This window comes from Arachis ipaensis, chromosome B5, assembly GCF_059453495.1.
Source record: "Arachis ipaensis isolate K30076 ecotype BB chromosome B5, ASM5945349v1, whole genome shotgun sequence".
Classification (NCBI taxonomy): Eukaryota; Viridiplantae; Streptophyta; class Magnoliopsida; order Fabales; family Fabaceae; genus Arachis; species Arachis ipaensis.
Genome location: NC_142440.1, coordinates 139605317 through 139743635, shown reverse-complemented (window position 1 = coordinate 139743635; position 138319 = coordinate 139605317). Strand labels below are relative to the sequence as shown.

The window sequence follows — 138319 nt, the reverse complement described above, 5'->3', positions numbered from 1 at the left end:
AGTTTTAATGAATAGATTCAAATTAAAGAATGATTGTTTTAAGGATTTTAATAAATTTAAAGTAATGAACTGGATTATTCAAGGTTAAACAAAAAAATGAGTTCTATGATTTTGGTTGATTTGAGAAATTAGTTTATGATTTACTTATTTAGTTTTTCAATAACAATGAAAAGAGATTTATTTATTTAGTTAAAGATTTGAAAAGTTAATTAATTATTAATTCAAAGGTTTGGGAATAGAAAGTGTGAGTATGATTATGTGTGATTGTAATTATAATTATTCTAATTGGAAATCGATTAATGATTACTGATTAATCACCTGGGTAAGATGCAAGGGTTGAGACTTGTCTCACTTGCTCCAAGTTGAGACTTGAAACACCTAGATAAGATGTAAGGGTTGTGGTTTGTCCCACTTGCTCCGGGCTAAGCGGGTAAAATACAAGGGTTGCGGTTTAGTCCCACTTGCTCGTGTTGTGGTATCCGGGTTAGCTACCGGATGTGTCAGGTTTTGGTAGTTTAACCGACGCGTGAACTCATAGCCAGTAGGATAGGCATGCATCATATGCATCTATGTGACATTATTTGGATGTGCATATTATATTTGGTTTGCCTATGTGAATATTTCTGATTAACTGCTAATCGCTATATTTGCTGTAATTGCTCTTGATTGTGTTTGGACTTCATTACTTGTGATTGTGATTGGTTGGTTCGGATTATGGTGGTTTGAGTGTTGATTTGATTTTATGTTGGGTCAGAGGCTGTTACTTGATTTGTATTGGGTCGGAGGCCGTGATTTAGTTATGTCTGGACTGGAGGCCGTGATTGGATGAATCAGTGGTAAGTTTGGTTATATGGTCCTTTGGTAAGTAGTGAAATGTTATGGAATGTTATGTTTAATTTGAATTTTTATAATTGAAATATGAATTTGAACTTTTGATAAGTAATTGTTGATTTTCGAAAAGATTCATAAGATGAGCGATGATTACTGAGGTTGAAAACAATTTTCTTTTATATATCTTCTTATGACAATTCTGAAACTTCTCCGATGAGACCGTGTAGTTATGTTCTTACCCTATAGTTTTTCCCTCGCCTTGTTATATATTTTTGTAAGAGGGATAGGAGTCATGATTTGTAATGATATGTAAGTCTGGTATATTTGTAAGTTTTTTTTTGTTAAAGGTATATTTGTAAGTTACTTGTATAAGAAGTCTTGTATGTATATATATATATATATATATATATATATATATATATATATATATATATATATATATATATATATATATATATATATATATATATATAGTTGTTTATACATGCATATTTGTAAAAAGAAAAAGAACTTTCGGTTTTTCAAAGAAAAGTGATACGGTTTCGAATTAAAGGCTTCTATTTTATTATTAAGTATATAGAAGTCGTCGTAATATTCTCGCTATCTAAGTGACGCAGCTAGAAGCGTGACATTCTGACATTCTGATAATAAGAGTGTTACAGTCTAGACCAACCGTTGTTTAATAATCTCTAATTGTTATGTCTAATCTAGAAAAACACTCTTAATTCCTTTCTTTTGTACTTCACACTCAAAGTACACATATAAATATTCATCTCTCTATCCTTGTCAGACAATTTACTTTCTTTAGCCCAACACAATAACACATAGGTTCATCAGCAATGGCATCTTCTCTTCTTTATCTTCTTATTCCTTTTGTACATTCTAGAACTAATGATTCCGCATAGATTTTTTTTATTCTTTTATATTGTAGGAATCTTTCTGTTAGAATAGATAAAATTTAGAAGATTTGCCAATCTGTCCAAATTTTCTTCTTATATATAATCTGTACAATTCAACGTTTAATTCACAGTGAATACAAAATACCACATTCTATATTTCTTTATTTATCTAAAAACTTGTTAATCCTCATCTCTCTCTCATCTACTACACTGCTGATATTATTGGCGTTCCGACGTTGATACTGACATCCAATCCTTTAATAACAGTTCCAAATCATCACTAAATATATTGTGACTGTTTTAAATGGTCACTAAATATAAAAAAAAAATTCACAAGAATTATTAATTTAGTCATAATTTCTGGTCATCAACAAATATAGCATAAAAAATCACCTAAGAAGTGTTACAAATTAATGATAGTTTTATATTTTTAAAATTATTACAAACAATTTAGCGACATTTTTATTAATGGTGGTTTAAAATTGTCGCTCTATCTCTTGGAGACTCTCAAATTGAGGACACTTTTTTAATCGTCACAAAAAAATTAACGACAGTAAAAATCGTCACTAAACAATTAAAAATATTTTTGTTGGAGCGTTTGAATCTTAGAATAAATTTTACTTTCAAAAATTAAAATAACAAAATATTTAGCTAAGTATGTAGTAAAAGTACATGTTAAAAATATAATAAAAATTTTAATTATTTTTTTATGTGTTTAATTAATTAAAAATATAAAAAAATTATTTACTTCAAAAAGTTTTAGTCAAATATTTTTTATAATAATCTTAAAATATATGTTAGTAAAATCCTATTAAAAAAGTGAGCAGTTCGATTAATATATTGGGAGTTGGGGATAAGAATCAAAATTAGTGGGTAGCCTAACGATTTCACTTTGGGGGAAGTTAACTTTGTCTAGTTAAAATAAAATAAGAGCAATGCTATATGATTATTAAAATTTATCATTTTTTATTATTATTTAATTAATAATAATTTGTATTTATATATATATATATATTTATATTTATATATAAAAATATATAATTTATATTTATATTTATTAGAATTTGTATACATAAATTGGTATAATTTGTATTTATATTTTTTAAAATTTGTATACATAATTTTAGGCAAATACTTTACAATAATAATTAATTTATACCCATATTTATATGTATTCGTATACAAAAAATATATAATTATATTTGTATTTACTAAAATTTACACATATAAATCAATACAATTTGTACTTATATTTTTTAGAATTTATACATATAAATGATAATTTAGTATTTGTGATGGCCAAAATTATTAAAAATTGATGATCCTCTAGAGTTTTTCATAAATAAAATGGTTAATAGTATTGATCAATAGAAGATAGAACTTAGTTAACATGTGTCTTAAAAATATATGATCAATTTATTATTAATAAAAATTTTTTAAATATTTTTATTTAATAAATATAAAATAAATAAATATATTAAAATTAAAATTTTTATTTAAACTTAATATGTGCATTACGATACATGATAAATAAATGATAAAATCTATATATTTTTTTCTTAAATAAAATAAAAAATTAAATAATTCTCCAAACAAGATTTTTGAATTTTATTTTCTGGAATGCGATTTTTTTTGTATTTAGGGCAAGTTCGCCGCACCCCCGGCGAACTCTAGGTTGGACTTCCAAAATAAATGCATGTTGGAGAGCGGAGCTCAGAACCACAATTTCATTATCCACTTTCGTTCTCATTGTTGCTATTTTTTTTCTACAATGTCAAGAAATCCATTGTTATCCATTCATTACGATGGTAAAATAGTGTATGATGAAGAAGGTTCTATCTTTTTTAGATCGGGCCAACCAATAATTTCCTATATGACAGCGGAAGTCAACAGTTTAACAGCATTAAAGAATCTGATATTGCATTTCGTTGGGAAGCAAGAGACAAAAAAGAGTGAAAAAACTTTACTACAGATATTCGACCGATGTAGATGGCAGTTTATCTTATAAAAGGTATATCACAGTTGTCTTGTCTCTGTTGATAGTATATTTATTAGACCACAATTGTGAGAAATATTTTTGTTGTTTTGAATTAGGTATCGTTTACGTGATGATGAGGATGTACGTCTTATAAGGTCGTGGCACAACCGATGGACAGATGTTCATCTATTGGAATTATTCGTGTTTCTCGTTGAGTTGAGGGGCCGAGGATCGTCTGCAGACACTATCGACGATAGTTCATTGAGTGGAGCTGTTAGACGAAATATCATACGGACGATGGTGGATTTAAATATGGCACCTGAAGGTAGTCATAAAGGGTCTAATATTGAAGTTCATAATGCTGACTTAATGGGTGACGATGTTGAAAGTCATGAGGGTTTTGCTGTTAAGGATCCGATGATCGATTAGTATGAAATTAACCCCGATGATGGAGACGATACTGATGATGAACCACTCGAAATTCCTGATGATGGTGACAAGGAAGAAGAGATGAACTACTACAGTGATACACAAATCGCTCTGACACATTCTGTTATTTCTCAACCATATGACCGGCCGGACCACTTCTCTAGGTTGAATCTCGATGCAATGACTTCAAATTAGTCGTTTATCCAAGGAGGCCCCGAAGAGGATCCAAGCAATGAGTTCGATGTTGGACAACAGTTTCAGAACAAGGAAGAAGTCATGTTGGCAGTTAAGAGGTACAGCATCAGGAGGGCTGCGGAGTACAAAATAGTAGAGAGTGACCAGTTGAGATATAATGTACAGTGTATCCAGTTCGAACCCAATTGTAATTGAAGCATACTCATATCATATCGCCGAAAGCAAGAAAAGTGAGAGGTTAGGAGATACATTGGTCCTCATACTTGCATGCAAACATCGATGGGGCAAGACCATCGTAGGTTGGACTCGAAGGTGATTGCTCAATACATTTTTACAATGGTCAAAGTAGATCCAACAATCAGCATCAGCGTTCTACAAGGAGGTGTGGAGAATTACTTCAGTTACAAGGCGTCCTACAAAAATGTTTGGCTTGCAAAACAGAGAGTCATTGCTAGAATATATGGCAATTGGGAGGAGTCATACAACGAGCTTCCTCGTTGGTTATTCGCTATGCAGATGTACTTGCCCGGTAAAATTTATTTCATTATGGTTATTCGCTATTAAAAAATACACCATATACAATATGCTAACTGAAACCGACGAGTATCAAATCCATCGGGCCGTAACAGTGGAATATGGTGATAGGCCCAAGACAGCAGCAAGCTGACGCAACCACCCAAGTTACGCTGACCATGCTCCGTGGCACGGCACATCTGGAGGTACAGTCATGCCAGCACAGCCGAGCCCCATGATAACCGGCCACATGTCTCAAGGTCCTTTAGGAGGGGGCGCCACCTAATGTGCACCCGAGAGTCAGATGCATCTGGAAATAGGATACCCCCTATTAACTGCATGATGTAAAGTCTCGTGTACCTCAACAGGCGCTCCTCAGTGGCATCCTGCTCCAGCTCTTCGCAAACGGTGTTGTGGAACCATGTCAGCTTCACAATCCATTTGGTCTGTGACTGTCTGTCATCTGGGCTGGGAATAACACCCAGTAGCTGTTGACAAAAGTCCTCAATCATCTGTTCCAGATGGTGCTGCTCCCAACCACCTATGCATCCACTTACAAGATCATTGCCGATCTTGAATCCCAGCTGATAGGCCACATCCTGCAGGGTGATAGTCATCTCCCCGCATGGTAGATGAAACGTGTGCGACTCAGGCCTCCACCTCTCTATCAACGCCGAGGCAAGTGGCCAATCGTGCTAGAACTCAACCATATAGGCCACGTACTCAAACCCGACTCGTCTGAGATATGGCCTAATCTACTCCAGCGGCCGTGTCATCAAATTCCGCCTGGGGCATAAGATCCGAAGCACCTACCAAACGAAAACATAAAATTAAAAAAAACATCGTAAACACATAAAATAACAAGTTCACTATTTATTAATTACAATGAAATAAACAACAATGACAAAAGCGTACCACTCGATCAAGTCTGTCAGCAATGTGCTCGACCTGATCTAATCTGTAAGCATATCCTCGTAGCTCAATAACTACTGCTCCATCTAATCACACTCTAGTAAAATAAAATAACATATGTTAAACTCAGTTCCTTTAACATTAACTAAATTCTTAAAAAACGTATTTAAAACTACTAATTATCTACCTTACTTCTTAATCAGTTTATGAACTTACTGACTAAAATTTAACCCAACTACATGATGCCGTCAACTAATATCCTAATCAATAACTAACTAAACCCTAAATTTTACTAATCATGTTTCTTTCTAATCTAACTTAACCTAACTAATTATTCCACTAATTACCTTGTAACTCACAACTTAATCTAATTATTTTGACTAAACTAACTAAGAATTAACTAATAACTTATACTGATTATTAACATTTCATAAACAATAAATAACAACTGTACTGAAAATAATAACATAAAAAATTTAACTAACATATAAACAGTAACTCTAACTAACATGTAAAGAGTAAATCTGTAACTCTAACTAACATGCAACCACTAACTAATAACTTTAACTAACATGTAAACAGTAACTCTAACTAACCTAAAAAAAGTAACTCTAACTAACATATTATTTACTGACCTGAAATTGAGGATGTCGTGAATAACGAACTTCACGAACATCGAAAGACAAAAATGAGGAATAAAGTAAATTTGGAGGAGAGATTGGGAAAAAAAGGAACAAATGAAAATGGCCCTACCAAGATTATATAGTCTGTCAAACTCAATCTAGAGTTCACCGGAGATGCAACGAACGAGGGTGTGGCGAACTTGTCCTAAATATATATATAAAAAAAAAACATATTCTGAAAAATAAAATTTAAAAATCTTGTAACTAAAATCTATACACAATACTTTTGTTAATACTTTGGTTAATTAATTGACCGGCCTACCTAACTCAAGCGTCAAAGTAGGGGTCAAAGTACGAAGTCTCCAAGTTTAGGAGGCTCTTGCAATTGAATTCGTTGAGCCTCCAATTTCATTTCAGACAAAAATCAATACATAGTTTATCAAACTTTGACCATAGCCACGTTCCCATCATATCGTCCAATTATTCACACATAGAATCATTAAATTCTCATTTGCCGAAAAGCATGCGGTATTTGAAACATGGATTTTACTAACACGAATATTAAAAATAATACATGCTAATATTATTATAATAAAAAATATTTTTTTTTAAAATATAAAATAAATAATAAATTTAAAAATTTAAAATTTATAAACTTTTTAACTGATAATTTTAACTTTTAAGGAGATATATTAATTAATTAAATCTATCTGGAAGTGTTATGTAAACAATGACCATATTGAATAATATAAATAATCACCAATCAAATAAAAATACACTACATCCTAATTTAATGTTACTAATTAAATTTAAAATTAATTTACTCTTTTAATCCTATTAATTTACATTATTTACACATTATTCAAAAATGTTGTTAGTTATCTATACTTTTCCAATCCTTAAAGTATGGCAGCCGATATTATTCGCATGCACCTTATTTATACAACACATGCAATTCTGCAATATGCACCGCACACTACGATTTACTACGTAATCAAATAATCAACCACGCACTTACTCGTCCATATCGTAATTCTAAAGTCACTGTCCAATTTGGCAACTTGGGGAAGAACGAGCATCCAATCCTGATGAATATTTTTATAATTATCCATTTGAATTATTGCTATATATACACAAAATCAACATCAACTCACAAAAAATAGTACATATAATAAGATATATGAGAAAAATGATTTTTTTTAAAAAGAGAAAAAGAAAAGCAACGTAACTAGATGAAAAGAAATAGAGAAATTCATAAATTAAAAACTAACTAACTTGGTGGCGGCAATGTTTTGTGATGGTATCTACATAGGTTTTACATTTTCTGAATACATGAAGCACGTGAATAGTTGAGTCTCGAGCTACCATGCAATGAATTATACGAATGGAATGAAGGAGCATAGAGTGACCAGTTAGGACAAAGCATTGAATTCCTCCATAGACATTAGTAATAGTGCAAGTACAAAGATTAGCACCAGATGTTACCACTTACCATCAAGTACCAAAACACTATATCTGGATTGATTTTTAAGAAGATGGAGACTTTCAATTTGTCGTAATTGACGACTTTGATGTGGGTAGTGTCTGTGAAATTTTCTGACTATAAAATTAGTAGACGTCTAATAAATATAAGAATTGTAGAAAAATAGTATATCTTAGAATGGATGTTACATCTAGTATTTTTTTTTATCAAATTTGGCAGAATATAGGGTTGAAAGTGAGTTGAGTTAGACCAACCTTAAGTTCGGTTCACGAAAATTAAACTTGGATCACGACTCTATTCATTAACAATTGAGTCTATTTCGTAAGCTCAAACTCGCCTCAACGAAAGTTCATTAGCTAATTCAAGCTTACGAGTTGGCTCAAATAATAGGAATATAATTTATAATTTTATATCAATAAATTATAACTTTTATATATATATATATATATATATATATATATATATATATATATATATATATATATATATATTAAAAAATATTAAAAAAAGATACTTTTTATATATTATCTATCTATTAATTATAAATTTGTTATTTATGTCCTACATTAAAATTATATATAAAAAATAACTATAAAACTTTAAATAATTAAAAATATTAATATATATGTAAAATTATATATTACTATTATATATATATATATATGTATTTAATCTATATTTTTAATATTATATATGTAACCAAGTCAGCTCACGAACTAATGAGTTGAGCTTATCCAAACTCAAATTCAACTCATTTAATTTATTAGCTCAATTTTAAATTCAAATTCGATTTATCAGCTCACAAGTTTAACTTATCAAATTATTAATAAATTAAGTTTGAGCTGGCTCATAAAGTGATTTGATTTAGTCCTAACATATACGATATAATTCAAGGTAAATTCTATGATGCTTATGGTATGGTACTTAACTTTTATCTAATTTACTTGATATGGTAAGTTTTAAATATTTAATAATTTTTATTTTTATACTTTTAAAATTAAATATTAATTTTTAACCTTTTTAAAAAGTTAAACAAATATTTGTAGGCACCGTAGCAATTACCATAATTCAAATATCTTGTGCTGCTAAAGAAGTGCATTTGGACCGATAAAATGATTTATACTCTATTGTTCAGCGTTTTCTTTTAAAATTGGCTTAGTTTGTTAATGTTGGTCGAGGAGAATGTTAGTTATTTAGATTTTTTATATATTAAATACAAAAGTTTAGTTAATATATTTTTTAAGGACATATGTAAAGGCAAAACATTTCTATAAAAAAATGTTCAAAATTTAAATTTTTAATATATTTGTAACTTATTTAAAAATTAATTTAACATTTATTAATAGTAATTTTAACATGTGTTGTTTGGATATATATTAGATAAACCCAGAATATAATATTAAGTATAATATCATCCAATCTGAATAGTTTATTGTTTATTGTATAATTTCTAGGAAAAAAAAGAAAAGAAAAAAAACATATGATGAAGATAACGTTATAAACACAATTCAAATTAGGAAAAATCTAAAAGGCCAGTAACTTTATTAAATTTTGGCTAACATGTAACTAGTAAAAAAAATGAATCATTAGATGAAATCTCACATCAATCTCACACTATTAAAATCATTATTAATGACTATTTAATGACTATAAATCACAAAAATTGCTGTCTTCTAACATTCTTCTATAAATTATATATGGATAGAATCATCGAAAGTTGTGGGTTCCTGTAACGGAATACTTCTTTAATAACAGTGCTAGACGCTATCCACCACAAGATTGATCGAATCAAACGGCTTAGAAAATCTTATCTAGTTATATGGTCCAAACTGAGGTGGCACACATTTTATTAGAAATTTAGAATCTCGTCAACGACATGGTCCAATATAGTCATCTTCAAACTGATCCCATAAAAAAAAAATAAGAGCTTTCCCACCAAACTTTCTCTCTGTGTTCTCTTCCCCTTTACGTTTCAATCTTGAATTCCCCTTACGGTTTTCTCTCTCTATATAAACACAACACGCACATATCCAAACACATAGTGCTTTTCATTTCTTCTTTTCTTGGTTCAACTTCTTAGAGATTACAACCAACAAAGGAAAAAAACAGGGTTTTACAGAGTTTTACAAGCTTTGTTCTGAAGATAGATAAGTTGAATTTTTTGTTCATGGAGAACAAGATGGTGAACGAAGATGGAAACTTTTCTCCAAAGGGTGTTCCAATTCATAGCCAGGTTAGGAAGATCAAGCAGGAATCATGTGAGAAGATAATAATTGATTTGGCACCTGGGCAACCTGAGATGAGGCCTGTTCTTAGGGAAATTAGCCGGACGATTTCTCGGTCGCCGTTGGGAATTTCCGGCCGGCCGATATCGGTTGGCGACTCATAAGAATCTGAAGAGAAGGGTAAAAGGGTCATATTGGATTAATTAGTTGTGCTAATGATGTATGCTTATGGAGAGGGATGCTGAGGGAGGATTTGCATGCTTCCCCTGTTTCTCTCTGTTTTTCCTCTGTTTTTGATCGGAGAATATTTGGGCTATTTAGCTATATGGTCCACTTTTTTTTTTTTTTTTTTTTGTAAATATTTATAAATAGAACTAATGATATTATTATTATTATTGCATATATAATTCTTTGTTTTTAGTCTCGAATTTTTATCTTTTTTTTTAATTTATTTTATGAATAGAGAAATGTCAAGTGACTATCAAGAATTTGGTACAATCAAAATTGGAGTTAGTATAAGATCCCAAAATTCTTCTAACAAATAGGATATTGCTAGGATTATTAACCACAAGATTTTCAATATTCTCAACCATACTAAATTCAACTTTCTCCTCAAATTTAACCCCAAAAATTCTTTAAACCTCTTGAGTTATAGCTTGTTTCCTTTCCTTTCGAAAAGTCTCTTTAATTCGAGAGTCGATATTTTTTTTATAAATTTTAATTCTCCTTTTTTTTTTCCTTATGATATTGTTATTGGTAATAGCCCAACTTCAAAAGTTGTCAATTTTGAACGGTTCAATAAGTTGCTTGCAGAATCATTCCCTTATTTTGAAAATTTAAACACTATAATCTCTTGAAGCTGTATTTTGAAGTCTTCTATTTCTTTTTTTTTTTTTTGGGTTCATGATTGGCTGCTAGATTTAGGTGAGCATAAACTTACTTTTTCTTAAAAAATAAAAATAAAAAGTATAATTACTTCTTAAATTTTAAGAGAAAGTCTTAGAATTTATATTGTAAACGTTAAAAATTTAAACTCAATAAAAGTTTATTTTTAATAGATTTCATATTAATTTTGTTTGACAATCTGTTAGAATGTTAACAAAAATTAGCTGATATACTGTTGATTTCTTAGCATTACTTAAATTTTAATTGTCTTGAAAAAATTATAAATTTCAAGTTAGTGTTGCAAACTAAAAACGTGGCTAATAAGGATGATCGAGCCTTATAGCAAGACAGACTACTCTTTTGTTTTTTATTACGTATTCCCACACTATCTATGGTTGATTTGAATTTAAACTGAAGATACGTTGGATATCAGACATGAATAATGCTATTGAATTCGCCAATCAACATTGAAAAGCATATGCATCGGTATTTTATTATTGTTGATTATAATAATAGTAGGATCTAGGATGATTTGTCTTTTATGTTTCTTGTCACGCCAACCATAATTTGCATATGGACTTAGTTGAAAGTGTTGGGTGATGTCTAGCTGAGTCTGGATCTGAGTAGAGCAACCATCATTGATGATGGTATAACCACAAAGCCTAATAAAGTTTTGGTGTTCTCATATTTATGTGTGAAACAAGAAAACTTTTTCCCTATTTTATCGAATTTAATTTGAATACACCTACGCCAAGTTTTACTTATGCATTCAGTTATATAAATAGTTATTTTTTTATGTTGACAGTGTAAATAATAATTTAAAAAATAGATATAATTATACTACTGTATAATTTATGTTGAATTTTAAAAAATAATAAATTAATTAATTATAACTAAATATTATTATTAGATTAAAAATTTAATTATGTATGTGATTAATTTGTTATTTGTACATAAATTAATAAAAAGTAAAAGAGGTCCAATAACAAATTTTAGGCCCATAAACTTCAAAGAAATAGTTGCTGATCATATCAACACTTTTTTATTAGAATCAAAAATAAACTTAAGGCCAAATTGATACTTCAAAGGAATAGTTGCTGATTATATCAAATACTTTTTTATTAGAATAAAAAATAAACTTAAGGCCAAATTAATGATTCAAGCTCAAGATCATATCACACTCTTATTGTCCAAGAAAATTTCATTTTTATTTAAATCAAATTAAAACTATCGAACATGTTCTCTCTTTTCTTTTTTCTCTTCTCTCTCACTCACGTGAAGCATATGAAAAAAAAATCTGATTAGAGTTCAAATAAAAAAAAATGAATTACCAAATCTAAGCAAGTCAAAAGTTAGGATTCAGAAGCTAAGTTGAAATCAAGAAATAAATTAGAAAATCCTTTTTATTTTGGTGTTTCATAAATAACTTGTTGAAGATGCTATTTTCTATCAAGCACCAAACTAAAAATTTGAATAAAGTGGAGGTTATGAAACTCTGCGACAGATCAAGGTTAAGAATCAAATTTGGAGTCAAAGTTTTGATATACGACTAAAATCTTTGAAAAAGATTGAAAAATGATGAAAGAGAAGAAGCAAGGTTTATTTGCTTGTTTCCTTTAATCAATGCTGCTGTCTTCTGCGCTACTGCTGCTCCTGTGATATTAGAAAAGAAGGAAGTCAATTGTTCAAGTCATGGTTCAAGTTTTAAAAATTTTACTTTTCTATTAAAGAAGTAAATGGTTAGAGATTGATTCAAGAAGTGAGCACATAGTTTGGCTCTCATAGCTTACAAGCCATCTCTTTCTTCTCTTTTAGAGTTTTATATTGAATCTTCTGTTTTTCAGTGTTCATTTTTTCTTTGCTTTTTTTTTTAATAAAAAAAGGCATATAGTGAGAAATCTATAAAAGCCATTAAGAGAAAAGGCAAAGAGAGATATAAGAAAAAGCCAAAAAATTATGTCAAAATTCTTTTGTATGTTTTTCTATTTTGTACATGTGATTCTGAGGTGATTCTCTTACTAAGTTGGGTGAGCACTTAATGGTTGAAAATCTAGGGAGTGAACTTAGTCAAATCTAAATTTGGTAGAAATTGGGTTTGTCCCAAATATGATTGAGCTGAATCCTAGGGTGATTGATGTTTGTAATCTTTGAAAAATAGTAAAAATTCTACCACTGTTGTGGAAAAGACTGAATGTAAATCACATTGCATATGATGACTGAATTAGGATACATGGTTGTGTGAGTTTCTCTTCTCTACTCTTCTTATTTTTCTTTCATGAAGAGATAAAATAAATGTCTCCTACATTATTTTTATCCTAAAAGTCACAATTTTTCTAAAAGTAAAAGTTGCTTTGTTCCTGAAAGTATCGTGAAGAGACAAAATAAAATTGTCTCCTAAATTTTTACTTGATAGGTATTTTAGCAATTATGTTCTCTTCCAGTCAAAATTAAAAAAAAACAAAAATAATTTAAAAAGAGATCATAGATTTAACCCCTTTTTTAGACCATTCTAAAACCTTCAATTTATATTGTTAATATATTAAAATTAAACTCTATAATTTATTATATGTAATTATGTTTATTTAAGAGAGATGGTTTCAATGCATAATTCTAAATAAAAAATATAGAATTTAGTATAAGAAAAAAATAATATGCACAGTGGTTATTTAGAATTTTAGGAGAGATAATTTTATGATATATAAATAAAAAATATATTGTTTATGTTTTTTGTGTTTAAAAATATTAAAGAAGAAAAAGCAAACAATAGATCAATTTTATTTCTACCATAAATAATAGTACATACCAAAAATGTATTTTATCGTTTTGTTTTTTATTCGAAAATGATAAAAATCATTTTTCATTCCTGGTAGATCCTAATATATTCAATGATTGTGTGTTGGGACTACGCTAAAATAATTAAAAATTCTCAAGTTTTTGGAACTCACTAAACAAGAACGGAGTCCATTGATTATTGTTCTTGACAAAAATAAATAAATAAAAGGATCAAGAATTCATTTTACCTTGAAATGTAAGGAAATTTTCCAGTATTCTACCCACTCCCTACTTTTACATAAAATAATAAAATATTCATACATCATTGTTGAATTGTTGTGTATCATCATGTGAAAAAGTAGGGCAAATTTAATGGGGTTAGCAATAAATTGGTGGATGGTATTTTGTCTTTATAGCCTATTCTTTCTTTTAATCATTAGTAGCAGGTTAGTAGGTAAATTTATTTGAAAAAATATTTAAATGTTGAGTTTTTGTTTTGTTATTTTTAATATCGTTTACTGGTATTAGAAATTAGAATCTAATTTTGAGAATAACATTCCCTTCTAATATTATTTTTAAGATTTTTAATTGTATTAAAAATTAAAAATTTTAATTGATTTAGAAAAGACAAAAATACTCTATTGTTAATTTTAAAAATCATATATAATATTTTAAGATTAATTTCAAAACTAGTAAAATACACATTTAATTCAATTTAAGTAACAGAAAAATAACATTAATTTTAGAAAGACTAAAATCTTCTTATAAGCTTTGAATGTACTAAAAATTAGAAATTTAAACTTGATTTTAAAAAGACTAAAACACCATTTTATTTTTTTAAGCACAAAATAATTTTTTGAAAATATGCAAATACCATTTTAGGGTTAAAGATGTTGAATTATATTAAAAATTATAAATCTGAATTAGATATTTATTAAAAGACTAAAATATTCGTTTTGTTAATTTTAAGAGTAAAATAACTTCTAACTGGTAGGGGTGGCAATGGATAGAGTAGGGTAGGATTTGGAGCCAACCCTAACCCTACCCGCAGGTTGAGATTTTTATATAAACCCAATCCTATCTTATCTGCGGGTTGAGAATATCTCAACTCTAACCCTACTCGCTCTTAATTCGCGGGTATCCGACCTTACCTGCGGGTTACAAAAAAAGATTCAACATTATTATATAACTTGATGATAATTTAAAATAGAACTGATTTTTATGTAAAAAAAATTTAAATTATTAATTAATGATCTTCTTTTAATGACTAAGGATCTTTTGCATTTAGTGAGAAGTCTTTGTTTAACATCCACTTAAAACATACTTTTATATAAGTATATAACATATGCATATATAGAGTACGAGTTGGTCGAATAGGGTTGAGGCACAACTCACATCCTACCCGACCCACACAAAAATCCTACCCGTACCCTACCTTACCTGTTGTAGATTGGGTTAGCAATCCTACCTAATCAAGTGAAACAGGTAGAGTACATATTACCACCCTTACTAACAGGAGAATATTTGAGGAAAACGAACCCCACCTATAACAGTAGGTCAGTAGCTGAGGCGGCGATCAATTTTTGCTTGGAATTGCAGTGCCATTTTTAAAGAAGCTCAAGCCCTCTTTACTGATTTTACCTTTCTTTCTTTGCTTTTCTTAAGATATATTTTTTTCTTCTCCATATGAGAATCTTAGGAGAATCCCATTCAGTTTATTTTAGACTCACTTTTTATATCAATAAAATACCTATATCTTTTGGAAAAAAAAACTTTTAACTGGATGTTAAAAAGAATAAAATATCTTTATAAAATTAAATAATATTCTTTGATTGTATTAGAAATTTTGATTTGATTTAAAAGGATTAAAATAATTTTTGAGTTAAATTTATTTAATTGTATTAGAAATTTAAATTTGGATTCCTTTTAGAAAAACTAAAATATTCTTTTAGAACTAAGGTTATTGAATAGTGTAATACTTATTAATTCAAATGTATTTTAAAAAGACTAAAATATCCTTTTTACTCAATTATAAAGTGATTAAAATATTCTTTTAGAATTAATTTAAAAAAAATAATTATTTTTCACACATAAACTATTTTACCATACAAGTCCATACAAGTCATTTTTTCCAAAATCACTCTCACGCGCGCGTCTTACGCACCCACATTTTACGCGCCTCTTAATTTAACAGATTTCAATCAATACACGCACAATTCTTCTTCTTATTTTTCTTTGAATTCAATCAAATAGTTGAGGTGTGGTTCGATTCTAGTTAATTTTTTCGTTAGCAGTTTATGATTCTGTAGGTGAATAATGTTTCATCGTTGATGGTTTAAATTGAATGTAATGTAAAAGTTCTGCATTAAAGAAAATATTTTTCTGTATTTGCAGTAAATTTAGGTGTAACACGAAGATATTTGAATGTATTGTTTAAGAATTTTCGGTATATAGCAGCCAATCCTCTTGATAGTACGATTGTAGCATCCAAATGTGCAAATGTCGTAGCAGGGGTCGAGTTGGTCAAATTGTGTGCTGATAAGTTCTGCATAATTCAAAACTCTTCTTCTCCCTCCTCCTCATCTTCTACTACTACTTCTTCTTTTTTTTCATTATCATCATCTATTTTTTTTCTTGTTTTATCTTCTCAAATTTCTTCTTGTTTTACTCTTTTAACAAGAATAAAAACAAAAAAATCAAATAAAAAAGAAGAAGAAACACATAATGATACAAAATTACTTGGAAGATGATGAACTTACATTCATTCAACTAAAAGAAAGAAAGAAATAAGAAAAAAAGAAGAAGCAAAAATACAGCATTAGAGGAAATATTTTTCTGTAGTTGTAGCAAATTTGGGTGTAACACGAAGATATTTGAGTGTATTGTTTAAGAATTTTTGGTGTATGTGTGCCGATAAGTTCTGCATAATTCAGAACTTTTCATCTTCCTCTTCCTCATCTTCTGCTACTTCTTCTTTTTTTCATCATCATCCCCATCTTCTTTTTTTTTTCTTATTCATCTTTTCCTTTTTGTTTTACCTTCTTAAGTTTCTTATTGTTTTACTCTTTTAACAAAAATAAAAACAAAAAAATCAAACAAAGAAGAAAAAGAAACACATAATGCTGCAAAATTACTTAGAAGATGATGAACTTACATTCATTCAACTAAAAGGAAGAGAAAAATAAGGAAAAACGAAGAAGAAAAAAAATGCAGCATTAGATGAAATATTTTTCTGTATTTACAGCAAATTTGGGTGTAACAAGAAGATATTTAGGTGTACCACGAAAATATTTGAGTGTATTGTTTAAGAATTTTCGGTGTATGTATGCTAAATTGCTAATAAGTTCTGCATAATTCAAAACTCTTCCTCTTCTTCCTTCTCATCTTCTGGTGCTTCTTCTTTTTTTCATCATCATTACCATCTTCTTCTTCTTCTTTTTTTCTTATTTATCTTTTTCTTTTTGTTTTACCTTCTCAAGTTTCTTCTTGTTTTACTCTCTTAATAAGAATAAAAACAAAAAAATTAAACAAAGAAAAAGAAGAAACAAATAATGTTGCAAAATTACTTGAAAGATGATAAACTTACATTCATTCAACTACTTCCTCGACTCGACCCTGAGGAGCCGAGTGACGCGCCAGCGCTACTAATTGAGTGCCAGCACGTAGCTGTGTTTGGCAATAAACTGGAGGGTATATGAAAGCCTCCAAGCTAACTGCTTGGTCAAGTGCGACAGGACAATACCAGTGCGGGTACTTCAGATACTGCCTCATCCACCCTTGGTACAGAGACCATTTTAAGAAGTCTCCCCACCAATAGGGTATGGGCAATCTTTCATTTGTTGAAAGAATGCCGAACGGGAACGCTGAGAAAAAGCTCTTTGCATACGCGTAAGAAAGTTCATCAAGGACAGAATATAAGGCTTACCCTGGTTCAGGTTCACCTATATACCATTAAGCAAAAATGAAAGAAAATAAGGAAAAAAATGGAAAAAATGCAGTATTAAAGGAAATATTTTTCTGTATTTGCAGTAAATTTGAGTGTAACACGAAGATATTTGAGTGTATTGTTTAAGAATTTTTGGTGTATGTATGCTAATAAGTTCTGCATAATTCAAAACTCTTCCTCTTTCTCCTCCTCATCTTCTACTGTTTCTTCTTCTTTATCTTCTTATTTCATATTCTCATAATTCTTCTTGGAAGGAAAAAAATTAAATAAAGAAGAAAAAATATATAATGTTGCAAAATCAATAGAAAGAGGAGGAGGAAAAAAATGCAACAACAACAACAGTAATAAAAAAACGACGATGAAGATGAAACACACAAAGAAAAAGGAAGAAAAACGCAAAAAAAAAGGAGAAGAAGAAGGAAGAGAAGGAAGAGGAACGTGAGATGCAAAGAGGAACAACGTAATTTTCACGCGCATATTATATAAGTGGATTTTGATGAGTTAGAGTTAACTTGTATGACTTGTATGGCCAAAAGATTTATATGTATGACAAAAAGACTTATATATATAATAGCAGTACAATAGCACTCAAAGAAAAAAATCCATTAAAGATTAAAGTTGTTTACTTGTATTAGAAATTAAAAATTTTGATTCAATTTTAAAGATACTAATACATTCCTTTTGTTAATTCCAAAAGGACTAAAGTAATTTTTTTTTTTTTTGAATAACTTAAAAGGTATAAATTATCCTTTTAAGATTAAAGTTGTTGTTAAAAATTTGAATATTTAAACTAAATCTAGACATATTGTAGCAAACATTGTTAAGGGTATTTTAGTTGTTTAATTGTGTTTAATCCTCAAAAGGCATTTTAGTTCCTTTCTAAATTATCAAAAAAGAATACTTTAGTATTTTTAAAATTAATTGAAGGATATTTTAGCTTTTTTAAAATTAAATTCTAATTTATAATTTCCAATATAAATTAACAACTTTAATATTATAAAGGTACTTTTGTCTTTTTCAAATTAACAACTTTAAGGGTATTTTATCAAATGACATGTGGCATGTTAAGTAGTGTGACTGACATGTCAATTAATTATTTTGTGATATGTGGCATTAATCTATTACGTTATTATGTCACGTGACACTTAACATAATATGTCATAATTTAACTAACAGAAAGATTAATTTGACTTATATTTTATTTTTCAAAGACTAATATGACTAAAAAAATTATTTAAGAACCAATTTAAAGATTGAGTGATCTTATATGGACAAATTTGACTATTAATCCACTAAAAAATATTTTAATCTCATTAAAATAGATTCAAATTTATAATTCCTTACACTATTAAAAAAAAAAGTATTTTTAGACTTTTTAAAAATCAAATTCAAATTTTAAATTCCTAATACAATAAAACAACCTTAATCCTAAAAAATTATTTAATCTTTAAAAAATCAAATTTAATTTTCTGGTTGCTAATACAACCAAATAATCTTAATTAATTCTATAAAGGTATTTTAGTTTCCAAAACTAATAGTAAAAAGATATTTAATCTCATAAAATGAACTAAATAGATATTTTAGTCTTTTTTGAATATCAAATTAATCCTAAACGGTATTTTAGTATTTTTAAATTTAATCCTTAAAGATTGTTCTAATAGTCTTTTAAAATCAAGTTTAAATATCTAATTTCTGATACATCTAAACAATCTTAATCCTATATGGGTATTTTAATCTTTCTAAAATTATTGCCAACTATTTTTTGTTTCTTAAATGAGTATTTTAGTCATTTCGGGATTAACCTTAAAAAAGTTATTTAAGTCTTTTGAAAACTAACCAAAAAGGTATTTGGTCTTTTTAAAATCAAATTTAAATTTATAATTTTTAATATAATTAAAAAATCTTAATTAGAAGGATATTTTAATCTTTTTCAACGTAATCCTATAAAAGTATTTTAGTTATTTTGAAATTAATTTTATAAGGTTATTTAAGCTCCTTTAAAAACTAACCCAAATGGCATTTTAGTATTTTTTTTAAAAAAAAATCAAAATGAAATTTTTATTATCAGATGCAATTGAACAATCTATTTCAGAATAATGTTAAAAAAAAGTACTTTTCGTCTCTTAAAATAAACTAAATCGGTATTTTAGTCTTCTCAAAATAACATTTTAATTCTTAATAAAATTAAATAATCTTAATAATTAATCTAAAAAAATATTTTAAATATTTTTAAAATTAATGTTAAAAAGATATTTTTGTCTCTAAAAATCAACTTAATGAATATTTTTTATCTTTCTAAAATAAAATTATAATTTCTAATAAACTCAAATAATTATTATTATTATTATTATTTTGGTTTTCTACCATGATAAATGAGTTGCTACATGTATAAGGTGGAATTCGAACACCGAGATTTGTTTAAATAAAATAGTTAGATAACCATTAGACTAATGATTATTATTATTATTTAAAGCCCAAATAAATCCAATAACCGATATTCTACTTTGCCCGTTTTCTCAGAAGTATGGGCTCAACTATGACCTGTGCTGGAGAATATACCTGGACAAGTATAAATCTAATTAGCACCGTACCCCCAATATAAAAAAGACTACCCACATGACAAAAAAAAAAAAAATGTGGCTATCCATAATTTGCCTGTTTTATATGCCTTTATTTTCCAAATGTTCACGTAGGCTACGTAGCTTTAACTTCAATGCAAAGAATTATTATGTGGATATCATTACGTTTATCTACCAATGTACAATAAACTAACGCCTCGCAAAAATAGAGTAAAATATATTTTATCATTAGTATTTGTGAAGTTTTTTAAAATTATATTTATTATTTAATTTAATTCAATTTTATTTCCAATTTTTAGAATACGAAAATTCTATGTTGCTAAGTATTAAAAATTAAATTAAATATTAAATAATTTTAATTTTTTATTAATATTAAGAATAAAAAAATACTTTACAAGGAAAAAAAACATTGCTTTAAACTGTGTGTCTAATTGAACTATTCTTTCAAACAAAAGAACAAAATGCATAGGGAAAAGAAAGGATATGATGATGAAAGCACAACTGCCACTTTCAAAAGCAACAATATTTTGTTTCACTTTGGATAATGTGGTACCATCCTAGCATCACTCCAAAATTATGTATAGCTATGTTCAGTGTGGCAATAATCTCCCCATATTTTTATTTTGGGTGCATACCCATTTCGACTTCCGCTAATTTTTTTAAAGAACCTTAAGGTCTCGACAAAAAAACATTTTTTTTGGTCTTTAATACTTAATTTTGTGAAATTGATTAGCTTTTTTGTTAATGATCTCTTTTTAGAACATAGTTATGTGGCATATTAATCACTAATATATTTTTTATTTAATTTTTATTGATAAAAATAAATTACAAATCAATAATATTTCTTAGTTTTATACCATAAATTTAGTTAATATATTAAAAAAAATAACAAAAAATATAAAAAATAAAATAACGTTGATAATTATCTTTAAAAGACAACGAGACTCCTAACAAAAAAGAATTTGTCAATTCTAGTTGACTCTTAATGGATAAATTAACAGTTTAACATGTCATATAGACTTATTCTATTAATACAGAGAGAAAATATTGATAGAGAATCAATCAGTCTCATAAAAATAAAAATTAAGCCAAAAGAATATTTTTTATTTTGAGAGTCTAGTTGTCGAATTAATTGTCAGGTCGTTTATAATTTTTTTTCTCTTTTATTTTAGATGAATTGGACCGATTCAATTATAAGCATTACAATCTTATAAATTCATTTATATTTATACACACAACACTTAGAGATTCTTCGCCAAATTTTGAATACGGATATAACACATTAAGAGAAACCATGATTTGTAACAAGTAGCTCTGTTGTGGTGCTACAGCTTGCAGATTTGTTTGGCAGGAGGAGCCGAGGAGGCAGGCTTTGCTGAGAGAAAATTGTGATTTGTATGGCACATGCTTTAGTGTGAGCCGAGTGGTTTCGCTTATTGAGCACCATGGGCTTGGTATTGGGCTTGGTCGAAAAGTTACAAGAGGGAAGGTAAGTTGATGTTCCAGTGCGTATGATTGTTTATATTCCTATTGGGCTTCAAATTCTTTTTTTGAATATATAATTTCAGTCTCTCTGGACTGACACAGGGGTGGATATGAATGAAGGTTCAGCCATATACAGAGGCAACCAAATTCAGAGTCGGGAAGAGAAAATAGCGGAGAATAAGGAGGCTTGTAAATTAACGGTAGAATCAGGTGCGATTCCATGCAGTGATGAGGAGGACATTACGGCAATTCTCCAAAAGCAAAATGAAGCAATGGCTATGAAATGGAGACAATCAAAGCAAAAAGAGAAAATCAGAAGAAGTCGTCTAAAAATTTGTAAGCAGGTGTGTAATAAAATTTATAAATGATTTTAAGCTCTTCGAATGTTAAGGGATTGGGAGGAGTTGCAAAATTGAATATGATAAAAAGCTTCAAAAATAAATATAAATTAGATATGTTGGTTTGATAGAAACAAAAAAGAGGTGGTGAATAAATTTGATGTAGCAAGTATTTGGGGTAATGATAGAGCTAGTTGGGAGTGCGTTAATTCAATTGGAGCATCGGAAGGTTTACTGTTAATATGTGATGAATATATTTTTAAATTGATAAATTGCTATAAAGGAGATATGTGGTTATGTGTAGAAGGAGTGATGACTAAACATAATTTTTACTACGCAGTTTGTCTGGTATATGAACCGCATGTGAGAGATGAAAAACTTTTACTATGTGAGGAATTAAGTTATATTACAAGGGTGTGTCAAATTCTTTTTTGTTACATGGGGGATTTCAAAGAAATTGTGCATATAGAAAGAAAAGGGGTAACTAGCTTATTAGCATCTGCTGAATACTTCAAAATATGGATAAATGATATGGAATTGGTGGTTGACGCTTAATGATCACAAGTATACATGGTTTAGAGGTCAGTCTTGTAGTCATATTGATAGAAGTCTGTTTAGCTTGAAATGGTTAGACACGTACCCGGATACTCGACTTAGAGGAGGACCAAGAGATTTATCAGATCATTTCCCATTGATAGTGAAAGATAGAAGAATAGTTCAGGGTCCAAGACCATTCGTAGCCTAGACTCGTGGTTCACATATGAAGGCTTCCTAAGGATGGTGAAGGAAGAATGGAGGAGTTTGGGAGATGCATAATTTTTGAATAAGCTGAAGGCGTTGTCAAAATCGCTGGGTAGATGGCACAAGCAGCACTTTTGAAATATGACTGAGAAGATAAAAAAGTTTGAGAACGAGATCAAGAAAGTGGATGATATGCTTAGTTACGATGTATATAATGGTACAGTAGAAGCAAGAAGGAAGGCACTAGTAAGATGTTGTGAGATATGGTATACGAGACAAGATATACACGGGAACTAAATGTCCAGATCTCGACATGCTAAGGAGATGGACAGGAACACAAGATATTTTCATAATATCGCATCAGCAAGAAGAAATAATAACCGGAATGAGTCTTTAGTGATTAATGATAGATTGGTAAGGAATCATGCAAGAATTAAGGTAGCCACTAGAGATTTCTATAGGAAACTATACCAACAGGAAGCTTTGCCAAATATTAGCTTTTGAGATGGTCTAATCAATCGGTTGGAGATGGAGGAATTATTAGAGACAGCATAAAAATTTGGATAAAAGGTTGTTCTGCTAGTATACCTCTTTCTAGTGTTCTCTGTTGTGAGCTTCATGCTATTTGGAGAGGGCTCGTTATGACTTGGGATTGCGAGTGCAAAGAGGTCATATGTGAAACTGATAATCTTGATGCGTTTCTTCTTGTTTCGCGAGGCACAACCAGCATGATTAGGAATGACTCTGATCTGCTTGCCAAAATTAAAGAGATGCTCCATCGCAATTAGACAGCTACTTTAGTGCTCATCCAACGCACAGCAAACAGAGCGGATGATTTGATGGCTAAGACTGCTGTTTTAAACAAGCAGGTGTACCTAGAGTGGTTACTGCCCCTTAATAATTTAGACATTATTATTAGAGAGAAGTGCTACTCTTTCTCTTAGGTTCTTTTTCTTTATGTTATGTTCAGTCACAAAAAAAAAAATATAATTATTGTGTTAAAAAATTTTATATTTTTCTTTTTCCAAAAAATTGTTGCATTTTTTTATTGTTTAACGTTATTTGTTGAGTAGAAGAAGAAACAAAAAAATACAAAAAATTTGTGTTTTTATAAAAAAAAAAATGGAATCTTTTTTTTTTCCCAAAAGTTTAGTATTTTTTAAAATTTTTGTGTTTCCTTTTATAAAATTTTTCATGGTTTCTGTTATTTAATTAAACACAAGCAGTAATATTTTAGAGCATTTAGTTATAATAGTATTTATATATTCACCCAATATTACTCTAATTATTATTTTAGTATGGGTTGAATAGTGTGCTCTATTTCAATTTCTAATTCAGACTTCTATTCAGTTTTAACTATTTTATATGAGAAAAAATAACAAAAAAAATATTTCGTTCTTATTCACCACAACGGTGAAATCATAGAAACTATAGAGCAGACAACTTTTAGTAGCAATGATTTAGTTGGAGTTTTTTCTACTATTTTTTTTTACAGATTTACAATACAATATTCTATAGAAGTTGGGTCAATTTGGTTAAAATTGAGTTCTAATATTTTGTATGGACTTTCAATGACACTCGGTCAAGGATGCACCTGATATACAAGTTTTCCAATAGATATTGACAAGAAGATGTAAATATTATTTCACTGTTAGTCCAAGTTTCCCAAATGCTCACAATCGAGCAATTTGTAAGATTTGGAAAGATATTTGTGAGTTTCGAATGATATGCACCAAAGTATATAATCGAAAGAAATAGAAGGAAGTTCTAGTTCAAGACCTGTAAAAGTGAGGTCGCCTTCATTTAATGTATACACTGATCAAATAAAATATCAACGACGAAGACGAGACAACCTTAGGAAAAGGTTTGTCATTTAAACAACTAGCAACGAAGATGATGAAACCATCCATCTAACACCCACCAAACTATGAAACTTTCACTGAAGTCACAGCAACCAAAGAAGAGATCTACTCAAATAGACCCAGAATTTTAATTTACTTTAGAGTCTCATCAATATCTGAATCATTTTTCAGTATTGAATTTAAGTATGAAGCAGTAAGTTGGCCAATATTGGAGTAGACTCATAGAAAGGAGAGTTTGTGATCAGACGATGTGATTTTGAAGCAAAGACTAGGCAATGCTTGTACCAAGTTTTTTTTTTTCTCCTTTAAGGGACAATTGTATAAACTAATGGAGCACTTGGACAATTAGCTTTGATAATTGGTGTCAATGGTCTGGTGGGAAGGGTGACTAACATGGTTGGTTACTACGAGGACAAAAAGTGGGCAACATGAATTCTTTAAGGCTATGTTTGGAAACGAGAGTGAGAGTGAGAGTGAGAGACAGATTGTGAGTGAGAGACAAAAACTAAATTAAGTCCTTATATTTTGTTTAATGTAAAATGTATTGAACTAAGTTATATTTCGGTATCATATTTGGTTTAAGATAAATATGGAGATAGAAAGGTAGATTTAAAATTTAAAAAGTTAAATATGAGTATTTTTATAAAAAAAATATTATTAAAATTTTAGTCTCTATTTTTAAAAGTTTTAGATCATTGTGTCTCTAGAAAGTATTGAAGGGATTGAAATTTTGTATCTTGAAACTATAATTTTTTGATAACCAAACATAATACTGAATTCTAATTCTCTAGTTTCAGTTTTGGTCTAAAAAACAAACAGACTTTTAGTCTAGAGAAGACATTATAAAAGCAAAAAGAATTCATCATATGCACACCTTTGAATTGGCAGGCATCTTCAGATAATGGGAGGCACAAATACAATTGTGGTGTAACTTGAAATAATGGTGGTTAGCATGAACAAAATTGAGGTTTTGGCGTGATCTCTTTTATTTTAGTTTATTATCATGATATGTTGATAGTTTAATGTATGCGTTGGATCATTTTGGTTGGTTGGATTTTTTCTGTAATTATTTTATTTTTTATGGTAATATAAAAAAAAAAAACAAATAATTCCATTAGTTCTTCTTTTTCTCCTATTTTCGGAACGAATTTGTTTTGAACCATCTAAAAAAATAAATCGGATCGAAATTTATCCTTTGTACGCAAAACAGCGTAAATCGCAGTGGCATTTATGAGCTTCAAAGAAAAGTCCTATCCCACTGCAATTTATTTACAAACTCATTTCTAATGATTTGCTTAAATAGTTTGGGACATGTGATTTGGGTTCTCTTTTTGAATTACACTCCTTGGTGCAATTTACATGCTTTCGTAACTGCATCAAATTCTCAAATCCTAATGCGATTGACGTATATAGTTGTAAATAGTTCAAAAACATTGCAATTATTTACTTACAGAAAATGATATATATGTTAGGGTAAATTACTCTTTTAGTTTTTAAATTTTGGATTAAATTTTAATTGTCTACAACATTTAAAATGTTTTATTTTTATCTTAAAAATATTTTATTTTATCCTATTTTAGTTCTATATTAAAATTAATTTTTTTCTTTTCAAAGTACTATTTTTTCTTCTATTAATATGTTTTTGTTTCTCTTATTATTTTATCACGATATTTTAAATTACAACAATTACCATCATGACCACTACATTTATAATTTTGGAAGATTTTCATATATGTCAATGTATTTTACTAATACATTAGTATACTAATGATTATCTAACATCCAAATAATGAATTAAATATATGAAAGGCTGTGATGTAAATAGAAATTCTTTATATAAAGATGCTAACATGTAAAACATGGTGAGGACTGCCCCTGTCCCTGTTTAGGGCTGCACATGCATCGGATAATATTCACATATTTGTGGTAATTATTTGAATTCGATCTAAATTTTGCGGATATTATTTGATCTGTAGAGCTATCGGATTGGATCGAATCCGATCCGTATTATGGTAGGATCGGATTGCGGATTTGGCAGTGATATCCGTGGATCCGATCTGCAAATCCGCATATATCCGCACATCACATATAAATAGTATAGTTTAAGAAAATAAACCCTAATGTGGTATGAATTTAGTGTGTTGTTTTATGAATTTTATGATATCTTGTTTTTTATTTTTTATGTTGTATTTCGACTTAGAATAATTAAACTTAAATCTTGTGTTATTATTTTTTTTTTGTTATTCAAGAGAACTTTTATTAATAATATTTTAAAATTAAATATGCATAAACAGGTGAAAAATGATTTTTTTTTTTTTTAATAAAAACAGCCAAATGGAATTTGAAAACATTTTTTTTGAATTATGCGGATATACTCGATATCCGATCTGATCCGATCCGCAATTATGCGGATCGGATCGGGCCTAAAAAATTGCAAGTATCGTATCCGATCCGATCCAATGAATGCAGTGCGGATCGGATAGAATTTTAGGCTATATCCGATCCGATTCGATCCGTGTGCAGTTCTACCCTGCTGCTCTGTTAGCCAAAAAGAAAGGTTCGAAATGTTGTTTTTGAGGTCTGGTGGTATGGTTGTTAGTGTAGCTTAAGTATGATCGGCTTTTTTGTTTTTTTGTCAAGTACCTTTACACACACTCCCTTTCATTTTTCAATGGGTTTCATATATCAACTTTTAAGACATAGCTAGAATTTGAACCCGATGCACCTCCTAGCAAGACAAACTTAGGTGCCACAAAACCAAGTCTTGCGGTGCAAGTATGATTGGCTTGTGTTTCAGCTAGCTATGGAGTGGAGAAGGTCTGAGCATTAATTGTTTAGGTTGTGTGGATTGGGCCAAAGTAATGGGACTCTTTTTTAATATTGGAGTATAATTTTTTTTTTGTGGCCTAAGAAATTAGTTAAAGTTGTCTTATATCACCCAAAAATATAAAAAAAGTTGAGAATAAACAAAAAAAAAGGGTTAAGTTTATCATATTGATGTAAATTTATTCAATTAATTTATTCTAATAATGAGTTGTCTTTGAAATATTTTAATTGAGATCACTGTTACATAAATTTTTGAAGGATAGTATTTATGGAGGATTAAACATAGGTTACTGATGAGCTAATTAAAAAAGAACCAAAGAATTTAAAAAAATATATATTTAGTATTTATAATGAGAAAGTGATATGATTATTTCAATTTTATTTATTAGAGTTTTTATAATTCAACTTTTGAAACTTAATAATTAAGTTGATAACTCTATTAGATGTATATACAATCTAAATATCAATTATCAAACTTAAATAGAATTTGTGTTCATTTTTTTAAAATTGTTTAAAACTAGAAATGATATATTTATCTATGAGTAAATAGTCAAAATCGTCCCTAAAAGATGCCATGATTTCCATTTTGGTCCTCGAAAAATAAAGTTAATCGAAATCGTCTCCGAAAGATACACGATTAGCCACGTTAGCCCTTCCGTCAATTGGATGATGACGTGTCACGTTAAGTGCCACGTGGGATATAATGACGTGAGGGCTAATGCCACGTGTCACAAGATGATTGGTTGACGTGTCAGTTCAGTGACACGTGGCACTTGACATGTAAAAAAATTATTTATAATCAAAATAGTCTTTGAAAGTTCAGACGTAAGTCATTTTCATCCCTGAAAAATTAAAAATTAATCAAATTAGTCCTTATATAATTTTTTTTATTTTTTTTGATAATATTAAATTTAAAATATTTTTTGATACTACTAATTTTAATAGAAATATAGTTGACAATCAAAAAATTAGTAATTGTATCTTTTCGTCTTAAAAATTTTTTCAATAAAATTATCTCTCTCCTTTAATTCTTGTCAAAATCTCTTTTATTCTTTTCTATTCTAAAACATTTTTCTTACATTATTACATTTTGCTGGAATATATATATATATATTGAAATGTATGTATTTATTAACCTAAACAAAATTATATGCTCAAAATCAAAATTTATGTATGTTAATCCAAACAAAATTAATAAAAATTTATACATTTTTTTTTTATTACGGTATTACTTTCATTTGGGTTAGAGTCAAAATATAGTAACGGAAACTTGTATACAAACAATTGCAAGTATACCAACCGATATGATATTTTTTGGATGTAAAAAACTTAATTTTTGAAAATCAACTACTGCCTCTACGTACTGAGGGTAAAATTTATGTATTCCTTTCTTAATAGGGAAAAGGAAAGTAGGTTGGATTATATAGGATCAGTTTGTTAAAGAGAAAACGTGAAATTAGGCACCAACACGAAATTGTTGGTGGGTGAAGTGTCCCAAAATCGTAGATAATATCATCGCTTTTTGGCACTTGAACCTAACTTTCTCTATTCTTGACAGTTGACACAGATTGTTTAAGAGAATCTTGTACCGCATTTGCCTATTATTGAAAAATAATGGTAGGTATTCAACCTTTTTTCGATCAACATTAATTATTTTTTAAAATTATTTTATTTATATTAAATTTTAAATTTTAAATAATAAACTCTTAATCATGCATCTTAAATTACAAATCTTAAATTTAAAATTTAATATTAATTAACTAAAATTTAATTTCCTATACTTTTTCTTAATAAAATCACTAATATTTTTCATATATACATCTCATTATATATATAATATATGGTGGAGACTGCTTATAGTTATAGTAATTATATAAGCCTTGTTAAAATTAAAATAATATTTTTTATATTTTAATAATATTTGTTTTTTTAAATTTAAAAATATTATTAAATAATAAAAAATATTATTTTAATTTTAACAATACCTTTTTAGACACCGTAATTACTATAACTATCATAACATAGACATCATAGTCTACACTTATATATATAATTGAATTACTATGTTATTCTAGTAACTTTCTCTTATCATTTAATTTATGTTAGCTAAATTAGTTCTACATTTATGATAAACTCAACTTAAGTACAAAAGATTTTATCACTATAATAATATTCTTAAAAGAATAAACATTTAAAATTAATTACGTATAAAAGTTTATGTTACTCTAACAAAAATAATTAACTTTTAGATTATTAAATTTGTTAAATGAATCAAATTTTTTAGAATTAAGTACTATATTTTTGCCCCTAAAGTTTAGGTCAAAAATTTTATTTGTCCTCAACATTTTTTTTATATTCAAATTCGTCCTTAACACTTAATTTGATTTTAAAATCATCTTTCGAACAATTATACTCTCACTCTATCATCATCTCCATTAGACCACTCACTCTTTCTTCTTTTAATTCTGTTATTCGTACTCTCACACACATTCAAAAGAAAAAAAAAACCAACGGAGAAAGAGAGAGAGAGTGAATGAGAGGAGGAGAAAGCAGAAGATAGGAAGAAAAAGAAGGCGTCACTATTGACGCAAAGAGAGAGAGAGAGAAGCAAAGAGCGATGAAAGAAGGAAAAGAATCGAAGGAGAGAGAGAGGGTGGGGAGAGCGCGACGACCGACGATGCAATTATTGTCGCTGCCACCATTATAACTCCACCATATCACCCTCACCGCCTCTCCTCTTGTCGCCGTCAAATTTGCTTCTCTGCGAACAGTTTTTTTATTTAAAAAAAAAATATAACATGAATATTGTGTTGTTATTATTAAATTTGAAATATTAAATTGCAATGAATGATGTTGTTGTTGTTCTTGAATTTAAATACTATATTGTTATTGGTAATGGATGATATTGTCGATGATGTTCTTAAATTTGAATAATGTGTGTTGTTGTTGTTATTGATACTCCATTAATTGCTTCTTTGCGGATCTTTTTTCCTCCGTTAATGGTTTTTATGTTCTTTTTCTTTTTTTTAAATTTTATAATTTTTTGTTAGGGGTAATTTGGTCTAGAATTTTAAAATTTAGGTATGAAGAATGATTTTAAAACTAAGTTAATCCTTAAGAACGAATTCGAATCTAAAAAAAAGTTAAGGACAAATAAAATTTTTGGCCTAAATCTTAAGGACTAAAATCGTACTTAACTCAATTTTTTATTTCATTAATAACTTTGTTAACAATATCTTGTTATAATTAATTTTATAAATGACATAATTTTCTTTTGGATTATGAGCGTATTATTTCACTCTTATACTGTGAGAAATTATTTAAAAAAAAAAGATGGAGAACGCAAAAGACAAGACAATAACGCACCTCTTAAGCAAGTGACGATGATGTAGTACATTTCTTGTTGCATTTTTTTTAGAAGGTATCTTTATATTAATTAAGAAAAAATTTTACGATGCTGACGCTACTTTTCAGCATGTTATGCTATCTTTGCGTGTCAACATAAGAGCACGATGCGTGGAGATGGCGCGTGAATGTGAAATAGAGGAGGAGAAGGTGTTCTGTTCTGCTTGTGAGGATAATCATATCATAGTTAGTTTTTTGTAACTAAGTGTTTTGTTAGGGTATCAAACAAATGACGCAGCAAAATATAGAAATAAAAAGTTAAAAATTTATATAAAATATTTTTTTTTGAGAATTACAATTTCTCTCTATCACAAGAAAATTACAATAACACTCTCTCTTAACAAAAAGAGAATACACCTCTCTAAATATAGGAGAAAACTTCTAAAAATAAAAAATCTCTATGTAACTCAATATTACTATTATTCTTGTTAGATGAATTGATTAAACTGAATTAAGAATACTCAATTTATAGATGCACCTCTTTAATGTAAACCATCCTCAATTAAAGGTAAATAATTCTTCGCCTTTTTCTACCATTAAAATTTTATGGCTATAAGTTAGGAATGTTTATATCCTTTCATTTTATTTAGTTTTTACCAAAATAGCTTTACTAATTTTACAATCTCCCACTTAATTAAAGTTAATTTGGTATTAAAAGGATCACGATTTCATGTTACTCATACACTTAATAGATCATAGGAGGATCTGTACCATTCACACTTATCAGTGTTGATTGGCTTTGTCATGCATCTGCTAGGTTATCTTTAATATGAATCTTTTGCATATCCAAACTCCATTCTTCTACTACTTCTCGAACAAAGTGATATTATACTCCAATGTATTTTGTTCTTGAATGAAAGTCAGAATTTCTTACAATGTGCAAGGCACTCTGACAGCCACAATACACAGAAATCTTCTGTTATTTGTGTCCGAGTTCCTCCATCAACTTTTGGATTCAAATAGCTTCCTTGCATTCTTGTGTAGTTGCCATATATTCAACTTCTGTAGTAGATAGAGCTACAACAGTATGTAATTTAGATAGCCAACTCACAGCTCCTCCTGTAAGTATGAACACATATCTTGTATTAGATTTTCATTTATCAAGATCACCTGCAAAGTCTAAATGACATATTTATTGACAATAAATTTCGATCTTCCAAAATATAATGCAATATTCGAGGTCCCTTGGATGTACCTCAGGATCCTCTTAACAGCATTCCAATACTTTTTACCCAGATCTGCGATAAATTGACGTACTACCGCAACTACTTGAGCAATATCTGGCCTTGTATAGATCATGACATACATAAGGCTTCTCACTGCTGATGCATACGGTACTCGAGATATTTCCATCCTCTCTGCTTTACTATTAGGACACATGCTTGAGGATAATTTAAAATTCATAGAAAGTGGAGTTGAAATTGGCTTAGATTCTTGCATGTTGAAGTGTTGCAAGATCTTCTTCAAATAATTCTTTTGCAATAGCCAAATCTTCCTATCCTTTTTGTCTCGGTATATTTGTATCCCTAAAAGTTTATTTGCTAGTCTCAAGTTTTTCATATCAAACTCCCTAGCCAACTGTGCCTTTAATTTTTGGATTTGATCTTTGTTGAGGCTTACCACCAATATCTCATCCACATACAACAGTAGAATGATGAAATCAATATCACCAGACCTCTTGTAATAAGTACAATGATCTGAACTAAGTCTATTGTATCCAAGGCTAATAATGAAAGAATCAAATCTCTTGTGCTAATACCTTGGCATCTGCTTTATACCGTACAGAGATTTAGTTAACTTACAAACAGTCTTTACATCTAATTGCTCTAGATGTAAATAAAATGCAGCACACATAGCCTAAACTACTTTAATAGTAGTTAGTCTCACCATTGGAGAAAATATTTCATTGAAATCAACAACTTCTTTCTGAGCATATCCTTTGACAACCAATCTTGTACGATACCGTTCCACCTGATCATTACTATCTCGCTTCATCTTGTAAACTCATTTGTTACCAATGGCTTTTCGACCTGCTGGGAGTGCAACAAATTTCTAGGTCTGGTTCTTATATATGTAATGCCTCGATTTCCTCTTGCATTGTTGTCATCCACATAGAAGCATCTAGATTGCGCAAAGCCTCCATAAAATTTGTTGGCTTTCCATCTTCTGTCAGAGGATAATATGCATCATAATGAATCAACTCCAATATATGCTTGCTCTGAGCAGTTGATCTACCAAACATCAATTTATGTTGCTTGCTTGTAATGCAGTACTTACAAATAGATAAGTTTAGCGATTTGAGTCCGGTAATGAGATTACGTTCCACAAGAATTTTCAAGCTCGTTCTGACATGTAGTTCAATTTGCGATGCCATGTCATCGTCATTTTTTCTTGACTTGCTAAAGAAACTGATGCTTCTGTAGTTCTGCCTCTTGTAAAGTATCTCTCATATGCATGTATAGATTTGTTATAATTTTTTCTACTTTTATCACCACAAGAGCACCTTTAACAATTTTCAACATCTCACTTTTAATGTGGGTCTTGTAACTAAGTTCATCTAGTTGCCCAATCAACAATAAATTCTTCTTCAAACCTTTCACATGTCTTATCCTTAAAGTGAACGAATAGAATCATCAAACATTTATATTTTGACAATACCATTCTAACACTTTATAAGGTGTGATCATTTTTCATGAATACAAATCTTTTCACGACTCGTTCATATGTACAAAACCAATCACGATGAGGAGTCATGTGCTAAATTGCTCCCGAATCAATAATCCAAGCATCAGTGAGTTATTTGCTACCTTTAAAACCAATTGTTGCTTCGCCATACATGATTTCTCCATCATTAGAGGTACTCGCAACACATCCTTGAAAACTTTATCCTTCTGAAACCTTCTCTATACTCTACTTATTCCGACAATCTCTCTTAAAATGTCCTCTCTTCTAAAACCTTTTTTAGTATTTGGATTACTTCTTTTCTTGTGATTTTGGTCTATTTTGGCTCCCACTCGGACCACGCTCTATTGATCTTTCTCTTATCATCAACATTGCCTCTGCTTGCTTTGAACTCTCTAATCTATGTTTGTTATTTTGGCACATGAATTCTTCTTTAAGAATCGGAGTAGCCATATCATTAAAGGAAAGATAATATGTCAAAATATTGTTAGTTAAGTTAATGATGAGTTGATTATATGAATTTGGTAAACTTTGAAGTAGAATATCTACACGTTTGTTTTCTGCTATGTTATAATCCAACGAGGAGAGTTGGAAAAATAACGCATTTAGATTGTTGATGTGATCTGTTGTCCATGTAGATTCACTCATTCGAAAAGTATAAAGTCTTCTCTTTAAGAATATCTTGTTGTGAAGTGACTTGACTTTATATAATTTGGTGAGAGCATCTCAAATTTTTTTGTTGTTGTCTTTTTCTCTACTACACTAGACAAGACTGAATCACCTAGTGCCATGTGTAAGTTTGAAATGACATTGTCATCTATTTTCTTCCGTTTTTCATCTATAATTCCAATAGGTCTACCTTCAATTGCTGCCATGTAATTGTCTTTTTTCTCAAAATTGCTTTTATTTTCAATTTCCATAAAAAAAATTACTCCCACTAAATTTTAAATTACATACTTTGTTGCCATTTTTTAATATGTGGTAACTCGCAACAGAAAAAAAAATTATTAATGAGCAACTTTTGGCTCTGATACCATTGTTAGGTACCAGACAAATGACGCAACAAAATATATAAACGAAAAATTAAAAATTTATATAAAATAATTATTTTTGGGAATCATAACTTTTCTCTATCACAACGAGATTACAATAACATTCTCTCTTAATAAAAATAGTAGACCTCTCTAAATATAGGAAAAAACTTCTAAAAAAATATTTTTTATGTAACTCAGTGTTACTATTATTTTTATTGGATGAATTGATTAAACTGAATTAAGAAGTTTCTATTTATAGATGCACTTCTTTAATGTAAATCATTCATTAATTACAGGTAAATAATTTTTTTCCTTTTTGTACCATTAAAATTCTATAGTTATAAGTTAAAAATGTTTGTATCCTTTCATTTTATTTAGCTTTTTACTAAAATAACTTTACTAATTTTACATGTTTAAAAAGTGATGTATTGGATCATTTATTCGTGAACTTTTCGAGATTTTTTGTTTCTAAATACATTATTTTGACGAAAAACTATTAATTATTTACAAACATCAATTAGTGTCATAACAAAAAGCGATTTTTTCTCACAACAATACATTTGGAAACAATGCATTTCAAAGAGCTCACAAATAAACGGTCCAATACCCCACTACTTTAAACATTTAATTACAAAACTAACTATGATATGATTATTCTAACAGGCAGAATGGGACACTCCTCCTTCTCCGTCTCTAGGTGTCGTACTCTCATGTTGACACGCAAAGATAGCATAACATGCTGAAAAGTGGCGTCAGCATCATAAAATTCTCCTTAATTAAGTATGAAATGCATTTTTTTCTTAAATACAGATAGAGCTAAAACTTTTTTTAAATGAATTATATGTGTGTGTAATATGCTGAAAAGTGGCGTCAACACTATAAAATTCTCTTTAATTGAGTATGAAATACATTTTTTTTTAAATACAGATAGAATTAAAATTCTTTTTAAATGAGTTATATATGTGTGTGTAACATGTTGAAAAGCGGTATCAACACCATAAAATTTTTCTTAATTGAGTATGAAATGTATTTTTCTCTTAATATAAATAGAACTAAAACTCTTTTTAAATAAGTTATGTGTGTGTGAAATGTTTGAGGACTAAAACTTGAAAGATATAAGTTGTTATAATTTGTCTTTTTTAACTTTTGTTTGTTTTTATTAATTAATGCTAGAATAAAAGTATAATATTAGATGTAATAAATATATAAAATTAGAAATATTAAATTAAATAAAATAATTTTAAATGATTATATTATCCTTAGCAATTAGCATTACTCATATATATTTCCTCTTTATTATCTTGGATTAGCATTGTGACTAACTTTATATCTTAGCAATAAATGAATGAATGAATGAAACATGCATTAGGTAACAAGGTATTATGTTAGCTATAAAAGTGTAGATGCTAAATAGTTGCCCCGCGAAATAAATAACATTAGGTGGTAGCTTAGTAGTATTATCATAGGAACATTATGGAAATCCAAAAGTGCAATGGCAGAGGAGATTAGGTTGCAATGTATTAATCTGGCATGAATGGAAAGAAATCAAGGTCTTTATTGTTTATGCTTCTATGCTTATCCAAAAGACCCTTCTTGGTAGTTCTGCGTTAGATGTACCATACATGTGTAATAATATGTAAGTTTGAAAAATATTTTTTTAAAAAATCAATAATCAGTTAATTTTGTGTTTTATTCTGTTCTTTTCTATTTATTTTTTTTTCTTTTTTTTCACTATAAAAAATTATTGTTGTTGTTCTTAACTACTTAGTCGTCCTGTGATTTATGTTTAATGTAAATTAACTTTTTGTAAGGTTGAATTAACTAATTTATATAATACTGTTAAGATTCTTGTTGATGCTATATAAGATTATTTTTAAATTAACTAATTTATATAATATAGAATCAACAATTCATTTTCTATTGGAAAAAAAGACTCTATATTGTTCTGAACTAGAATAGTGTAGATGCTAGGCATTGAACATTGAAAATGGAATGCTATCATGGTGAAATGGGAAAAATGAGAAGCTAAGAGACCTCAACTTGGTGAAAATTATGTCCCCAAGTGGCAGTTTTGAAACCACTTGTGACTTGACTGCCACATAAAAGTAACAAACATTCTCATCATTAAACTTGCACAAATATTTGACATATTCACTTATTCTGAGTCATATATATACGAATTCACTGCTTTTCTTTTTAGATGAATGTGTTAATGTTAAGAATTACTGCCATCTTTTTGATGCCGTAAAATTGATATGCATTTTGTAAATCACTTATGACAGCTGATAAAAATTGTTGCAAAACTATTTTTTATGTTGCGATAATTATTTCAGCGATTAATTTAAATCGCCTATCCGTTTGTCAACGGCCTATCTTTTGATGGATATTTAACCGCTGTAATATGTTTAGCGGCGATCGAAAACTGCCGCAATATTACCTCAAAACCGCCGCACTCTATCGATAGTGTTGTTAATTAAAATGTTATCATTAGTTATTAAAATGTTATCATTACTTATTAACGGGTATTTAAACAACGGAAAAATTGACAATTAATTAAATTTTATCATTACTTATTAGGCATTTCTTTGTAACCAAGCTAGGTTGCTGTGCTCATTATTTCTATATTTATATTCCTAACTTTAGGAATAACTTAAAAGAGCTTCAACCTTGCTGTTCCATAAAGACATGTACACATCGAGTTAGGATCCAAATTCGTATTTCCTTCAGCGATCAGATGATTGTTTTTCAGACCAAACAATAATCAATGAACTCAAATCCAAGGTTTTCTTCATTTAAATAAAAAATTCTTTATTTATCAATTTAAATCGGGATACAAAAATTTATCAATTTGTATATCTAGTTTTATTTTTGCAGTTATTTGGTGATTGTATCAGCAAAAAAGAAAAATTAATTTTTTATTTTTGCACATACTACTAACAAAAATGGATCAATTTTTCTCTCTCACATTTTTTCAATTATTGCGAGTAAAAATGACAAAAAAAATGAGAGAGAAAATCTCTTCTTTCTAGTTTTTTCTATCTTAAATCTTTTTTTTTTAATCTTCGATCGTAGTAATTGAAAAAATATAAAAAAAAAATTGATCCATTTTTGTTGATAATATGTACAAAAATAAAAAAATTAAATTTTTTTTATTTTTGTTGATACAATCATAAAAAATTATACAAATATAAATTTTACAGTCTTTGACTACTAAAATAAAATTAAATACATAAATTAATAAATTTTTATATCTCGATTTAAATTGATGAATAATTTTTTATTTAAATATATAAAAAAAAGTCAAATCCAAAGTGGGTAATGAAAAGAAAGCATATCTCATGTTTCACATCAAGTCCACATACTATATGTCTTCTGGAACCCAAGTTAGGTATCAAAATAAAGAGAAATAACAAAAAAATAAAAATAAAAAAATAAAACATTATCCTATTAAATGGCAGAATCGGCTATATGAATTAAATAATGTTATTGTGTCATATTTGTATTGAGATCATTTATAAGTAGATTTTTTTTACCACATCATGTATAATTTTTGTGGATTTTTTTATATTTTTTCCATCTATTTATCTTTTATCTGAGTCATTTTTTAATTCTATTATTTTTTTCAAATATTTAAACTACTTCAGATGAAACTCTACTACTAGAATTAAGAAAAATATTTTGATAAATTTTTTTATACATTAAATCTGTATATGCTTATTTTTAGAGAACTAGATCTATATAATATAAATTTTACATTTAATCTAATAATTAAAAGAACATATTAAGTATTTATTAGTATTGCAAGTGTGAGGAGTGTTAAAGTTAATTCCACATAAAAAAAAGTAAGGAAAAGTGGAGAGTTTATAAGATAAGAGACCCATTAACTTTTGAATATGGTGTCTTCCCATCTTATGTTATCTCACTTGATTCTTCCCCATACAGTTGGCCCAACAGTAGTAACTAATAATTATATAAATTAATAATAATGTTATTTTTAGTTTTGATAATGTCACTTTACACGTGACACAAATTTGTAAAAAAAATGTATCAAAATATTAACTAACGATAATAATATTCACTCGCTAAAATCGAATATAAATAATATAACTCCAAATTAAACTACTTATTTGATAAGTGGGGTTCTTGACTTTTTGTATACGCACTTTGTAATTGACAAATCATAAACCAAACTAATTAATCATCATCATGAACTAATTAATCATCATGTTTTTTCTGTTCACCCCTTTACGTCAATAGGGAGAATCCCAAGCACATCAAAACATGTAAGCCCACCAGGCAACTACAATGTACCTTCTAGAATTTAAGACACATATACATGTGTTATACCCTCACTTGTACCAAAAACTTACCTTGATAAGGCGAGATATATAAATATTTATATTATCAAAAAATATATACATATAATTATTTATATTTTTAACATATTTTTTTAAATAAAAAATTCTTTTAATTTTATTTAAATTTTGCATAATTTTTTTTTTGCCTTATGCTAATATTTTTTTTAAAGTTCAATAAAAATCAAATTTTTTATTATAAAAATTTTAATATTATATAATAATATTATTTATTCTAAAAATTTAAATTAATAAAAAAATATATAAATATTTTTATCTGTAACAACATGCATTAGTTATTGATTCATAATCTCTCTCTTTTGGACCTTGAAATTCTTGATAATCTTATTATATATGTGGAGCAAATAGAAAATATACACTTAAATTTGTATTCAACTAATTATCCATCTAAAAATGAACCAAAGAAAGCAACTACCATAAAGGATTTGAAAGTAGCTAGTGGTTAAATCCATTATAGCTACGACTCCCACGCACACAACATTATCCACCGTTCATGCATTTGCCTTCAACCTAAGACTGCTATCTCAATTTTAGTCTAAAGTATATATCTTAGTTATCGAAATAAATCGATAATCAATAAATTACAATAAGTTAATTCGTTCATAATTAAATAATTATATAAAAATTTATTTTATTTTTTATTTTTATAATAAATATCCTTTTTTTATATTTAATAATTATTTTTTAATTTTAATAACTCATCAGTTAATTTATATTTACTATATTCTTTAATTAAGTACTTATAGAAAAATATAAAAATAATAATCATAGAAATAAAAAATATATGGTAATTAACAAAATATTTTTTAAAATTTGTAAATATATATAATTTAATTTTATTTATATAATACATGTAATAAAAAAATATGTATAAAAAATAATATTTTTTTAATTTAATCGAATTTGACTGATCAGATTAAACCGATTTTAAACGAATTTTATCGAATTTTACTGGATTAATTATTTAACTAATTCGAATAATAACCCAATCCAAATTAATAACCAATTAAGTGACCGGATTTTTGGTGCGATCGACTGGATCGAGTCGGACCAGATTTGATAACTATGCCATATATCATTAGTATTTATTCTATTTGATTTACAATATTTGTCATTTAAAATAAATAATGTGCCATTTTACATCGTGCATGGTGCAATTTATTAATATTTTTTATATATCTTTCACGCAATATTAAATATAATACAAAAATTCACAGTATAAATTAGTTATTAAATAAAAATATTTTGATGAACAATTTTATATAAAATTAATTTTTTATTTCAAATTTATAATTATAATACAAATAAATAAAATTAAATGACAAATACTGCTAACGGAATAAAAAGGAGTAAAATTTATTAGACCTCTACAAATCAATTAAGTATTGGCTGTGTTAGGACTTAGGAATAATGAGATAAGTTAGATATAGGTAGTTTGTTATTAGTGTTATTCAGCTATATTAATATTAGTTATTCAGCGATAGTAACATCATATGTATATATAGTTATAGTCCTTCTCTTATTAGTGAAGTACACAAGAATTATATATAGGAAAAGTATAGGTAAATAATGAAAATATTAAACAATGTAAATAATAGATATATCGGATGTTTATTTTATTAGTGTACAGATGGTTATTTTAATATTAAAATTTAGAGAGTTAATTTGGAGGTGTAATGTGTTTTTATTTGATTAGTGATTGTTCATATTATTCAACAAAATTATTGTCTCCTAGCATTCTCCTTATATATATATATATATATATATACAATCAATTATAAGGTAAAATTGTCACACTACTATTTTTAACCATAGAATTCGAACTTATTAATGCATTATTTAAGAAAACAAGCCAGAATTAGTTGAAGCAACATAATTATTATACCAATAGTATGTCATGTGTATATAAAAAATTAATTATTAATTAATCGCTGTGTATTTTTTTTTGGTGACTATTAATCGCTGTGTATAAAAATACGGATTTAGTCTTTTATAAAAAAAATTATTATACATTTATAAATAAATTTAATTATACGTCTATTGTAAGTTTAATTATTCTATTATGATATGTTTAATTATTTTAGTGAGTAAATAAAAAATACATAAACCAATATGCAAATACATGATATAGAACGCATGTGAAACATTATTGTTATTTTTGTCTCAAACCCATAGGAATCTAAATACTAAAGCTATAGAATTTTAGTACAAAAAAAGTTTACCTACCTATATATATCCTTAGTGGAAACTTCATCGGAGAGCCAAAGCTTCAAAAAAAAAGAGGGTATTAATTCCTAATTTTCATTACCCAGTTATGACTTATGTCTGATTTTGGTTCTTTATCTTCCTTGTTGGTGTTCACATTTCTTTCAGAGCAGTTATGATGTAAATGTAGATTACGTCTCTTCATCACGTCTTCTTTGTAGCTACCCTACACGCTCATTGTTTCTGGATTCTCTTTCCATAACTCAATTTAGGCAAACTTTTATTAGAAGCTAAATAAAATCAAATTTATTAGGTATATATCTATACATTATCACTTGGAAAATTTTATAGATAATTGGATATATAATCTGGCCTCTCTTACATTGCTCACTTTTATAAGAGGATTAATTTTTTAGTTAGACTCACTAAAAAATTAATCCTCTTATTATTAATTAACTCTCTACTTTCATTTTTATTTTTCACAAATAATTACTCAGTTAACAAATTAAATTAATATAATATTAATTTTATTTTTCTATTCATACCCTTAAATCAATAAATGAGTGAGAACAAGTTAGTAAAATAATTTAAAAATGAGCTGATTATTGATATTAAAAATAATTTTATAAAGTTTATTTTAACTTGTATAACTCTAATATATGTTAATCATATTCTTATCCATGCTAACTAATTATTTAAAATTTGATAATTAATTAAAAATAAAGTGAGTATTCACTTGGACTAATTATGAGATGATATTACTATCCAAATTTATAGGTATCTGACCCGTACTTATCTAATCGAGGCTGACAATTATCTGATCTGGTACGGGATAGATTTTTGGTGGAACAGGATCTTCAGCAAGGAGGATGGAGTTGAATTTAGAGAATATTCGTCTCTACTCGTCCCGATATTTATATGATATATATAATATATGTAAAATTAATAAAATTATTAATAATAATATTGTTTGATAATGTATTATTCTTAAACTCTTAGTTTTAATTTATATTATGTATGTGATCATTGTTATATAAATTTTTTAAATTTAATTTTGTTTGTTGAATTTTAAAAAGTATAGGAATTGAATGAGTAGGAACGAGAGGAATACCTATAAAGACGAATTAGTTTTTTATTGCTCATAAACAAGGACAAAAACGAATTTTATATTGATTTTTGTAGAATAGATAGAGTTTAATAGGGAGAAAATTCGCCCATTGTCACCCCGATATAATTATCTTATAGATGTTTATGTTTTTCTTTAGTGCTTTTAAAGTTTTTCTTTTCCCAAAAAAAAAAAAACTTCTAGATGTTTATAATTATCTCAATAAATTAAATGATTTTATTAGGAAATTTATTTTTCAAATTTTCTGTTATACTCAATAAATTTTAAGATTAATATTTCAGATGTTAAAGTATCAAAATGAGCGACTATAAATGCTTTCATTTTCTCTTAATTATGGACTTTTTTTTTCAAAAATATTACATATACATTCAAAGAATCAGTTTTTAAGTATTTGTATATAAATATATGTGTTATTTTAACTCATTTTAAATATATATTTTAACATATATTATATATGAATAATTAATTTATATTAGTAGCTGAATTTTAATATATATGTAGCATTTTTTTCCCCAAAATAATGTCATCCTCTTTAATTTTTTTTTGTTTTTCCCATAATTTAATGTTTCATTTATTCTCTTTTAAAAAAAAAATATGTTTAAATTATTTTTTAATAAATTTTTACTCTTACATAGCTCATTTTTAGTTAGACTCATTATATAAAAATTAATCCTCTTATTATTAATTAACGCTCTACTTTTATTTTTATTTTCCACAAATAATTACTCAGTTAACAAATTAAACTAATATGATATTAATTTTATTTTTCTATTCATACCCTTAAATCAATAAATGAGAGAGAACAAGTTAGTAAAATAATTTAAAAATTAAGTGATTATTGATATTAAAAATAATTTTATAAGTTTATTTTAATTTGTATAATTCTAGTATATGTTAATCATATTCTTATCCAAGCTAACTAATTATTTAAAATTTGACAATTAATTAAAAATGAAGTGAGCAACCACTTGAGCTAATTATGAGGTGATATTACTATCCAAATTCATAAGTATTTAATCCGCTCTTATTCAATCGGAATGAACAATTATCTGATTCAAATATGGGGTAAATTTTGGCAGGGCAGAATTTTAGACAAAGAAAATAAAGTTGGGTTTAAAAAATATACGTCTCTACTTAAGGACAAATATGGCAGTAAATGACATCATCATAAGGATAAAAAATCTTTGATGGACTAGTGCATCACCTTATTGTTCACAATTCTCTAGTGTGTATTATTATTAGCATGACTCTCTTAATAGAAATTTAGGACAACTTATCTTTCTAATACGGGAAGATATATTGTCAACACCAGCTATTCCTGCTGTGATAAGGAAGCAGAAGGTAAGCCAATCTAATTAACCCCTTTTTATCTTAGTCCTGGTGCGTTGGGTTATTTTTTGTTGTATAATATGTAATGATTCCTATTTATTGATTGATTTATTATGTTTGTAGACTGATTTGAGGTTCCAGAACCATGCTGTCCTTGCTTTCCACAAAGCTGCTGAAGCCTACTTGGTTGGTTTGTTTGAGGACACCAACTTGTGTGCCATCCATGCCAAGAGGTCACCATAATGCCCAAAGACATTCAACTTGCTCGCCGCATCCGTGGTGAACATGCTTAGGCTGATTGATTTCATGCTTCTTGATCGCTTCGGAATACACCTTGTGTTACTAGTTTAGTATTGTTCAAGTTTCCTATGCCATTGTATAGTTCTTGACAACCTTTTAGGTTTCAATTGATGTCTTTAGAATGATTATTTTGGTTATGGTACAGTAGATCATAGAAAGATACTACAAATGGAATGATTTGATTACTGGTGTAAGACAGTTTATTTTGGATTTAGCTCTTAATAATTAATATTAACTTTGATACAATTCTGAATGTGTTGGGTATTTGATATGTGAACTTCAGTAGAATTTCTTTCTCAACATGACAGCAATGATAGAGCTTTGTGATTTAACGGCCGTATCTCTTGTTATTGCCACGCTTTAAAAGCGTGGCCGTATCTATCCCTATTGACACGCTTTAAAAGCGTGGCCGTATCTCCTCCTATTGCCACGCTTCCAAAGCGTAGCTGTATCTCCTTCTATTGCCACGCTTTAAAAGCGTGGCCGTATCTTTCACATACGGCCACGCTTTAAAAGCGTGGCCATATCTTCCACCTATGGCCACGCTTTTAAACGTGACAATCTATAAAAAGCGTGGCAAAAAAAAGCGTGGCGATAGGTTTGAAAAAGCGTGGCGACAGAGCAACCGCCACCCTTGTAGAGGCCACCCTTTCAAAAGCGTAGCGATAGCTGAAAAAGCGTGGCGAAAAGCTATCGCCACGCTTTTTTCAGCTTTTCGCCACGCTTTAAAAGCGTGGCAATAGACATATTTTCTTGTAGTGCTTGTTCTGATATATATAAATTATTAATAATATTATTAATAAAATTATTAATAATATTATTTGATATTGTATTATTCTTAAATTTTTAGTTTTAATTTATGTTATGTATGTGATTATAGTTATATAAATTTTTAAAATTTGATTTTTTTGTTGGGTTAATTATAGAAATGGATAATAATGAGACAAATATCTATAGAGACAAATTAGTTTTTTATTACCTACAAATAAGGACGAAGCGAGTTTTATATTCATTTTTGTAGAAAAACAAAGTTGAATAAAGAGAAAATTCGTCCATTGCCACCCCTATCTAAGTATTTTATAGATATTTATATTTTTTTAGCGCCTTTATTTAAAGTCTTTCTTTCCCAAAAAAAAGCTTCTAGATATTTATAATTTCCTCAATAAATTAAATGATTTTATTAGAGAATTTATTTTTTAGATTTTCAGTTATACTTAGTAAATTTTAAGATAAATATTTTAGATATTAAACTATCTAAGCAAGTGATTATAAATGCCTTCGTTCTCTCTTAATTATGGACTTTTTTTTTTAAATATTACATACATATATTATTGTTTTAACTTATTTTTAATATATAGTTTATAACATGTATTATATATGAATAATTGGATAAAATACATGCATAAATCAAACACATATTAATATTATATGAAAATCTCAAAATAAATAACATTATATGTATGTCTTCATGCATATATTTATATAAATCGAATTCATTGAATTCGAATTAGGTCTTCTAGTACTAAATCAAATTAAATAGATTCAAATTAATAGTGTTTTATATCTACATAAATCGAATTCATTGAATTCGAATTAGCTATTATAGTGCTAATTCGAATCTAGTAGATTCGATTTACTATTAATACATTAAAAAAATATATAAATCGAATCTAGTTAATTCGATTTACTACTGCACAACATATATATAATAAATCGAATAGCTTGATTCGACTCATTACCTGATTGTTGACATTTATTATTATTAATCTTAAAACATAAATGTCAATAAAAAAATACCTCCATTTGGGTTCAAATAAAATATCAAAAAAATTAAAATAAATAAGAATAGAAATTTAACTTTTATGTTTTAGTTCAAATTCTAGAAAATCTATGTAACACCCTCACTATCAGAAGTTACCTTCCGACTGCGCTACTCTGATAGCAAGAAGTATTACGACTACTTTACATACTAAATACTAGAATAGGAGCCTGTGACTCGATACTGTATCGCTGATTTCTTTGAAAACCGGAAATAAATACTTTATTTTAAGAAAAATACAAGCAAGCATAGATTTATATACAAGACTCCTTACATAATAACTCAATATAATATACGTATAAAACATACAATTCCTATCCCTCTTACAAACTTGTAATAACAAAGACGAGGGGAGAAAATAATCTAATTAATACAACAACATATAAACCAAACGTAGTGTAACTCTTCTTAATGCTTCTTCATCTGGTTCCTGAAAAGGTAAAGCTGTAGGGGGTGAGAACCTAACCACATGGTCTCACCACGGAGTTTCAAAGTTGTCATAAGAAGATATTCAATAAGAAAACTGTTTTCAAATTCAGTGATTATCATTGCCTTATGAATCCTTTTAAAATCCAACAGCTAATCGTTCAAAACCTTTTCAAAGAAACAATGTTTAATATTTTCAGAAATCCAAAGTCTTTCTTTTCTCATAAGCAAATCTCAATCAGAAACTAACCACGCAATCAAACAACACAATCATTAATTCAGCACCCAAGTCCATTCTCAAATGTAACACGCCAGGACAAACACAGGCAAGACAGACAAGGAAAGCACAAGTAGGAAGCAGTTACAACAAATAGTTCAAGTAGCAGTTAAGAACAGTTTAGCAATTAGGCAAACCAAAACAAGTTCAAACCCAAGCAAAGCATACAGATGCATATAATGCATGCCTGTCCTATGGCTGATGAGGCTCATCTGTCGGTTATCCAGCCAACCCGACAAGTCTGAACTGTCCTTAGACTGTCTCCTGACGTGCATCCCCAAGAGTCTATGCATAGCTTTTTCTCAAATAATCAATATTGCTCAATGGAGGTAACATTTTCGGGAATTTATATAGTGCCCGGTCACACTTATGTCATAGGGTCAATAGAGTATCGAGTTTACAACCTGGTACACGTGGTGGCAAGCCACGGCACTTAATCCAGGGAACCTCGTATCTCAGATATTTCAAATTCATAAGCCATATGAATAATTCAAAGATCATATCTGAACATTCTCAACATTCTCAACATCATAATCATTCATCAATCCAAATCTCATTTCTAAATTCATTCAAATACCATATTTCAGAGAAAATTCTCAATCATCCTTCTTTCCATTCCGTTCACTAACAATTCCCAATCCAAAACATAACTCTTCCTTTGATAAATGAGGTAGTTTTAAATCATATAATACTTAAACCTTTTTAAAATAACTATTTTCAATGAAACTCCTAATTTTATAAAATTTCGGCAGCATCTCCTTTAAAACTCGGATACTGCCACCCTTTTCGGGTCCCATCCAAACATTTCTCAAACCATTTCCAAATCTCAATCACTTTCCAAAATTCAACCAATTCCACTATCAAATTATTTTCAAACTAGACCAATTCCAATAATAAAACTCTTTTTAAAGTCAAACCAGCTCAAGTATTAAATCATTTATAAAATCAGACCGACTCAAAATCAAACTGCTCTAACTTCAAACCAAGAAAAACCACTTTTCCTAATAATCAAGTAAATAACTTTTCAAATCCACTTCTTATCAACAACCGTACTTCACTCAAGCAATCAAGCACCCAATAATCCAGTTCAACAAACCATCACATCCACAAGACAAATATAATCACAGAAATATATCTTTTTGCATCAATATCTATTTATCACAACTCTGTAATGTAAAATAGATTTTAAGAAAAAATCCTACCTCAATTATTCGCAATCCGCATAATTAAACGCGTTGAATCCTTTTTTTGTTAATTTCAGTAGAGGCAGCAACTCTAATAGCTCGTTAGTACCATTAACACTGTCACCTATGATAATTCCATCAGCAAACAGGGAAGGCAGAACAGTAGTGTTAAACAGAAACATAGATTTTTCTTACTCAGAATAGAAAAAGTCTAAGAAACCAAAATGGAAGCAGAGTAAGGGTTGAGGAGTTACATATTCAGAAATAGCAGAATTGCGATTGAAACTAGAAAAAGGCAGTGCTAATTTGAAGACAAGAACAGAGGAGGCTGTGGTGGATCCTTCTGATGGCAGCTTGGATGGCGGCAAAGAGACTCACAGTGACCGTATAACCTGGCACAGACAATCTCAGCAACAACTCTCACGGTAAAGGTAAACTTAACGGATAAAGAAACTGAAGCAGGATTAGGGCTTACCAACAGAGGATTCAGAGAGGCGGCGGTTTTCGGCAGCAGAGGCGGCGGTGGGGCAGCCGCAGCTCCGGTGACGCTCCGACGTGGTGCTTACATCGAAAGCAGAGGCAACCACCAGCCACGGCGCCAACTAGGAACGGCCTTGCGTGGCGGTGCACAGTCCGACGATGGCTCGGCAGTGGCGAGGAGTGGTGACGGCATGAACGGCGATGAAGGTGGCTGGCTTCAACGACGACGATTTCCCTCAGCGGCGGTTCAGACGAGGACGGCGCCAGAGATCTCCCTCTCACACGTTGTCTCTCTTCTCAGCGACAGAATAGCTCCCTCACTCTTGCTTTCTCTCCTTCCTCGACGGCGGTTCGGGGACAAATCGGTGGCAAGCTAGATGCGGCGAGATGGTGACGCAGCGGGACACGAGCGGCGGTGGCGGGACCCAGTGGCGCCGGCGCAACCTTCCTCTTCTCTTCTTCCCCCTCGTTTCTCTCTTTCTCTCTGCCATCCCTTTTCCCTCTCTTTTTCTTTCCTTTACTGCTGCTGCTTTGTCTTAGGTTAGGTTAAGAAGGAAGAAAGGGTAAATGGCGGCTAATTTAGGGGAATTAGGGTTAGGGTTGTGTTTTGGGGATTTAAGGTTTAGGTAAAATATTAATTAAAACTAAACTTAATCCAATAATAATATCTATAAAAATACTATTTAATTATCAATTTAAAATTTATTTTCAAATAAATACTCCAATTCAATAATTAGAGATAATAAAAATCAATTTCCTTTATAATCATGAAATAAAGTTAAAAACCTAATTATTCGACCTAAAGCATATAAAATTCTTATTATTTTTCAATTACTAAAGTTTTAAATTATAAATAAAAAATTGCTTAACTTATATATAAAATCTCTTAAAATATAATTTTAACTAAATATAATAAATCATAAACAAATTTATTATTTAATTTTGTAAAAATTCAGGATCTTACAATCTATATTTGCATAAACTTATGAATTTAAAACGGAATAATAAACGATTTCTAAAAATTTATTAAAAAAATCCTTTGACTCATTTAGCATATCAAGAATCATTGATATTGAAAAAGTTAATATAAAGTATAACTCTCCAAGGTGCCATATGAATTAAAACTTGAATTTTTTTAGAGAAAGAAATAACAGATAGTTATACATTATAAAATGACCAACTATATTTAAAACAATATGTAACTTAAGAAATAATTAAAATACTATATCAATTAAATTATCATTTAATTTATAAAATGATAATTAAATACACCAATGCAATACATTCTATACTTAATTTTACAAATTAAATGATCATTTAATTGATATAATATTTTAATTATTTCTCAAATTATATATTGTATAAATATAGTTGGTCATTTTATAATGTATAATTATATGTTACTTCTAATCCTGAAAAAATTAAGTTTTAACTCTTATGCCACCTTAGAGAGCTATACTTTATATTAACTTTTTTAATATCAAAAATCTCGGTAATAATTCTTTAGATGCTAATGAATCAAAGGATGATTTTTAAAAAAATTTTAGAAATGATTTATTGTTCCATTTTAAATTCATAAGTGTATAAAAATATAGATTTTCTAGAATTTAAACTAAAACACAAAAGTTGAATTTTTATTCTTATTCGTTTTATTTTTTTTATATTCTATCTGAATTCAGATGAGGAATATTTCCTTATTGATATTTATGTCAATATTCTGTACATGTAGTAAATCTATATATGTGCTGTGTGGTAGTAAATCGAATCAACTAAATTCGATTTAGCACTATAATAGCTAATTTAAATTTAATAAATTTGATTTATGTAGATATTTAAAACACTACTAATTCGAATCTGTTTAATTGGATTTAGTATTAAAAGACCTAATCAAATTCAATGAATTTAATTTATATAGATATATGAATAAAGACATACACATGTAACATTATTTATTTTAAGACTTTTGTGTAATATTAGGGTGTGTTTGGTTTATACATATATTTTATCCAGAATAATTGATTTAGTAGCTAAATTTGAATATATATATATATATATATATATATATATATATATATATATATATATATATATATCATTTTTTACCCAAAATAATGTCATTCTCTTTAATATTTTTTGTTTTTCCCATAATTTAATGTTTCATTTTTTCTCTTTTAAAAAAATTATGTTAAAATTATTTTTTAATATCTTTTTACTCTTACATAGCTATTTTTTAGTTAGACTCACTATATAAAAATTAATCCTCTTATTATTAATTAACTCTTTATTTTTATTTTTATTTTTCACAAATAATTACTCAATTAACAAATTAAAATAATAAAATATAGTCATAAACAAGTATAATATTAATTTTATTTTTTATTCATACCCTTAAATCAATAAATGAGAGAGAACAAGTTTATAAAATAATTTAAAAATCAGTGATTATTGATATATAAAATAATTTTATAAAGTTTATTTAAAAACTTGTATAACTCTAATATATGTTAATCATATTCTTATGGAAGTTAACTAATTATTTAAAATTTGATAATTAATTAAAAATGAAGTGAGTAGCCACTTGAGTTAATAATGGAGTGACATCATTATTCAAATTCATCGGTCGGGGCAGACAATTATCTGATTCGGAACGGGATGGATTTTTGGCGGGTAAAGTCTTAGACAAAGAAGGTGGAATTGGGTTTAGGGAATATCCATTTCTACTCATTTCCGAACTACTGGCCATGATCGCGGAACTTCAGACCGAAGTCCGTAAAATAGCTGAGCATTCGTCCAAGAGTCCAGGTGGGAACAGCTCTCATGCTCGGGAAGCCGAGCCGTTGTAGATTACCCCGCCAAAGGAGAAGCTCGCACTTGACAACCCCTTCTTGGAGGGGGTCATGAGCGTTCAGATGCTAAAAAATTTCGTGCTTCCCACCGGGCTCAAACCTTATGAAGGATTCGGCGATTCACGGGTGCATATAAAAAAGTTTCCATCCATGATGTTCTTTAACGGTGCCTCTGACCCTGTACTTTGTCATTCCTTTTCAACTTATTTAGACGGTGCTGCTCTACTTTGGTTTTCCAAGATTCCTGCGGGTTCTATCTCTAGCTTCGAGGATTTGGCGAGGTCCTTTATTGACTATTTTGCAGCTTCGAAAATATATGTTCACGGATCGGATTACCTCAGCACCATCAAGCAAGGACAGCATGGAAGTTTAAAAGATTATATGACCAGGTTCGCCAAGGCAAGCGTGAAAATACCCGACCTCGACCCAAGGTACACCTTCACGCACTGAAGAGCGGCCTGAGACCAGGCAAATTCCAGGAGACAATAGCTATAACCAAACCAAAGACCTTGGAGGAGTTCCGCGAAAAAGTGGCGGGACAAATGGAAATTGAAGAGCTTAGAGAAGCTCGGCGAGTAGAAAAACAACACGGTCGGCGAGAAGAGGAGAAACACCCCAAGACACCAAATCAGAAGGACAATATGAAATCTTTCAAACTAACACCAAAATATGACGCCTATACCCAGTTCAACACCAGAAGAGAAGACATCATCAAGGAAATATTGAATGCCAAGATCATCAAGCCACCCAGCCGAGCAGGCTCATATCAGGACCAAAGATACGTCGACAAATCGAAACACTGCGCTTTCCATAAAAAATTTGGCCACACAACCGACGAATGCGTGATAGCTAAGGACCTCCTGGAGAGGTTAGCCAGACAAGGACACCTGGACAAATATATAGGCATCCGAATGCAACAGACCCGGCAGAACACTACCGACCTTCAAACAGAGTAGAACCCAATCGCCACAGAAAAGGCTAAGCCTCAACCACCCCCAACAAGAAGAGTCATAAACTGCATCTTGGGAGGATTTACAGGAGGCGGACATACAAGCTTGGCAAGAAAACGAAATTACAGAACCATGTTAATGGTCCAGACAACAAAAGAGGCAACCACACACCAACCAGCCATACCTTGCATCACTTGCGAACAGTCTGATTACCAAGCACCAGCAACCAACCTAGACAATCCCATGGTAATATCAATCCAAGCAGGAGATCTCCTCGTCAGAAAAGTGCTACTTGACCCGGGTAGCAGTGTAGACGTCCTCTTTTACTCCACATTCCAAAAAATGAAACTAAGCACAAATGTGATGCAACCATACTCGGGAGAGTTGGTCGGTTTCTCAGGAGAACGCGTTTCCATCTTAGGAAGCATTTGATTGAAAATAACGATATGAGAGCACCCACTTTGCAAAACAAGAGATGTGCAATTCCTAGTGGTCAAATGCCCCAGCCCATATAACATAATCATGGGTAGAGCGTCTTTAAATTCTTTTTGTGCTATAGTTTCTACTGTTCACCTCTGTGTTAAATTTCAGGTGTTTAGCAACAGAACAGCAACAATATACTCCGACCAAACAGAAGCTCGACGATGTTATGATGAAAGCCTAAAGAACAAATCTGAAAATAGCTCAAGAGCCGAGCTCCAGAAAGAATCCTACCAAGTGGCAAACATCTCAGGAATGGCTGACCGGACCCCCGGGAAGACCTGCAAAACAGGCCCTCACCAACAGATGACCTAGAGAAGGTAATCTTAGATAATGATCATAGTCATGTCACTGATGTCAGCCGATCATTTCCTGCAGGAACCAAACAACACATCGTCGGCATACTTCGAAGAAATTCCGATCTCTTTGCATGGACCCCAGAAGACATGCCAGGCATTGATCCGAACCTAATATGCCACAAGTTACAGATCGACCCAAAAAATCGACCTATACCACAGAAGAAAAGGAACATGAGTAACGAAAAAAGATCGGCCTGTCTAGAGGAAACACAAAAACTACTAAAAGCCGGATTCATTCGAGAACTACGCTTTACAACATGGCTCTCTAATGTGGTTATGGTAAGGAAACCATAAGGTAAATGGCGAATGTGTGTAGACTTTACAAATTTATATAAAGCTTGTCCAAAAGATGCATACCCCCTCCCTTGCATTGACAAATTAGTAGATAATGCATCAGGTTACAATGTTTTAAGTTTTTTAGATGCATATTCAGGGTATAATCAAATACTAATGCACCCCAAGGATCATGATAAGACAACATTTATTACTGAATTGGGGAACTCTTGTTATAAGGTTATGCCTTTCAGCCTTAAGAATGCAGAGGCTACTTATCAACGCCTAATGGATAAAGTCTTCGGAAAATAAATCGGAAGAAACTTATAGGTTTACGTCGATGATATGGTGGTAAAAACAAAACAACCACAAGACCACGGAGACGACCTCGAAGAAATATTCGAACAAGTCAGGAAACATAACATGCGACTCAACCCCGAAAAGTGTGCATTCAGCGTAACTGGCGGCAAATTCCTCGGCTTTATGCTGACATCTACAGGCATAGAGGCAAATCCAGAAAAGTGCAAGGCAATAATACAGATGTGAAGCCCTCAGACGGTGAAGGAGGTGCAACAATTAAACGGCAGACTAGCCGCCCTATCTCGTTTCCTCCCATCAATTTCCACGCACTCGCAACATTTTGTCAACATACTCAAAAAGCAGACAAAATTCAATTGGAATGATGAATGCGAGGCAGCCTTCCAAAAACTCAAAGCAATACTGTCCTCCCCACCCATCCTACAAAAGCCAAGTTCAGGTAAGCCTTTACTAATATAGTTATCTGTTACCCCTAACGCTATAAGCTCGGCATTGATGACAGGAACAGAGGGAAAGCAAGACCCGGTATACTTTGTAAGCAAAAAATTACAAAATGCCGAGCTAAGATACTCACCAATGGAAAAGTTAGCATACGCATTGGTGATCTCAACCAGGAGGCTAAGGCACTACTTCCAGAGCAACAAAATCATAGTAAAAACAAGACAACCTCTACGACAAATTCTAACAAGACCTGAAGTCTCAGGAAGATTGGTGAAATGGTCAATCGAGCTCTCTGAGTTCGACATCACCTATGAACCCAGGACAGCGATGAAAGCACAACTCCTGGCTGACTTTGTAGCGGAATTAGCAGAACACCCAAAACAACATTGTATTTGGGAACTATATGTCGACGGGGCCTCCAACACCGAAAGCTCTAGAGCAAGCGTCTTACTCACAAACAAACACGATCTACAAACCGAGTAGTCCATTCGGTTCACATTCTAAACAAGCAACAATCAGGTCGAGTATAAAGCACTACTCGTGGGACTAAGACTAGCACAATCTCTCAGCATTACCCATCTCCAGGTCTACTGCGACTTACAACTAGTAATACAACAGGTAACAGGGCATTTCCAGGTAAAAGACCAGCTACTAGAAAAATACCATAGCTCGGTAAAGGACCTCATCTCTCATTTCCATTCAATACAAATCACACACATAGCTTGGGAACAAAACACCCAAGCAGACGCACTGCCAAAGCTAGCAACAACTAGGAAGTGTTTGAATGATTTTGTTATATCTCAACTAACACTTACTGAACCAAGTTTTAGTAGCAAAGCTATGTTTTCAATATTGCAGGGGGAGGACTGGAGAATGCCATACAAACAATATATACAAACAGGAAAGATACCACAAGAAATATCAGATATCAAAACATTCAGAAGGCGCGCAGCAAGCTTCACACTAATCGGAAACGAATTATATAGAAGAGGTTTTTCTCAATCCCTTTTATGATGTTTAAGTAAAGAAGAAACTGAAATAATCATGGACGAAGCCCACGAAGGAGTATGTGACAACCATATAGGAGGATTAAACCTGGCATCAAAAATAGCACGGGCCGGATACTACTGGCCAACAATGAAGCGAGACTGTATCAACAAAGTCAAAAAATGCGATAGCTGCCGAAAACATTCCTCAGTCATCCACAACCCTGCCGAGCAATTACATACCTCGAAGGTAAGCTGGCCTTTTCAGAAGTGGGGACTAGATATCTTTGGCCCTTTTCCAAAAGCACCAGGCCAGGTAAAATACTTACTCGTAGCAATTGACTACTTTTCAAAGTGGATAGAGGCAACTCCATTAGCAAAAATAGGAGCTGATAAAGTAAGATCTTTCATTTGGAAAAATATTATTTGTCGTTTCGGATTACCTCATGATATTATCACTGATAATGGCCGGCAATTCATCGACCAAAGTTTAGCAAAATTTTTGAATGAATTTCAGATAAAGCACCATTTTTCATCAGTAGAACATCCACAAACCAATGGACTCGCCAAGACTGCTAATAAGGTCATCCTCAGTGCGTTAAAGAAAAAGCTAAGAGACACCAAGGGAGAATGGGCCGAGCTAATACCTGAAGTCTTGTGGAGCTACAACACTGATGCGTGAGCATCTTTCCTATCTTTTCCTAGTGAATTTGCATTTAAATTGTTGAGTTTAATCAAGAATTAATTATCTTTTAGCCACTATGGATGCTACTTTGAGTCTTGTGTAATTTTGTTTATTTTAGGTAGCATTTGGCTGGATCTGATGGAGTTTCCACAGAAAAAGAGAAGAAGGCGAATGATGCTGTCAATCCTGACCTCTCTGCACTCAAACCTGAATAACTCGAGCTACAGATATCCAATGGACGTGATTATAGTGGCGTTAGAAATCTAACTTCTAGAGCTTTCCAACGATATATAATAGTCCATACTTCTCTTCCATCAACTTTTCCAAGGCTGCGCCTAACTTGAGATTTCTCAAGTTAGGCACAAGAAACAACAACAACACGCAACAATTGCTCTCCTCCAAGTAAGGCGCATTGCCTCCTCGTCAGTCCAAGTAAGGCGCCTTGTGTGGTGAACAGCATAAAGTTAGGCGCAGCTCTTAGCCAAGTTAGGCGTGGATCCAGTAAAGCCAAGTGGTCCCCACGTTTCAAGACGCGGATTATTTAATTAATTCTGATTTAAATTTAAATTTTATTTTAAAATAGGAAAAGATATTATTTTAATTTTAGAAAATAGATTTTAAATTAATTAGGATTAGATATAAAAAAAGAAACTTTTCTTCTGGGGAGGATTATTCCATTCCATCTCAGCCCAATTTAAAATTCTAGTTTTCCACTCTGAATCATGAGCAACTAAACCTCCACTGTTAAGGTTAGGAGCTCTGTCTATTGTATGGATTGATACTATTATTTTTTTATTTTAATTCATGAACTGATTTATAATTTAAGAATTGTTTTCGTTCTTTATCTTATGAATTTGGGTGGAACGGAAGTATGACCCTTCTTCTAATTGAGTTATTGTATAACTTAGAAAAGCTCTTTACTTGAACAACAGCTTGAAAACATATTCTCCTAAATTTCTAATTATCTAGATTTAATGGGATACGTGACATATAATCCTCTTATATTTGGGTAATTAGGATTTTTGTGGCATATAAACTAGAATTGAACTTAACCCTCTAAGTGGAATTAAGTGACCAAGGAATTGGCGGTTGATGAAAGTTAGAGGAGACTAGGAAGGTCTAAGGAATTAGGGTCTAGTCACATATAGTTTGCCATGAATTAAATCTTGCATGATTAAAATAGTTATAAGAAAAGTCAATGCAGAAAATAGATAACTCTGAAGCCTTAACTGCCTTCTCCATATTTTATTCCCAACTTATTTATTTTCCTGTCTTCTGCTTAATGCTTTTTAAACTTTCAAACACTATTTTCTGTTTGTCTAACTAAGTAAATCATTTAACCATTGTTACTTAGTCCATCAATCCTCGTGGGATCGACCCTCACTCACCTGAGGTATTACTTGGTACGACCCGGTGCACTTGCCGGTTAGTTTGTGGGTTATAAATTCCGCACCAAACACCACAATACAAATAACAACACAAGAAACACCATTCAAATTGGTATATGGGACGGATGCCATGATCCCAGTCAAAATCTCAGTATCCTCACCTTGCAGCAATCCTACTTCGACAGAAGAAAATGATGACATCAGAAGAATGGAGCTCGACACAATTGACGAAGACAGAGACAAAGAAAAAATAAGACAATTAGCAATGCAGGAAATAATACGAATGAAATATAATAAGAAGGTACAACCAAGAACGTTTGCCGAGCAAGACCTCGTCCTCAGATGAACAGAGGAAGCAAGAAAGCCTCACATACATGGCAAACTAGCAGCACCATGGGAAGGCCCCTACCGAGTTATAAAGGTTGTCAGAAAAGGAGCATACAAACTCCAAACACTTGAGGATGGAGACGTCCTTGGAATTCAGAATGTTTCATCTTTGAAGTTTTACTTGTCATAAAAATGATATGGACAAGAGGAGGCACTCTTTTTCCTACTCTCAATTTTTTATCCCACACAGGATTTTTCTGGGAGAGGTTTTAATGAGGTCCCTCACACCCATGTCATCCACGTGTACAAATCTTGTTAGCTAATAGAAATACAAAATCAAAATCCAACATATGCATTTTACAAATCAAAAAGGTTACCAACAAACCCTACAAAATCATAGTGTATCAAAAGTCAATTACAGTCTATCACAAACTTCCAAAACAAACAACTTTACAAAAAACACAGCCTAACAAACGTTTCAATCTGCTTTCCCAACAGAAACACTCTCGTCCTCCTTATTGGACAGAGCCTCATCATCAAGCAACTGACCATTACTAACGATCTTTGTTACATCCAATTTACTAACATTAGCAGTAGGAGCAACAACTCCTATTTGCACAACAACACGATCAAATCCAAGAGTAAAAGCAGAAAGGACCTCCTCCTCCAACTCAAGAATACGAGCTCTAGTCTTCTCGGCTTCCTCTACTTTAGACTCAAGGTCGACCTTGACCTTCTGCAGCCCAGACTCAGAATTTTTGAGCTTCTCTTTCAAACTCCTCACTTCGCCCTTAAGCTTCTCCACTCGTAAGTCTCTCTCATCCAAAGACTCCTTCAATTTTTTTATAGCAGCAACCTGGTCACCATCTAAAATAGCATCCAACTCGAAAATCCGGCCAATAGACAGAAGCCTTGCTCCAATCACCTAAAGAAAAAATAACAAGTCATTTAAAAAAGAGATACACTAAAGGCAAAGAACAAGTAACAAGCAAAGCTACCTGTAGATAGTGGGCAACCCCAACTTTCCCAGCATCGTGGATGATCTTAACATCAGCATCCACTTGGGCAACTTCATCAGCAACAGCTATGAACGGATAGTAAGAGGACCAGAGAGAATTTCGAGGACCTTCTTTGTAACCATGAAGAACCATCTGACTCTCATATGCTGCACTAATCTCCTCAGCAGTAAAGATAGCAGAACCCTCCTTTACGTTAGTAAGATCAACTACCTTTGACGAACCATCACCCCTTTTCCTCTTAAAACTTCCATCCTGCTTCACCCCACCTCCCTCACTGTCCTTAACAAAGTTTGTAGATGACTCATCCTTTTCCTTCTTTTTGGCTTTAGAAACAAAAGCCTTCAAGTTTGCAGTAGTAAGCGTGGGAGCTTTTTCACCTACAGCGCAACAAAGAAACTAAATAAAGCTACAGCAAAATAGCAAAAAACACAAAATAAACCACACAGCACCTAAATTACCTAGGTACTCCTACATCGCCTCCATATCCCCTTCAAGCTCCAGCAAATTAGAAATAGAAAGCAAAGAAGACGAGGACATTGCACTCATTAAAAAATGCAGAACATACTCTTCGCTAGCCACTCTATTCTCACAGTCTAAAATCTGCTTAGGTTCTGGAGACCAGAAAACAGGTGGTGCACGAATTGTGAATCACACTTTTCACAACTCGTACCACTAACCAGCAAGTGCACTGGGTCGTCCAAGTAATACCTTACGTGAGTAAGGGTCGATCCCACGGAGATTGTTGGTTTGAAGCAATCTATGGTTATCTTGTAAATTTTAGTCAGGAAATCAATTATAATTATCAGTATGAATTGCGAAGAATAAAAGAGCATGGATTAAATACTTGTTATGCAGTAATGGAGAATATGTTGGAGTTTTGGAGATGCTTTGTATTCTGAATCTCTGCTTTCTCCCTGTCTTCTTCTTCATGCACGCAAGGTTCCTCCTATGGCAAGCTGTGTATTGGTGGATCACCGTTGTCAATGGCTACCATCCATCCTCTCAGTGAAAAAGGTCCAGGTGCGCTGTCACCGCACAATTAATCATCTGTCGGTTCCCACTCATGCTGGAATAGGATCCATTGATCCTTTTGCGTCTGTCACTACGCCTAGCCCTTGTGATTTTGAAGCTCGTCACAGTCATTCAATCCCTGAATCCTACTCAAAATACCACAGACAAGGTTTAGACTTTCCGGATTCTCAAGAATGCTGCCAATGGATTCTAGCTTATACCACGAAGATTCTGATTAAGGAATCCAAGAGATATTCATTCAATCGAAGGTAGAACAGAGGTGGTTGTCAGGCACGTGTTCATAGGTTGAGGATGATGATGAGTGTCACGGATCATCACATCCATCATATTGAAGTGCGAATAAACATCTTAGATAAAAACAAGCGTGTTTGAATAGAAAATAGAAATAGTTGCATTAATTCATCGAAACACAGCAGAGCTCCTCACCCCCAACAATGGAGTTCAGAGACTCATGCCGTCAAAGAGTACAAAGTTCAAATCTAAAATGTCATGAGTTGCGAAATAGACCTCTAAAAGTTGTTTAAATACTAAACTAGTAACCTAGGTTTACAGAAAATGAATAAACTATGATAGATGGTGCAGAAATCCACTTCTGGGGCCCACTTGTTGTGTGCTGGGGCTAAGACTTAAGCTTCTCATGTGCTTAGGCTATTTCTAGAGTTCAACGCTAGGTTGTAACCTGTTTCTGGCGTTCAACTCCCATTTGTAACCTGTTTCTGGCGTTTGACGCTAGACTGCAACATGGAACTGGCGTTGAATGCCAGTTTACATCGTCTATCCTTGAGCAAAGTATGGAATATTATATATTGCTGGAAAGCCCTGGATGTCTACTTTCCAACGCAATTAAGAGCGCGCCAATTGGACTCCTGTAGCTCTAGAAAATCTATTCCGAGTGTAGGGAGGTCAGAATCCAACAACATCAGCAGTCCTTTTTCAGCCTGAATCAGATTTTTGCTCAGCTCCCTCAATTTCAGCCAGAAAATACCTGAAATTACAGAAAAATACACAAACTCATAGTAAAGTCCAAAATTGTGATTTTTATTTAAAAACTAATAGAAATGTAATAAAAACTAACTAATTTATACTGAAAACATACTAAAACCAATGCCAAAAAGCATATAAATTATCCGCTCATCACAACACTAAACTTAAATTGTTGCTTGTCCCCAAGCAACTGAAAATCAATTAGGATAAAAAGAAGAGAATATACTATAAATTCCAAAATATCAATGAAACTTAGCTCCAATTAGATGAGCGGGACTAGTAGCTTTTTGCCTCTTGAATATTTTTGGCATCTCACTTTATCCATTGAGGTTCAGAATGATTGGCATCTATAGGAACTTAGAATTCAGATAGTGTTATTGATTCTCCTAGTTTAGTATGTTGATTCTTGAACACAGCTACTTTATGAGTCTTGGTCGTGGCCCTAAGCACTTTGTTTTCCAGTATTACCACCGAATACATAAATGCCACAGACACATAACTGGGTGAACCTTTTCAGATTGTGACTTAGCTTTGCTAAAGTCCCCAATTAGAGGTGTCCAGGGTTCTTAAGCACACTCTTCTTTTGCTTTGGACCTTGACTTTAACCGCTCAGTCTCAAGTTTTCACTTGACACCTTCACGCCACAAGCACATGGTTAGGGACAGCTTGGTTTAGCCGCTTAGGCCAGGATTTTATTCCTTTATGCCCTCCTATCCACTGATGCTCAAAGCCTTGGATCCTTTTTATCACCCTTGCCTTTTGGTTTTAAGGGATATTGGCTTTTTGCTCTTGCCTTTTGGTTTAAAGAGCTTTTGGCTTTTTTCTACTTGCTTTTTTTTTTCTTTCTATTTTTTTTTTGCAAGCTTTTGTATTCACTGCTTTTTCTTGCTTCAAGAATCAATTTTATGATTTTTCAGATCATCAAATAATATTTCTCCTTTTCATCATTCTTTCAAGAGCCAACATATTTAACATTCATAAACAATCAAATTCAAAAGACATATGCACTGTTCAAGCATTCATTCAGAAAACAAAAAGTATTGTCACCACATCAAAATAATTAAACTAGTTTCAACGATGAATTTGAAATCATGTACTTCTTGTTCTTTTGTAATTAAAATATTTTTTATTTAAGAAAGGTGATGGATTCATAGGATATTCATAACTTTAAGGCATAGACTCTAATCTTTATTTATTATTTAATGATATAAATTAGGCATAAAAGCAGACACTTAATAATAAAAGACAGGAAATTAAGGACTTAAAAATAAATGACTCTAACTCTAATACTCATATACTCTTAAAATAGATAAAAGGTTATCTCAGAGTTAGGACTCAACAACCTTTATTTTGGGAGGTAGATGCTTCTTTAGTCTGTGGGGTGCTTGGTCCTTCAAGAGACAGCTTCTGGCGCTTTAGTTCCTTTATGTGACGCCCTTGCTCTTCTTGTTCTTTAAGCAGTTTGCATAGCATGCTGTTTTGATTTTGTTGTTCTTCCTTCAGTTGATTCACAGCTTCTTGCAACTTGGTGATAGATGCTTCTAGGCACTCCCAGTATTCAATTTGAGGGATTTTCGGGAGGAGCTCCTCTGCTTTTCTCTTGATGGGGTCGTCCTACACTTGTAGTCCTTCCATAGATTTTTTGGTGATTGGTTGCTCAACTGAGATATACTTATCTACTCCCATTTTTATTCCAGTATCTTTACATAGCAGAGAGACTAAGCTTGGATAAGCCAATTTAGCATCTTTGGAGTTCTTGTTTGTAATTTTGTAAAGCTTACAAGCAATCAGCTGATGAACTTCTACTTCTTTTTCTAGCATAATACAATGAATCATCACTGCTCTTCTGATGGTGACCTCAGAGCGGTTGCTAATGGGCAGTATAGAGCGCCCAATGAAGTCCAGCCAGCCTCTGGCAACTAGTTTGAGATCTCCTCTCTTGAGTTGGTTCGGGGCACCCTTTGTGTTGGTTGTCCACTTGGCTCCAGGGAGGCATATGTCCTCTAAGATTTTGTCCAATCCCAGGTTTGATCTCATCATTCTCCTATGAAAGGAGTCTGGGTCATCTTGCAGTTGAAGCAGCTTGAAGATCTCCCTTATTTTGTCAGGGTGGGTGTGAACAATCTTTCCTCTGACCAGAGTTCTATAGTCATAGAATGCGGTTCCATCTATTCTCTGCTTGTCCGTCTGCCATAGATTAGCATAGAATTCCTGAACCATATTTCTTCCCACCTTTGTTTCAGGATTAGGTAGGACTTTCCAGCTCCTGTTTCGAATTTGCTCTTGGATCTCCGGATATTCATCTTCTTCCAGATCGAATTTAACTTCCGGGATCACTGACCTTAGACTCATTATTTTGTAAAAATGGTCTGAATGTTCTTTGGTTATGAACTTCCCTTGATTCCAAAGTGGTTTTGAAATATTCTCCTTCTTGCTTCTTGAGTCGGTTTGTTTTTCCTTGGGAGCCATGATCTTAGTGGGTATTGGCTTAGTGATCACGGATAAACACACCAAACTTAGAGATTTGCTTGTCCTCAAGCAAAAGAAAAGAAAGGAGAGGGAAAGAAGGAGAGCCAAGCGCAACTTGTGGAGGAGAGGGGGAGGCCGAATTAGGATTTAAAGGGAAAAGGGAGGGTGGGTTCGAAAATTTTGAAGGAGATATGATAGAAGATATGATTTGTAAAAGATAAGTATGATAGGAAAAAGATATGATTTAAAATTGAAAAGATATGAAAGATATTTGAAAAAGATAAATCTGAATTTTGAAAAAGATGATGTGAGGATTTGAAAAAGATATTGATGATTTGAAAAGATTTTAGAGTGAAAAGAGATAGATTTGTTTTGAAAAGGATTTGAAAATAATTTGAAGAGGATTAAGAAAAATTAAAGGGCTTATGAATTAAGATACATTTGATATCTTTTTGAAAAAAAAAGGATTTAAAAAATTAGGATTTGTAACATGTTTGTGCAAGAAATCATGAATTGAAACATAAAAAATGAAAAAAAATTTGAATTGAAAACGAAATTGCCTACTCCCCACAATCCTGGCGTTAAACGCCCAACTGCTGCATGTTTTGGGCGTTTAACGCCCAGTTGGTGCTTGGTCTGGGCGTTTAATGCCCAGCTGTTGCTTCTAGCTGGCGTTAAACGCCAGAAACCCCTTTGTCACTGTGCGTTTTTCTGAACGCCCAGGATGCTGTCAATCTAGTGTTAAACGCCCAGAAGCTGCTTCTTTCTGGCGTTTAACGCCCAGATGGCTATCTTTACTGGCGTTAAACGCCCAGTTGTGCCTCTTACTGGTGTTTTTTTGCCAGTGAGCTCTTTTTCTCTATTTTGTGTGCTGAATCCTTCTGTAACCCTGTGAACCTATGCAATTGACTCTTTACCTTATTAACATTGAACTTATATGCTTTAGAAATAAATAAAATGAAGAGTAGGGCAAAATAACAGAAAAAGTTTTACCAATGGCTGGGTTGCCTCCCAGCAAGCACTTCTTTATTGTCTTTAGCTGGACTTTGTTGAGCTTTTAAACTAGCCTCAGCCTTGAGCACTCTTGCTCAACATTGCCTTCAAGATAGTGTTTGATTCTGTGTCCATTAACAATAAACTTCTTATCAGAATCAATGTCTTGAAGCTCCACATAACCATATGGTGATACACTTGTAATCACATATGGTCCCTTCCACTGGGATTTTAGTTTCCCAGGGAATAGCCTGAGCCTAGAGTTAAACAACAGAACCTTTTGTCCTGGTTCAAAGACTCTTGATGACAGCTTTCTGTCATGCCACCTTTTTTATTTCTCCTTATAAAGCTTGGCATTTTCGGAAGCAGTGAGTCTAAATTCCTCTAGCTCATTTAGTTGGAGTAATATTTTTTCTCCGGCTAATTTGGCAGCAAAGTTCAGGAATCTGGTTGCCCAGTAGGCCTTATGTTCCAGTTCCACGGGCAGATGACAGGCCTTACCATACACAAGCTGGTATGGAGAGGTCCCTATAGGAGTCTTAAATGCTGTTCTGTAAGCCCACAGAGCATCATCCAAGCTTCTTGCCCAATCCTTTCTACGGGTACTTACAGTCCATTCCAGGATTCTTTTTAGTTCTCTGTTAGAGACTTCAGCTTGCCCATTTGTCTGTGGATGATATGGAATTGCCACCTTGTGGCTAATCCCATACCGGACCATGGCAGAGTAAAGCTGTTTGTTGCAAAAATGAGTGCCCCATCACTGATTAGTACTCTAGGGACACCAAACCTGCTGAAGATATGTTTCTGGAGGAACTTCAACACTGTTTTAGTATCATTAGTGGGTGTGGCAACGGCCTCCACCCATTTTGATACATAATCAACTGCCACCAGAATATAAGTGTTTGAGTATGATGGTGGGAAAGGCCCCATGAAGTCAATTCCCCATACATCAAACAACTCAATCTCCAAGATCCCTTGTTGAGGCATGGCATGACCATGAGGCAGATTACCAGCTCTCTGGCAACTGTCACAGTTACTTACAAACTCTCGGGAATCTCTATAGAGGGTAGGCCAGTAGAAGCCACATTAAAGGACCTTGGTGGCTGTTCGCTCACCTTCGAAATGGCCTCCATATTGTGATCCATGGCAATGCCATAAGATCTTCTGTGCTTCTTCTCTAGGCACACACCTACGGATTATTCCGTCTGCACATCTCTTAAAGAGATAGGGTTCATCCCACAAGTAGTACTTTGCATCAGTAATTAATTTTTTCTTTTGTTTCCTGCTGTACTCCTTGGGTATGAACCTTACAGCTTTATAGTTTGCAATGTCTGCAAACCATGGTGTTTCCTGAATGGCGAATAAATGCTCATCCGGAAAGGTTTCAGAGATCTCAAAAGAGGGGGGGGGACGCCCCTTCTATTGGCTCTATCCGGGACAGATGATCAGCCACTTGGTTCTCTGTCCCTTTTCTGTCTCTTATTTCTATATCAAATTCTTGCAGAAGCAACACCCATCTTATAAGCCTGGGTTTTGAATCCTGCTTTATGAGTAGATATTTAAGAGCAGCATGGTTAGTGTACACTATCACCTTTGATCCTACCAAGTATGATCTAAACTTGTCAATGGCATAAACTACTGCAAGCAATTCTTTTCCTATGGTTGTGTAATTTTTCTGGGCATCATTTAAAACACGACTAGCATAATAAATGACATACAGAAGCTTGTCATGCCTCTGCCCCAATACTGCACCAATGGCGTGATTACTGGCATCACACATTAGTTCAAATGGTAATGTCCAGTCTGGTGTAGAAATAACTGGTGCTGTGACCAGCTTAACTTTCAGAGTCTCAAATGCTTGCAGACACTCTGTGTCAAACACAAATGGCGTGTTAGCAGCTAGCAGATTGCTCAGGGGTTTTGCAATTTTTAAAAAATCCTTTATAAACCTCCTGTAGAATCCTGCATGTCCCAGAAAGTTTCTAATTGCCTTAACATTAGCAGGTGGTGGTAATTTTTTAATTACTTCCACTTTAGCTTGATCCAACTCTATTCCCTTGTTTGAAATTTTATGCCCAAAGACAATTCCTTCAGTCACCATAAAGTGACATTTTTTCCAGTTTAAAACTAGGTTTGTCTCTTGGCATCTTTTCAGAACAAGTGCTAAATGGTTAAGGCAGGAGCTGAATGAGTCTCCAAATACTGAAAAGTCATCCATGAAGACTTCCAGAAATTTTTCTACCATATCAGAGAAGATAGAGAGCATGCACCTCTGAAAAGTTGCTGGTGCATTACACAGACCAAAAGGCATCCTTCTATAAGCAAACACTCCAGAAGGACATGTGAATGCTGTTTTCTCTTGGTCCTGAGGATCTACTGCAATTTGGTTGTAACCTGAATAGCCATCCAAAAAGCAGTAATATTCATGACCTGCTAGTCTCTCTTGCATTTGGTGTATGAATGGTAAAGGAAAATGATCCTTTCTGGTGGCTGTATTGAGCCTTCTGTAGTCAATACACATGCGCCACCCTGTAACTGTTCTTGTAGGAACCAGTTCATTTCTTTCATTATGAACCACTGTCATACCTCCCTTTTTGGGGACAACTTGAACAGGGCTCAACCAGGGGCTATCAGAAATAGGATAAATAATCCCAGCCTCCAGTAACTTGGTGACCTCTTTCTGCACCACTTCCTTCATGGCTGGATTTAGCTGCCTCTGTGGTTGAACCACTGGCTTAGCATCATCCTCCAATAGGATCTTGTGCATGCATCTAGCTGGGCTTATGCCCTCAAGGTCACTTATGGACCACCCAAGAGCTGTCTTGTGTGTCCTTAGCACTTGAATTAGTGCTTCCTCTTCCGGTGGATTTAAAGCAGAGCTTATGATCACCGGAAAAGTGTCACCTTCTCCCAGAAATGCATATTTCAGGGATGGTGGTAATGGTTTGAGCTCGGGTTTAGGAGGTGTTTCCTCTTCCTAAGGAAGTTTTAGAAGTTCTTTTAGTTCCTCTGAATCCTCCAACTCAGGCTGAACATCTTTAAAGATGTCTTCCAGATCTGATTCGAGACTCTCAGCCATGTTAACCTCCTCTACCAAGGAGTCAATAAGATCAACTTTCATGCAGTCTTTGGGTGTGTCTGGATGCTGCATGGCTTTGACAGCATTTAACTTGAACTCATCCTCATTGACCCTCAGGGTTACTTCCCCTTTTTTCACATCAATGAGAGTTCGTCCAGTTGCTAGGAAAGGTCTTCCTAGAATGAGAGTAGCACTCTTGTGCTCTTCCATTTCCAGCACCACAAAGTCAGTGAGAAAGGCGAATGGCCCAACGCTGACAATCATGTCTTTAATCACGCCTGATGGGTATTTAATGGAGCCATCAGCAAGTTGGAGACATATCCTGGTTGGTTTGACTTCTTCAGTTAAACCAAGCTTTCTGATAGTGGATGCAGGTATTAGGTTGATGCTTGCCCCAAGATCATATAAAGCTGTCTTGGTGCAATTACCCTCTAAGATGCATGGTATCAGAAAGCTCCCGGGATCTTTAAGCTTTTCTGGAAAGCTTTTCAGAATGACTGCACTGCATTCTTCAGTGAGGAGAACTCTTTCGGTTTCTCTCCAATCCTTCTTATGACTCAAGATCTCTTTCATGAACTTGGCATAAGAAGGTATTTGCTCAAGTGCCTCTGCAAATGGAATCTTTATTTCAAGAGTCCTGAGATAGTCTGCAAAGCGAACAAATTGCTTATCCTGCTCCTCTTGGCAGAGTTTTTGAGGATAAGGCATCTTGGCTTTGTATTCCTCAACCTTAGTTGTTGTAGGTTTATTTCCTACAAAGGTGGTTGAGGGAGCCTTTTTAGAGGGGTTGTTATCAGCACTTGTGTGTGTCTGATCCCTCACTAGCATTTGAATGCCAGAGTTAGAAGCTGGAGTGGCGTTGGACGCCAACTCCTTACTTGTTCCTGGCGTTTGAACGCCAGAACTGAGCTTCCATTGGGCGTTTGACGCCAAATCCTTGCCTGTCTCTGGCGTTTAAACGCCAGAGTTATTCCTCTCTGGGCTCTTACTGTCCTCAGAGGGATTTTGAATAGCAGTTTGTTCATTTCTTGGCTTCCTGCTGCCCTGAAGTGAGGTATTTAATGTTTTCCCACTTCTTAATTGAACTACTTGGCACTCTTCTGTTATTTGTTTTGATAACTGCTGTTCTGTTTGCTTCAACTGTACTTCCATATTTATATTATCCATTCTTGTATCTTGTAATATCTCCTTGAATTCGGCCAGCTATTTTGTTAGAAAATTTAATTGCTGATTGAATTCAGTAATTTGTTCTGCAGGACTGAGTTCAGCAGTTACTGTTTTAGCCTCTTCTTTCATGGAAGATTCACTGCTTAGGTACAGATGCTAATTTCTGGCAACTGTATCAATGAGCTCTTGAGCTTCTTCAATTGTCTTTCTCATGTGTATAGATCCACCAGCTGAGTGGTCTAGAGAAATCTGAACTTTCTCTGTAAGCCCATAATAAAAGATGTCTAACTGCACCCATTCTGAAAACATTTCAGAGGGGCATTTTCTTAGCATCTCTCTGTATCTCTCCCAGACATCATAAAGAGATTCATTATCTCCTTGTTTAAAGCCTTGGATGTCCAGCCTTAGATGTGTCATCCGTTTTGGAGGGAAGTATTGATTCAGGAATTTTTCTGACAGCTGTTTCCATGTCCTTATGCTAGCTTTAGGTTGGTTATTTAACCACCTCTTAGCTTGATCTTTTACAGCAAATGGAAATATTAATAATCTGTAGACATCCTGATCTACTTCTTTATCATGTACTGTGTCAGCAATTTGTAAAAACTGTGCCAGAAACTCTGTAGGTTCTTCCTGTGGAAAACCGGAATACTGGCAACTTTGCTGCACCATGATAATGAGCTGAGGATTCAACTCAAAGCTACTGACTCCAATGGAGGGTATACAGATACTGCTCCCATATGAAGCAGTAGTGGGGTTAGCATATGACCCCAGAGTCCTTCTGGACTGTTCACTTCCACTTAGGTCCATGATGGAGAAAAGGAAATTGATGTGAATTGCAAATATAATATATTTTTAAATTTTTTAAAAAAAATGAATAAATAAATAAAAAAATGAAATAAAATAAAATAAAATAATTAGAAGTTAAATATAAATTTCAAAAATTAAGAACAAAAATTTAAAACTAAAATAATTACTTAATTAAGAAGATTTGAAAAACTTTAGATATGATTTTTTTTTTGAAAAAGATTTTAAATTTTGAAATAAAAATCTGAATTTTAAAAGTAAATTTCGAAAGTTTGCTTCAAAATAGAGAGAAAATATATTTTTGAATTTAATGAGGAAAGAGAAAAACAATAAAATAGCACAAGATTTAAAATTTTTAGATCTAATGCTCCTTGTTTTCGAAAATTTTGGAGGGAAAACACCAAGGAACACCAAACTTAAAAATTTTAAGATCAAGACACAAGGAAAACTCAAGAACACCTTGAAAACTCACAAGAACAACAAGAACATGAAGAAAGAACACCAAACTTAAAATTTTTAGAAAACTTACATAAATTTTTCGAAAAGAAAAGAAAAGCTAACAAGAAAACACCAAACTTAAAGTTTGGCACAAGATTTAATCAAAGAAAAATTATTTAGAAAAAATTTTAAAAAGAAGATAGCCAATTACCAAGAGCATAAGCACAACGCTCTAACCAATTGAGCTATAAATTTAACGTATTTTAATATTGTATAAAAAAATAAAATTTTCCTTGGAAACTGATATTTTGAAAAAGCATAAGAAAAACAAGAAAAGACACAGAACAAGAGAAACTAAAGATCAAACAAGGAAAATAAACAAGAACAACTTGAAGATCAAGAAAGAACAATGAACACTAATTCGAAAATTTTAAAGGAAAATAAAGACATTCAATTGACACCAAACTTAAAATAAAAAACTAAACTCAAACAGATAGAGAAATTCAATTATTAGTAAAAAAAAATAAAATTTCCAAAAATTATTTTTGAAAAAGAAAATAAGGATTCTAAAATTTTAACAAGAACAATAATAAAAGACTCAAAGAGAAATCACAGATTAATAAAGAAAAATAAAAATCTTTTGAAAGATTTTTGAAAAAAAGTAAAAGACTCTGACCCAAAAGACAAAATCTTCCTAATCTAAGCAACAGGATGAACCGTTAGTTGTTCAAACTCGAACAATCCTCGGCAACGGCGCCAAAAACTTGGTGCACGAATTGTGAATCACACTTTTCACAACTCGTACCACTAACCAGCAAGTGCACTGGGTCGTCCAAGTAATACCTGACGTGAGTAAGGGTCGATCCCACGGAGATTGTTGGTTTGAAGCAATCTATAGTTATCTTGTAAATCTTAGTCAGGAAATCAATTATAATTATCAGTATGAATTGTGAAGAATAAAAGAGCATGGATTAAATACTTGTTCTGCAGTAATGGAGAATATGTTGGAGTTTTGGAGATGCTTTGTCTTCTGAATCTCTGCTTTCTCCCTGTCTTCTTCTTCACGCACGCAAGGTTCCTCCTATGGCAAGCTGTGTGTTGGTGGATCACCGTTGTCAATGGCTACCATCCGTCCTCTCAGTGAAAAAGGTCCAGGTGCGCTGTCACTGCACGGCTAATCATCTGTCGGTTCCCACTCATACTGGAATAGGATCCATTGATCCTTTTGCGTCTGTCACTACGCCCAGTCCTTGTGAGTTTGAAGCTCGTCACAGTCATTCAATCCCTGAATCCTACTCAGAATACCACAGACAAGGTTTAGACTTTCCGGATTCTCAAGAATGCTGCTAATGGATTCTAGCTTATACCACGAAGATTCTGATTAAGGAATCCAAGAGATATTCATTCAATCGAAGGTAGAACGGAGGTGGTTGTCAGGCACGCGTTCATAGATTGAGGATGATGATGAGTGTCACGGATCATCACATCCATCATATTGAAGTGCGAATAAACATCTTAGATAAAAACAAGCGTGTTTGAATAGAAAACAGAAATAGTTGCATTAATTCATCGAAACACAACAGAGCTCTTTACCCCCAACAATGGAGTTCAGAGACTCATACCGTCAAAGAGTACAAAGTTCAGATCTAAAATGTCATGAGTTGCGAAATAGACCTCTAAAAGTTGTTTAAATACTAAACTAGTAACCTAGGTTTACAGAAAATGAATAAACTATGATAGATGGTGCAGAAATCCACTTCTGGGGCCCACTTGGTGTGTGCTGGGGCTGAGACTAAAGCTTCTCACGTGCCTAGACTGTTTTTGGAGTTAAACGCCAGGTTGTAACCTGTTTCTGGCGTTCAACTCCCATTTGTAACCTGTTTCTGGCGTTTGATGCCAGACTGCAACATGGAACTGGCGTTTAACGCCAGTTTACGTCATCTATCCTTGAGCAAAGTATGGACTATTATATATTGCTGGAAAGCCCTGGTTGTCTACTTTCCAACGCAATTGAGAGCGCACCAATTGGACTTTTGTAGCTCCAAAAAATCCATTCCGAGTGCAGGAAGGTCAGAATCCAACAACATCAGCAGTCCTTTTTCAGCCTGAATCAGATTTTTGCTCAGCTCCCTCAATTTCAGCCAGAAAATACCTGAAATTACAGAAAAAGACACAAACTCATAGTAAAGTCCAGAATTGTGATTTTTATTTACAAACTAATAGAAATGTAATAAAAACTAACTAATTTATATTGAAAACATACTAAAAACAATGCCAAAAAGCGTATAAATTATCCGCTCATCAACAGAAAATCTTTCCTCAAGCAAGGAATCCAAAAAGAATGGATAAAAATCCTCAACAATCTGAACCTTTACAAACATTTCTTTAAAGTCTTTGAAAGATTGTTTGTACAGACTAAACACACCATGACCCGGATGACCACTCAAATTTACCCAGCCACCCCTACGGACTCCTTTAGCTTGGAACAAAGAAAAAAAAAGCCAAGAGATGGGTAACACTCTAGGTATTCTATCAAGCACTAAAAGGCTCGAACAAACGCCCATGAATTTGGGTGTAATTACGTCAGAGCGCAGTTCAGCTAGGCTAAGACTCCACATTCGAAATCAATAAAGGAAAGATGCATACCAAGTTCAGTTAACATGCATGTATAAATATATAAGTAGCTCCAATCAGACCTCTTCTCACAGACTCTATCACTCTCATCACATGGTAAAAACCTAACCTCTAACTCGCTACCATTCCTCACTCACCTAGCCTCGTTCAACTGTTTTACCAACTCAACACTACTGAAAATAGAAATGTGACCCCTTACATCACCATCAACCTAACTATATACATCACCCTCATCAACCACAACTTGTTCCTTTCTCCCCATTACAACAAAGAAACAAGCAAAACAACAAAAAGTACAAGACAAGAAGTTCACTAACCTTTTTTAGTCATGATGTGTCCCTTGGTATAAGTCCAACATTTAGAAGACAAAACGTTCACCACACTAACAGGCAGTTGAAGGGACAAATCCAACTCCCAAGACATTCACTACCCTGCGATCGATTACCTGCTCGAAACAAAAAGAGCGAGAGAGTGGGCAACACACATAAATGCGAAGCCCAAGTACCTGAAGCCCATAAAAAAAACACGTTGACCTTGGGGGCTCCAACATAGTCTCGTAAAAGATAAAAAGCTCCAGAAGCCGAGAATAAAGAAGTTCAACCTGTTTTTTAACAGGCCAAACTTGGGGGCTGTGATCCATACCAACATACTCGACTTCAAGAGCTTTGACCGAGCTCAGCATAAACAGAAAAGTAATCTTCGGAACTCACCAACAAACCGAGATTCTCGGACCAAACAAACCACCGGATAATATCCCTAAAAATTCAATTAATAAGCTCAGCACAACGGCTGGAAATCAGGACTCCCTGGCCTATATAAGTTTACCATCCAACCCTCCTCAGGGCACACTTTTTCTGAGCAAACGCAAAGAATACACCTCTCACTAATAATCTCTTGTTGTTTTTAGTTATTTTCTCTCTATTAAGAAAAATCACTGACTTGAGCGTCGGAGTCTCTTTTGCAGGTTCCATGCCAAGGTCATCCAAGTTCCGAGGACACTCACTACAAGAAAATGGAACATTTGTAACAAAAAATTTGTATCAAATTTAAAATTGTTACAAAAAAATAGTATTTTGTAATAATAATTTGTGATTGTTACAAAAGAATAATGTTTTGTAACAACCTGTTTTATTTTGTTACAAATTATGTTAGTTTTTGTAACGAGATGGTGTTTTGTTACAAAATATTATAATATTTTGTAACAAAAAAAAAGTCGTTGCAAAAATTTAAAATATTTTGTAACAAAATATTTTTTTATTTCAAAACCTTTAATTGTTTTGTAGCAAAAAATTAATTTATTACAAAATTCAACATTGTTTGTAACAAGTTACTTAATTTGTCACAAAATATAAGTATATTTTATAACAAAAAAATTATTTCAAAATGTTAAACACTTTAGAGTAAAAAAATTGTTTATATAATTCTTTTTATAATAATTTTATTTTGTTTCAAAAATTAAAATATTTTACATATTGTCTATATTTATTAATTTTTAAGAATTGTAAATATTAGTTTTATATTCTTTTAAAAAATTAATATATAATTTTTATTAATAATCAAATTTTTAGTGTTAAATAAAAATTAATTTGTGAAAGTTTAAAAAATTTAATTAAACTATAAATATAAAATCAATAATTAAATATAAAAGAAAAAAACTAAGATACACAAATATAATTTAAGTAATTAAGATTTTTGTGTATTTTTTTATAATTGATTATTTCATATGATTTGAAATTAAAATTTAGTAATAAAAGTATTATATAATTTAATCTAAGTAATTTTTATTATGAATAAATTATAGTTTATTTTATTAAATTGAGCTCTAAAAGATTAATTTATTTGGAATGGTTAATTTGATTTTTATAAATTCTTTAATTTTAAGTTAATTAATGTTTAGGTATAATTTGTATTATAATTAGTTGTTTTATATAAATTAAAATTAAAATTTTAGTAATAAAAAATAATAAAAAATTATATCAATAATATGAATAATTTATTTATTTATCTATAATTTTAAATTAGAAGTGTTTAATAAAAAATAATTTGTAATTTGAGAAATAAGTAGTATTCTTAAAATTAATTATATTGATTGAATTTGGTTTTTAAATTAAAGCTCTACACAAACCCTAAATTCCCAATTCTAAACCCTAATTTCTAATTCACTAATCCTAACCCCAATTTCTAAAATACACAGATGTAACACCCTCCCTCTACCACCTGTTCATTCTCTACTGAGCCACATTTACCCTCCCTCATGACTCACTCACCACCGTCCTCTTCTTTCCAGATATACACCCACACACAGACTCACTTCACTCACTCTCAACCTCACCAACGCACTCACACTCAAGTTCCTCACTCTTGCTTCCTACACGCACACACAAAGAAATCGAAAGGGAGAAGAGAGAGCTCGCGAAACAGAGAGGGATGGAGCCGCGCCCTGCCGTCGACCCACGCCTCGCCCCCGCCGCTGTCCTTATCGCCAAGGAAGAGGGACGCCATCGACGCTGTTCAGGGAGGAAGGGAGAATTGCGCGAGAGCCAGTGGAAGAGGGAGCCTCTGCTGCATCACCACCGTGCCTTCATCATCGCTGAACCGCCTTGTCACTGTTGTTAGGGATCGTCGTGAGAGGTGTCACCGTCGCCGACGTGCCCTAGTGCCATCGATAGAAGCCACAACCGTCGCCTGAGAAGAACCCGAAGAGAGAGAGGGAGCCCGCAAAGAGGAACCCGAAGCAGGAACTTTCGTGTCGCGCCGTAGATCTGTCACCATGCTACTGGGCTGTCGCCACCACCGAAGGTCCATCGTCGTCGCCCTGAGTTGTTTCTGCCGTCCAAGCCATCAATGAAAAGAGCCTTGCTACTGTGTGCTAAGTGGAAGAGGAGCCACTATCGGAAGAAGATGCCGCTGCTGCTGCTGATCTGATTTAAGGCTATTGCTGCTGCTGCGGGTTGGAACGAAGTTGAAGTCACGCTTAATTTTGTGGTTTTTGACTATCTAAGGTAGGGGATATTTTATTAAATTAAATATTTTAAACTTTGAATGCCTAAGAAATTTACTGAATTATTGCAAATATATGAATGCTTGATTTATGATGGATTTTGGATGCAGAGTAAATGTGTGATTGGTTGCGTCTCTTGGTGGTTTTATGTGGTTTGAGATCTTTGTTAAAAGAACGTGTATGTTGGTATGAAAGTTTACTGAAAATGTATTGGGTGTTTGTAATTGTGAAAGCATGTTTTGTTCTTCGTTTGAAATATGTTTGAATGATGATTTTAAAGACGCTTGGTAATGCTGATTTTGGTTTTTAAGAACGATTTTGAGTTAAGATCGTGATTGTGACTGGATTGCTGGAAATTCTGGTTCTAATTTTTATGTCAGATGGTGGTTATTGAACTGTTTGTTTGATTAGGTTGTGATATATTGAATTAAGAGTTCTTGGGCAACTTTGGTTAGTCAAAAGAAAGTTAGAAATGTAGTTTTAGATGAATCCTAGGCTTGAATATAGGATTTGGTATGTGAGATTGTTGGAAATACTTTGTGCAGAATTTCTGCAGAAATCTGCATAATGTCGAGCTCGCCGTCACTGGAGGTAAGGTCATTTTGGCATATTTTCAAAAGTTTTGTTCGCATGTGGAGCTTTTTCATTTTGTGCTTACAGGTAATAAATATTGCGTTATGTATTTATGTTGTCACTCTCCCTCTACGTTAATTGTTTTTTCCTTTAATATAATGCAAAATAAGATCTACTTCTGAATAGCTAATATTTGATTAGGCAATGATTATTGTTGCATGGAATGGATCTGGGAATCCAAGTGCAATTTTTAATGGTGATGTCTTCAAGAAGGTGCTGAGTGTGTTTATAACAGCAGCCATATTGAAACTTGGACAAGATAGGGGATAGCAAATTTTACCTGAAGATATATTACTGTCTAGTGTAATTCAATAGCTAATTCTATCATTGTTGCATGTGTTTCTGTAAAAATTGCAATCATCTACCTTGCTACTTTAACCGCTGTTTTGGAACCATTTCTTCTGCCGCTATTAATGTCTAACATGCAAGAGTATCAATGGCCAGAGTCTTTCTAAACTTGTTTACTTTCAAGCTTTTTACATTATGAGGAGGTTGTTTATGGTTTTTCCTTTTTCTTTATCCTGGTTCTGTTTTTCACTTGGGCAGCTACTCTGGATGTGATTCTCAGTTGGAAAGAGAGAGAGGGAGAACTTGAAAAGAGAGAGCTCAGAGAGGGAGAACTTGAAAAGAGAGAGCTCACCACCATTTCTTCCTGTCCCCTTTTCCCTGTTCTGCTTCTACATTCCCAGGTCATTTACTGCATTTTTCTTTCAATTCTGTTAAGTTCATTTAATTCTGTTAATTTTTCTTAGTTAGACTTAGTTAAATATGCATGTTGTAGTGGATTCTAGGTTGTTAGGTAGGCTGAACATAGTTTGTAGAGGAATTAAGTCTAGAAAAATTTTACTGTTTTAAATGTGTTTGGAATAAATTTTTGTTAATTGTTTGTTGAATGATCATGAATGTTGTTTGAATTTTTGTAAATCTGTGATTGGATGATAATAATTTTTTTCTTTTCTGAATCGAATTGTGAACTGCTACTGTTATGTGAATTTAGTTTGTGCAATGATGATGATGAATTTAGATTGTGCACTCAAGTTGTTTGTTGCTTATTTCATATGGATGAATAGGTGAATTTTGTTTAATTGTTATTGTATTCATATGGATATTGATTTGATTGAGTGAATTTGGGAAATATGCTAAATTGCTGCTGAAATGCTGCCAGAATTTGTTTAAATTTGTTTCACTATTAGTTTTTTATTTAAGTTAAATCTCCTCATCTTTCTATGGATTTCAATTACACCGAAATTGAGAATTGAGACTTGTGAGTGCTCTGGTTGGTGGTCTTTTCAAGCGTGTGGCACTTATTAGAAGCTTCTCCATGACCATGAGAAAGGAGCTGAATGAACATGATGGAGTTTGTAATTTGTAGTTTATATTTTGGAGATTTATAATTTCTTGTTTTTCTTGTCCTATATATCTATCTAGTTCATTAGGGTTCTTCAATATGTCTTGTTAGTTTGTACTTTATAGTTTATATGTTGAAGATTTATAAAACAATCTTAGTTAAATGAAAGATATTTGAACTATCTATGTTATTATATATTATATAAATGTTGACTTGTTGAGTAAATTAGTTAATATATTAATTAATTAAAAAACTAATATAATTTAGCAAATTATGTGTAATTTGTATTTAAAAAAATTATTACAAAATAAATAGTGTTTTGTAACTAAAGAAAAAAATGTTACAAAATCAAGTTACATTTTGTAACAAAATTTTATGATAGGAAAAAATATATTGTCACCAAAAATATTTTGAAGATCAAAATTTGTTATTACTTTTGTAACGACTATTGGTTTTTTGTATCAGAAAAATTTGTTACAAAATATAACTTTGAATTGTAACAGTTCCGTTTTTTGTTACAAAAACTTTTTGTAATGGGACATACTGCAACGGCCCTTTTTTTGTTACAAAATCCTTTTGTTTCAAAATTTCGATTTTTTGTAACAATTTTTTTGTTACAAATATTGCTTTTTCTTGTAGTGACTTTTCGAGTTAGAAGAGACCTGCCGAGGAAGCACGTGTCCGAGCTATAATTCCGAAGAAGTATCCTTGAACGGAATTGTATTATTCTTAAACTTTTTGTTTTATATTATGTATGTGATTATTGATTTATAAATTTCTAAAATTTTATTTTATTTGTTAGATTTTAATAATTATAAGAATGGGTAAGAATGAGATAAATATTTATATAGACGAATTAGTTTTTTATTATCCACAAATAAGGACAAAACGAGTTTTATGCTGATTTTTGTAGAATAGACAGAGTTGAATAAGGAGAAAATTCGCATACTGTCATCCCTATTTAATTATCTTATAAATGTTTATATTTTTTTCTGGCGTCTTTAAAGTTTTTTTTTCCAAAAAAAAAAAGCTTCTAGATGTTTATAATTGCCTCAATCAATTATATGATTTTATTAGAGAATTTGTTTTTCAGATCTTTTGTTATATTAAGTAAATTTTAAGATAAATATTTCAGATGTTAAAATATCAAAATAAGGGACTATAATTTCGAAGAAGTATCCTTGAACGGAATTGTATTATTCTTAAACTTTTTGTTTTATATTATGTATGTGATTATTGATTTATAAATTTCTAAAATTTTATTTTATTTGTTAGATTTTAATAATTATAAGAATGGGTAAGAATGAGATAAATATTTATATAGACGAATTAGTTTTTTATTATCCACAAATAAGGACAAAACGAGTTTTATGCTGATTTTTGTAGAATAGACAGAGTTGAATAAGGAGAAAATTCGCATACTACCATCCCTATTTAATTATCTTATAAATGTTTATATTTTTTTCTGGCGTCTTTAAAGTCTTTTTTTCCAAAAAAAAAAAGCTTCTAGATGTTTATAATTGCCTCAATCAATTATATGATTTTATTAGAGAATTTGTTTTTCAGATCTTTTGTTATATTAAGTAAATTTTAAGATAAATATTTCAGATGTTAAAATATCAAAATAAGTGACTATAATTCCGAAGAAGTATCTTTGAACGGAATTGTATTATTCTTAAACTTTTTGTTTTATATTATGTATGTGATTATTGATTTATAAATTTCTAAAATTTTATTTTATTTGTTAGATTTTAATAATTATAAGAATGGGTAAGAATGAGATAAATATTTATATAGACGAATTAGTTTTTTATTATCCACAAATAAGGACAAAACGAGTTTTATGCTGATTTTTGTAGAATAGACAGAGTTGAATAAGGAGAAAATTCGCATACTGCCATCCCTATTTAATTATCTTATAAATGTTTATATTTTTTTCTGGCGTCTTTAAAGTCTTTTTTTCCAAAAAAAAAAAGCTTCTAGATGTTTATAATTGCCTCAATCAATTATATGATTTTATTAGAGAATTTGTTTTTCAGATCTTTTGTTATATTAAGTAAATTTTAAGATAAATATTTCAGATGTTAAAATATCAAAATAAGTGACTATAATTTTGAAGAAGTATCCTTGAACGGAATTGTATTATTCTTAAATTTTTTGTTTTATATTATGTATGTGATTATTGATTTATAAATTTCTAAAATTTTATTTTATTTGTTAGATTTTAATAATTATAAGAATGGGTAAGAATGAGATAAATATTTATATAGACGAATTAGTTTTTTATTATCCACAAATAAGGACAAAACGAGTTTTATGCTGAATTTTGTAGAATAGACAGAGTTGAATAAGGAGAAAATTCGCATACTGCTATTCCTATTTAATTATCTTATAAATGTTTATATTTTTTTCTAGCATCTTTAAAGTCTTTTTTTCCAAAAAAAAAAAAAGCTTCTAAATGTTTATAATTGCCTCAATCAATTATATGATTTTATTAGAGAATTTGTTTTTCAGATCTTTTGTTATATTAAATAAATTTTAAGATAAATATTTTAGATGTTAAAATATCAAAATAAGTGACTATAAATATCTTCATTCTCTCTTAATTATTGGTTTTTTCCTAAAAATATTATATATATAAAAAAAATTAGTTATTATATATTTGTATATAAATATATATTATTTTAAGTTATTTTTATTATATGTTTTATATTTTAATATGTATTATATATGAATAATTAATTTAGTAATTGATTTTAATATAATATATATGTGTATATGTATGTATGTGTGTAGCATATTTTTTTCTCAAAATAATGTCATTCTCTTTATTTATTTTTTTCATAATTTATGTTTCATTTTTTCTCCTTAAAAAAAATATGTTAAAATTATTTTTTAATAACTTTTTATTTAAGTTAATTTTAAATATTTGCCTTAATTTTATATAAAACAAAAATTTAATATTAACCTCTTAAACTTTTATTAGTTCTAAAATCAAATAAACTAATCTAACTCAAATCATTGCAAATTGTTTGAATCAGATTAAAATTAATTAGACTGAAAAGTTAAATGAGACCAATTTACTCAAATCCCAAAAAATTATATATTTTGAATCAAAGTATCTAAATGGCAGTGAGTGTGAGCCCCTCTGAGTTATGGATTTATGGGGCTCAGATACACAGCAGTTTCGGCATGCTAGAACAGTGCCGATGCAGAATAAAAGACAGAGGCAGGTGTCATGATCATGATCTTTGGATTGTATGCTATCGGTAATGAGATGTGGATTCTCTCTTTATTTGAGATAAGTTGCGGTTGACTGTTTGTGTGACATATACCATGCAATTGTAAATTGACTAACATTACACCCTCAATTACGTAATCCAATTTGCATCCCCTCACCACATAGCACATACATGCAAGATGCAATGCAACTGCTCTCTCTTATTTATGTATATAAGTATAATTTTTTATTATTAATTTTATTATTATATGTGAATTTTTACCACAAATAAAATAATACTAGCATAATTTTAAATAAATACCTATATATGTGTGCATATGTGTTTGTGTGCTTTAACAAATTAATAATTATATTTAATTAAAATAGTTCTCTAAGAATATTAATTAAGATAATGAATTAACCTGTATCATTGTTGTATGTGGAGATGTATAGCAGCGAAAGAAGGGAAGAAGCTATAGAGACGAAAAGAAAGAACGAGAGAGGACAGAGCGCATATAATTGTGGGAGATAAGTTGAAAAAGAGAAGTAAATTAAAAAAAAATGGAAATATTATAAAAAATTGACCTGCTAATCATTAGTTTTAGGGTAATACTTGGTATACACCTTGTTAAATTTTGTCTCTAACAAAATACTTGCCGGTTTACTGCTCTATGTTAGAAATTAATGATTTTCTTGAATAATATGAACAATAAATTTTAAAATTGACCCAATTTAAATAAAATATATTATACTTTAAATTATTCACCTAAATCTTAATATTAAAATAACTAATAGCATATCTATTTATTATTCACATTATTTAATATTTTTATTGGCTATCCATATTTTTTCATACTTAAAACACTGATTGTTTATCTGTTAATTATTTAATAATATTTGTTTAATTAATTTTAACTCATTTTTATAACAATAATTCTTAATTTTTTATTTTTATACTTTTTAAAAAAGAGTGAAGTTGATATGACTAGAAAATAGAATTTTTTACTACCTATGACAAGATGATTATTTTCTTTTTTCTTTTTCTTTATTTCATATTTCTATATAACTTATAACCGTCTTAACAGCTTGCGCATTCCTGCTCTCTCTCTCTCTCTGTTTATGTGTGAAATTGTATGTGGTGCATTAAATCAGTAGCAAAAGAAAATGGTGAGCGCCGCAGTAGCTCGTAACGTCATCGGCATTATCGGTTAGTTCTTGCCTTGCTTCTTGATTTCTCTTCTCTTTCTCCTCCATTACTTAACCTGCAAGTTGCAACGTCGTCAATTACCTGATTTGCTTTTCTTTCATCCGAATCGACAACGGAAATTCTCAATTTCTTTTCTACTTCTTTAGAATGTCTTCAATCTTTGCATGCAAAAGAAAGAACCCGATTAGAGTAAGGTTTTCGCGTTTGATGGTGTGTTTTCCGTTTCCGTGCAGGAAATGTCATCTCGTTCCTCTTGTTCTTCTCACCTGCGTAATTAACTTCTCTCGATTCCTCTATTTTTTTTTTTGTATAGAATTAAAAATTTTCGGTTATTTTTGTTATTTAAAGAAATATTAATTTCAGGCCAACTTTCTATACGATAATAAAGAAGAAGTCGGTGGAGGAATTCAAACCTGATCCATACATAGCAACAGTGCTGAACTGTGCATTTTGGGTGTTCTACGGGCTTCCTTTCGTGCACCCTCACAGCATTCTAGTCCTCACCATCAATAGCGTTGGCCTTGGATTTGAGTTCATCTATCTCACCATATATTACATTTATGCCCCCACCAAAGGACGTGTACGTCCATTTCCTCTGCTTTTTGGTTTTCGTTTTTTTTCTACCTCTTATTATGTAATCTTTCTTGTGCTTATAAGGCTATGATTGGGTAAGCTGAAAAATTATGCTTATTTCTAAAAATTGTTTATTTGTATAGAAGGTTTTTTTTTATATATATCATTGCTTATTTAAGAATAAATTTATGTTTGGATAATTTAGTTGGAAAGTAGTTTTAATTTAATCTGTGGTGTTTGGATTTTTAAAAAGTAAATGTTTTTGGTAAATTACTAAAACAGGTATGAATCAATTAAAAAAAAAAGTAACATAGCAATGTAATAGGGTAAAATATGGTATTAATTTATTTTTTCAAATTGAAACAAAATTTTTAAGAGAAAATTTCAGGGCCTAATAATCTTTATATTATTGATCAGTAATTTTAGCTAACACATTCTATTATTGTGTTTGAGCCTTTTTCTTAATGTCAGTTTATAAAAAAAATTGTACTAATTCTGTAGCTTTATTTTTTTTTTTTCCAGAAAAAAGGGTCCAAATTTCAGTTAGATTTTTGCTTGAAAACAATTTTTTTAGCAACTCTAATGGCTTAAATTATACTTTTTAAATCACTTGAACATACTAATTTTTGTAAAACAGCTTTTTTCGTTTAAAAAAAAAATTGCTATCCAAACATGCACTAATTCCTGTTACCTAAAAGTACTTAGCTGAGTTATCTGTAAGTTAAGCTTATGTTTTAGGAAGTCATTATTATCTTCACAAAATTAACTATGCCTCTGTTTAATTGGCCATTCAAGAGATGCTCAAAGCATTGTATTAATTATGTAACCATTTATGCTCAGAAAAAGGTACTGCTTTTCCTTTTCATCGAGGCTATTTTCTTTGCTGTGGTTGCACTTGTGACATTGCTGGCACTGCATGATATAAACCGGAGATCAATAGTGGTTGGTGTTTTGTCTGATATATTCAATGTGATGATGTATATCTCTCCTCTTACAATCATGGTACGCCTTTCATTTCTAACCCTCCTGTGAATCTATAATTGTAGTTACTTTGTAATCATTTTATCTTGTTCTTTGTTGAATTGAACAGGCAAAGGTTATAAGAACGAAGAGCGTTAAGTATATGCCATTCTGGCTCTCTCTTACCAACTTCCTTAATGGTTTGTGCTGGACAACATATGCTCTCATAAACCCCTTTGATCTCTTTGTCCTGGTAATTAATTCCCAAAAATGTTCTTGGATATGTATGTTGTAACGTGTAATTCATAGCCACTTAAATTTTGTGTAGTTCTCATTCTAGTACTTGTTCAATTTTTATTTTTGGTGAGTGTTCAATTAACACTTGCTTTTGAAGCTCAATTAATTAACATTAATATATTACTCCTACTGATTTACAATTTTGGTCTGACGTTGTTCTTAAAAATTGTATTAACATATTTAAAATTAGTTGTCATTTTAGAACTTTAATACGAAAGCTCTTTCTATATATTTTACCCTTAACATATTTTGGGATACATGAAAGTGATAGGTTATAACTTATAAATTATTATGGTTAATTAAATGAATATATATATATTAGTTCTTTACTTAAGTCTTCTTTCTAAAAAAATTTTAGATTCTAGAATATCAAATCATTTCCTTAAAGTGAATACATCACTCTGTTCTCAGTCAATTAACAACGTTCCTAAGTGAATACTTGACCACCGTTTGTATTATATATTTTTGTAGATAAGCAATGGTATTGGAGCAGTTTCTGGACTTGTTCAACTCATATTATATGCTTGCTATTGCTCCTGCAAGGAACAAAAAGATGAAGAAGGTGATGATGACACAAAGCCACCTTCTGGCTCTGGGGTTCAACTCTCTACTCCTAACGGAAAGTTTGCTGTTTGATATGTTGACATATATAGGGTATCTTTTGTGCTTGTCTTTCTAATGTGATTACCATAAATGCATATAGTAAAGAATTTATGGCTCAGTTTTCGTTTTCGATTTCTAGAATGTTAACTTGAATACTGTGTAGATATTTTCTCAGACTATGGGTTCATCTCTGGAAAATGTTAGCAGCTCATAATTTTTGTTTGAAGCTATTCATTAGAATAATCTAGAGGATATGATAAATCAATTATGTTAAGTATATACTAAAATTAAATATAAATTGAAAATAAATTAAACAACATATGTATTATATTCAATATGTATTATATTCAAATACATAATGACTGATTTTAATATATATATATATATATATTTTAAATGGATGCCTAATACGTTGGTTTTGGTCATTATTATTTTTCTTTCTAATAGCCACCATTAATATTATTCGAGAACTAATTTTTAGCTTTCAAAAAATGAGCTAACTTCTTTTAAATTTATTTTTGACTTTGGATTTACATTCTCTTTTCTTTGTAAATAATAAGCTAACTTTTTTTCATTTTATTTTTTACTTTGGATTTAAATTCTCATTTCTTTCCTCCAAGACCTCACTCCTATCACCACCAGTACCACTAAATGGTGTTTTCATTCGACGACTTAATACTTAATTTATTTAATTTGATCTTTAAAATTTAAAATTGAATTTAAATTGATTTTTAAAATTATAATTGGCTCAATTCGATTTTTAAAATTAGGTTATACTAGATAACTAAGGACTTTTTTGAACAACATAAAAAACCACTAATAAAGGGATAAATATTGTTTTGGTCTCCAACGTTGAGGGTCAGAATCGAAACCGTCCCCATCGTAATTTGTGATTTAGAATCATCCTTAACGATTTTTTTCGTATTAACATCGTCCTTTTAATTTTTTTCGGACAAAAATACCCTCCACCACTACCGGCACCTTTACCTCCACCACCACCACTAGGGGTGGCAAACGGGCCTAAACCCGCCGGGCCGGCCCGCGTAACCCGCCAAAAAAGGCGGGCCGGGCTGGAAAATTGGGACCGCCAAACAGCAAAAGCCCGCTTAACCCGCACCGCTTAAACCGCTGGTTTTGGCGGGGCGGGGCGGGCTTTCCCGTCGGGCTTAGTATTTTTTTAGCAAGGGGTATTTTTATAATTTTTTTTTACCAAAACCCAACTTTCCCAACCCAACTTACAAGAGAATGAAGATGAAAATTGGGTGTTTTAGATTATGTTTGTTTTGTTTTGGAGACAATATTGTTAATTATGTTTTGGATTATGTTTATTTTGCTTTGGAAACAATATTTATAATTACAAATACTTTAATATTTGTGAATACAAAAATTATAATTTGTTTATACTTTTAGAAATTATAATAGTTAAAAGTAAAAAAAAAAAGAGATTTTTTTATATCTTTATATATATTATTTAATAGTTAAAAGTAAAAAAAAAAAGATATTTGGCGGGCTTAGCCCGCCGTTAGGCGGGGCGGGCCAGTCCGCCAAATGGCGGGCTTCTGGCGGGGCGGGGCGGGCTTCCCCGCTTGCCACCCCTAACCACCACCAACACCAGCACCAACACCAACACCACCAAAAATAACATCAATGAAATCAACACAAATTCAACAAATTCAATAACTAAATCAACACAAGCAGAAGCAGAAAGCAGAAAAAATCAACACAAGCAAAAGCAAAGCAGATGCAGAAGAAGCAGATACAGAAGAAGAAGAAGCAGATGAAGAAGAAGAAGCAGATGCAGAAGCCGAAGCAGGACAACCGGCAGCTCGTGGGCGGCGGAGCAACGACGGCTGGGTAGATCGGCGGTGGCAGGAGCATGCATGAACGGCGGCGACGCACTCCACGGCTGGGTAGATCGGCAGCTTGGGCACCCCTTCCCGGCGACGCACTCCACGGCGGCGGCAAAAGCATGCATGAACGGCGGCGACGTCTTCCTCTGTTCGCAGTTCTGGCAGCGGGTAGTGGGCGGACCGGCGACGATGCAGGTGTCGGATGGTGGCGGCGGCTATGGCAACGGCCTCCTCCCCTCCACCGGTACTCCCTCTCTCTTTCTCAAATCTCCTCTCTCGCTGCTCGTGCTCAGTGGCGAAGGATCCAAAGGTGGCGGCGATGTCAAGAAGCGACGGCGGAGACCCGCGGTGAAGGCGATGGCCTCCTCCCCTCCCTCCTTCGCGTTTCCTTCCGCCCCCACCCCCAACAAAAACGCGTTTCCTTCCCTCCCCCTCCCCCCAAAACGCGTTCTGTTTTTTATTTTTTAAAAAATTTTATATTTTTTATTAAAAATGACGATTTTAATACGAAAAAAACGTTAAGGATGATTCTAAATCACAAATTACGATGGAGACGGTTTCGATTCTGACCCTCAACGTTAGGGACCAAAACAATACTTATCCCTAAAATAAACATCCGATATATCTATTATTCACATTGTTTAGTATTTTCATTCTCTACCTATACTTTTCCTTTAAAATTTACAATAGTAACTCACGTTTGCCCCTAAGCTGATTTCTGTAAATGGCGCATTGATTTTGCACGTTAACTTACTAAAATTTTGAGTCATTGCCTAGATTCCATGTGAGTAAGATCTACTAGACCTTCTAGAAATTTGATTGACTCTCCAACATCCTCACGAAGACTATAATAATAAGTTCAATTTGAAAATTTTGTTGTTTTGAAAGCAACAATCAAACTTTTGGAACTCTAATAAATCTTGATCACATGAGACCTAGGTGAGGAATCTAAATCACAAGTCAATATACCAAATCAACATGTCGTTATCAGAGATTAGCTCAAGGGTTAATGTGAGTTACGATTATAAATTTTGAAGTCCAATTTGAATCTATTAAAATTTTAAGGGTCAAATTAAATCAGACTTCAAATTTTATGGGCCAAATTAAGTATTAACTCTCTCATCGACCTAAGATGAAAAAAGACAAAAAAAAAAATCTGTATTTTGAACATAAAAAAATACTATATTAGAACATCCTAAACTAAAATTTTGAATTTACCAATATACAAATAAAAAAATGAGAAAAAGGAAGGTACTTGCCAAAGAAAAGAACAGAGATAAAAGCTATTCCAACTCCAAGGTCACCACCAACCACAAGTCCAAATTCACAACATAACATTCGAAAATGCAAATTCAAATAACAATATAGCGAAAGAATGAGGTTTAAGTTTTTTCTTTTTTTTTTTTTTTTGTCTAGAGGGTTTAACTATTTTTTTTTTTGTATTAAATCGGGGCTAAAGCCCATAGATGGTTTAGGTTAAGTTATATCATATAGCTACCTCTACTTTTTTTGGACGAAATAACTCCCTTTCTTAGTGAGAATTATTTGTATCTACAATAATCGTACTAAAAAACCTTTTTGTGAGAGAGATTTTTTTCTTGGACTCGGGTGGACGGTTTTACAAAGTTACGCCTTAGTTTTTAATCCACTGAAAATCTTTTAAAGACAAACCGGCATGGGACTCAAACAAAATACTAACTTGACTCTTATTGAGTAGGCCACATAACCCAAAAATTTAAAGCCCAAATGGTGGATTATTAACTAGCTGCATTTTATTACGAGAACAGAAAAAAATAGAACATTAAAATTAAAAATAAGATATAAAAAACAGAGATACAAAAATTAGTATTCTTATATTTTATTTGATGATAAATTATAATAAATTACAAAAGTAGAAAAAAAATACAATGATAAAAAAATATAATTATAAAAATTGATAAAAATAATAAAAAATAATATATCTCTTGTTAGTATTTTTGTATTTTTTTTGTCAAAAAACTTACAAAATATATTAATTTAATGTCTCTAAATATAATATTTTTGTCTGTGTCTTATCTGCCCCAACATTTATTAATTAATAATAATATACGAATAAGATAAAAATATATATATCAAATCAGATATAGTATAAGTAAAATTTTAAATATAACAAAAAATAATAATATTACATCACATTGCGATTTAAATTAAATTGAATCGGTTTTGAGAAATAGATTCAAAATCTAATATAATCTATGTGGTTCACTAAAACTAAAATTCAATCAAATTAAAATTAGTGTAATTTTAATTAATTTTCGATTTAAATTATATTTGGACAAACAATTTAATTTGGATTGATTTAAATTTAAATGTTCGTACATGTAACAAACCCTTACACAATGAGAGAGTCAACCGAACAAATTGATTTGAAGGAGCAAGAGGTAGGTGACTCTTATATGATGACAATTATTGAGGAGGTTTATATTTTTGGTTTCTTCTGTATTTTTTAACTCGGTAGATTAAAGATTAATATATTACGAATCAAAATTTTATTTAAAGATTTATTACTAACTAATAAATTAATACATGAATTAACCACCTAATGAATATATTTACATATTATATGTCCCTACAATATAAGTGATCACTTCTTACATATATTGAGTCCCCAACCTTACCACCATATTTACTTAGAATCACTTTACTCATCTACTATTTCTCCTGTTCTTCCCACAACCCGAATGATTTCTGAACCTTATATAGCATATGTATGTTTTTGGAAATAGGGTTTTATAGTAGAGAACGAATTTATTTCTGAAGAAAATATTCTCCTACCTACATTTATTTTTATTATCCATCCACCTCACAAGGATTGTACCTTCCTCTTCAATCGCAATATGTAAAGCGTCCTCAATGACCTGGATTATTGCTAAAAAAATGCTGGAGTGTAATTGTTGTGTTGTACAGTATTGAGAAGATGCTCTAGCTGTGAGAGTTGTTATAGTTGTAAAATTAGTTAATGAAAATTTTGATCAGAAGTTGATGTTGAAGAGGAAAAAATAATAGAAAAGAAGTTGACAATAGCAAAACATGTAATTGTTTATTGTCGAAATAATAAATTTAATTAAATGTTGAGAATATTGGTCTAAGACATATGATTGTAAATTTTATTGGAGTTTAAAAAGATTTTGTTAGTAAGTACTTTTTATAACAATGTGAATTAAGATAGAATAGCAAACGAGGAAATGAATGTATGTGATGAATGAGAAACTGTTCTAGATTAACGATCAAATTGATATTGGTTCGAAGGATAAACAAGTTTGACTGAAGTAGCACCATGAATATTTGACGAGTTGCATTTTGAGTTAACAGTAATTTGAGTAGTAGATATCAATAATATAATGACATTAGTAAGAAGTGTATGAAAAATGACTTTGGACGAGGAAAAACGAATGCGTTGTTGTAGAATTTGGTTTAAAGAACAATATTTGTTTACGCTAGAGGTTTTAGGGCAAATGGTATATGTTTTCGAATCTCATGTGAAATGTTGAAGGATTGACGGGTTAGGATTTAGTGATCTAGTCTTTGTGATTTGGATTTCGGGTTAATTAGTATTGTTACTATGTTATCTGAATAGTTAACTTGTTATAAGTAGTGCTAAAGCTTGTTAGAGTTAATATTTGTTTGGACTTTATTAGGTAGGTAATGACTTTTGTGAATAATGTGAACAATGGGTTCTAAAATTGGCTCAATAAAGTAAAAACATACTACATCCCAAATTATTCACCTAAATCTTCATATTAGGATAATCATCCGCACAGCTAATAAATTGAACATCCGATATATCTATTATTAGGTTGCGTTTGTTTACAGAGACAGGATATTGAGACAGGGACACTGAGACACAAAATCGTGTTTGGCAGAGGAGACATGGACAGAGACAATGTGTCCAGAGACACTGAATTAGTGTATTTTGTATCTATTTTGACAGGAAGGACACGGAGACACTAACAAGAGACACAACTTATTTTTTATTTTTTCTTTCATTATTCTTATTAATTTTTCATAATTATATTTTTTATTGTTATATTTTTCATCTCAAATTTTTTGAATGAAAAAAAATGAGAATAAATTAAATTTTCATAATTTATTCTAGTTTATCACCAAATAGAATACAAGAACATAAAATTTTGTGTCTCTGTCCATCAGTATCTTGTCCTGTCCTGTTTTTAATGTCTTGTCCTATTTTTGTTATCTACCTATACTTTTCCTATTTAAAATTAGTAATTAGTTACATTATGACCTAATACATGGTATGACAGTTTAGGAGTATTTGTTGTTTTAGTTATTGAAACAAAATCTGCCGATTGTGCAAATTAAATTATTTCATAAATTGTAAGAATTAAATGTGTATATTTGTAATTTAGAATGCGAAACTATTTTTGATGTACGAATATTTCATTTAGGATTAAAAGTTGTTTTAAGAGTACAATTATTGAAATTTAATTTCATGTCCTGCCAGTTGAAATTTTTAGTTAATTTAATTTTTTGGAGTATAGGAAATGAAGTTTTGAATATGAATTTATGTTCTGAGTGTACCTAATGAAATGTAGATTTTGAACATAACTTAACTGCATATTATTCGTAGTTTTTTTTTTATTTTTAGAATTATTATTATTATTATTATTATTATTATTATTATTATTATTATTATTAAGGTGAACATTTTGTTTTGTTTTTGTCTAAAAATTCTATTTGTTTAACTTAAATGTTCACACACTAATAAATCCATCTTTATCAAACGAGGGATCATAGTACATGGGAAATTATAGTGTACAGATTGGAGGATACAGATATTCTTTTTGGAGTTATCGTGTAGTGACAAGTGTCTAGAGAGAGCCGCTTGTTCGCTGAAAGGGGTGACGTGAAGCATGCACGAAGCCGAATAGCTCGTGTTAGGAGGGAATTGGCTCCGTTTGGGAAGGAGGTACTGTGCTTGAATGGGGGAATTGGGCCCTGCTGGACTGGACTCCATAGTCCATACAAGGCCTTGGATGAAGGTGGGCTGTGAGAGAATCATGGTTGAAAGGGTGGGATAGGTCAAAAGCGTCTCTGTTTCAGTAAATAAGTAACGGGTATATGACCCCTTGACCCGAAAAAAAAAGAAAAAAATAAATAAAAGATTGCATAACCCAATTGAAGGCAGAAAAAAAAGAGACACTTTGATAAAGATGTTTAAAATTTTTTTTTTAAAGATATTTTTTATTAATTAAAATTTAATACATATAATTAATTAAACTATATTATTTTTGTCAAAATTAGATAAGACAAATTGATTTGGTCAAAAAATCAGTAAACCAAATCTTGAATCGATTTAAATTAATATTCTTTTTTATAGAAAATGACTACAATAACCTTATTATAGAAAATTACTAAAATATTTTTATTATATATTTTTTTAATTTTAAAAATCCTAAATACTAACCCCATAATACAGGACATTATATTAGTGTCTTGTCCGTTGTATCTAAATACAATACACAAAAAATAATTTTTAGTGTCTTCATTCTATTATATCTGTCTTAATGTCATGTCTTATCCTGTCTCCAAAAATAAACGCAGCCTATAAGACGGCTATTTTTTTTAGGTATGGAAGTAAGGGTAATGATATAATGATACACTATAATTTTTGGTATTGTACGAAATTGTGGAAGGTATAGAAATAGGACGGTCCAATTAGTGAACCTCAATTTCATTTAATTTTTTTTAACACAAATCGGACAATCTAATTTGTGTACCATCTACTAATCGGACGGTCCGATTTCTACTTTTTTAATTAAGCGATTCCACATTTGAGAATAACATCCCATCAATCCACATTTTTATAAAAACACCGTTGTAACTCCAATATCAAAAACAAAAAGTTCGTATTTACGTTATAGAGTTTGATCACAGCTGCAGCAGAATTGAAGCTAAAGCATGTCATTTAATAGTTCATTATTCATTCAGCTTTCACTCTCATAAATCAGTAAATATCCCTTTTCTTAATTTGTGTATCTCGTTTGGTTTGGTGAAATAACACCGTAATACTATATTAATACCAATAGGCAATAACAATATTAATTAGCTAGGACAAAAAATATTAATTAACTAAAATATGAATTTAATTTTAATTGATATAATTATTTTTTAAAAAATTATGGCATATGCATTTTTTAATTGATGGGAAAAATTGATAACTAATTCTATATAATATATATAAAAGAGAACTTTTTTCTTGTATAATTCAAAAATAAAAAATAAATTATATAATTTTCTTTAATTCATTTGTAAACTAATATTCTAGAAAAATTTGAGAACTAACAATTTTTAGTAGTTTTGGTCATTATTTAGCTAGCACAAATATTAAATTATTTTTAACAAATAAATTTTATTAATTCATGTATATAAATTTTGAAAAATATAGGTATAAACTGTATTGATTTATATGTACAAAATTTTAATAAATATAAATGTAAAGTATATGTTTTTGTGTGTAAAATATCTGTAAATATAATTATAAATTATTGTTGACTAAAAATAATAATATTTGCTAGTAGCGATGTAGCATTGCTCATATTTTAATTCAACTTACTATTTCTCTATCCATAATTCTGTATCCTTTTTAATTATTTGTAAATTTTTTTATCCATATATTTATATATATATATATATATATATATATATATATATATATATATATATATATATATAATGCTTAAAATTGTTAATAATAATACTAATAACATTTTATTTATTCAATTATGAAATATATTTAAAAATTGGCATTATGTTTTCAATTATTTACATACTTATTTAACTATTTTTTTATTAATCTGCTAAATACTTTTAAAGTCTAATAGTATTTAATTTATATATTGGTACATGTATTAAAATGGCTAAAAATACAAACAAAGAAAAATTTTATAAAAAAGAGTCTAATTATACGATGTTTATATACAAATGGTCCTTGGGTGTGACAGTAGAAAAATTGACTTGACTTTTTTTCTTTTAATTTACAATTAAGTGAAATAATTACATGAGCGAAAAAATTTAGAATAAAAAATTGGAGAGTTTTGTATTTATAATGTACATTATCTTTGATTCTTAGAGTAAAAGCACGATTTAACTTTTTTATAATATTTTTTAATCGTATGTAAATTAATTAAAAAAATATTTTAATTTTTTAAATTAAATTCAAAATTTTAATTTCTATTACAATTAAAAAACTTTAATCCTAAAAATAATTACTTTAGGATATAAAAATTAAATATGAAGATTATGAATTCACCTTTGAATCAATATTTGTTATTGATTTTATTTAATTAATAAATATTACATACTAGCTAATATATACAATTTAGATACTGTGACAATAATTAACACAAACAATTTAAAATGAATTAAAAATGAGATTTTTTTAAAGTTATAAGAAAAGAGAGTGTATATTTTATAAATAAAAAAAATATCATTTTAATATCTCTTAAAAAAATTTCTTTTAAATTTTACTGAACACATTTTTTAAATTTCTTAAATTTAATAATATCTTGAAGTTAAATCTTGGATTTTGTATGTGTAGCTCAGGGATAAATTAAAATTATTGAACTTATACATACCGAATCAATTAGTGATCAAGTTTAATTTGAAAAGACTTGATGCAATAATAATATCTAATATTTTTATATTTTTTAATAATTAAAATAATTGTTTAGGGTGAAAATTGTTGAAAAAATAACATGGTGTAACACTATTTTATAAAGGAAAAGTATATGGAACCAAAATGTAACCAGCCAAAAAGTAAACAAAACCGTTTAATTAAAATCACTTTTTGAATAATATGTTTGAAAACCGCTTCTGAGATCACGGAGCACAAACCAAAACCCAATTTTTCATGGAACCCAAACACATTTTAGCTGATTTTTTGCTGATATGCTTTTGGTTCCTAATTGTTCTCTTTTATAAAAAATCATTTACAATGCCCCGTTAACTACAAGCTTCAACCAAAATGTATGGACCACCTGTAATATTGATTTATACTAAAGGAACAAGTCAACCATTAAGAAATATAAACATAAATGATCATTAAAAAAAATAAGCCACTCTTTTCGCAATAAATATTTAATCAATAATTTTGTGCTGAATAAAATTATACATTTAACTGCCACTCAAAAATTAAAACAGTAATTTATGTGTTTTCAAGCTCTAGATGTACATTCAACCACCACCCTTTTCCTTACTATAATAACATGCATCACACTGCTGCATACTGCAACCAACGGAACGCGTGACGTTCACTCGTTCAGAACCCGTTCGACTTCACGCCACCAAGCCAGCTTCGTTGCACCTTTTATGAGCTTCTGCCCCCTTCTCTGAGCCAGTTGCATAGTGCAACATGGGGCCAATACGTGTCAACATATGAAACAAAATGACAAAAAATTTGTATATCTGTATGAACTTTAATCTGTACACTAGTGCGACCCTACATACATACTAAAAAGACTCTACACATAATTATCTTCGTTAATTCTAGATTAATATCTTAATATTAGGCAATAACTCCTGTATTAATAACTTTTGAGCATATTCATATCTTATCAACCCCAACACGTGTCAAATTCACACTTTACTAACGTTTTTTAACATCTGTTGAAGGAGTCTTTCATAAATATCGTAGCAAAATTCACCACTTAAATAAAATCACCTCTTATGTCTTCACTTCGTTCGAGTATCTGTCTAGATGATCCTTTATTTCGGACCAAAATAATCCGAAAGCTTAGCTCCTTTATCGATCAACAAATAATTAAGAAAAATAATATAATTCATTTGTTGATTGATTGATTGTTTATCTTTCAATTCCGTTGGATAGTTTAATTTAATTAATTGATCCTTTCTGTCTATCTTTGTTTTAGTATTGAGAATAAATCATTGAGAGGCCAGATGATAACAAATATCTAGCTTCTTGTGATATAAGTCTATTCTTTATTCATTTGGTTTTCCTTACTATTCACATGTGGAAAAGAGGGTGAACAAAGTGAAAATAAATAAAATAGTTTTCTTCAAGCAAAAAATTAAGCAATTAACGTTTAAGATTTATTGGTGAACCATGCATAGGTACACACACATAAAAAATTATTTTAGTTCGTTTTAGAAACTTTCCTCCAACCTTATGTAGCTAGTTAATGTAAAAAACAATTTGTTTAATTTTATTATTAGCTTGTTTATTGGGGATACAAATAATATATATTTAATTATATTACATAAATATAAAAAAATCAACTAAGGATCAACTAGCTATTTATATATAAATATATATTAGAATAAAAAAGACCAAACATTCACTTTCATAATTAAATTTTATAAGCAATAATAATAAAACTATACAAATAATATAATCAAACATGATTTATACTTGATGGAACTGCTTGAACTTAAGAAGAGGGTTGAATCAAGTTGGCTTAAAATTAATTTTTTTAAGCTTTATTTTTGCAGAAGCTAAATATGTAGGAGATTTTTTCGTTTTATCTCATACTCAGAAATAAAACAGAAAAGAAAAGAAGAGATAGAGGCCAGCATGTATCCTGGTTCATTTTCTAAGTGTCATAAAACCTACATCCAGTCTCCACCACAACTATGGTGGAATTTTTACTTAATCAAACAGATTACAAACACCAATACTAATGAATTACAACCCAATTCATCTAGTATCTTCCACTAAGCTTTTTACCCCAAAGCCTAGCAACCCAAGTGCTGTCCCAACTTGGAAGGAGAATCTAGCCAGTTTTAGAAAGACCAAGTGCTATCCCAACTTGGCAAGGAGAATCCGGAGATTCAATTTACCACCAAGTGCTATCCCAACTTGGCAAGGGGAACTAAACCTTAGTTTACAGAAACCAAATTACACAAAAAGAATTCATTTGGCTTTTTCATGCATCTCTCTTGCCTCTTCTCTCATGCCTTTTTCAACTCACATTCTCAAGCCTTTTTTCTCAAATACAGAAAGATGACATTAGATAGCCATAACAAAGAAAATCTGAAATGAAGCACAAATTGAAGGAGAATGATTTCAGCTCAAGTGTTTTGAGATGATGCTCTTGTATCACTCTATTTCCTTGATTTCAAATGCTGAAGTGAGGTTTATTTTATATCTTCAGCTTGCTCTCCAATTTGCCTCTTCCAATTCCTTGTACCATCAACCCGTTGGAGTTGTGTCCATTGGCATGCCGTCCTTGTTCCATTCTGCTCCACTAATGCTACTTGTTGGAGGAGCTGCTCCACCAACTCTGTTGTACTTGGATCTGCTGTCTTCTTTGGCATGCATAGCACTTCTATTTTTGAGTCATTCTAACTGCTGTCTATAACTCTGTATTTTTGTTTACTCTTTCAAACTTGCTAATGATCTTCTGAATTTTGATTCTGAGTTATCCTTGGAGTAGTGATATTTTTTTGTGTTTTTGTTGCCTTTCTAGAGCCACAGCTGTCCCATAATAGTGCCAAATGTCCTTGTTTCTTGTTGCTTCGTTAATCTCTTTTTGTTCCAGCTGTCTTCCTTTTTCCATGATGAAGACAAATGCCCCTTTATCACTTTGCAAATGCAGAGCCTTCTTCTTTTGCACCTTTTTGCTGATCGGTGCTTGTTTAAAGACTTTGGGATTGTGCATTGAATTGAAGCATTAAAGGAATACTTAAGCAACATTGTTGGGCTGAGAAAAGAATAATGGGCCTGCATCACTGAAACACACATCAAACTACAATTGGATTTTTAACCCAATAAATATTTGTCATCATAATTTATTTATCAAAATCAATCTTAACTCAACAATCTCTCCCTTGATGACAAACATGATAAAGAGAATAAATTAATTTAAACTTCTAGCTGAATTGAGTTAAGAGTACTTTCCTTTGATAACCATCCAAACTGTTATGGTGTTGTGTAATGTTCCCCCTCAATGTTAACATTTTCTCCCTTAATTATGGCTTACTTCTTCAAGTAGATATAACTTAAAACAACCAAGAACAATTACCAAAGCAATATATCACAACAACAATAACACATAGCATAGAACAATTAAATTTAAGCAGAGTAACACAGCAACACATAAGATAATACATATCACTAAGCATCATCATCCATAACCTAAGCTAAATCTAACTTTTCTTTTCTTTTCTCCTCCTTTTGTCATCAAGGAGGAAAATGAAAGACCCTGCATAAAATTTGTTAGTGGCTAAACACATGCAGTCTGAAATAGTAGCAAAGCAAAGTGTTAGATTAGAGATGAGAGTAGCTTGGCATCAGAGTTGGAGTCATCGAAGCCTTCATCCTCATTGTCATTGTCAGTGGTGGTACACTCAGCTTCAATTTTCTCTACATAATTTCAGAAAATGTGAGTGCAGCCCTTTGTCTTCTTGAGTGCAGTTTCTTCCATGCTTTCAGCTCTCTTCCTTTCAGTCCCAAAGTTGATGAGAAGATCTGTCAGATTCACGAATTCTTGGAGCAAATCCTTTATGATCTCAGTCATGATTCAAATTTTGGCTGAGTTGGACTTAGGAATAAATGGATTACGACCATAAACCAGAGCTTCAGTATCCCCATCAGTGCTTCTACGCTTGGTCGCTATTCTCCTTACTACACTACCCCTTTTAATGTAAGAATTTAAATTTCCTGAAGATCTCAGTCCCAAAATCAACATTATAATACTGAAAAAAAATTATGAGTAACATGGCATAAAGCAAAGCATTTTTCGAACTCATACATGCATGCATGTGCCTCAACAAAATGAGAAGTAGGGTGAAGGAGTGGAGAGTGGCGTGTGTGAAATGACTCATGAAGAGAAAAAAAATAGACCTAAAGTAGTACAAAGGTCTCAACTTGAAAATATTGAAAAAAGATTTTGAAAACAATTGAGTTTAACAGTAGTAACCAAATGAACCAAGATTTCAAAAGATGAAAAAGTTAATTGTTGAAAACAAAAAAATAAATCCAAGTTAAAATGAAAAACAATTGTTTTAAAATCCAAGTCCAAAGTAGGACCACCACATTTAGACACAAGTGGCCCATCTGAGAGTAGACAAGTAAACACCCTAGGCCCACCAAATCTGATAAGCCTCTAACGAGTCCAAATAGCAACAAATCAAATTAATGAAGATACTCATCATCTGCCCAGAATAGTTTCATCTCGACCTATAAGACAAAACGCTTGAACTAGAATATCAGAAGGATTAAGAAAAATTAGATGAATCAAGAATGCCCAGAGCAGTTCGTAATTTACAGAACCTCTCTTTTATCAATGGTTTAATGAAAATATCAGCTAGTTGATCTTCAGATTTAACAAACTGAATATCTAAATTTTTATTTTGCACATGTTCTCTTATAGAATGAAATCTAGCTTCAATGTGCTTTGTTCTTGAGTGCGAAACAGGGTTTTTTGAAATATTGATAGCACTCATGTTATCACAAAATAATGAAATATTAGATACTTTCAATTTATAATCAGCTAACTGAGTTTTCAACCATAGTAATTGAGAACAACAAGAAGAGGCTGTAATATACTCAGCCTCGGCAGTGGATAGTGCCACTGTTGCTTGCTTCTTGTTTGACCATACATTGAGAGATTTGCTAAGGAAGCAACACATGCCACTTGTGCTTCTTCTATCAATTCTGTCCCCCAGCGAAATCTGCATCACAATAACTCACTAATTGAAAAGAATCAGTTTTGGGATACCATAAACCATAATTAGTGGTACCAAGCATATATCGAATGATCCTCATGACATTTGAGAGATGAGATTCCTTAGGCTTTGATTGGAATTTTGAGCACACACCAACGCTATGTATCATGTCATGCCTTGAGGAGGTTAGATACATCAAAGAACCAATCATTCCTCTGTAATGTATCTCGTCAACATCTCTAGCATGTTCATCTTTGTCAAGCTTGATGTTAGGATGCATAGGGGTTCCCATTAGCTTGGCACACTCCAGTCCAAATTTCTTGAGAAGTTTCTTTGCATATTTCTCTTGATGAATGAAAATTCCCTCTTCAGTTTGCTTGATTTGTAAGCCTAGGAAGAAGGTTAATTCTCCCATCATGCTCATATCAAATTCACTTGTCATTAGCTTAGCAAAATCTGCACACAAAGCCTCATTAGCTGAACCAAAAATGATATCTTCAACATAAACTTGCACAAGAATAAAATGATCATGGTAATTCTTAATAAATAGAGTGGTGTCTGTGGCTCCTCTTTGAAAATTATTTTTCAGTAAAAATGAGCTAAACCTCTCATACCAAGCTCTAGGAGCTTGTCTTAAACCATATAAGGCTTTAGCTAGTTTGAAAACATAGTTAGAAAAAATTTTGTTTTCAAATCCAGGAGGTTGAGCCACATAAACCTCTCTATCTATTATACCATTGAGGAATGCACACTTTACGTCCATTTGGAATAGCTTGAAGCCGCAATGAACAACATATGCTAGGAGCAATCTGATGGCTTCCATTCGAGCTACAGGTGCAAAGGATTCATCAAAATCAATCCCTTCCTCTTGATCATAGCCTTGAGCAACCAATCTTGCTTTGTTTCGGACAATGGTACCATCTTCACCCAATTTGTTTTTGAAAATCCACTTTGTGCTCGTGACTTTCTTTCCATTTTAGTGAGGTACAAGGGTCCAGACTTGGTTCTTCTAAAACTGCTAGAATTGGGATTTTCATTGCTAGCAGGTACAGCTTCTTGAGAACTTGCATTTTGAAGAACTGACTCAGTATTCTTGGGCAATTCAGCTTCAAAACCTGGACTATCATCAATGAAAACACTGGGAACAATGTTAGACTCACAGAAAGTGACATGCGTGGTCTCCTCAACAATTTTGGAGTTCTTGTTATATACTATATAGGCATTGCTATTAGTGGAATAACCAAGAAAAATACCTTCATGTGTTTTAGGATCAAATTTTCTCAAATTTTCTTTGATATTCAATATAAAACACTTACAACCAAACACACAAAAGTAATTAAGATTAGGTGGATGTCCTTTCCATAGTTCATATAGAGTTTTCTTCAAAAACTTTTTTATGAGGGTTCTATTTAAAATATAACAAGCTGTATTCACAGCTTCGGCCCATAAGAATTTGGGAACTTCATATTCACACAACATAACTCTAGCCATTTCTTGTAAACTTTTATTTCTTCTTTCCACCACACTATTTTGTTGTGGCGTTCTAGGACAAGAGAAGTTGTGTGATATGCCTAGTTCATCACAAAAAGATTCAAAGTATTGATTTTCAAATTCTTTGCCATGGTTACTTCTAATTGAAACAATTGTTAAATTCTTTTCATTTTGAATCTTCTTGCTGAATTTTTCAAAAACAGAAAATGCTTCATGTTTATGAGCTAGAAAGAACACCCAACCAAACCTAGTATAGTCATCCACAATAATCATACCATAACTTTTTCATCCAAGACTTTGAGTCCTACTTGGTCCAAATAGATCAAGATGCAACAACTCCAATGGTTTCTCAATAGAGACATCTTCCTTGAGTTTAAAAGAGGTTTTTGTTTATTTACCCATTTGACAAGCATCACAAGTGATATCTTTATCAAATTTAATATTAGGAAGACCTCTTACTAAACCCTTTTTAACAAGTTTAGAGATTTGGAACAAACTAGCATCTCCTAATCTCTTATGCCACATCCATTTTTTAGATTCCATTGAAGAGAAACAAGTCACATTTTGAACTTTAAGATCATCTAGTGTGATACCATAAACATTGTCACTTCTTTTTGCAACAAATAGAACAGCCCCTGTTTTCTCATTTATGATCCTACAATCTAGTTTTCTAAAGGTTACAGCATATCCAAGGTCACACAATTGACTTATGCTCAATAGATTATGTTTTAACCCATCTACCAAAAAGACACTATCAATGCAAGTAGAAAAATCTTTGCCAACCTTACCAATGGCAATTATTTTACCTTTACCATTATCTCAGAATGTGACAAATCCTTCATCATACTTGTTGAGTTTGATGAAAAAAGTATCCTTTCCGGTCATATGCCTTGAACATCCACTATCAAGATACCACATGTCTAATTTCTTCTTGGATGTAAGGCAAACCTGCATGTTCTTCAACTCATCTTCATCATCGTGATCAGCCATCAAGCATAGTTGAGCCTCTTGGTCTGAATCTTCAGAGCCGGTGTCGTTCTCCAAGTCTTCCCATGTTGCCATCATCACTTTCTTTTTGTCTTTCTTTGATTTTTCGCTTTTCTTTAGTTGAGGACAATCTGACTGGAAGTGACCCGGTTTCTTGCAGTGGTGACATGTGAACTTGGCTTGATCTTTCTTGAAGTCTTTGGATGAAGAACTTTCTTTGCCTTTGTTTTTGAATCTCATTAATTTTCTCATTTTTCTTGCAAAGAGCACCATTTCTTCATCTGAGAAACTGTCATCAGATTCTTCTTCTTTGGCTGTCATTCTTGATTTTAGTGATATGCTTTTCTTTTTATCATCTTTGTCTTGAGACATGTGAGTAGTTTCATAGGCTAGCACCTAGCAGCTTGCCTCTTAGCTCATCATAGGTGATTTTGATCAAATCATTCCTTTTGGAGATGGCTGTGCTTTTTACTTCCCACTTCTTAGTAAGACTCCTCAAGATCTTCCTTACCAAGGTTTCTTCGGAATAGCTCTTCCCCATGGCATCCAGATTGTTGATGATTATTGAGAACCTTTCGAACATTTGATCGATGCTCTCGTCCTCCTTCATGTTAAACATTTCATACTCCTTCATTAGCATATCAATTCTGGTCTCCCTCACTTGTTTAGTGCCTTCATGGGTGAGTCTGAGCTTGTCCTATATTTCTTTGGCCGTCTTGCACCTTGACACTTTTCTGTATTCTTCAAAACTGATTGCGTAGTGCATTAGGTTGATTGCCTTGGCATTAAGTTCAACATTCTTCTTTTCTTCCTTTGTCCACTCATTGTCTTCTTTTGCTACAACTTATCCATCTGCATTTTGTTTTTTTGGAATGTCTGGTCCATTGAGAATAATCTTCCAAATGTTGTAGTCGATTGACTGCACGAAGATTCTCATTCTCTCTTTCCAGTAAGAGTAGTTGCTACCATTGAAGTAGGGAGGTCTATTATTTGTCTGCCTTTTAGTGAGTGTGAACGTCATGATGTTAGGATCTATATTGTTGGCCATGGATCTTTACCAAGGTTCTGAAAATCGAACCGGTCATCAAACCGTTCTTGTCACTGGTTCACTGTTCTAACTGGTTCAACCGTGGTCCAACCGAAAAAACCGTTTTATAATAAAATAATAAATAAATTATAAATAAACACTCTAAAATATAATTATAAATGAAAACACTCTAAAGAATCATTGTCCAAGGTTTCTAATTTGATGACAAACAACTGAATGCTGTTAGAAAGCTTCTCTAGGATGCTTCTCCTTCTTCATTTATGGTCAGAAGCGAAGATAGCCTCGCTGAGTTAAAAGTTGCTTCCCTGCCTCCAACTAGATCAAATTATAACCAAAATTTAGAATAAACAAGAAATAAAAATACATGAATTAAGAAAAAGGCTTCAATTTTAGTAAAAACTGAAACTTCAATAAACAAACTATGTCATAATAGCTATGCAAACAAAAAGAGCAACTAATTTTTGAAAAGAAAAAGAACATGAATATATGATTAAATGAAATGAAGTGAGGAAATAATTGAACTGAAACATGTCTAGTAAACTCCTAGGTACCAAGAAAGATCAGTAGTTACATTCAAACAATTAAAAGAAGGAAGAATACATGAAGAATTCAAAATAAGATTACATAGAAATATGTTTAGTTTAGTAACTTGTTCTTGCCATTCAGGTCTCAACTACCTCAATATTGAATCCTACCTCAACTTTATTTAGATAATATACAAATCATGCTTTTAAAAATCTTTTAATTCAATAATACATACTTGATACTTCTTCCACCTTGTGGCTCCCTTTCTACCAACTTGGGCATCATAACACATGCTTGCTCTTAATTGCTCTCAGTATTGACACCAAGGAACCAAAAATATCAAAGCATTCTATGGCTAACCAATATTTCATTCTAGCCATAAATATTACTACAACACTACCTACAACACAATAAATGCACCAAAGGTGAACAATTCAACAACAACATTGAAGCGTACGAGTAAATACATATACTGAGGTATAAATTGGGATCATATCTGATCATGGAGGAGTGACAATAGTTTATCAGTGTCACTCTCTGATAAGCCATTCTTAGGAGTAATCTGCAGCTTGGGACACTTGAAGGGATACCCAGGTAAGCATCAATAAAGAGAAAGACACAGAAGGACCAATTTAATATCAATTCACAATAAAAAAAAAATTAAAAAAGCTATCTTAAATCCTGTTGAATGTCAAACCATTAACATCTACATATAAATTGACAACAAAGGTGCAAAAGACGATAATACAGTAATCAAATAATCAATTATCACAAGATCTTCAATAATCAGTGAAATCACAACACACAAAACAGGAACACAGCAGAACCAGGGCTTATTAGTAATCAAATAATCATTCAAAAAAAATTAAATCAAAACATTCAAATAATCAGTAATCAAATAATCATTAAACATGGCATAAAAAAATGCAGAAGAATTGAGCAATGAACTGCCTTTTGAAGTCTGGGGCTTTGGGGTTTGACTAACAGACGGCGGCAGTGGATCGACGGACAAACGAACGGTGGCTGAGGCTAGGGTTTTTAACTTTTTTCTATGGTTGAGAGGCCTTGACGTTGAGTTGAGTTCTGGAGAGTGAAGAAGGAGAGAAGGGGGCAAGGGGCTCTCAGCGCTACCGAAGCTTTTTTTTTTTTTTTTTGTTATAAATGAACGGCGACGAGACGACGGCACGCAGGACGAATACGATGGAGGATGGACGCCGAGTGAGGAAGAAGAGAGAAGCCTCGGACAACCACGGACGGTGGCAATGGCTCACTCACTCCGTTCGGCGACTGTGGAGGGTAGCTAGGGTTTTCTTTCTTTAATATGAGGAGAATGAAGGAAGGAAAGTTAGGAACGAAAAGGGGAGGGGCACAGCACAGAGCAACGCGTTCTTTGTTTTTCCCTTATTCAAAAAACTGGCTGGATCACGGTTCGGTTCGACCTACCGGTTCCCGGCCAGTTCGATGGTTCAATTACGATTTTTAAAATTGGCAGTTTTAGCATTTGTCCGAGTCGTTTTTTGCAGCGATTCACGGTTCAACCGGTTCGACCTACCAGTCCGAACCAATTTTCAGAACATTAATCTTTACTCCAAGCTGTAAAGCTTGACTCCTTGAGACCTTACTCTTGATACCAATTGATGGAACTGCTTGAACTTGAGAAGGGGGGAATGAATCAAGTTGCCTCAAAATTAACTTTTCAAGCTCTGTTTTCGCGGAAGCTAAATATGCAGGAGATTTTTTTGTTTTGTCACATACTCAGAAATAAAACGGAGAAGGAAAGAAGAGATAGAGGCCAGCATGTATCCTGGTTCAGTTTCTAAGTGCCATGAAATCTACATCCAGTCTCCACCACAACCATGGTGGAATTTTCACTATAATCAAACAGATTACAAACACCAATACTAATGAATTACAACCCAATTCATTTAGTATCTTCTACTAAGCTTTTTACCCCAAAGCCTAGCAATCCAAGTGCTATCCCAACTTGGAAGGGAAATCTAGCTAGATTCAGAAACACCAAGTGCTATCCCAACTTGGCAAGGGGAACTAAACCTTAGTTCACAGAAACCAAATTACATAGAAAGAATTCATTTGGCTTTTTCATGCATCTCTCTTGCCTCTTCTCTCATGGCTTTTTCAACTCACATTCTCAAGCCTTTTTCTCAAATACAGAAAGATGACATTAGATATCCATAGCAAAGAAAATCTAAAGTGAAGCACAATTTGAAGGAGAATGATTTCAGCTCAAGTGTTTTGAGATGATGCTCTTGTATCACTCTATTTTCCTTGATTTCAAATGTTGAAGTGAGGTCTGTTTTATATTTTCAGCTTGCTCTCCAATTTGCCTCTTCCAATTCCTTGTACCATCAACCCGTTGGAGCTGTGTCCATTGGCATGTTGTCCTTGTTCCATTCTGCTACACTAATGCTACTTGTTGGAGGAACTGCTCCACCAACTCTGTTGTACTTGGATCTGCTGTCTTCTTTGGCATGCATAGCACTTCCATTTTTGAGTCATTCTAACTGATGTGCATAACTCTGTATTTTTGTTTACTCTTCCAAACTTGCTAATGATCTTCTGAATTTTGATTCTGAGTTATCCTTGGAGTAGTGATATTTTCTTTATGTTTTTGTTGCCTTTCTAGAGCCACAGTTGTCCCATAATAGTGCTAAATATCCTTGTATCTTGTTGCTTCGTTAATCTCCTTTTGTTCCAGCTGTCTTCCTTTTTCCATGATTAAGACAAATGCCCCTTTACCACTTTGCAAATGCAGAGCCTTCTTCCTTTGCACCTTTTTGCTGATCGGTGCTTGTTTAAAGACTTTGGGCTTGTGCATTGAATTGAAGCATTAAAGGAATACTTAAGCAACATTGTTGGGCTGAGAAAAGAATAATAGACCTACATCACTAAAATACACATTAAACTACAATTGAAATTTTAACCCAATAAATATTTATCATCATCATTTATTTATCAAAATCAATCTTTACTCAACAATACCTGTAAGTAAATTTTATAAATAAATATAATCAAACTAGATTTGAATAAAAATACAAAAAAAATATAGTGTTGGATAAATTTTTGTTTTCATAAAATAGTTTATTATTCTATTGTGTAAAATTTAATTGCTTTATTATAAAAAAGTCTTTTAGAAAATATATAAAACGATATATATAAATGTATAATTAATTTTTAATATTCACATAATATTATATATTATCCAAAATAATCTTATATTTAACAAGGATATAAAAAGCAGTTAATATCATATGAAAAAGATATATAAATTTTATTATAATATATTTAAAATACTGGAATCTTTTAAAAATAAATAAATAGAATGATTCTCTCATAATGAAAAGGGCAAAAGAAATTATTGCCTCACATTATTTGAGGTATATCTTCATTTATGGAAAGCCTAGAAGTCCATTCCGAATTGGGGGGTTCATATGAGACGACCTTATAAGTGTAGAAATTCGCATTGGCTATCTTAAGAGGTAGAGACATGGTGATAACAGAGATTAGAGAACAACCTGAGAGTTGGAATATGTTCTGTTATGCCAATAGTTAACATACGGCATATTTAACTTGATTGTTCAGCCATTGGAGCTGTCTTTACTTTAATGGCCGTAAACCAATCCAATGGAATTGATTCAGTGTTGGTGAATTCTTATGAAGAGGATCAGATAAGACAAACATGTGCGATTTTGCAATGGATCATGCCCACATGCAAAATCTGACTCACTGACACACTTCCTTTATTTCCCCAATACAAATTATTGCTACATATATATCATCACATGTCAATTGCACCCTTCTCAAATCTCAACCATTATAATACTGCCAATTAATTATTACGCCAATTTACAACCTCCATATGTCCGTAAATTTTGAACCACCATATGTCCGTAACTTTTTGTAGAAAGATGTACTCTACAGTACATATCAAAATTGTACAGAAAGAACATAAATTTTTCTTTTACTATTTTTGATTGTAAGAAAAAGTTTTTTTTAGGGATTGAACTTGTTAATAATACTATTTTTACTTTTTGTATATTATATATTTAAATATTAAAAATATAATATGTCTTCTGTAAATTGTTTGTCCTCAGAATTTTTAAAAATATAGTAAAATATAATAATTAAATATACACTAAAATTTAGTGAATATTTTAAAAAATTATCCGCATATGTCACCCAATTTTCTAACGAAAATACATGCGAAGCTACATTGAAAGAAAATGACAATTTCTTAGTGAACAGAGGTTGAAAAGTAAAAATTACTGGAAAAGTGCAATCTTTCCTATAGCGTTTACCTAAGAAAATAGGTCCCTTTAGTTTTATATATGAAAACTTTATCGTTATTGAATAATTATTGATAGATACTTAGGAAATTAGTAAATCAGTTTTCAAATATTTAGTTTGTTAGAAAAATTAATTTTAGTGATCTAAATATTTTAAAAAAATTTAGAGACCATAATGTATTTGTTAAATAATAATAATAATAGAGATTAAATCGTTTAATATTTTTAATCAAAATTTGATATAATAGTTAATTTGTGTGACAAAATAAATAAAAAAATAATTTGGTAATGAAATTTAGTAAAAATTAAAATATTTGATTAGATTATTTTTTATCAACTGATTTAGGGTATTACTCTTTTATTTTCAATAACTTTTGTTTTTATATTTTTATAGAAGAATTTTGCCAAAGATAAGATGATACGCAAGTAGAGCTGTAGAGAAGTACCAAAAATGAAATTTAGGAGTGGTATGCTTGATTAGGGGTGAGTACTGGTAGCGGGTATTTGATTATCTGTCTGAATTTAAATCGAACCAATTAAATTGGTTCTATAACCAACGGGTAATTGGATTCAACCTGAATCAAATCGATAGTCTTTGTTAATGTATTTGGTGTTTAACATGTTTAGATTATTTCTATTAATGTTGCATATTTATTGTACTTGTTGAATTTTTAAGATAAAAATTTGATTTTTTTTATGAATTTTAAAGTCATCGAGTATCTAATTACCCAAATCGAACTAATCCGTTCTTAATTGGTTTGGTTTGGTTTGGTTTGAGTCCATGTACAAAAAAACACAAATCCAAATCAAACCAAACTAATTATATTTGTATACACTAGTATATGATTTTTTTTTATCAAAGATATGAGACTCGAACCCACAACCTCTTAATTGAGTATGAAGAGATTATGTCATTTGAGCTATTACTCATCGAGATACACTAATGAGACGTATTCGTGTTATATAGTGTTCTAAGAGCCGTATTCTATCCGTACTAAACTATTTGAATTGCATTATTTGATGACATTATTTGAGGGAGATTATTCAAGACAACTCTTACTAGTTTCGTTACACATACAATATTATATTTTTTAACATCACAATTAAATAAGTCCTCTAATTTTTATGTGATTATTAAATTAGTTTATAAATTCTTAAATTGTTCAAATTTGCCTTTTAATTTCAAACTACTAATCAAATTAGTTCCTATGCTATGTGACATAACATTAGACAAGTTGATAGATAGAAAAAGTGATAACGTATTTCTGTTAATTTAATTTTTCAAATAAAATATTATTTTGGTCTTTATTATTTAAGTCCTAAATTAATTTCTAATATTTTAAACATTTTATTTTAGTTTTAAAAAATTTTAAATCAGTTCAATATTATTCTACTATTCAATTTGACACAAACTATTAATGTATTGAAAATACAATAACATTCGATTTCAATACGTAAGAAAAATTCAAATTTTAGTCATTTTAGAAACAAAACATTATTAAAATTTTAATTTCTATCTCAAAAATTTCAATCCGTACATCTTTAGTTTTTAGAAATACTAAATTTTTAGCAACCAAATAATACTGAAAACGAGTTTCAGTTACCAAACACGAATAAATCTGAAATCCCAGAAGTGGCAACAAACTTGAGTGGTCCCCTTCTTGTTCCGAAAAAAGCAGCAATGCGTGATATGAAAGATTAGGCAATAAACCATTAAATCTATGAAAATTGAGAAACGAGGAAGCAATTCAAGTTATTAGCAATGATGATACGATAGTAATTATTGTCATCCACAACAAAATGCACACACATGGTGCACAAAATGCTTTTGCATATAAAAAAAAGACACTAAAATGATGGGATTAAACACAACATTTATGGGGCTTTTATATATGGTGGTGGTGATGTGATGAAATTGACGATTCATGGCTTCCAGAGGATGGTGGTGTCCGCAATCAAGGAAGTTACGACATAAGGGTCCATGTTAGAAGCTGGCCTTCTGTCCTCAAAGTAACCTTTTCCATTCTTCTCTGTGTCTCTTCCAACTCTTACTGATGCTCCACGGTTTGCCACTCCCTATATCACACAACCCAATAATTATAAATAAGAGAATTTTTGAAAATGATGTTAATTTATATTTGAAAAACTTACCCAAGAGAAGGTGTGGATGTCTGCAGTTTCATGTTTTCCAGTGAGGCGTCTCTCATTGCCTTCTCCATAGGCAGCAATGTGATCTTTGTGCTTCAATTTAAGCTTCTCAATCGCCTTCTTTATTACTTCATACCCTCCATCATTTCTCATCGACTTTGTGCTGTCAAACACACATACCTAATTAATATCACATTAAAATACATGGGATATAATTATTACTATCTACCTGTAGTTAGTGTGAGCACCCGCACCATTCCAGTCTCCCTGGTAACAATGAATTTAAAATTATAAATTATAAATAAATAACAAAAAGTAGGATGATAAATTAAAATATTCCTTATCATCTACGTATTCACGTGGTTGGTTAAAAGCTTAACAGGAATATTGTAGAGTTAAGTTTTTTGTTAAAAAAAGAAAAACAAGTTGAAGCAGAAATAAAAGCAACTTGGCAATTATGGCAAATACCGGAGAATCTTCTCTAAAGGCAAATTTTTAAAGAATATATTTTAAATTATTCCCTAATAAATTTTAAGCCATTTTGATTTTTATTAAACTTTTATTACTTCACAAATTTGAAAAATTAATTTTGTTATACAGATTAGTCTTACTATTACTTTTAATTAATTTTTTATATGAATATTGGACTAATAAATTTCATAGTAAGTCTCTATAAATTTTATTATAATATAATTAAATCCCTGCAAATATTATTATAAGATACATTAATTTTTTCTATAAAGAGATTATTTCGTCTCAAGAACCTTTAAAATAATAAAGGTTTGTTGAGCATGATTTAAAACTATCTAATTAATTAGAGACTTTGTTGGTTTCAGTTGCGTGAAAAAAGTGAGCAACAAAATGATTCATTAAGATAAGATAAATGGGATATGGGAGCATGAAAAATGTCGGGTTTTTCGGTAGGGTTGGAAATGGTGTTCTCTGTTTCTTAAATCTTAAAGGTATTATTTTTAAATAAAAAAATATTGATATTTATGATGATCATTTCTCACCTGGATTGGCTTGGGATCAAATGAAACAACCACTCCAGCAATTTCCGTGATCCTCTGAAAAAAGAAACATATAATTAAATATTAATATATGTTCATTGATTTTCACTAATTAAAAACAAATAAAAAAGAAAGAGTCCAATAAAGGTAAAATTACCTCAAGTATGTAGCGAGCAGCCCAAACCTCATCACCAGCAGAGATACCAACAGAAGGACCAACTTGGAATTCCCACTATAAATATTATTACAAAATTCACATATGTTATCTTATCTTATATTATATGATTATCACTAAAATATAGTAATATTTTACACCCTTGGGGTGCTTTAGTGGCCAACAAGTATATGACAAAATCACAAATGAAATCCACATCATTGTTAACAAAGATCAACATCCAGATGTCACTTTGAAAAGATTAAATAATAATAATAATTTAATGAGAAAGAAGCAAGAAAGAAATGGGCATAAGAATGTTATATACCTGGCCAGGCATAACTTCTCCATTGATGCCACTAATGTTGATGCCAGCATAGATACAAGCCTTGTAATGTGCATCAACAATGTCACGACCATAGGCTTTATCGGCACCAATGCCACAGTAGTATGGCCCCTGTTTCATTTCATTTATTAATCATATTAATTCACTATAAAGGATTCCAGGAATCTGTTAACTCAATAAATATATCAACTTTAGTTACACGATTTAATTTAATCACAATTCACAACTGTACTACTTTAATATTTTTAGTGTACTATGATTAAATTCATGATTATTTTAAGACTAAATTAATATTTGCATAGAAACTGCTGATGAATCTTATATAAAAATTAAAATATGTTGTACATATTTAAAAAAAAATGAAAACTCGTTCCTATATCAGCAGTATTATATGTTAATACAGGTCACGTTTAAAAAAATTAATCGTGGTCAACAGATTAATGAGTACAAACATAAATATATTATAATTATACTTTTCATGTGTGGTTTCCAGAATTGAGATTCCTACCGAACAATTTTTTATTGATTTCTTCTGGTTCATAGTATCAAACACTTTGATTATTTATACAGTAGTGGAAAAAATCAAATCAAGAATTAATTACAAAATTGTTTATCCAAGTATGCTTTTTAAATAATTAAATATTATAAATGATTTTTTATATTGTGTAAAAAAAAGGTTGATAAACACTAATAAATTAAAATATATATGTGGTAGGTGAATGGTGATGTAATCTTTGCTCATAGTCACAGGTACTATTAATGACATAAATTAAGGAAAATTCAATCCACACATGAGTGGACTATTGCGTAAAAGACAAAACAAATTACTAAGAGTTAGCAATTTGAGGCAACATAAAATGCAGTAATAGATGCAACCCTAGCTTAAATTGAGACAAACTCAAAGAAAAAGGAAAATTAGAAAAGGGTTAAAAAAGTTCATCAAAAAAGGAGATTAAAAAAATAAAAAAGGAAAAGAAAGTTGGATTACCTGTGGTCCAGGGTAGCCACCAATTGGCCACCCAAGTGGCCAGTTAATGTCTTTCTGTAACAAAGTATACTCTTGCTCAATACCATACCTGCCACCAAATTGTTACTCATTTGTATTATTTCATATTTAATGTAAGATATTATCTGAAAAAAGGGTTTCAAGAACTGAAAAAGAAAATATTACTAAAGTGGTATGGAAATTTAGTAGTTCAGGTAATTTTTTATTTGTATTTTTATTTTCTAATTTTTTATTTTTAAATTTTGTGAAAGAAAAAATAGTAAAAATAATAAATTAATATTTTTTATTTTCACATCTTTTTTTTAACCGAAATTTTAAAATAAAAAATACTGAAAATTAAATTGCAAACTATATATACCATGGTTCCTCAGAGGCTACATCAGGGTGACTGAAGATCTTGGCAGCATTGTGTCTCTTGTTGGTGGGAATCGGCTCTCCAGCTGGGGTGTATGCATCACAAATAACCTAAAAAATATAAAATTTTTATTTATTTTATTTTTCAACCCCAAGGTTAATGAATAGTTCCCAATAATTGGGAAAAAAAATAAATTAAATTGAAACCAGCATTATTTACAAAATGAAAAAAAAAAAAAAAAGAGACTTACAAGAATATTCTCTCCCCTCCTAAATGGGTCCTTGAAGATGGCTTGTGGGCTTGTTCAACACAAAAAGTAAACCCCACTCATCAATTTCTTGTGAAAATAAAATATCAACGGAAGGGTAGCAGTGTAAATAGAAAAGTAAAGTATTTTTTTTTTAGTTTTTAGTCCTCCAAAAATTCTGACTTGCAAACACATCACAAGCTAACAAACAAAGAAAAACTAAAATCTAAAATTTAAATAAATTTAAAATTAAAAAAAAGAAGGGTAATGGATCATACTATAGGATGACTTCACTATCTTCACCAGGGGCTTGACCAGTGCTAGAACCATCATAGTTCCATTTTGGAAGCTTTGAAGGATCACTCACTGGACCAGAGATTGTCTGTGTTTTTATTGAAACAGATAAAGAAATTAAGGTCAATTTTCACAAAGGAACAAATCAAAAGAATCACCATGAAAATTGATAGCTTTTCACACGTATCCACATGTGTGATTAAGCAACAAAAAATTAAAACTAAAAAGATTACCCTTGCTTTGCTTCTGATGTCCATGCCAGATCCACCAATCCTGTTTTTCACCACATCAAAAGCATTAAATATTTATACCAAGAACAAAGCAAAAAGAACCACAAGAGAAAGTTTACAAAAATATCTCTGCTTTTTATGTGTATGATGAATGATCTTTGATCCCATAAAATCATGGTACCAAAAGTAAGAAGAAGACGTTTCAAAAGATATGAATTCATCCCAAAAAAGAGGTTCTGATTTTTATTTTTATTTTTTCGGATAGAAACTTTTGGTCAAAGATTTCATAAAACCAGAGTCCCCTGTTTTCAAGAGGAAAAAACAGAGCCCACGGTTTCAAACAACAAATTAAAAGATGAAAGTAAGATGAACGAAAAAAGCGAACCATATGTATTCAGCAATGATCTTCTTGGTGCCGGATTCGGAGAGGTTGAGGTTGATGAGATCTGAGAGCAAAGACATGGTTGCTAAGAGTGTGAAAGAAACAAGAGTCGACGACTAAGAAGATGAAGAGTAAACTCTAACTCTGGTTTGTGGTAGAGTGCAGTATTTCTAAACCCTCCCTTTATATAAAAATTTGGAGTTAAGTAAACAAACGGAGAGAGACGTGCGTTAATGTGTTTCAGACTTTTCTTTTATTTTTTTTTTAACTCTTTTTTAATTAAAATGATTAGTTGAGTTTTTCAAATAAATAAAAAATAAGTTTTGTTCACTTTCAAAAATAAAATCAAAATTACATGGTTGGTGGAATTTCGAGTACGAAACACAATAATTTCGCTTTTTAACTTTATCAAAGTTCAAAAATCGAACCCCAATCGAAACATTATCTCTTCGTATGATAATTAATCTTCTTATCTTCTGTTAACTTCAATTTAGGTCAGAATCTCAATATTTATTATTTATTGGTGAGTTTAATAGAAATATTAAAAAAATTGTTGTTCAATGTTTTTTTAAATATTTTTTATTATATATAATTTATAAAAAAATAATTATTTCTAAAATTTAAACTCAAAATATTTTTAATTAAAATTATAAATTATTTGTCATCTAAATTAATTTAATTTTAATTATTTTTATACACATTCAATAAATAAAAGAATAAATCATAAAATGTAAGAATTACATAATAAAATATTTATTTAATGAAATATATAAAAATTCAAAGATTCTATGATGTGAAGAATCTATTTTAGATTAAATTAAATCTGTTTATGAAAGCGTGATTTAAGGTGGGTTGGAGTTGTACGATTACTTGAAATTATGAATGGTAGGTGCTGAGTGCAACTTGATGAGTTAGTCAAAAAGAGGTATCTTCAACTATAACCTTAAAATATTATTTGCCGCTGGTTTTCTTCTTTCTTTCTTTTTTAATAAAAAAATACCCAGCAACTTTGTTATAAGATTCTTGAGAACTGAAAAAAATATTTAACATAAAACTGGTAAAACTTGAATTTTTTTTCTAACAACTCTAAATTTGTTCTAATTCAAATAATTTTTTTTAAATGTACCTAATGTTCTAGTAATTTTAATTATTAATTTTAATTAATATATATTTATTATAATTAAGATTAACAATTAAAATTATTAAAATATCAATATTTTAGATATATTTAAAAATCTTCCTAATTTATAAGTCAGTGTATTTTTCTTTTAATTAAAAAAAATTATTAAATTTGTTTAGTATACTTTAGATAGGATTAGAATATGTTTGGATAACGCCATTTAAAATTTATTTTAACTTTATAAAAGATAAAAATTCCGTTTTTAAAAAATATTAATAACAAAAGTTATATTTTAAAAATAATCATATTAGATATATACTAAAATTAATTACTAATTTATTAAAATAAAATACACAATATAATATAAAATATATATTAAAAATAAATTAAATTATATATATTTATGTATAAATATATAGTGATTGATTTTAGTACGGAAATAGTATGATTGTTTTTAAAATTGTTATCCGATATGATCATGTATTTAAAAATGTAATTTTTGTTGTTATACTTTTTAAAAATATAACTTTTATATTTAAAAAATCTATTAAAGACAATGCAAATAGCCAAATACTAATGCATTCCAAGTAAAATAAAAAATATCACATTTCTTAGAAAATAAATTTTTTATTAAACACAAATATTAATACATTCCAAATAAAATAGAATAAAATATTTCTTAGAAAATAATTTAAATAAAGTAACAAATTATGTATGATGGATAAATAAAAATTTTACCAACTAAGTCTTACTTAATAAGAATATTGGTAGATAAATATTTTATTAAATCATAACTTCCAATTTAAAATTAATGCACACAAAAGAAATTGAAAATACATAATAAATTATGTATGGTTTAATTATCCTTCCTTAAAAATCAACTTGTCATTAAAAAAGAGTTTTGAATATTAGCTTGATATTATTCAGACCAATAGACATATTTTATAAATTCACTTCTTTTCCCACAAGATTCAAAATATTTGAGATGTGGCCCCAGAAAAAGCTAGGTTTGAAAACTTGGTCTCAATCCACCCTTTATTATTATTGTTAAAATCCAACGACCCACAATGTTTCGCTTATCTATATCAATTATCATGTGACATTCTCTTCCTATGTTTTATTTTCATAATTTATTTATTTATTTATTTATTTATTATTTATTTGTTACCATTAAATTGCTTCGTTCGGTGCACTTCGAGAATTGCGGTGGTGTCCGGCGAGGAACAAAGTCTCAAAATTGTAAGGAAACTCGTTATTTATCTCATTCTTATCTAATCAGTGTTATTATATTCTTTTCTTCTTTTTTTTCCCTTTCTAGAATGAATTTATTCTGCTTTTTCAAAGATAATATTATTATTTCTATTTTAATAATATTAATTTGTATATCCACTCTTATTTGAATAATGTGGTTCTTTATGAACAATATTTGTACATTGTTAATTAGCATATTTTTATCATATTAATTAAAATAAATGAAAATAAAAGTATATTGTCAAAGATTCGCAAATTATTTTTTATATTAGGATGAAAATCGTATTTTTAGGATAATGCGTTATAAAAGTATTATTTTTTAAATATAGAATTTTTTTATTTAAACTATGAAAATTAGATTCTCCAATTTTTTTAGAATAAAAATTGGACTATCCGATTTGTTAGAAATAAAAATCGGACCCTCTAATTTATGAGGTTTTTTTTTTTTTAAAATCACAACAAACAATTAGACCTTCCAATTTAATATTAAAAAATTTAAAAAATCAATTTACAAATTAATCAAACTTACCAATTACTGATTTTCATACCAAAATAAAAATACATACACCACTAATAAAATTAAATTACACACATTTCTCTTTCATAATAAAAATTCTTAGCCTCAAAGATAAATATGTTCATATGCACTTTTTTTTTTATATATATTTATATATTTATTAAAAAAATTCACCTAAATAAATTGTTTCACCTTTAAAATTATGCAAATGTATTGTTTCCAAAACAAAGACACAAATGCATTGTTTTATATATCTATGGAAACCGCTACTACCAATAGCAATTTCTATAGATATATAAAACAATGTATCTGCGTCTTCGTTTTAGAAACAATGCATTTACGTAATTTTAAAAGTGAAATAATTTATTTAAGTGAATTGCCCTATTTATTATCTTATCCTTATGACCTTATTTATAATGAGGATTTACCTATTTACTTTATAAGCCTTTTATTTTTTTTTCTCTGAAAAATGTATTTATATATACACTTAAATTCAAATTATATTCATATCATTTAAATAAATTACATTTTTTATATTTATTTATAAAGATTAATTTTTATCGTTCTAATTTTTAAATTATAAAAGTCTATCATAAAATAAGAATGTGTTGCAATTTACAATGTGTTATGGATTAATTTTTTTTATCTCAGTAGAATTTTTATTTAATGAATAAAAAAATTTAGATCCACAGTGAATCTCATAAAAAAAAAGGTGTAATATACAATTCTTTAATCAGTTACCTCAGTTCCACGCAGTGACAACTTTTAAAATCAACACCATTTAGAACCCTTTTTTCCATTTAAAGATGTGTTCTTTGTTTTACATAAGATCATAACCTCGAAAAAATGAATTTTATTAAGCTCTTGTATACTGTAAACTATCAGAGATTTTTTCAAATTCAGACAATTTCATATCATTATTGTTATGGGTCATTGGGTGGCCTTTGTTAGATGACACCTTCTCCCATTTTAGAGATTATTAATTCAGGTTGACAGAATTTCTTCACACTAGTTTCCTTCAACTTTTCTTCACTCTATTTTAACTCTCAAGATTTTTCTACATCCATGCTACTTCCTAGTCAGTTATTTTAGGAATATTTTTTTCTTAACACCTTGACAATCATATCTTCCACTAGAAAAACAAAACATTTTCTGGTCCTTACCTGTACCTTTTTTCAAACTTGCTCCAACATTACTCTCCTGAACCTTCACTACAAAAAAAAAACGTTGAATACCGTTGGAATTACCGTAAAAAATAAATAAAATTTGACGAAATAAATCTCGTCGGTAACATATTACCGGTGGATTTTTTGCGTTCGACAGTAATTTTTGTCGGATGTAGCGAAGGAATATAGATAGTAAAAAAATAGAATCTGTTGAATATTACGTCGGACATTTTCTAATGGTAACATTGGCGCCATATCATACGTCCCGGCGCCATTTTATCGGTGGATTAATCTGACAGTAATACCGACAGATTTTTTTTATATTTTTTGTAAAAATGACTGGATGTTACCATCAGTATATTCCGACAGTAATTCCGATGGTTGTCTTTTTTATTTTTTTAATAATCTTTTTTCGTCTATCTATAATGTAGTATGATAATTAATAATTGAAACAGTGCTTTAAACCTAATCTGAAATATCAAACAGACAAAGTAAAAATACGAAATGATGGTAATTGAAATATCTGAAACAATGCTGATTATATTACATTCTTCTCAAAGTTTGATAAAGAAATACATATCATAAAACTATTATCCCTATTCAAATTCATAATCTTCTACCTCTGGTTCACCATTCTCCTCTTTTGAGGTAGTTTCCTGATCATCGACCCCGTCTTCTTCTTGAAGATCGTCATTCTTAGGTGGAAGTGCGTCGTTATTTATTTCAAGGTCAATGATGTCATCATCCGTAACAGCTGACCTAAGGGTGATCCGCTCACCCGTATCAACCACCATTTTTAAAGGAATTAGGTCATCAATTTGGTAAGGTTTCTGACCTCTGTCCTATCATTAGACTCGATGCGGTCTATTAGCTCAGTCTTAACTATAACCACTCAACTAGACTTGCATGAACCCGAATAAGGCAAATTATATACATTTCGTGGATTTTGAGGTAGAATAAAATTATTGTAGTACCTATATTTTCTGGTTACATTAACTTCAGTGATATCGTAGTTCTTGTGCTTTTGTGTTCCTTATCGCGCACTTAGATCATTCTATTCACATTTAAATACGCACACTTTGTACGTAGTGCGAAGAAATACTCTAATTCAATTATATTGTGCAACACACCAAACCAATCAGAATGACCCTGCCTAAATTCTCACAAATCCACATTCCGATGTTGTCTGTTTTCTTTTAAATTGACCACTGTAAGGTATGGAACCGATATCCATTAACATTGTATATTGGTAGCTAGTTTTCTTATTCATTGGGTTCCAACTAAGTGCAACTAGTTTCAAATCTGTTATGTTAGTTAGATGCACGACGATGCATTCTTAAAACTAACATAAAAAATTGTTCAATGAGGTATCAGGATTTGCCTCTTGAAATAACCTATATGATAGAATAGGATAAAGAAATTTTGATTAGATTAAGAAGTTAGAATCTTACTTATTGCAATATTTACAGACTTAAAAAACTCACATGAGGTAGGATAAAATCTGGTCACAGTTAAGCAACACATACATATGTGCGGCATCGATTTTCTTCTGCTCTAACTAGTAGTCACTGTCCGCACCCATTGCAGCTCCTTTTGGACCAAAGATTGAGTATGTTGTTCCACTTGACGAGGATTCTCTCCTATCATCGTTTCTTTCAACCCTTGTTTTACGTGACTCAACATGAGACTGAAAATAGAATGAGCAAAATATGGATGTTTCTTTATCTAGGAATGCTTTGTAGATGCTGCCTTCATTCCGAGCTTTGTTTTTCACGGTGCACTTGAAAGAACTAATCATCCTTTAAAATGGATACATCCGCCGAAATTGGACTAGCCCACATAATATTGCTTTGTATGGTAGGTGGATTACTAAGCGTTCCATAACGTCAAAAATGGATGGAGAGAATATCCTCTCTAACTTACAAAGTATGATGTGAATGTTCTTGTCCATGATTGTGAGATCATTAATGCTACATTTTGTAGCACATAACTCCCTAAAAAACTCACTTATTTCTGCGACGGGTTTTCAGATGTTGGTTGAAAGTTCTCTGAATGCGACAGGAAGCAAAGACTCCATGACGACGTGATAATCATGACTTTTTAACCCAACAAGTCTACCTTGTGACATGTTTGCACACCTGCTCAAGTTAAAGGCGTAACCATTAGAAAACCTTAATCCTCTAATCTACTTACAAATATTTTGTTTCTGGTCCTTCGTTAGAGCGAACACCGCCTTTGGTTTATCCCATTGCCCGTTATCAAGTCTCTTTAAGTTTAGATCTAGTCGCGTGCAAATGTCCACCTAGTCTAACTGTGCCTTATCGTTATCCTTTGTTCACTCATTGTCCATTACTATGTGCATGATATTATCAACACACGTTTTTTCAATGTGCATCACATCAAGAGAATGTCAAACCAAGTTGTCTTTTCAATAAGGCAACTTCCAAAATATACTTTGTTTAGTCCAATTATGCTTGCTCCCTACCATATCCTGGAGGTCTCATACCTACCTTGTTATCGATGATTTTTAGGATTCTACTAACACGATGTCAAACTTGCCCACCACCCAACCTCACGGGTACCTTTTATTATTCAGTTGTATTCTTTTTGAACGAGTCATTGTTGCACCGAAAATGATGATCCATGTCAAAGAATCTTCGATGACAATCAAACTACAAATTCTTACCGCCATTCGTCAACCAAAATGCTTTTGTATCCTCCATACAAATGGGACATGCATTCTGTCTTGAGTAGACCAACCTGATAACATCCCGTATGCAGAAAAGTCGTTAATGATCCACATCAACACTGCATACAGTGGAAAGTTTTCTACACTATGGATCCACAACTCCTTTAACACATTCACCAAGACCTGCAAGAAGACATCTATTTTGGTCTTTGGATTACTAGGACCAAGTATGTTGCAAGTTAGGAACATGTATGGGTCCTTCATGCATGTTTCGGAACTCGGGTTATAAGGTGTCACGACTACAGATCAACAAGAGTATGCATTAATGAAATTGAAATTCGGTGCGAATCCGTCAGAGCACAAAGCTAGTCTAACGTTTCTCGGCTCGCTCGCAAGTATGGGATGGACCCTATCAAAATGCGTCCAGGTTCTCCGTGTAACGGATGCGTCATGATTTCATCATCTCTCTTGTTGTTACTATGCTAGGTCATGTGAGGGGCCAAACTCATCGATGCATACAATCGTTTCATGTGCAACCATTTCATTAGAAATCTCTTTAAACCGGCGTTTATCAATCTGTTCTCTCTCGATATGGAACCTTGATGATCTATAGAATCTGCATTCAGTTAGGTATGCATCCCTCTTGTAATAGATCATACAACCATTCAAACAATAATCAATTTTTACCAAATTTAGACCAAATTTTAAAACTAGCTTCTTTGTTTCGTAGTGGTTTCAAGGAATTCTAATGGTCCCGACAGGTACCAGTTCGTTGCAAAAGGTGGCCCACTTATCAAAAGACTCTTGGGTATGATTTGACTCCGACTTAATACTTATCATTTTAACACATGTAGACAACTTCGAATGAACGTACCCCTTGAATAAAGGTTTCGCGACAGATTCTAACAAATGATAAAATCTCTTTGCCTCCGGGGTTAGGCTCTTGTTAAGCCTTTTTCAATTTCGTAACATCTGTTGCATCAAACACCATCTCGTTGTATCTCGCTTGGTTGCCATCCTAATTTATTTCTTTCATGTTTAGTTCTCTCACCACCCAAACCCTCGTTAATCAACAATCGGAGCTATTCAAATTCGAGACAAACCGGTTAATTTCCTGCTCGTCTACTTCTCTGTATTCCATCCACATCTAGTACCCATCCTTGAACCTGTTATGGTAGAGGTGAAGCGTTATATCCCCAGATCTTAACCACTTAGTCAGCCGACACTTTTTACACGAACACCTAGATACCCTTTCAAACCTAAACGGTTCCATGTTGAAGACAGGTGCAACAAACGCGTTAACCCCCTCAAAGAATTTAAGTTTTAATTCCCTCGTCCACTGTTATCCCTATCATATATCCATAGACGATGATTTGGAATCATATTGAAACACACACCCTATCATTCAATGAACAACATAAATGACTAAATTTGTTAGAAAATTCGGCATAGTATACCCTATAATTAAAATCTTTCGTCAAATATAATTATTATTTTCTGACAAACCAAACATATTTTAAAATAAATTAAACGAAATTTTGGCAAAATTTTTCTTTAATTCAGAGACATCCATCAAATAAATATAACAATTTTCACAGGAAAAACAGTTGCAAGTATAAATTAGAACAAACACAAATTCAATAACACATTAAATCTTAACCGTTCTAGTGTACAATCCCTTATAACTCCACAATTTTTCAATAAACAAGGGTTTTAAAAAGGCGCCTCTACGCGAACTTCTGCCACTTCCGTCCTAAAACACTATCCTAGAAAAAGTAAGTCCAACATAAAATTTAAACAATTGATTTAGTTAGAGATAAAAAACCTACTTGAAACACGGATGCACAGAATATGGAAGAAGTGAAATCCAATTGATCTCAAAAAAATAACATCGTTCTAATAAAAAAAATTATTAAACTCACAAGGTGAAACTAATTAATTCAACAAACTACACAAAGTGTTCCAACAATATCAAGATCTCTTAGTCTCATCCTGCTTAAGCTACCTTAACTTAATTTAACTTCTATTTACATTAAATTAATATAACAAATCCTAATCACAAACTTCATTACCTTAAATTAATTAATAATTTAATAATAAAATACATATCAAAACCTTAAACTCACAAAAAAATAAAAAAAAAAACTAAAAACTATAAACCAAACCCTAATCACAAACTTTATTACCCTAATTTAATCAATAATCTGGTAAAATACCTAACAAAACTCTAAACTCACAAAATAATGAAAAAAAATCCTAAAAAAACTATACTGAATCCTAATCACAAACTTTATTACACTAATTTAATAAATAATTTCATAAACTACTTAATAAAAAATCCTAAACTCACATAAAAATTTTAAAAAATAAAAAAATATGCCAAAATTATCTCTTATTGTAGCTACAGGATGGTGGAAGCATAGTGGTAACAGGGGGTAGCAGTGACGGCGACAATGCCACTATCACCGACGGTAGTGACCACGAACGCAAACAGCGATAGCGTTCCTAACAGTTCTGGCAATGACCAACAGCTCCAGCGGCGGCAGCAGCGAAGGCTCAAGCGGGTGGCGGCAGCGCCGATAGCTTCAGGGCCAATGTGAGAACATGAGAGGAGGGAGAGAGAGAGAAGAGAAAGAGAGAGAGTTCGCAGAAGTGAGAGGAAGGGGTTCGCATTTGAATTTTATCCCAATATTGCCGTTGGATTTATCGGCGGAACATTCCGATAATAAATTGCGTAAACACAACATTTAACTAAAGCGAGTTACCGTCGGCAAAATCCGACAGTAAATCAGCCGATAAAGTTGGCACCACTAAAATAATAATTCGCGTCACTTATCACGAGTTAAACCCCAAAATGGTCCCTGAGATTGGCGTTGTGCACTAAAATCGTCCCTGAGATTTTAATTGCACCAATTACGTCCCTGAGATTGAAAAAAGTGCACCATATTAGTCCCTGACCTATTTTCCATTAACGACGTGATGACATGGTATGATGACGTGGATTGTAAGTGACACGTGTCACTTCATGATTTGGCCACATGTAATGGTATGATGATGTGGTGACCAGTGACACATGGCATGCTGACGTGGATGGTTGTGCCATGTGTCACAATGTTATTTGGCCACGTGTCCGTTTGTGCCACGTGTCGCAATAGTATTCGTCCACGTGTCATCCATTATGTCATCATTATATATGCACCAAATTAGTCCCTCACTTTGCATTAAGTGATTCATTTTAGTCCTTGAAATTGAATGTCGTGCACTAAACTAGTCTCTTTACCAGTTTTTTCTCAATTTTTTCTATAAATTCAAAATTTTCAATATTTTTGAATGTATTAATTTCAGTTCTATTTTTTCACATGTTCTTCAAATAAAAGTATTTTTATAAAATATTTTTTCTCTTGCGAATACCCTAACCGTCGACTTAGAGTTGACGTGAAGGCTTTTCAAGCACCTTCACTACCATCTCCGACCTCTTTCAGGACTTTTATAAAATATTTTTTCTTGCGGATATCCCTAATAACCGCCGTCTTGGAGTTGATGTGAAGACATTTTAAGCTTCTCTCATTACCATCTCCGACCTCTTTCGTCTAGACTGCAGAGGTCAAAGATGGTAGTGAGGGTGCTTGAAGTGCCTTCAATCTAGCTCATTTACTCATAACAAAAACATGTATTTCATAAGACAAAAAACGTTTATTTTAATTATTAATTTATTGTTAAAAATACATATTTTTTATGAAAAAAATGTGTCTAATCAATCATATAATTATTTTTTTATAATAACATACTTATATATTACAAAATTTACCAATGTTAAATTATTAAAAAAATTATATAATTAAAATTAAAATCTTAAAAATTTTTATGAAAGCACTTGTATTTAAACGATATATGAAAAAATAGAATTGAAATTAGTGTATCCAATATATTAAAATTTTAAATTTAAAAAAAATGAGAAAAAACTGGTGAAGGGACTAGTTTGGTGCACGACATTCAATTTCAATGACTAAAATGAGTCACTTAATGCAAAGTGAGGGACTAATTTGGTGCATATACAACGATAACATAATGGATGACACGTGGACGAATACTGTTGCGACACGTGTCACAAACGGACACGTGGCCAAATAACATTGTGACACATAGCACAACCATCCACGTCAGCATGCCACGTGTCACTGGTCACCACATCATCATACCATTACATGTGACTAAATCATGAAGTAACACGTGTCACTTACAATCCACGTCATCATGTCGTTAATGGAAAATAGATAAGGGACTAATATGGTGCATTTTTTTCAATCTCAACGACGTAATTGGTGCAATTGAAATTTCAGGAACGATTTTAGTGCACGACGCCAATATCAAAGACTATTTTAGAATTTAACTCCATTTATCACTGTCAAATTTAAAGTTGAAACATAAAATCCGACAGTAATCATTTCAAAAAATCAAATTTAATTCGTATCAAATACAAAAATCAATACTAAATCCGACGATATTAAATGTGTTTTTTGTAGTGCTTGTAAACAATTTTTTTTCAAAGAACCACTCCTAAAAATAGATACTTTTCTTTTTCCTTCATCCTTACAACCAATATGCTCTGCACCTCCTCCACCGCTATCTTATCTCCCTCTCCTTTAGTCGTAAATCATTGAGAGACCTGCCAATTCTTTTAGTAGGTTGACTGGTGTCGGAATTTTTAGTTTGAACCTTCCACCAGTTTCATTACTAGCCGTATTAGAATTAAGATTCTCTTATTGATTATCTTCTCTCCTTCCCACTTGGTCAGCTCGCAGCCCCCCTTTCTCTTCTTTCACATTGTCATTCATAGCATCTTGTAACTGATTTTTGCAGATTTTTATTCGTGACCTATGAATTTACAATAATTACAAAAGTTGCTGATTTTCTCATATTTCAACTTTACCTCTATCACCTTTTGATCCGGACAAGCTATTTTAACAACACCATATTTTTATGGACTATTGAGTGAGGGGGTTGTGCCTTTTTTATGTTTTATTTTTAATTTCTTATTACTATAGTAGAAATGTGATTTTGACCGGTCAAACTGCAACACCTAACAATAAAATGGCGTAAATTACATTCGATATTAAAAAGGGGTTGATGTTTAATTTACTGAAGGAGAGATTATTTCAATAAATACACTAAAAATATCTTTTTTTTAAGACGTTTATATATATCATAATATTATTAAATATTTTTATTAAATTGGTTAATAATTTATTTTTTAATAAATCAAAACAAAATCAGTTTATTATAGCAACAATAATAAATTTAATTGTCCGCACTATAATTATTAGATCCGATTTGATCCGATCGATTTACACAATCTAAATCAAATTATACTTAAATTTCTTGATAAAAAGATAAATATATCCTTGATTTTTGTTTTAAAAAAAAATGATCCAGTGGGTTATGTAAATTGGTCAGTTCGACCGAATTTAATAACAATTGAGCTTATTGTTATTATTATAAAAAAAAAATCAGTTTTACCCTAGTTTGTTAAAAAATTTTAAAAATAACGGATTCATTAATACGTTCAATAATAATACGACACATAAATGTTTTTACAAAAAGACGTTTTACGCATCTTTATGGGATTATCCTCTTCTATTGAAATTACATATTCTTTAAGAATAGAGAAAATTTCACTCTCCTTCCCTACGAGATGATAAAATGACACTCCCCTCCCTTCTATTTTATAAATGTATATTCTCCTCCCTTCTAACTTTTAAAAAAACCTCCTCTTTAATTCATTTTAAACATTTTGTGTTAATTAATGTTAACTTTATCTATTTTTTAAGAAAAAATAAATTATTTTTTAAAAAAATACCCATTAACAAAAATTTTATTTTTTATCATTAAATTTTTCTTATTAAAATATCTTTTAATAAATTATTCTTTTATTGATTAAATTATTTTTTAAAAAAAATTAATAATTATATTATTTTTTCTAAAATACCCTTCAATAATTTTTTAATTATTAAATTATAATTTTAACAAAATTTTCGTTAACAATTTTTTTATATTTTACTATTAATTTTTCGATATCTATATATATTATTTTAACATTAAATAAAAAAATTTAGTAAGATTATTTTTCAATATTAATTGTTATACATATTAACAGTGGTAAAATTTTTTTATTTAATATTAAAATAATAAATATTGATATAAAAAAATTAATAGTAAAATATAAAAATAATTGTTAACAAAAATTTTGATAAAATCATAATTTAATAATTAAAAAATATTGAAGGATAGGTATCTTAGAAAAAAATAATTTATTAAAAGATATTTTGGTAAGAAAAATTTAATGATAAAAGATAAAATTTTTGTTAATGGATAATTTTTCAAAAAATTATTTATTTATTCTTAGAAAATGGATAAAGTTAATATTAGTTAACACAAAAAATTTAAAATGAATTAAAGAAGAGGTTTTTTAAAAGTTAGAAGGAAGAAAAATGTATATTTATAAAATAGAAGAGAGGGGAGTATTATTTTATCATCTCATAGGGGAGGGGAATGAAATTTTCTCTTAAGAATATCTTCTTTAAGAATATATATATATATGTGTGTGTGTGTGTGTTTGAGTTTAATTAATATAAAAATATAAAAATATTGTTTTTTATCAGATTTATGTAATTGATATCTTTTAACTGTGTAATCAAGTAGGAATATGAAAGTAAGTGTTTTTGTTATCATAGTAATTCGATATATATTAAAAAAAAAAAAGCTGAAACTTATTTTATTTATTTTTTATTAATTCTAATAATAATTAATGAATATTAAATATTTAAATTAAAATAATAATTCATATAAATTAGAGATTCTAATTACTTTTTATATTAATTAATGTTCTCATTTGATTTTCAATATTTCAATGATTAAACATGCTCGTGATGATCATGGTCCATCTTAGAAGGTAGGAGTGTTGTTGCTCTTTGAATGTGGTGGAAGGAAGAACATGCCTCTCACTTCTTCTTTACAGAAGTATTTAGTTTGTGATTTGAGAGAACTCCACTTCTTTGTATTGGACTACGGATCTACTTGTCCTAGTGTGGGGGCAATTGTCCCGTTGAATTTTTAAAAAATTAATAATAAGTATATGTGTATAGATAATTATTCCTGTTATAATAATTTATTTGTCCTCATACTTAAAAAAAAAATAATGTGTAAGAAATCTTTATATTATTAGATATTAATATAATGTTAAAAATTATTGTACCATATAAATTTAAACAAATAATAACTAAAAATAATCTAATTATTTAATTACCTAAAGTTAAGCTTAATTTTTTAAATATAAATGAGATTATTAATATTAATATTTTTATAATATATATCATTTATTTACTTTTTATTGTCTTGTTCAATTTAATTTTGTTTATACATTTAATATTACTTTCATAAAAAAATTTTTTATTGTAATATTATAAAATATCAACTTTGTAATTAAATATCAAAAAATTAATTGAATCTTTGCTTGATGAAAAAAAAAAGATATCATTTTATCTATACGTACATATAAAGAGAATTGTGATGGTTTAATTTAAATTTTTATTTTTCTCATAAATTTGTTGTCTCTCTCTCACATAATTTTAGTCAAAATTCAGACACTAAAATAAAAATTAATAAAAATTTTACATTAGTTCATTCGAGTTATACTCTTTATAAATTTTTTAGTTATTGAGTTATTATTCTTTTTTGTATCATATAAAAAATAATCAATAAAAATATAATTTAACAGATATTAAATGCTTGACTAAGCGCTAGTATTAATAATAAATGTACTACTCATACAATATTACCAAAATATTGAAATAAAAATATTTTTAAATTAATATATTTTTAAATGTGTTAATTGCATTTATTTATTAAAAACTTAATTAATTAATATACTCTAAAATTTAAAGATCTAAATATATTAATGTTAATAATTTTTATTATTTTACTATGTTATTTTGCCCCCACTTCAAAAATTTTGTAGATGTATCACTGGACTAACTCAACATTGAAAGAACTCCAACCATTGTATGTTTAATTTTATTATTGATTTAAATACAAGACAAATGTAAAGAGAGAAACTGTTAATTATCTATTTTTTTAAAAGAATATATTTTATACACTAACAATAAAAAAGTTAAATATCAATTTTTGTATAGAGTTAATAAGAATAATTATTGAGAGTTCTATTTCATTCTCTAATTATCTTTTTTTATATTTAAATAAATATGTTATTTTTTAAAACATAAAAAATAAAAAATAAAAACTCTTCTATTTAAAAATAAAAAAATAAATTAGGAATATCAACCATACTCACCCCCTCAATATCTAAATTATAACAATAATGATAAGCCCTAATTAATAGTGAATATGATCATGATTGCGATTGAAAGAAGGTGGAGTGTAAAAGAGTTGGAGTAGTAGGTAAAGGACATGCATAAGGGACAATTCAAAAGAAAGAAACAATTTGACCAAAAAAAGAAAAAAAAAGAAGAAGAAAGAAACGATACTCAAATCTTATAGGTACCCATCATCGGCCAGCAAATACCAAAGAGAAGCCAACCCTAAAATAAAGTTTGGTGGTTGGGGCATATATAATATTTAGTATATTGATATCTACTATTCAATTTTTATAGTATCTACTTAATTGGCATATAATGCCAGCTACGGATAAAGTTTATACTAACATTATTTAATTTTGTTTTATAGAAGAAATTTAGTAGAATTTTGTCAACAGGTTCGTTAACAAAGCAACCATTTTTTATTGGCAGAGTAATTAACTCATTCGCCTATTTAAATTAATAATAAAAATTTAAATTCTATCATATATATAATAATTTATTAACCAATAATAAATATTTAAATTAAATTCAAATCTATAATAAATTAATCGTTATCTTATCAAAACTAAAAAATACCATAAACAATCAAGCTTCATAATACTTCTAAAAATACTTTAGTTTAATATTTAATTTTTCAACCCAGTATCTCTTAATCCTTCTTTATTTTATACAATGGGTACTTTTCATCATACATCATCGATTAAAACAAAATATTCTTAATTATTTCTAAATCTTAAATTCATAATCTTTAACTAAAATATAAAATATTTATTATATCAACTAATTTCATATTTATTATTATATACATTTAATAGATAAAAAATAGTCATATTACGTATATATTAAAATTAGTTACTAAAATTAATTATTATTTATTAGTATAAATTATATATTATTAAAAATAAGTTAAACAATATATATATTTATATATAAATATATAATGCTTGATTTTAATAATTAATTTTAGTGTATAAATAATATTTTTAAAAAAAATTAACATTAATACAGCATGCAAACAAGCTTAGAGGCTATATACCTATGAAGAGAATCGCCAAGGATAACAACCTCTAACAGAATAGAAAAGGTATAACAACTATAACTATAAAAACAGAAGCAACAAACTGTCATAAATCATAACAAAGTTATCACATACAATAACCATTTTTTCATTTCATTTCATTTATTTATTTATTAACCATTACCGCAGTTCTGCCTCAGCTCATCAATCATCGTCACTGTTTGTCTGTTTTGTTCATATATGTCTCCATACGGTTCATTCAAGTTACTCAATAACGCTAACACTTATATATTGCAACTACGGTACTTTTAAATGAGTTTAACACGTCATTCAATTAACTTGATTCACAAAAATACTAATTGAATAAAAAAAATCAGCTATAAAATCATTCATTAATTATATTTTGGACTTAACAAAGTTTTAATTTTTCTTTTTTCAAAAAAAGTTGTTTTTTTAATCTTTTGAATATATTTCAAAAGTCGTAATAGTTTTATTTGGTAAAATAAAATAACTCTTAAGTTTTATTAAATGCAAGCTACAACATTAGTATTTAGTAAAATAAAAATAGTATGTACACACACAAAATTAACTATAAATTTGTATATAAATACATGTATTGTTTAGTTTATTTTTAAAATATATTTTATATTTTAATATGTATTATATATGAGTAGTTAATTAATTAATAATTAATTTTAAAAAAGTATAGGAAACTAATATACTATCTGCCAATTTATTGTCAACAATAATTAATTATTATATTTTAAACACGTGTATAAATAGACACATCCAGAAAATACATATATAAAGACACTTCTATTAAACACCGCCATAAAAAAGACATTTTTATTAGACACATCCACAAAACACTTCCATTAAACACAATCATAAACAAAAATTGGCAGAAGTTGGCAAAAATACTGATGGTAACATAGCAGAATTGATTAATTTTTGGTATACTACACATAGCATGATTGTTAATAAAATTATTTTAAAAATTCCAATGAGACATATATATAGAAAAAAGTATTTTTAACTTTTTATTCTTAATATATAAAATTATATTAAATTTTTTAATTTTTAAAGAGTATAATATAATCTTAAAATGTATAGATACTTTCAAAAATATTTTTTATTTTCTCAACATAAAGTAAAATGTTTATTCTTATAAAAGTATAAAGAGTAAAGTATCGTTTTTTGTAAGGTCCCACATCGGTTGAGGAGGGGAACGAAGCATGCCTTATAAAGGTGTGGATACATCTCCCTACCATGACGCGTTTTGACGAGTGAGTGTGGGGGCTTCGGCTATCATCCCTATCGTCAAAGGCAAAACTGTGAGGCTTTGTGTGCCAAAGCCAAAAAATATCGTGCTAGCGGGTGGTTTGAGCTGTTACATTTTTGTCCTCAACATTTGGAGTAAGTCCCAAAGTTGTCCCTAACGTTTAAATCGTCCTATTTAAGTCCTTAATGTTTCAAAATTGATTCAATGTTATCCTACTATTAAGGATTAGAATTGATGGTGGGACAAAATTGAGACAATTTTGAAACGTCAAGGATTTAAGACGAAAACGTTGAGGACAAAAACGATACATAGAAATAAATTTTAATTTTATCCTTCAATAATATCAATTTTTTACGGTACATGGTTATTTAATTATTTTTAATCACATCTAAGTAAATTACTCTTAATCACATTGTTTTCATTCTAAATAAATTTATTTTTTTATAATTTTACTCTTAAAAATTTTTACTCATCATAAAATGTTTGTAAAATGACTAGTACATAAACTTGCGAAAAAAATGATACATATACAATAAAGTATAAATTAAACCTTTTGTCTCTAATGTATCAAAATTCTTTAATGCTTAATTTAGTTAAATTTTATTTTTAATTTTATTCTTCAATAATATCAAATTTTTACGGTAGATAATTATTCAATTTTTTTTAATTTTATTTTTAATCACATTATTTTTTTCTAAGTGAATTTTTTTATTAAGAGCAAAATTAAAAAATAAATTAAGTAATTATTTGTCGTAAAAAAATTGAAATTATTAAAAAAAGATTAAAATTTATTAAAAATTAAAATTATTGAAATTATTGAAGAAAAGTTGTTTTTAACTCTTTAATATACTTTAATCTTTTCTTTAATAATTTTAATTTGGAAAATTATAAAAAAAATTATTTATTTATTTATTTATTTTATCGAAGATAGGGAGATCTGAATCCGCAACCTCTTAAATGAGTATGGGGAGACTATGCCATTTGAGATATAGTTCATTGGCAAAAAAAAAATTCTTTAGAATGAAAGTAATGTGATTAAATGTAATTTACTTGGATGTAATTAAAAAATAATTGAATAATTATGTACCGTAAAAAATTAATAATATTGAAGGATAAAATTAAAATTTATTTTTATGTATCGTTTTTGTTTCCAATGTTTTTGTCCTATTTAATTAAGTCCCTAACGTTTCAAAATCGTTTCAATTTGTCCCATTGTAAATTCTGTTAACAGATCCCTAACGACAGGACAATGAACATTGAGCCAATTTTAAAATGTTAGGGACTTAAATATGACGATTTAAACGTTAGGGACAACTTTTGAGACTTACCCAAATATTAAAGACAAAAATATACTTTACTCAACGTATAAATATCTCTCTAATAAATTTTTATCAAATCCACCTTTAATAGAATGAGAAAAAAATAAATCAATATTTTATTCAATGTTTTTAAATTGAAATGCTATACGTCTATACGTGCAAGCATTTTTTAGTCAAATTCAATTAAATTGGCACAAATCTAACAAAAAAATATGTGTACATGTATTATTATTTTTCTTTTTTCTGTGCTTTTTTAGCACCAAAATTTTTCTTGAAAAGTATAAAAATTTATTAACATATTTTTATTCATAGCACAAAAATTTTTATAGATAGCAAAAATTTTATTAATATACCATAGAATTTTTACACATAACACATAAATGGTTATTCATAGCACAAAAATTTTTATACATAATATATAAATTTTTGTTACAAATATATTTTATTTTTATTGACATGGTGCTTAAAAAATTTATGTGTCTTTGATCAAACATTTTTGTGATATATATATATATATATATATATATATATATATATATTTGTTGGTTGGGTGCTAATATTTTTGACATATAGTCTTTAAAAATTTTTATATTGTACACCAAATTTAATGTGCTATGTACCGACATTTTTATATTATATGTTTTTTGTTAGTTGGGTGTTAATATTCTAGACATGTAATCTTTTAAATTTATGCTATATACCAAAATTTTTGAGTTGTGCATCATAATTGAAATAAAAATTTCTATGCACTATTTTTCTAAAAATATATATAAAGGAAGAAAAATATAAAAAAGACGTCAATGATGATGTTGACAATGAAGGAGGATGACGAAGAAAAAGATTAAAAAAAAAAAAGAGGAAGAGAAAAGGCGAGAACGAGCAGAAGAAGCTTAAAGTTATTAAAGATAATGACAATACTATTAAAAAAGAAAAAAAAGAAAAGAAAAGAAGACTACGTTAAAAAAAATTTGTGTTTCACTTGGTTAAAACTTAATCAGTAAAATTGCTTGACCGCGTAATTTTATTGGTTTCTACTTTTTAAATATATAAATTTTAAAAAGAATAATTTTCTAAAAATTTTTTTAATTATTATTTCAACCCCATCAATGAAGCTATATTTATGAGGCCGCAAATTACACACACTGAATTACTGAAATCAGATTCAGGTCATCAGGTGTGTGTATATTACTTATTTTAGTATTTTAGTTTCTTATTGTAGTGGTGAACGTTTCCGTCAAGAAAAAGAAGGAATATTTCACCACTAAAAAATAACCATACATAATAAAATGAAGGACGATGAAAACCTACACCGCACAAGATGTCAAGATCGGATTATGCATCAGTTCCTCACCAATTAGTTATATCCAATCTCACCAAAAACAGAAAAAAAAATAAAAAAGAGATTAGTTATATCCATTGGCGTACACCACGCCACGTATATATAACTAATATTCCTTCAAAAGCGAGCGTTGTATTTATTATTATTATTATTATTTTAAAGTAATTTTTAACCCGATAGATTAAATTTTTTTTATTACAAATTTAAATTTTATTTAAAAATATATTATTAATCAATAAATTATTATATATATAAAAGATATTTAAAATTGTTTATTTATATAAAAATAAACTAATTATTTGATATCCCTTTATCCAGCATCTAATTCTTTTTTTTTTACCAAAGATATGAGACTCGAACCCGTAACCTCTTAATTGAGTATGAGAAGACTATGCCATTTGAGCTATTACTCATTGGCATCTAGCATCTAATTCATTTCATTAAAAAAAATCCTATATAATTTTTCCGGAAAAAAAAATCATATAAAATGAGGAGTTTAATAAAAAAGTAATGTTATTCGTCAACACAATTTATTGTTTTTTTTATCGGTAATTAGTCGATAATATTTAAAAATATTGACTAAAAATACAATATTAAACTATTAAACTAAAAATACTAGACTGCTAAAAATACTAGTCAATATAAATTAAAATTACTGATTTTCATATTTTTATCATTTAAAAATACTTAATCCAAATTCTTCATTACTTGTTCAGAGAGCTAAATTAAGCTAGCCATCACGGCATGCAGATTAAATATACAAAAATAATATCGATCACTTTCGTTTGATGCATGCAGATTAATAATTTGGTAGATAGAATTTGTCTAGAGTGGGTCTTCTCTAAGGGGTTTTGGACTTTTTAACACATTTGAATTTGGCCTTTGGCTCTTGCAAATTGCAAATTACAATGCATTCATTTGATATTTGCCTCCTTTAGCATCAACAAATAATTTCTAATTGCATCTCTTGTCCTTGTTAATGTGATCATGGCGTGTGAAGCCATGACTCATGAGCAATTATTACTAATCACAGATTAGCAAAGTAATTAATAGTATATAATAATTATTGAGTCTTGACTCTTTGAGAGATGAACCAATTGCAATCTTGCTCAGGGTCTTCGAAAGGGTGCAATATTAACAATACGTCATTTTTTTGCTCTAAAATATCATAAGTCAAATAAAAAACAATTTACAAAATTAAGGTATATTAAAGATATAATGAGTAAGTAGCTAGAACTATATTTTAAAGAATTTCTCAAACTAAAGATGAACTCATCATCAGATCCTTCTGACTTTAATTTATATGAAGCCGCATCTAGTTTTTAATTAGTTTCTCAAGCAAAATGGGCATGCCCAAATGCATCATCTTTTGCTTAAGAAGTTCAAGAATATTGCATATAATGCTCAAAATTATATATGTTATTTTACACATTTTTAAATAAAATAATCAATTATTAAGATAAAAAAAATTGAAAAAGTAGAATCTAATTTTTTTTTTTTTTGTGAATACTAAATCTGTATATTCTTGTATAGTAGTTGATTAACAACTGATGTTTATATTCGTATAACCAGCCATTATTATAATAAGCAAGTTATACTATATATATTACTAATTTTCAACATAAAATAATCCAAAATGAGTAAATATTGTTGAAGTTATTAGTTTTGAAAAAAGTTTTGGAGCTAGTAATTTTTGGGTAATATTAGGGAGACAAAAAAAAAAAAAAACAGCCAGAACTTGCCTTATTTAGTATTAATTAATTATCGTAACAATTAATGAATGCTAAATAATGCAAGTTATGGCTGTTTTTGGCTGATTTTCTTTGGTTACCAAACATTTTCGATTTTTATTTATTTATATTAGCCAGCACTGTATTTATACTAGCACTTTGTTGGTGTATTTAGCTTTTAATTTCTTTTGACATCGATAAATTTATTAGCTAATTAACTGCGGACTGAAAATAATAAATTATACTGATCTTGTAGTATTGTTATTTAGTTTTTATCATTAACATAAACCTGGCCTATGTCATCAATGACTAACTGAACAATACAACTTGATTTATTTATTAAAACGCAATGGAAAAAACTTTGTTCCAAGTTCCGTTAAAACAAGAAAAATATGAAGGAGAAAACAAGCACATAATAGGGAGAAAAGAAAAATTAATACATAGTGACACAACTTGTGCCACTCATGCAGCTTTGGATGCTTGCAATGAATATGTATGCATGGCAAAAAAGTGTACCTTCCTATTTGTTTATTATTTCCAAAAGCCCAATGGAATCAGATAAAACATAAGTTATCACAGCTTAATTTCTTGTAGACAGTGATACCATTTTTTAATAAATTAGTTGCATATATATGATATAAACAATATAATACGTACAACATATTATAATCCATTATATAACTCTATATATATGACCTGTCCAATGTTGTTTCAATAAGTAAATGAACCCTCCTATTATAGTTGGGACCACAACAATGGCATCTTAGCTAGCTCTTGAACCTGAAAATTTATTTTATATATCCTCCAATGTTGCATTCCCCTCCCCCACTATTTGATTTTAATTAAACCAAACAAAAGAGAAGAAGGAGAAGAAGAGGAGGAGGATAATCCTATATTCACATGAAGTTAGCATTTTAGGTTTTGAACCGTACCCTATATATATACTGACATTAACATAAAAGTTATTGTGGACAAATTAATGCCACAAAGCTATATATGACGTTTTCTGTATGTGCATTTTAGAATCGCTTATTTTGGACAAGATCGTTAATGAATTGAAAACAATTTCTTTCACGATTTTGTTAGGTAGACGATAATTTTTGTAAATAATATAAATAATGAGTTCTAGAATTAGCTCAATAAAATAAAAAAATACTCCACTCCTAAATTACTTCATAGATCTTAATATTAAGATAACCATCTGCATATCTAGTGAATTGAACATCCAGCCATTTTAACTGTGATGAGGAAAACGAATCAAATAAATAACTATCCAATTAAAAATAATGAACATAATCATCTGTATATCTATTGAATTAAACATTCGACATATTCATTGTTTATATTGTTTAATATTCTCATTGTTTACCTATACTTTTTCTTTCGTAAATGATAGATTTGCATTTCCTAATATATAAAGGTATAAACTTTTAACTTCGTTGCTAATAAATTTTAAATTGAATGAACGAATTTTTATTAGAAAAATGTGGGGAGTCTTAACTTATCTTTCTAATTATCTTTTTTATTTTCAAATAAAAAGGTTTTGAATTTTCATATTTTAATATTTTAAATTTATTACTCATTAAAAGAATAACTAAAAAACGAATTAGAGCTCTCAATTATTTTTTATTTTAAAATATTTGAGCCAAATAATTCCATCATAAACAAATTAATTAATTTTATAATGATATTTTTATATTCGCTCTTTGCAATCTCATTGCAAATTTAAGAAAAATTTAGCTTATTCTTTAAAGTTTATCCTTTAATCAGTCTTTAAATTTAATTATTTTATTATATTATTATTTTAATTTTATTTAACTATATTTCTTATATTTTAAGAAATACTAATATTTTTATTTAATTTAAATTTTGAAAATACAAATGCTTAATACCGCTGAATAATTACCTTTCCATATTTTATATTTTTTAGGAAGTTAGCCATTTAAGTTATTTTATTATGTTATTTTATTTTCATGTGTGATTACTAGTATTTGTAATTGTGTTTTAGTTTTCTTCATTATTATGTACTGTTTTAATTTTTTTTATTTTTTTATTATTGACGAAAGTTAAACATTTCTTATTCATAAAATCTGCAACTTCAATTTTTTTCTATTTCTTAGTTTCATGAAGAATGTGTACTATCTATGCATCAGTATAAGTTGATATTCAACATTACATTAATATTTCAAAGCGTTGTTAGTATGTCTAGTATGGTTATTTTGTTTGTATTTTTTTATTGTTGAGTTTAAAAAACTAAACTATGATAAGATGATAACTAAATATTATTAGGTTATTTGTTTATATGATTTTGTTGTGTTTGTGTGCAAAAAATTAATTAATTCACATTGGTTCAATAAACAAATGAGCAAGTCCATTTTAGCTATTATATCAATTTGATCCAAAATTAAGTGTGTGTTTGGATTACCGTTTGCAAACGGGAGTTTGCATAAAATTGATTTTGCAAAATTGATTTTGATAAAAAGTAAGTTTGTGTTAACGTGATTTAGGTTTGACAATCTTTATATCAAAATTGATTATAGTAAAATAAATGTTGTTTGGATTATACTACTCAAAATCACTTTTAGATGAAAAATTATCAAAAGAGACATCAATTTAAATAATTTTTTTATATACATGCAAAATCAAAACGCTAACAAGAAAATATAAAAAATATTTATCATATAAATAAAATAAATACAATAAAAAATAAAAATATGGAAAAGAGTACTATAAATTTTATAATATTAAACAAAAAGAAAATATTCTATAATTTTTTTAGTACGGTCAGTACTCTTTAATTTAGTATTATTTTAGACTATAATCCATTTTCTTTATTGTATCAACTATTTTTCATTATCTATGACTCTATTGTTACTTATAATTAGTTTTTATTTATTTTGTCTTTTTTTTATAAGATCATAATTTATATTATAAAATTTTGATAATAATTGTAGTATATAATAATTACAATTACAAATTTTATAAAATCAAAATAAAAAATAAAAAATTAATACAAAACAAAAATAGAGTACATCAAAGAATAAAAAAAATTGATACAGATAAGAAATAATAAAAATGTCATAAAACCAACAACATATATCATATGAACAAAAAAAATACAATAAAAGGTAAATAAAATTCATATGAATAAAATTAAATAAAAAAATAAAAAAATTTCATACACAACATAAATACAATACAGTAAAGGAGGATAGAAAAAAAAAGAATTCATATGAACAAATAATAATAAAAATATCATAAAATTAACAAAATATCTAAAAATTAGAGCATAATAAAAAAATCAACAACATTTGTCAATGAATAAAAAAAAAATACAATAAAATAAATAAAAATCACATGAACAAAGTCAAATAAAAATAAAAAAATTTCATAAAAAATATACATATAAAAAAATAATATAGTAAATGATAAAAAAAAACTCATATAAAAAATAACATGAGAAATTAAAATACTACACAAATAATATAAAAATATTTATCCTATAAATATAAAATACAATAAAAAATATAAAAATTAAAATATGAAAGTGAGTACTAAAAATAATAAAAAAATTAAAATATTCACTTTGCTAGTGATCGAAACAAATTTGAACTATTTTGATGAAAAAAAAAATAGAACTAAGAACAAGTAGGAAGAACTACAGAGAATTGTGATGGTAATAGTTACTAATATTCTTTGTATAGAAGAAAATGAAGGATAGGATTGATAAAAAAGAAATAAAATTTCCACCTAATTTTCTAAGATAATCAGCCACC

General features: G+C 30.4%; 4 protein-coding genes and 1 long non-coding RNA gene across 5 annotated transcripts; 2 read left to right on the top strand and 3 right to left on the bottom strand.

Moving 5' to 3' along the window:
* The first annotated feature begins 9768 nt into the window (after nt 1–9768).
* On the top strand, nt 9769–10488 carry LOC148565958 (uncharacterized). The gene has a single exon (XM_088488398.1). The coding sequence runs from the start codon at nt 10031–10033 to the stop codon at nt 10250–10252; it is 222 nt and encodes a 73-aa protein (XP_088344524.1). The 5' UTR covers nt 9769–10030; the 3' UTR covers nt 10253–10488.
* Nucleotides 10489–46040: 35552 nt separating this feature from the next.
* LOC148565957 (uncharacterized) lies at nt 46041–48733 on the bottom strand. The gene is made up of 4 exons (XR_015883272.1): nt 48161–48733; nt 47940–48077; nt 47704–47809; nt 46041–46228 (listed from the first exon to the last, which is right to left on the bottom strand). It is a non-coding gene; the product is annotated as an uncharacterized LOC148565957 (long non-coding RNA).
* Nucleotides 48734–57696: 8963 nt separating this feature from the next.
* On the bottom strand, nt 57697–103410 carry LOC148565956 (uncharacterized; the record flags this gene model as incomplete). Its single annotated transcript, XM_088487566.1, has 3 exons — nt 57697–58143; nt 58217–58614; nt 103329–103410. Coding segments are annotated over 3 exons (927 nt in total), but the record flags the coding sequence as incomplete, so codon positions are not given.
* On the top strand, nt 81118–83893 carry SWEET4 (Nodulin MtN3 family protein). The gene is made up of 6 exons (XM_016345395.3): nt 81118–81246; nt 81480–81516; nt 81610–81826; nt 82660–82821; nt 82910–83032; nt 83548–83893. The coding sequence occupies exons 1-6, from the start codon at nt 81204–81206 to the stop codon at nt 83710–83712; spliced, it is 747 nt and encodes a 248-aa protein (XP_016200881.1). The 5' UTR covers nt 81118–81203; the 3' UTR covers nt 83713–83893.
* A 4886-nt stretch (nt 103411–108296) lies between the features above and the next one.
* LOC107644115 (glutamine synthetase nodule isozyme) lies at nt 108297–113109 on the bottom strand. The gene is made up of 12 exons (XM_016347920.3): nt 112744–113109; nt 112362–112401; nt 112113–112216; nt 111838–111886; nt 111591–111697; nt 111215–111302; nt 110209–110337; nt 109884–109958; nt 109730–109783; nt 108946–108983; nt 108720–108879; nt 108297–108644 (listed from the first exon to the last, which is right to left on the bottom strand). The coding sequence occupies exons 1-12, from the start codon at nt 112818–112820 to the stop codon at nt 108492–108494; spliced, it is 1074 nt and encodes a 357-aa protein (XP_016203406.1). The 5' UTR covers nt 112821–113109; the 3' UTR covers nt 108297–108491.
* Nucleotides 113110–138319: the final 25210 nt, after the last annotated feature.

What these genes read in the sequence shown, in the direction of transcription:
- LOC148565958 (XM_088488398.1), top strand. Translation starts at nt 10,031, where the DNA reads ATGGAGAACAAGATGGTGAACGAAGATGGAAACTTTTCTCCAAAGGGT.
- SWEET4 (XM_016345395.3), top strand. Translation starts at nt 81,204, where the DNA reads ATGGTGAGCGCCGCAGTAGCTCGTAACGTCATCGGCATTATCG. An exon ending in CTCTTGTTCTTCTCACCTGC is followed by an intron (nt 81,517 to 81,609) that starts GTAATTAACTTC and finishes TATTAATTTCAG; the next exon opens with GCCAACTTTCTATACGATAA. An exon ending in ATGCCCCCACCAAAGGACGT is followed by an intron (nt 81,827 to 82,659) that starts GTACGTCCATTT and finishes ATTTATGCTCAG; the next exon opens with AAAAAGGTACTGCTTTTCCT.
- LOC107644115 (XM_016347920.3), bottom strand. Translation starts at nt 112,820, where the DNA reads ATGTCTTTGCTCTCAGATCTCATCAACCTCAACCTCTCCGAATCCGGC. An exon ending in GTAGCCTCTGAGGAACCATG is followed by an intron (nt 111,303 to 111,590) that starts GTATATATAGTT and finishes ATTTGGTGGCAG; the next exon opens with GTATGGTATTGAGCAAGAGT. An exon ending in ACATCCACACCTTCTCTTGG is followed by an intron (nt 108,645 to 108,719) that starts GTAAGTTTTTCA and finishes TGTGTGATATAG; the next exon opens with GGAGTGGCAAACCGTGGAGC.